This window comes from Ciona robusta, chromosome 2 (assembly GCF_009617815.1).
Source record: "Ciona robusta chromosome 2, ASM961781v2".
In the NCBI taxonomy this organism is placed as follows: domain Eukaryota; kingdom Metazoa; phylum Chordata; class Ascidiacea; order Phlebobranchia; family Cionidae; genus Ciona; species Ciona robusta.
This window is the reverse complement of record NC_143236.1, coordinates 6360461-6465259: the sequence shown is the minus strand read 5'-3', so window position 1 is coordinate 6465259 and position 104799 is coordinate 6360461. Positions and strand designations below refer to the sequence as shown.

General features: G+C 34.2%; 12 protein-coding genes across 22 annotated transcripts; 6 read left to right on the top strand and 6 right to left on the bottom strand.

Moving 5' to 3' along the window:
• The first annotated feature begins 1623 nt into the window (after nucleotides 1–1623).
• Nucleotides 1624–9735, top strand: LOC149740628 (cleavage and polyadenylation specificity factor subunit 3-like). Of its 2 annotated transcripts, none has more exons than XM_089872794.1 (16): nucleotides 1624–1754; nucleotides 2225–2288; nucleotides 2793–2890; nucleotides 3038–3166; nucleotides 3468–3595; nucleotides 3947–4086; nucleotides 4430–4580; nucleotides 4985–5160; nucleotides 5551–5709; nucleotides 6026–6172; nucleotides 6941–7071; nucleotides 7298–7425; nucleotides 7869–8065; nucleotides 8407–8553; nucleotides 8782–8898; nucleotides 9129–9735. In XM_089872794.1, exons 1-16 carry the CDS (start codon nucleotides 1690–1692, stop codon nucleotides 9222–9224), a joined length of 2073 nt encoding a protein of 690 aa, XP_089728920.1. In that variant the 5' UTR covers nucleotides 1624–1689; the 3' UTR covers nucleotides 9225–9735. The 2 variants fall into 2 exon arrangements, with proteins under 2 accessions (XP_089728920.1, XP_089728921.1); XM_089872795.1 differs by having other exon boundaries at nucleotides 1636–1758.
• A 689-nt stretch (nucleotides 9736–10424) lies between these two features.
• LOC149740627 (RNA exonuclease 4-like) lies at nucleotides 10425–12019 on the top strand. Its single transcript, XM_089872809.1, has one exon. It carries the CDS (start codon nucleotides 10850–10852, stop codon nucleotides 11810–11812), a length of 963 nt encoding a protein of 320 aa, XP_089728935.1. The 5' UTR covers nucleotides 10425–10849; the 3' UTR covers nucleotides 11813–12019.
• Nucleotides 12020–12060: 41 nt separating this feature from the next.
• LOC149740626 (chitobiosyldiphosphodolichol beta-mannosyltransferase-like) lies at nucleotides 12061–19844 on the top strand. Its single transcript, XM_089872805.1, has 12 exons — nucleotides 12061–12301; nucleotides 12598–12675; nucleotides 13082–13188; nucleotides 13475–13623; nucleotides 14244–14333; nucleotides 14854–14920; nucleotides 15293–15434; nucleotides 15729–15767; nucleotides 16047–16100; nucleotides 16479–16589; nucleotides 16840–16954; nucleotides 19398–19844. The coding sequence occupies exons 1-12, from the start codon at nucleotides 12061–12063 to the stop codon at nucleotides 19600–19602; spliced, it is 1398 nt and encodes a 465-aa protein (XP_089728931.1). The 3' UTR covers nucleotides 19603–19844.
• Nucleotides 19750–22229, bottom strand: LOC149740625 (WW domain-binding protein 2-like). The gene is made up of 6 exons (XM_089872814.1): nucleotides 22090–22229; nucleotides 21797–21905; nucleotides 21326–21464; nucleotides 21066–21158; nucleotides 20432–20638; nucleotides 19750–20116 (listed from the first exon to the last, which is right to left on the bottom strand). Exons 1-6 carry the CDS (start codon nucleotides 22140–22142, stop codon nucleotides 20013–20015), a joined length of 705 nt encoding a protein of 234 aa, XP_089728940.1. The 5' UTR covers nucleotides 22143–22229; the 3' UTR covers nucleotides 19750–20012.
• On the bottom strand, nucleotides 22180–24169 carry LOC149740624 (CXXC-type zinc finger protein 1-like). Its single transcript, XM_089872797.1, has one exon. It carries the CDS (start codon nucleotides 24052–24054, stop codon nucleotides 22300–22302), a length of 1755 nt encoding a protein of 584 aa, XP_089728923.1. The 5' UTR covers nucleotides 24055–24169; the 3' UTR covers nucleotides 22180–22299.
• Nucleotides 24170–24755: 586 nt separating this feature from the next.
• On the bottom strand, nucleotides 24756–31580 carry LOC149740623 (asparagine synthetase [glutamine-hydrolyzing]-like). Its single transcript, XM_089872801.1, has 12 exons — nucleotides 31340–31580; nucleotides 31073–31141; nucleotides 30620–30703; nucleotides 30363–30516; nucleotides 29493–29684; nucleotides 29027–29128; nucleotides 28536–28663; nucleotides 28190–28316; nucleotides 27397–27538; nucleotides 26910–27060; nucleotides 25887–26042; nucleotides 24756–25349 (listed from the first exon to the last, which is right to left on the bottom strand). The coding sequence occupies exons 1-12, from the start codon at nucleotides 31517–31519 to the stop codon at nucleotides 25140–25142; spliced, it is 1695 nt and encodes a 564-aa protein (XP_089728927.1). The 5' UTR covers nucleotides 31520–31580; the 3' UTR covers nucleotides 24756–25139.
• Nucleotides 31581–33814: 2234 nt separating this feature from the next.
• Nucleotides 33815–37844, bottom strand: LOC149740622 (uncharacterized). Of its 5 annotated transcripts, none has more exons than XM_089872815.1 (3): nucleotides 37698–37844; nucleotides 35659–35845; nucleotides 33815–34672 (listed from the first exon to the last, which is right to left on the bottom strand). In XM_089872815.1, exons 2-3 carry the CDS (start codon nucleotides 35824–35826, stop codon nucleotides 34178–34180), a joined length of 663 nt encoding a protein of 220 aa, XP_089728941.1. In that variant the 5' UTR covers nucleotides 35827–35845; nucleotides 37698–37844; the 3' UTR covers nucleotides 33815–34177. The 5 variants fall into 5 exon arrangements, with proteins under 5 accessions (XP_089728941.1, XP_089728944.1, XP_089728942.1 ...); XM_089872818.1 differs by lacking the exon at nucleotides 37698–37844 and adding an exon at nucleotides 37027–37250; XM_089872816.1 differs by lacking the exon at nucleotides 37698–37844 and adding an exon at nucleotides 36908–37027.
• A 615-nt stretch (nucleotides 37845–38459) lies between these two features.
• LOC149740621 (serine/threonine-protein kinase Nek10-like) lies at nucleotides 38460–54947 on the top strand. Of its 2 annotated transcripts, XM_089872792.1 has the most exons (26): nucleotides 38461–38899; nucleotides 39155–39189; nucleotides 39658–39783; nucleotides 40178–40371; nucleotides 41184–41331; nucleotides 42356–42497; nucleotides 42975–43147; nucleotides 43391–43508; nucleotides 43864–43991; nucleotides 44302–44419; nucleotides 45008–45085; nucleotides 45921–46049; nucleotides 46417–46600; nucleotides 46813–46937; nucleotides 47380–47482; nucleotides 47843–47974; nucleotides 48267–48414; nucleotides 48625–48835; nucleotides 49174–49300; nucleotides 49683–49757; nucleotides 50128–50247; nucleotides 50473–50544; nucleotides 50888–51006; nucleotides 51473–51583; nucleotides 51879–52055; nucleotides 52958–54947. In XM_089872792.1, the coding sequence occupies exons 1-26, from the start codon at nucleotides 38822–38824 to the stop codon at nucleotides 53039–53041; spliced, it is 3255 nt and encodes a 1084-aa protein (XP_089728918.1). In that variant the 5' UTR covers nucleotides 38461–38821; the 3' UTR covers nucleotides 53042–54947. The 2 variants fall into 2 exon arrangements, with proteins under 2 accessions (XP_089728919.1, XP_089728918.1); XM_089872793.1 differs by lacking the exon at nucleotides 47843–47974 and having other exon boundaries at nucleotides 38460–38899.
• LOC149740620 (very long chain fatty acid elongase 4-like) lies at nucleotides 53975–57407 on the bottom strand. Its single transcript, XM_089872812.1, has 6 exons — nucleotides 57238–57407; nucleotides 56791–56978; nucleotides 56241–56321; nucleotides 55630–55801; nucleotides 54808–54935; nucleotides 53975–54462 (listed from the first exon to the last, which is right to left on the bottom strand). The coding sequence occupies exons 1-6, from the start codon at nucleotides 57293–57295 to the stop codon at nucleotides 54292–54294; spliced, it is 798 nt and encodes a 265-aa protein (XP_089728938.1). The 5' UTR covers nucleotides 57296–57407; the 3' UTR covers nucleotides 53975–54291.
• Nucleotides 57408–61041: 3634 nt separating this feature from the next.
• On the top strand, nucleotides 61042–67629 carry LOC149740619 (putative aminopeptidase PLBD2). 2 transcript variants are annotated; one of them, XM_089872799.1, is made up of 13 exons: nucleotides 61042–61280; nucleotides 62112–62239; nucleotides 62649–62776; nucleotides 63147–63244; nucleotides 63720–63769; nucleotides 64304–64480; nucleotides 64612–64703; nucleotides 64857–65020; nucleotides 65283–65381; nucleotides 65801–65872; nucleotides 66197–66346; nucleotides 66597–66779; nucleotides 67341–67629. In XM_089872799.1, the coding sequence occupies exons 1-13, from the start codon at nucleotides 61078–61080 to the stop codon at nucleotides 67534–67536; spliced, it is 1740 nt and encodes a 579-aa protein (XP_089728925.1). In that variant the 5' UTR covers nucleotides 61042–61077; the 3' UTR covers nucleotides 67537–67629. The 2 variants fall into 2 exon arrangements, with proteins under 2 accessions (XP_089728925.1, XP_089728926.1); XM_089872800.1 differs by lacking the exon at nucleotides 61042–61280 and adding an exon at nucleotides 61744–61948.
• On the bottom strand, nucleotides 67531–70799 carry LOC149740618 (transmembrane protein 45B-like). The gene is given in 8 exon segments (XM_089872810.1): nucleotides 67531–68047; nucleotides 68050–68096; nucleotides 68458–68597; nucleotides 68797–68928; nucleotides 69090–69196; nucleotides 69359–69529; nucleotides 69927–70027; nucleotides 70612–70799. Coding segments are annotated over 8 exon segments (876 nt in total). The 5' UTR covers nucleotides 70704–70799; the 3' UTR covers nucleotides 67531–67961.
• A 143-nt stretch (nucleotides 70800–70942) lies between these two features.
• LOC149740617 (regulating synaptic membrane exocytosis protein 2-like) lies at nucleotides 70943–95298 on the top strand. Of its 4 annotated transcripts, none has more exons than XM_089872789.1 (31): nucleotides 70943–73010; nucleotides 73556–73658; nucleotides 74226–74342; nucleotides 74429–74443; nucleotides 77701–77824; nucleotides 78306–78476; nucleotides 78637–78705; nucleotides 79014–79149; nucleotides 79539–80296; nucleotides 80686–80742; nucleotides 81268–81410; nucleotides 81750–81868; nucleotides 82297–82439; nucleotides 82927–83034; nucleotides 84366–84646; nucleotides 85279–85398; nucleotides 85529–85723; nucleotides 86409–86582; nucleotides 88199–88322; nucleotides 88597–88775; nucleotides 89530–89708; nucleotides 90018–90295; nucleotides 91281–91423; nucleotides 91751–91917; nucleotides 92135–92225; nucleotides 92612–92759; nucleotides 92943–93069; nucleotides 93460–93559; nucleotides 93721–93811; nucleotides 94260–94399; nucleotides 94722–95298. In XM_089872789.1, exons 1-31 carry the CDS (start codon nucleotides 72901–72903, stop codon nucleotides 94932–94934), a joined length of 4923 nt encoding a protein of 1640 aa, XP_089728915.1. In that variant the 5' UTR covers nucleotides 70943–72900; the 3' UTR covers nucleotides 94935–95298. The 4 variants fall into 4 exon arrangements, with proteins under 4 accessions (XP_089728915.1, XP_089728914.1, XP_089728917.1 ...); XM_089872788.1 differs by having other exon boundaries at nucleotides 78306–78491; XM_089872791.1 differs by lacking the exon at nucleotides 84366–84646 and adding an exon at nucleotides 83637–83686 and having other exon boundaries at nucleotides 78306–78491.
• Nucleotides 95299–104799: the final 9501 nt, after the last annotated feature.

Genomic DNA, 104799 nt, shown 5'->3' with positions numbered 1-104799 from the left:
CTTTCGTCACGTGCCGCGGTAGTGCATTTTTATATTGCTTTTAAAACTAAAACAGGGTAAGAAACTGAGAATGTGTGTTTAAATTAAATTATGAATGACTTCAAGCAAATTTTGTTCATTTAAAAAGATAGGATAGTACAAGTTTTGAATGTAACTTACTTTATCTTCGCGTGGCCGGAAAACGACAGTCGTTATCACACGGGTTTAACACCTCGTGCCAGCTTACGAGTTATCATGTATGTTACTTTGTAGGTGATTTTTTTGGATTTTTTCATTTTTTTATGTATGGCTGATAATTTAGACAACCCATTAGTGACCACTGGGTTGGAGCAATTGCCGTTAAGTGTCTTGCCCAAGGACACATTAATCTGCTTTTTTTTAACAAACGCATGGCGTTTAACACATGTGACCCCATATTATTGGTGAAATTTTTACCAATAAAGTAAAAAGTCACAAAAATCTCGCGAGCATCGTCTTTGTAAAGTTTGTTTTGAAACTTGCCAACAATATAGGAATATTAAAGTCAGGCACCAAAACAATCTGCCAATCAAACAACTATCCCAAGAAAGTCAAAATGTAATAAGGGGCATTTAGAGAAATACGGCTTCAAAGTGCTGTCTATTGAAATCACTTTTTACAGAATATTTCAATTTGATCTGAAAAAAAAACATTTTTGCATGAAATGGCAAAATGCAGGCCACAGATTCGGCTCTACCGAATATTAATACGTTCATTTATGCACGTGTACGAAGAAGCTCTAATTGTGTATATCTATGCTTTATACAAGTTTCTTGTTTCACGTCCTTCAGCAGGACATGCCATAAGCCTAAAATTTTAGGCCAGAGTTGGTTAATTCTTTATTCCCAAATCTTTTTGGTAGACGCATGGCCTACTAAAGATATCTTTTGTAGGCCATGGTAGACGGTTGTCATTGAAACAAGTTGATTTGGGGACATTTTAGTTGCCTTGTTTATATGTGGTAACTTGAAAGCGGGCACGTGGTGTTTGAAACAACTAAAACATCATGTTAAAACGATTGTCGATTCCCATTCCTACCACACGAGAACAAGATAGCTCTAATGAGTGAGCATATAATAAAGTAATCAGCATAATTTAAATTAGCATAATATATTCGCCAACAAGGCAATTTTCAGTCGCCATTTGCGTTCGTGTAGCAGTAGGTAGAATGCTTGTATACATTACAGGTTTTTATATGACTACGTCTGTGTAGAATGAAATGTTTGGCTATAGTTGTGGATGATAAAATGCATTTTAAATATATGATCTTTATGGTTCTATCACTTGACCGAAAATTAGAAAAACATGCAGAATGTTTTGTTGCAGTGGCGCGTGTTTAAATGTTATGGCGGTATTGTTTATGGTAATGTACCGTGTCTCACTCGATGCGGAGTGCGTCTGCATTATGCAGTACAAATAAATAGCGAGATTATGGACCCCGGGATTATATATTCAGTTCAGATACAAACGCATGCACTAAAAGCACTGATATTGTAACCACTTATAACTCCGCGATATATCCTTGCCCAAGTTTGACGGTTTCACACACATTAAGATATCAATATTTCTCACATATATTGACACGAAATCTTACAAATCCAACTTCATTTTCGTAAAAAATTTTCAGATATAGTTTATAGTACAACTGTAATTTGAACAATTTGTAATAAAATGGCGGAGTTCGAGGTTGAGGAAACCCCCCATAATGACAGTGAACTTCTAAAGATCACCCCTCTGTAAGTAGGTGTTATGCTACATTTGTATGTTCTCAGTATAACTACCATTATTGCATCAATTAGACATTTAAACATCTTGCCCAATGGTTTTTACTGTTTGAGAAATCTGACAATATTTACACCACAGTCAACAACCTTTATGTTTATGGGTTAACCTGTTCCTATTATAATTAAAAAACAAACATTTAAACTGCGGTGGAAGTGTTGTATATTTCAACAATATATAAGAATAAATGAACATGTATACCATACTTTCAACGTATTTAAAACTGCAATATCCCTTGGATCTGCTTCTTGTTTGTTAAGACATCTTACAGCAGCGCAGGCCGATTTAAGTTTAGCAGGCGGGTTTAGGTTGGGCAGGCTAATTTAGGTTTAAAACTGGGGTGCTAAAACAGGATTGCTCCCCTGCACAAAAGTTGGGGTAACATTATATTTTACCAACCCTAATGATACGCCTATGTTAACAGCGGAGCCGGACAGGAAGTGGGCAGGTCATGTCATCTTTTGGAGTTTAAAGAAAAGAAAATAATGGTTCGTCTTTAAAGATCTTTCTATGTACATTTTAACTTGTGGGTCGGTATACTACATTTGAATGCAGGTTTCAATATACTGCAATATTTTGGGTTCTTCCTAAATTGGCATTCTGTTCAATGTGTATAAAATCAAAGTGTTTACTGCACAGTGCACAGCGTAGGAGTTTAACTTAGCCTATTCCTATAGGGAAGGCACAGATAGCCTATTCCCATAAACAACTATTAAGTTGTAGTGTTTGCTAGTGTGCAGAAAACCCTAAGGTGGGCATGTGTACCGTGCCACCCAAGGTTTGGCTATACTGCATAGTCCACACTGTGATACATAGAAAGTCAAAATTCCTATGACGTTTTAGTTTGGCTGTCTAAACCAGCAGCATTGTCAATGTGTATTGTAGTCTTTGAACTTTTGATATTGAGATATTACCAATGTACTTGCACACTGTACATACCAATATAATATACAGGCTAAATATCAACTAAATAACACTATTTTGATTTACAGTTAGATTGTGGCATCCATCCCGGTATCAGTGGGTTAGCAGGCCTTCCATACATTGATTTCACGGAACCTGAAAAGATTGATTTACTGCTTGTAACACAGTAAGTGAAAAAATCAAGCTAATCCTGCATTAAAGTAATTTCCCAAACATTTACATCTGTAATAACATGTAAGCGTGCTTTGCCATGTGAAGATAAAAGAAACCTTCATTTATTCATAACTGTATTTAAAAAAACGTTTTTTTCCAGTTTTCACCTGGATCATGCTGGTGGCCTTCCTTGGTTTTTACAGAAAACAACATTTAAAGGCAGAGTGTTCATGACGCATGCTACTAAAGCTATTTATAGATGGTTACTATCAGATTATATCAAAGTCAGGTGAACAAATATTATGTATGATATTTCTATAAATGTCTAACATAAAGGATGCCACTTAAAGAGATTTATATATTCCATTCTATTTGTTATTATTGTTTTTATTTGCGACTACTGTGTTATAATATTTTAAATGCACTTACCTGGTAAACTCCAGATTAAGCAGCCTCACTTGAATACCTGAGATTAAGAGGCTAGGGATCAACACTGAATGAGATCAGACACATGCCAAAAAAATATTAATATTAAAACTAATAGTGGTATTAATTGTTTTGGATATTTTTTGAATTTTTTATTCCCACAGCAATATTTCAACCGAGGATCAATTATACACCGAGGCAGATCTTGAAGACTCCATGGCTAGGATTGAAACAATAAACTTCCATGAAGAGAAGATGGTAGGGGGGATTAAGTTCTGGTGTTATCATGCAGGTAAGATCTTAAATTTATATTACATTGTGTGGGAAATCTAATTGTGTTTTTGTATTAGAATGGTATTAGATTTGCCGCTCAATATAACGTTTGACCAAGACACTTATCGGACATTGCTCCAACCAAGTGGTCACTAATAGGTTGTAGTACCCTGGGTGAGGGGAATGGGCAACCAAGGACTAAATTTCAGTTTTTATGGCGTGTCGCACTGTAGGACCTCACCTTCATAACAATATAATGCAACATATAACCAAGGGGAGTGTTTTTTATTAAAATTTAGTACTTTAATCTAAACATAAAAAAAACTCACTCCTTGTTTACAAATTATTTATAATATAACAAATTCTCCAGGTCATGTGCTTGGAGCTGCCATGTTCATGATACAGATAGCAGGTGTTCGTGTTTTATACACCGGAGATTATTCACGAGAGGAAGACCGCCACTTAATGGCAGCAGAGATACCCGCTGTACGACCGGACGTTTTAATTACTGTGAGTTGAATCTAATATATGTTTTGCTGGTTTACCTTTTTTTAAGACAATAAGAGGTTCTAAATAAAAGGCCAGGTAGTGCTGTGCTGTTTTTTGATCGAAATTGAGTGTGCGGTTTTGTAGATGTCATAAATAGGGAGGTGGCATAAATATTTAATAACCGTGGAAATTAAAGGAACTTAATATAAAGTATAGTGTACATCTGTACAAAAATTTTTTGTTTTAAATAATTCCATTAACAAACTGCAGTTCTGTAACAGGAATTTTCAAGTTGTCCAGATTCCTATTTTCAGTGTTCCCTGCATAAAATGTCAGTGTTGCCATTTGAAAACTTTGTCCACAGGAAGCCACATATGGAACACACATTCATGAGCCGAGAGAAGAAAGAGAAGCCAGGTTCACAAACACTGTACAAGATATTGTAAACAGAGGGGGAAGGTGTCTTATACCTGTATTTGCACTGGGAAGGGCACAAGAACTATTATTAATATTAGGTATAAATTGTATACTATCGGTTATGTTGAGGTAAAATGCAATTCGTATTTATATATGTACTAGGGTGGGGAAAGATAGGACACTCTTTTATTTTATTTCTCGTCCCATTTGGTAGTAAACAAAGAAAAAGAAACAAGGAATATAAAACCGTATCCAAATGACTCACATAGACCCTTGTTAGTTGTCATGTATTTCCCCACCCTACTGTATATATAAGTAGTTACTTAGTCTGGTTGTTTGGGCTGTTGCATCAAATCTAGCCTAAATACCTCTGACAAAGACCTCACTAATACAGAATAAAAAAGGACTCAGTCTTCAACCCCAAAATGGCTAAACCTTCACCTGTGTAACAAACCCCACACAAAAACTATCGGAAATCCTTTTCAACTCTTTTAAATTCCAGATGATTACTGGGCAAACCACCCTGAATTACATGACATCCCAATCTACTATGCATCAAGTCTAGCAAAGAAATGCATGGCAGTTTATCAAACTTACTCCAATGCAATGAACCAGAAGATACAAAAACAACTCAATATTTCAAACCCGTTTCAGTTCAAGCACATCTCAAACCTCAAGGTATGGTTGTAGAAAGTTGTTTCAGTTCTTAAGCTGGCACGAGGTGTATGAAACAGAACATCTGTGTGAATTTCAGGCCATGACAAGACAAAGCAAGTTTCTTACATTTCTTTTTTTTTTTATACATTTTTCTGGAAAACAATATTTTACCTAAATACTCAAGTTCATGTATTGATGCAAAACAAATCAATGTTTCATTAAAAAAATATTGCTGCCAAGTATAATATAAATCTAAAACTGAAGTTCCTGGAAATCCTCCATTTAATTTACATTATTTTTTTTCCTTTGTTGAGGTCATTGTCAAGAGTAGTTTTGGGGTCAAACCTCAATTACACCCAGGTGTATCTTTGAATTTGTTCAACAAATAATATTATGCTGTATAATTCCCAGGGTATGGAACATTTTGATGATGTTGGTCCATCTGTTGTGATGGCATCACCGGGCATGATGCAAAGTGGTTTATCACGGGAGTTGTTTGAAAGTTGGTGCAATGATAGAAGGAATGGAGTTATAGTGGCTGGTTACTGTGTGGAGGGGACACTAGCCAAGGTTTAACAAAAACATTTTTTTTCTTCTTATAGAAACTTAGTGTAAGTGTCTAGGCATAGGCATAATGTTATAAGCCTACCTGTCTAGTGTGCCATGTTTCCCCAATATTTGTGACACTATATATTTTGCATCTTAGTTTAAAGCATAAATTGTGTTTACAAACAAGCAGAGCCAAAATATTCTGCATATGTCAGAACATCCCATTTATTAACATAATGTCCCCTTCTTTGACGATTTAACTGTATTTTAACAATTAAATCCGAAATTGTGCCCATAGTTCTGAAAAATGTTTTGAAAATTCTTTTTTTTTTTCCAGCATATCCTCAGTGAACCAGAGGAGGTTGTTTCAATGTCAGGACAGAAGATTCCACTCAAGTTGTCGGTGGATTATATTTCATTCTCTGCTCACGCTGATTATAAACAATGCTCTGAGTTTGTCCGTGCTATGAAACCTCCTCACGTGGTTAGTATTGTGATTTTTTTAAATTTGGTACAACTATGCAAGGGAAATTGGTAAAATGTGTATGAAAATTTTGAAAAATATGTATGCAAAGTTTGGTCAAACCTGGTACTACTAAACTATCTAAACCTTCGTTGATGTCATGCCCTTTAGCCCTTATCCACTTCAGGAGTTTTTACAAAAACTCACTGTCTCCTTTTTGCTAAAATCTTGCAAGCAAAGCTAAATCTGCCCCGGTACTCTTACTTTAGAAACCTGTAATCATATTCTACCCTTATCCAATATTGTTGGGGAGTTTTACCAAAACTTCTTCACTTCTTGCCAATGATAGTGCGGCGCCGTGACATAGTGGTTAGCGCGCCTGCCTGTAACCCATAGGTAATGGGTTCAAGGCTCGACGCTGCTACCATTGTGGGCGTATGTGTCCTTGGGCAAGACACTTAACGACAATTGCTCCAACCCAGTGGGTTGTCCAAATTATCAGCCATACTTAAAAAAAAAGAAAAAATGCTCAAAAAAATAATTACCCACAAAGTAACATACATGGTAACTCGTAAGCACGAGGTGTTAAACCCGTGTGATAACGACTGTTGTTTTCCGGCCATGCGAGGATAAAGTAAGTTACATTCATTCATTCATTCATTCATAGTGCTATATTAACCTCATAGGAGCTGGTTATGCCACTGGGGCAGTTTTAACAGCGTCTTTGGCCAAAATTATTGCTATATCTAAGGCTGGCTAAGGATAGCTTAACAGCTTTTAAATACCCAGGTATTAGTCCATGGTGAAGCAAACGAGATGAACCGTTTAAAACTTGCACTGAATCGTGAATATGAAGACGACCCTGAACCGATTCAAATCCACAACCCCAAGAACACAGAATCTGTGCAGCTTTATTTCAAGTAAGTGAAAAATTATGTTTTATTTTTAAATAATCTTAATTTTTTTTCTTTCTCTAACAATTTTTTTTTTCTTGGTTCGCGATAACTAATTTACTTTCAGTATATCTTGGTATTTTTCTTTTTTTGGTTAGTTTTTTTTATTTTTGTATCGCGGACAACTGGAACAACCCATTAGGCATTTGATATAATCTAATGTAACACTTGTGTAACATGGGTGAATCCCCAGAGGCGAGAAGATGGCGAAAGTAATGGGGGAGTTGGCAACCACTAAACCAAAACATGGAGACAAATTATCAGGGATTTTAGTGAAAAGGAATTTCAATTATCACATTTTGGCACCAAGTGACTTATCAGGTGAATTGGTATTTATTACAAAAATATATTTTTTTGGTTATTTGCTATTTGATCTCAAGTACATCTCAGTCAGACTTAACCCACAGCGGATATGTGCTTGTTTCGTAACTGAAGGATACCAAGCCCCAGGCTTAATAATAATAGCCAATGGGCAAGAAATTTACAAAGCAGATTCAGTAGTCAAAATAGGTAATAGACCAACTCTGGTCTAAATCACAGGTCTCATAGCCTGCCACGCTGTAAGACCTTGCCTACATAGTTTCGAACAATTTAAGACAGTTTTATCTCCTAGTTCAATAACCCTGGCCTAGGGTCCGACCTCCAATTCACCTATTTTTCCACCCATTTTTTTTCCACACATTCTTAACCCATATATTCAGCTACTCTTACTACCCGGCATAATAAAAGAAGATTATTTACATTCTTAACTCCTTGTTTTCCAGCTCATACCAACCTAACTATGTCCACGCTCACTCAACGGCAATCTGTAACTTTCACTGCCTCCTTATCCCTACTTAAATATTACCTACACCAACTGTCAGATGATGTTGTTGTACTACCCTTGTCTAATGGTAGGGAGGGATTGAGGGTGTTTGGAGCGGTCACGGTTGTAAAGGAACAAAATATGCTTCTGTTAGAGGTAAATGTTGCCTGCGCAATAAATGAATGAATCTAACCTGTGTGTAACTCACGTGTTCTGTCTCATACACCTCACAAGCAATAAAATGTGGGGAAGGTCATTGTCAGGGGCCTGGGATTTATGCTACATTTGGCCTTCTGTTTCATACACCTTGTGCCAGCTTAGGAATTACCATGCATGTAACTTTTTTTGGTAATTGTTTTTTTATATTGTGTGACTGGCAATTTAGACAACCCATTAATGACCATCACATATATGTATTTGTATGTTTATACATAATGTTTCAATCAGCTTATGCTCTTGAAAAAAGAATCATTTGGTAAATATGTTGTTTAACACAGTGGACAGCCAACCCAGTAAACGACATGTATGCTGATTCTGTGCTTGCTATCGTGTTACGAGTTGATACTGACCCACAAGCAAGGAAGATACCGGTACAAAGGATTGCTAAACCTGATCTAAATAGAGAATTTAGGGAGAGGTTGGAGGTAAGAATGGAGTGTAGTCTTTTTTTTGATCATTTTATAGCTCATATTTCAGCAAAGCTACTATTCTATTGTGAATATTTCTAGATTCGAAGTTAGGTATGTGTCCTGTAATGTGCATCGTTAGTCTTGTCTCTTTTTTAAATTTTTTTATAATCTTCGCTACCGTACTGAAAAAGTCGAATAAAAGTTTTTTTTAAATTTTTTTATTCAAACTTATTCATCCACCAGGTGATGCTGGAGGGCATGTTTGGGGAGGAATCTTTTAAAGATCCGACATCCAGTGGTCCGGATCAAATAAATCTTGAGGTTGATGGGTTTGAGATTCATATTAATACCAAAACAAGGGTAAGAGATGTCATTTTCTCTCTTTTTAAAAGTTTTGTTTGTTTGCTTCTCCTGAACAGTAAGTGGTGTGCAATAGTTCAATTTTTGGTTTATTTTATTGTTACTGTTGTTTTATGTTTTTTTGTATTGTTTGTGTGTTAAAACGCGGAATGCTCACTTTCAAGTTACATCTATTACTATTATGGTGCGGAATTTTATATTTAACAGCATATTGTACTTTCTCATTTCAGGTTGTGACATGCGCTGGTGATGAAAACGTTGCTGAAATGTTAGAAGAATCAATAAGACGACTTTACACAACAATAATGCCAGTGGAAACAGTCTAGCATTGAATTATTCCTTTAACTGGTCTTCATTACATTGAGCGGCATCAAAGGCAATGCAGCCAATTGCGATTTTGTGGCGACAGTTTCTTTGTGAACACAGTGAGGACATAAAGTGTTTAACTGTCGTTACATATAGGTGCAAAAGTGGACCAAAAACGAAATTAACATTTTATATTAATTTCGCATTCTTGGAACGTGCAAACTACTTCTGTGCTTTGATCTCCACTCCTTTTTCTAACAATGAATCATTTTTCATTTGTTCCACAATTTTAATGTTTTGTTGTATGTGTTGTTAATTGGCTACAACACATGCTCCACCAATTCACTGCGCAAAGTAGAAACTGCTAAGTTTACTTGGTTTAATTTATTAGTTTATTTGCAAGAAAGTAGAAAAGATAATCCTTGCATTGTTACACCAAAACAACCGATTACGCTAACTTATGGATAATGTGGTACTGATTAAGCCTCCTTCAATGAAGATCAATATTGAAGGTGATGTTGTTGCTGCTAGTAGATGTTGTATATTGACTTTGGAGTTTGCGTGGTCTTAGACTGAACGCCTACACGCTCTTCGAACTCTGACTGCTCCATCAAATGACATATTGTGGTCCCTGTAACTTTCATTGTCACCACTAACGACTTTAACTCGCAAGTCGATAATAACTCACAATCCAGCCAGAAAACAAACTCTCAATATTGATGGCAGTGAAAAGTCCTTACCAAAAATGTATCATATATACTATAGAGGTTTCAGGGGCAGCTCTGGTTTGAACTACTTGAACTATCGTTTATACAGCGGGTTAGATATGACGTAGGCATAAGAAAAGGTTCCATATTCGTTTCAGCATAGTAGAGTACTATGGTTTCAGCGTAACAACCGATTTCGGTTTGTGACGTCGTTAAGTGACGGGCCACTATGACCTACTAAGAGATTCCGCACGCGACATTTTCAGCAAAAACACAAGCTTACAGTGATAGAAGCGTCTAATTCATTCAGTATTCTTTGTCTGCCGTGTACAAGGTTGTGATGGATAGTTCAAAGTAGAGTGGTAAAAGTAGAAATAAGGGGACGGTAACCCAAAAGAAGTGACTAAGTGCATGTCATGTTGTAGCGTAGTTGGTATGTTCAAATTGAAAAATTAAGTACCGCAAGATGACAGTAGAGTACCTCAGCCTTTTGCGTTTGTTATTGTTGCCACGTGGTATAGTGCAGTCGGTGCATTTTATGTGCATGAGAGCATGAGAGGAAAAGTTTATACATATATACTTTGGTTACAGATGCAAAGAATGGCTTAGAACTTAGATGGTTACGTGTTTTCTTTTGGGTTGCCCTTTTTTATGTGTCTTAATGTCTCAAATTTAAACGGGATTGCAAGTTTAGCACCCCTTGTTCTTATTGTAAATAGTTTGTGAGAGTTACCTTTATTAAACCGTATTCTTTAATACAAGCCAGAGTATATATATATAAATGTAATTTACATAAAACCAAGACATAAACTTAATAAATGTTTTCTGTGAGTTTTGGTTAAAGTTGTAAACTTCTCACTTCTTAAATCTTTTTTGTTGTTTTATAACTCCAGATTTATAAGCTAACCTGTATTGTGCTGTCATTTTCTACAGGAAAAATGGTACGTTCGAAAAAACGAAAAATAAGTGATCCAGATAAGAATGTGAATTTGAATAAAGTGAAGATACCAAAATGTTCTGCAAACTGGAAAGTTCTTCAAAGTCAAATTGAAGAGAAAAAAGTGAAAGAGGCTGCGGAAAAAGAAGAAAAAATAAAGAAAAGAAAAATAGACAATGTTTCCTCCGAAAAGCAGTTTAAAAGAAAAGATAATAAACTAAAACCATCTCGTAATATAAACAATAATTCAAATGGAATTATTAAAAAAAAGAAAACAATTTCCGAAGATATTTGGTTTGATGGCGTGGACGCAAGTGAAATAATGGACTTAGAAAATGGGGAGGATGTAAAAGTAACTGGAAGTGCTGCCAACTCTACTGTTCAGAATAAATTGGTGAAAAAAGATGGATATTCAGGGATTACTAGGATAGTTGCGATGGATTGTGAGATGGTAGGGGTGGGAGATGATGGAAGGGATTCTGTTCTTGCCCGTGTTTCGCTCGTTAACCAATTCGGGAAATGTATTTATGATAAACACGTGAAAGCCCGGGAAGACGTTACCGATTATCGAACTTTTGTCAGTGGAATTAGACCCGCTGATCTTGAAAATGCTGAAGATTTTGAAGTTGTTCAGAAAGAAGTTGCGGAGATAATTAAAGGGAGAATTCTAGTCGGGCATGCTCTTTGGAACGATTTTCAAGTCCTCTTTTTAAATCATCCAAAAAAATGCATCAGAGACACTGCAAAGTATAAACCATTCCGTAACCTCACTGCTGGCCGCTCACCAGGTTTAAGAATCCTTTGCAAGAAGATACTTGGTGTTGATGTACAGAAGGGTGAACACAGTTCAGTACAAGACGCACAAGCAGCCATGAGATTATACACAATGCATAAAAAACATTGGGAAGCTCAAGCGTATGTTAAGTTAAATAAAAAAGTTAAAAAGAAACAACCAAACAACTAATGACTGTGTGTCATCCAAATTTTATGCGTTTTTTAATTGTTGAAAATCAGTGATGAAGACTGAATTAAACGACTGAATTAATATGTTGATACGAATAATAAGTTTTTCTTTTCTAAATTTTGTCCAATTTTACATTAATAATTCGTGTCTTAATCTCGCTGTGTAACATTTTTGAAAAAAATTTCTACCAGCCGTTAAATGAAATGATTTTGACGCATGTGTTAAAACTTTTCTATTTCTAGATTTAAATGGCAGACTCATTAATTAGAATTATAAACCTTTGGATTTTATTTCCCATTGGTTTGTTCTTTCGCCTTATCCTGGTGTTTTCTGTTCTACTTATTATAAGAAGACTTTATGTTTATGGAAAAAAACGTTCAAAGGTTGCTGTCGTTGTTCTCGGAGATGTTGGCAGAAGTCCGAGGATGTCTTACCACTCGGTGTCCCTAGCAAGTCACGGATTTGACGTTACCTTAGTTGGATATGCAGGTCAGTTTTCTGTTTTAATTTTAAAATCGTTTAATCCACTTAACTATTCGGGTTAAGTAATGCAAAATTAAATCCTGAAACAAGGTATTCAAAAAAATTGCCTTATGTTCCCTTATATTAGAAACTCTGTGTTAAATTTGGTTTTGTTTGATAAAGTAATAAAATTTTCCATTCTATTTATTAAAATAGTTTTTAGCAAATTTAATTTTAGTCCGTCAGAACCTGGGTACTGTAATACTAATAAGATAAGTGACTATGTATGATCTTTAAACATATTCCATAATTTAATGTTTCAGGATCCGTCCCCCACCCTTTAGTCTTAGAGTCAAAGAAGATTCGTCTTCAGTTTGTAAAAGAAGCTCACGTAACAAGGGGTATGATAAATATATCCATAAAAAATTTACTGCTTGTAGTCTTTTTTTACCCACTCACTACCATCTTATCTCTGTGGCAATTTGATAGCAAGCACACCAAGCCACTGAGTAATTTACGTTTTTTATTTCACATTATGGGGCAATTCACCTGTTTTGTGTTGTAGCTACAGCACTAGTTACTCAGGTTATAGCTTTTTTTGTGATGTATTACCGTAGTGTTGTACTAGATATCCATTGTTTCAATTTCTTCAACCTAAGAATAGGGTTAATTTAGGTTATTACAATATTTTAATTTAAAACTTTATGTTTGTGGGCTGAACACGCCCAAACCAAAAGCCAAATAATTTTTCATTTTTAAAAGATTGAAACATTCTCGTATTTTCTAACCCTGCTCTGTTTTGTTTAGGTATACCCAGGATATTTGCCTATTTTTACAAAGTGATTACACAAAGTGTTTATCTATTATGGACGATGATGGTACAAGTTAATGCTACTGAATATATCTTAGTTCAGGTAAGATTTGGTGAAGAAACTATTTTGTATAAAGTGTCGCTTAGGTTAGAACTCAAAATATATACATCATGTGTGTCTGGTTTATAAGAAGACACCTTGTTATAACCCTACAGTGAGCATGAGGTGTATGAATGGAACACACCAATGCTTGTCTGGTGTGTGAGAAGACACCCATGTTTTATTTAAATGTATTCATGACCTAAAACTCCTATAGTTGTCATACTTTTCTTTACTCTACAAATCACACATAACTACTACATATAACACAACTTACCTATTATTACAGAACCCCCCATGTATACCGAGCTTAGCCATCTGCTGCTTCTTATCAGTTTGTAATGGAAGCAAACTTATAATAGATTGGCATAATTATGGATATTCTATACTTGCACTATCGCTTGGGGAAAATCACCTAATGGTGAAGGTTGCAAAATGGTAAGTTACAACTTGTGTAAATTCAGAACGAACAAGGTATATACTAAAAATTAGAAAATAGAAAACATGTTCTGTTTTAGACACACAAATATAAAAAAACTTGTGGTGGCAAGACAGGTTCCTATAATTATATGCACATCATTAAATAGTAACATCATTTACAACTAAAAACTGTAATAAATTTCTGCAAATCTGACCCTGATCTGCTCATGCAGTTGGTAGATTCTTATGTGTAAAGAAATACAGTAAAGATCTGGAGCTAGGAATACGTAACATACAAAAATCAAGTTCTCTAAGTATTTGATTTTCGTCTGTTACGTTTTTGAAGCACTAGATCCTTACAGCCAAAAAAGTTAGAATTGTTTCAAAAAATATATATAGATATAACTATAACTGTCTCCTCTCAATTTATAAAGTTTGGCGCTGATGAAAACTACAACTATATATAGCTAAAAATGTAACTTACTTTATCCTCGCGTGGCCGGAAAACGACAGTTGTTATCACACGGGTTTACCACCTTGTCCCAGCTTAGAGCTTACAAGTTACCTTGTATGTTACTTTGTGGGTAATAAATTGTTTTTTTAGCTAATCTAATGTCAGCTATTATTTTATAATACAGGTATGAAGAAATATTTGGTCAGTTGTCGTCAGGAAACTTATGTGTGACGAAAGCTATGCAAGAACATCTGTTTAACAAATGGAACATTAGGTATGTCTGTATACTACATATATTACTATTAGTCCCACTGAAGGGTGGTGGAAGACGGGACACCTTTATCACATAATATCAAAAAATCCTGATTATGTTTTAAACACTTATTAATGGTCTATTGGAGTCGAAGGATATGGTTTTATAATTCTTAAACTGTTCTTTGTTTACTACCAAATAGAATGAGAAAATGAAATAAAGAAATGTCCCCTCTCTTTCCACCCTACTATATTATTGTTGTTACATGGTTATTAATTTAGGAGGTTTTGTAGGCCATGGGTACAAATGCTTTTTGTTAAGCAAGGGTTTAATTGTCTTATTCTGCAGCTACATTTAACCTTATATTTAAATTTTTACCAAATTAATAGTAAATATATATATAATAGTAATTTAATGTGACATTATATTAATGATATGTTGACTCTCTTTTCAAGCCATTCAACTTTTTAGTAATTATGATTCATTTTTTTAAATGCATATAAAATACCATTGATATATATTATAAGATATCTATGATCAGTGCAGATGTCATGCATGACAGAGCAGCTTCAATTTTTCGGAAACTTGACAATGAAGAACGACACAAAGTAAGATTTCAACAGGATAATCAAATGTATATTTGTGGTTTTAGTTTTTGAGCTCAAATATTTAAAATTAAAACATTTCTGTTAGGTTTTGGCTGTTATGTTTTTTTGTTTTGAAACTAACCAGCAAATTCGTCTTAATTTTTTTGTATGTATGCGTATGTTTGACAGTTTACACAAACAATAGTGTACATTGGGTTGGAGCAATTGCTGTTTGGTGTCTTGCCCAGCGGCGAGCCTTGAACCCATAACCCCAGAAGGCAGGCTTGCTAACCAACTTTGGTACGTTGCCAGTCTAGAAATCTAAATACACATTGTACCCTACTTCCATTTATAAAAATAACATTCAATTTATAGATTTAATTTTTTTTCTAGTTGTTTCTCCGACTTGGGGAAGATTATCCTGAGTTTGCTGCCCCAGGAAAAGGGGAATCCCGGTTCACCCATATGGGTGAATTAGGGGTGAGCATGAAAAGCGACCGACCATCTATTCTAATTAGCAGCACAAGTTGGACAGGTAGCTGATAAAAACTTTGGTAATATCATGTTTTATACCTTATAGGGCAATAAGGAGTAATATTTTTGATAAATCGGGCTTTAATTTCCATTAAAAACTATAAAATAATTTGAAAAATAAAAAATGCGAACTTAATTTATAAATTTCCTTTTCAAAATTTTGGTAAAAGGTCATCCCAGGTGACCATATACAGTTTTTGTGAAGTGGTACATTGGTACTAACTACCAGTATTACAAACCAATTATAAAACGTTTTATATCTCTCTTGTCTTAACATTGGTTTTATTTCTTACAGAGGACGAAGATTTCTCAGTTTTGTTGGAAGCTTTGCAATGTAAGTATTTATTCTCTTACTTCTGCCCAGGCATGATGTAAAATCTTTTATTGGCTCATCTGGTGGGAAAAAAGAAGTCCATTTCCGATGTTTCACTCCTCATCCGGCAAGACTTTTTTTCATACCAAATGAGCCGTTTAATTTAAGCCTATTTATAAAAATTAATTTTTCAATAATTTATTGTTACAAAAAAAGCATACTGAATAAATAAATATATCTGTATGTATATACCTGTATTCAATCAATAAATTATTGTTATGATGTTTTATATTTCACCAGATTATGAGGAAAACACTTCACTCGATTTACCAAACATTTTATGTGTAATAACTGGTGGGTGAAACTTTAATATTTTGTATTTTGTTGACACTTGTTCTGTATGGGTCCTACGGTGAAGGAGGGTACCTGGGATTTAAGTCAGTTGTCCAATCTAATTTTGAAGAATAGTTGTATAACATTAACAACATATAATTAAATACAGGATATTTTGCATAGGGTGGGGGAAGATCATACACTTTTTTATTTCATTTTCTCGTCCCATTTAGAAGTAAACAAAGAACATTCAAACAATGTTAAAACCATATCCACGCGACTCCTATAGACCAAAATTAATTGTTTAGAACATGATCGGGATATTTAGATATTATGTGCTAAAGGTGCCCTGTCTCGCCCCACAGTACTATATGATCAATCTTATTTATTATACAACAGGTAAAGGGCCACAGAAATCATATTATCAGAAACAAATTGCTGCGAAGAATTGGAAACGTGTTGAAATCATCACACCCTGGCTAGAAGCATCTGATTATCCGAAATTACTCGGTAAATACAAGTTTTTTTCTATCGTGGGTGAGGTTCTGCACGGGGACATGCCTGGGACCAGAGTTTTTTTATTCGTTAAAACATAGGTGTTCTGTTTTAAACACCTCGTGCCACTCACAAGTTTTAACTTTGTGGGTGTTTTTTTTCTGTATGGCTGACAATTTAGACAACCTATTAGTGGCCACCTCATAATTTACCACATAATGTCTGTTACTTTCATTGATTTAAATTTGGTTCATGTCCTTGGCAGGTTCAGCAGATCTTGGTGTAAGTCTCCACACATCATCCAGTGGGTTAGATCTTCCCATGAAGGTAGTTGATATGTTTGGTTCATCGCTACCTGTTGCTGCTATCAACTTTAACTGGTGGGTTCACAAATTTGTGGGTGATTGTTTTTTTCTGTATCGCTGACAACCTAAACATCCCATTAGTGATTGTTTTGTGTCTTACCCAAAGCCCACAACTGTAGCTGTATCGAGCCATTAACCTTTTGATCACATTTGAGTCCCACTTATTATTAACATTAAGTTCACAAATGAAGGAATAGATCCTAAGGTTACTTGCCTACTTTTCATTCACCACCACCATGTTTTAGGGATGTGCTGAAGTTGAAAAAGCTCGGGTTCGCCGAGCGCCGAGCTTCAACGAAAAGCTCGGCACGAGCCCGAGCACCTATGACGTCATCAAGGAGAAAGGCGTACGAGAATGCGTTCCTATTCAGCCGAAAAGCGCCGCTAATCAAAATAATACAGAACACGTGGTTTGCGGTTAAAGACGCGTCTCGCTTTTCATAATTCCTACTGTTGCAAAATGTAAAATTCTTACAAAAAGTATTTAATTAAAAAAATATTTATAACTGTTACAGCCAGTGGCGCAACTAGCAAGTTTCTACGCATGTTCATCTTGGATAATGTAACGATTATTTACGTCAGAATAAACCTTTACGATCGTTACATCACAAACGAGATTGTTGAAAACAATCGTGTTTTATTCGCTTCCATACGATCTGTAGTTTGTGTATAATTTTTGTTTTTGATGATTAGTTTAATGCAGGTAAATCGCGATTATGTGAATTTTAATTGGTGCAAATATAAAAGCGAAGAGCGACGCTATCAGTAAATTAGAACCAACGCAATAATATGATATTACAAAGTATCGTCCCGGTCGAGCTTGGACAGAAGCCAAAAAACATCGTTTGATGGCGCCGCACGAGAACCAGAGTTTCATTACGTCATTTTTCACGAGAATAAATTCACAACGATTGCTTCGTTTGTTACGTGTGGAATGTATGCTACCGCATGCGTCTTCCTTTATTTCATACGCCGGCGCAGAGTGTAAAAATGTGACGCTGATACACGATGTTTTGATCTCGTGGTTGGTTGGGCTGCCAACTTGGGCAGTGGGCACATTCCTCCCGATTGTTATATTATAAAACGTCATAATTAATAGTTACGTTGCGAAGGAATGTTATATTGAATGCAACGCGTGTGTGTGCGTCTTAGCACTTTCTGGCTGCGTACGTGTCTGCGGTAAAGGTGGCTTAGGGGTTGCAAAACCCTGTGGTTGCAAAACCGTGGTTGCAGCAATTTATATTATTTCATTATAAAAAAGTTTTAAGAGTTTTTGGCTTTTTATTTAAAATGTGATACGAAAACATTGGGCGCTCGTGTAATTCGACACCGGCTGTAACTCGATACCACAGAAATAAAAAATAATAGAACGCGCCTCTCCAATGTCGGTAAAGGAGAGAGGTGATACACTCTCTCTCTTTCGCGGGTCGTTCCCGTTTACTATTGTAGCCAATGGAATCGATGGTGTTTTATGTAGTTTTTATTCGTTTTTTGATTTAATTAAAAGTTATAAGGTAAAACAACTATTTTCTAGTTTATATATATTTCTAATAAACCGTTTGTTTAAAGTTTTTAATTAAAATTATTAAATAATTAAATTTTCCAAACGAGTGGTAAACTGTAAGCGTTAACCTACCAAATAACTATACTGCCTAATAAACTTGAGTAGTTGATGTAGTTTTTGAAATAAACAGCTAAAACCTCTTAAAACTACTATGCGCCTATCTTTTACAATGGAGACCAAGCGAAATGGGGACGGAGTTGGCGGTCACGTGAATAAAAAAAAAAGAATACATCACGATTTTGGCCAGTTGCGCGTTCTACTCTTTTTTATTTCTGTGCTCGATACCGGCAAGTTGCTGACGTTGCGATTCGTTACTTGCGAGAGAGCAAATTCACAACGAACGAAAAACAATTAAAGAGAAAGCTACGCTGACTAGTCTCTTTATCTTTTAGTAGCTTCACTTTTTTCATTTTTAATATTTTTCGCTCTCGCGTGCAACATTATAGCATCAGGCTCGGCGCTCGGCCCAGTTTTCAACCGAGCGCCGAGCGTCAAAAAAGGAGACGCTCGGGCACGAGCTTTTGAGTTCGGGCTCGGCTCGGCACATCCCTACCATGTTTCAATGCATTCTTTTCTATGTGGGTAAGGTTATACAGCGTGGCACTACATTGGACCTAATATTTAGACCAGAGTTGACCCATTACCAAGACACCTAGGGTGCTACAACCCATTAGTGAATACTGGGTTACAGTTATGCTGTATTGAGCTTTGATTCTGAGATTGTTTGGTATGAGCACTTTAACCTCTGTGACACGCCACTGATACTTTAAATTTAAGTCACTATTTACATTTTACAGCCTTAAACTCCGTATCCTCTGGTTATGATGTCAGCATTCTAACCAGTGTAACCACTGCTGATAACAACTTACCCTTTAACACAAACCTTGCTTACAGTTTATCTGAGCTAGTACAGCATAATGTCAACGGATTCGTTTTCGAAAATTCCACTGAACTCAGCAAGCAGTTGGTGAATGTATTTAGTGACTTCCCTCAAGATAGGACTACCCTCAACAGACTAAGTAAAGAAGTGGAAAAGTTTCGGAATATTACGTGGAATGAAGCTTGGGACAAAAATGTGCTGCCTTTGTTTAAAAGATGATGTTTTTTTTCTGATTTGATACTCAAGTACTGGTTGCTTGAGGTCTCCAGTTACTCGGCATATGATAATAAGGGTAGAAGGCTACATAAATACCCTTACATTAAATGTGATTATGTGAAGCTGTTCTTTGGCTGCTATCTAAATCAATTAAACAACTCCAATACTTTATTATATACAAAAAAACATTGCACTCATAATTCGACAAACTATAAGTTAAAAGAAATAAGAATATTTACATTGAATTACGAATATTTACATTGAATTACAACAATTGTCTTTATTTTAAAAAAGAAATTTATATATAATAGTTACTTAGTTCTACACACATAGAACCACAATGCAATAAACAGTACCTTAAATAATAATTAACACAGCCCTATAATGTACATATGTTGTATCCCGAAAACAGTTTACTGATCTTTCTTCATAGCTTCATCATATTTAGGAGGGGCTTGTTGTTGTTCAGTATATTGTGGTGGCAAAGTGCTTTGCTGGGCTTCCATCGCTTTTGCTTCTGCATTCGAATTATATAGTTTAGGTTACTGTATTAAAATATACTTTTAATCCATGTGTAAACAGAAAAAGAAGCGATATAAATTGAGATTTGTCTACCTACCACCAATTAAAACCGTTTTTTTAAAAGTCTTCCAAAATGCTGGTATGTTATTATTGTGGTCTGCAGGTCAACTAGCATAGCTTTTTAAAAAATAAAACAAGCAAAGTAATAAATATAATTTTGTTCTTACAATCATAACTACAATCAAGCAAAAACGGTGTTCGTTAAAAAAATTAAAGTTCAAAAAAAATTTTTAATTTATTCTTTACTTACGTTGGGATGACTGTGGGGGGTAAGGGGCTTGCTGTGGGTAAGGTGGGGGTTGGTAAGCCCCTGCCTGGGGTTGGTACATGGGAGGTGGTGGGGCTGAAGCTTGGGCAGGGAAGGCATAAGCATTGGTTGAACCAGGTACTTGGTAGCCAGGTATTGAGGCAGTGGGGTAAACCATGACTGGAGGTGCTGGGTACATCATTTGTGGGGCTGGTGGAAAATGTTAGTGTAATTTATATTAAACATATATTTGTAGTTGCCGGGCATATTATGTCTGAAAGAGAAAGAAACCTAGCATTTTTATTTGTGATTCTTTAATAACCATCAGTACATAATTTGTTGGGTTGGGGGCATAAAACTGTTAGGATGAGTCATAAGTTATATTACTATTACAGTCCATTGACTCAGTAGTTAGAGACTTACATTATAATAGAGGATAACTGATACTATAACACTTATGGACGTTACTCCAGCCCAGTAGTCACTAATTGGTTGTACTTTGTAGCATCCTTGGTGATATGCTTAATAATTATCCCGAAACGACAGTAACATTAGTATAATTCGTTTTTACACATGCTGAAAGCCTGAAACATTGATCCACCAAGGAATTTATAAAAACTGAATCGGTAAAACTTACGATTGGTAGCTAGTTTCACAAGTTTTTGACCAACTTCAATCGCGCCCCCACTTTTAAATGTCATCTCAAATATTCCAAACCCTTGCCATCCACCTATGTTAAAGAAAGGATTATAAATAAACTTTTGGCAACTGCTTAGACTAGTCACTAGTCTAACAGAGGTTCCTGTCTAAATTATGTTGCGATTTTGGACAGCATTTTTTCTTTTTTTTCGATTTTTTTTTTAATTAATAAGAATAAAGTATTTCCACATATTTTACCATCAGGTTCAGCATTTAGTTTTCCCTGCAAATAATTTGCACCAAACACAGGTTGTTTGATTTCAAAGTCCTTGATGTTCTTAAAGGGCATGCTAAGTTCACGCAACATATCATTGCTCTTGCTGCTCACAAATAACAACTGAAAAATAAAACAGAAATTTGCAAATTATTGAAGGATTCATAAAAATTTTGGATGCTCATTGTTACAACTGTAATAGTCATTTTTTCAGCATTTTTACCAATTTACGCATGTACTTGTAATACCAGATTGTTCAAGCACTTGAATAACTTGATTTGTTTCTTGGCAGTGGAAAATGGAGATGTGATATAAATGAATGATAATTATTAATCTTTGCGCAGTGTGGCAACAGCAGTCATTATAAAACTGGTGTTTTGTTAAATCTTTGTAAAAAATTGACTAAAAAGTGGCCAAACTCTCAATCTAAACCACCAACATAGAACACATCTTACCCTGAAGTTAGTGAGATAAACATGTCCAATCTTCTGTCCCTTTAAATGTTCACATGAATGAGAAAACTTCTTTAACACCATCTCTACGTTCTCATGGTCCATAAGGATCCTGTATGTAATATAACTTTTATTTACAAACAAATACAGTAACAAAGATTAGATTAATTAAAGCAAGAAGAGATTTAGCAGCAGAATATCATTAATTTTAAACAGAATAGGAATAAAAGTGATATTTCTCAAAACACTCTCCTACAGTTAATCTATATAACTCAAGTATTTCTTACAGAACTTACATTTCACCTTGAAAAAGAGCCAGACCAGGTCCCATGTGTTTGTTGAACGACATTTCAATTTATCTTTATATAACTACAGAGTTTTCAGAGCTAAACAATGAAACAAAGTTTTAATTCAAAACATTTCACATACGACTGTTTTACCCGGAAAGTTCGACCTTTTTAATGCAGGTATAAATTGCAACACTGAAAAATGTATGAAAAGTAAGTTTATATCATGAGTCTGTAAGCAGGTTTCTTGGTAACTGTAGGTTTGGTCCTCATATCTAAGCAGTTTGGGTCATGTACCGTTGTTTGATGGAGAAGAAGTGAGACAAGTCCTGCTCTGTTGGACATAGCTGTCTTAATTCTTCTTTCTTCATCAAATATTTCATCAATCTTCAACCATTGCCGTATCCTCTGCAGGTCAACCTCTGCCCTGTACATTGTCTCCCATTTAAAATGACGTGTGCATTTTCGTTTTGCAGCCCGGCAAAAGTGATTTGGTTTTGTGGGCAATTCAGGGCCATAGATATCACACGTCAATGGGCATCCACACACTTCTGTCTCCGGAACCTTTGGCTCTTTCGTGTGCTCAGGACACAGAACTTGTAAACGCTTACAATAAGTTTGTTGTTGTTCGTTGTAAACATCACAAAACAGTCTCTGGGAACCTTCGATTCTCGTTGGGTAAACCGAACCGAATGACATTTGAGATTCAATCTTGATGTAGCACTTGTCCATATGCTTAATAGCATTCCTTATGCTCACAGAATGCCCACACACAACACAGTATATTGACTGATCCATCTCCCCCTCACTTTCATCATCATTATCGAGTTTTTCAACCACAGTCAAACTTCTCCCAGTACTTATAATCGTCTCTAAACGATGAAACTTCTGCTCCAGTGCTTGGAGTTCAGTCCTTGCGTTGATCATTCTCTTCCTGATCCGATCTAACTCTTGCCTCCCGTTATCATTGGCAACTGTGGGAGTTCCGTTCCACTCCTGTATCCTTTGTGGAAGAATTTGTAGCAATCTATTTCGAGCCAACAGTCTCCCACACTCATGGCTGCAATACTTTGATGTTACAAGCGCAGGTTTGGTGCATCTGGGTCCTATACACTGTCGCTTCATGTCGTAATCAAACTCATTCGTTTCATTCGCCGTTGCATACATTGACTGTTGTTTTCTTTTCTCTTTTTTTTCCTTCTTTATTTTCTTTTCGTGCTTTTTTCGATTTTCTTCGAAAGCAAGATCAGCTTGTCTTTTTAAAGATTCTTTAGTTTGTTTCTGCTTAACATTACCACTGAATCTGTCGTCCAAACATCTTCGAAGTCGACACTTCTGTGCTTTGCTTTGAGAACCGTACTTACTCCGATCAAAACAAGTATCACACATCCCACAATCTGCTTTCCTTTGGCAATTTTCACATTTTCCACACCCATTCAAGTTCAGCTTCATATTATCTGCATCAGGGTCTACAGAATAAGGATCAAACTCTTTTTTAAACAAAGTTCGCTCCGGAGACAAATCGGGTTCATCTTCGGAGGAATGGATTTTTATCAAAGGTTGAACTTCATGAACGGAGGTTTTTCGGATTGGAGCTTTAGGAGTCCATGCTTCATCTTTTTCATATTTGCCTCCTTTTTCCTGCAGGTTTGGAGCGGAAAACGACTTTTGAACAGGTGGAATTTGCTTTGATTCTTTCTTTGCTTTCAACTTCTTCTTTTTAATTTTTTCTTTTAGCCGTTTTCTCTCTTTATCTTTCTCTTCTTTCTTTTTAGACTTTCTATATTTAATTTTAAGTAGAGGGTTTTTTCCTTGACAAGTCTTGCAGTAGAAGTACTTTATATAGCGAGCTTCCTTCTCGCTTATTTTAATGCAATCCCCGTGAAACCATTCCTCGCATTCGTCGCACATTATCATGAAACGGTCAATGTCGCTTGACCTGCATATGCAATACTCCGTAGCGTCTTCCTCCATCTTATTCAGATACGCAGACACGTTTAATTAAAAATGTATCAAAATATGAAAACTTCTGAAAAGTTTCTCTAAAAAACAAAGTTAACGCTCGAATAAACATCAAATATCACATGACTTTTCTATAAACAAGAGAGCCAAATATTAAAATAAACACTTTTTTGGGTTCCTGTAACCCGAGCTGTATAGCTTAGCAAACTTTGGTTAAGTCAGTGACTGTAACAGAGATTAATATTAAAAAACATGAAACTAGATATCTTGACGAAATTGTGTCATCGGTGGTTTCGTAGTCGTTGTGGCCGAGTGGTTAAGGCGACATTCTAGAAATCTCTGCCTGCAAGGTTCGAATCCTGTCGGCGATGTTCTGTTTTATTTACTATAAAGTATTTGTATATTAATAAATCGCTTTCTATCCGTTTCGCTTTTAAGCAAAGCGTCTCCCCGCGACATCAATAATCGCTCGAGCAATCAACAAGCTGCGTGCCAAAAAGTGTGCGTTATTGCTTTGAGGCGGTAGTTGGTAACAGCAGCAAAGTTGGTACACAGGTTGCTGTAAAGTTGTAAATAGTAGGCGAACATATTTCAAGGCTTCTGTGAATACGAAAGGTGAGGTGATTAATTCATGTTTTACTTATTATTAAAACTGAGCATCAATATGTATATTAAAGAAAACTTTTGTAATTGCAACAGTAGCATTTGTATATTATGTTTGTATATTTATTATCTTTGGCGAAAATTATTAAACGACAATGTTAGCATAAATTTTTTACTTATTTAAAGTACCTTTCAAATCAAGCTTAAAGCACCAGTTATACCTTTTTATTATATAGTAGGGTGGGGAAAATGGGACACATTTTCGTTGTATTTTTTGGTAGTAAGCAAAGCACATAGAGAATTTATAAAAACCGCATCCTCACGACTCTCATATACCGTTGTAATGTGTTTAAAACACGATCAAGATATTTGGACATTTGCGCTAAAGGTGTCCCGTCTTACCCCACAGAACTATAAAATATAAACAAAGCTATTCTGGAAATGAAAACAAAACATATGTACATCGCACGTTAAAATTGTATATACTCCAATGTTTACGCCTCATCATTTTGATAATGCGTAAGAACTCTAGCGCTTGGATCTACCGCTTCGATCCATTTAGGCAACCATTGGTATGGGATCAGCTTCGACAGTTGTGGGCCGAACTTTGATTCAAAGATTTGTCTATAGTAGAGCGCCTCTTTTGTTTTAGGGGTGTGGAATGGGTGTGTTTCTTTTGCTTTTGCGAGAGCATCGTCACTTACCTAAAGAAGACGTTATTGTAAATTAACCAACTAAAAGCAAAAGAATGTTTTGTTCTACTGTATATTGGTGAGATTCTATACTACAGCGAGGAGAGCCGACGAACCAAATATTCGGCCTAGGTTGGTCCAATACAACAAAACAAACAACTATAATTGTTGCCTCATCGCCCACAAAAATCATACACCGCTCAACATTTAACTTTTTAGGGTTTGCAGGCTTTACTTTTTTCTGGGTTTGCAGGTCATAAGTAGCAGAAATTGCGATATCTCATTAACTCATATTGCCCATATAGGCAGTTACATCGGTTATAGCGGACTAAAACGGACCCACAGCACTCGTTTGTATACAAGGTTGTTATAGTGAATGTGTTGTATACAAGTTGTTCTAGAGTTGGCATCTCACATATTTGTAAGCCAGCACGAGGTGCGGTAGGAAACAGAACCCTCAGTTATAAGGAACTTGCCATGCAACGCGAGCGTAAAAAGGTTACATTAATTCATTTTTTTCTCTAACTCTAAACCAAACATTGACTTTACCCTGCTCTCGATATGTTCTTGTAGAATCTGAAACCAAGATCTTCGCTTTGAGGCAACTCCATCGCTGAATGCTTCCTTGCGTCTCCATAATATTTCAGATGGTATGAGATCCGATTCATCGAACGCGGAACGAAGAAGGAATTTCTCAATGTTTCCCTAAAGGTATGGTTTAATAAAAAAAATGGCTAAAATAAAAACGTATATTTAAAAAAACAAATGACATTTTGCGGATAACTTCTTCTCTTTATATTCGCTGTTTTGATTAGTTCGGTTTTCGTTAATGTATTATAGCGATAAATGATATTTGTGTTAAAACATTATAAAAGAATAAGGTGAACTAGTTTAGTATATCGATAAGAAGCAGCAGGCGCTAATAAATACATAGAAAATAACAATTCCTACTAATGGCATACAAAATAGTTTTATACCGCATTGGGATTTTAAAAAAATGCTTTTTAAAAATTGGACAATCTGTTTTTGTTCGTTTTCAATAGAAGTAATATGCAAATTTTAACTATAATTGTGCAATGTGCAGTTCAAGCTTTTGCGGTTGTAATAAATATGGAGAATTACGATCCAAATAGCAATACTGCGACTGATAGTCAATAAACAGTACATGTGTGAAATGAAACAGGGAAGTTTATCAAAGAATATTATTGGGTTATTTCCGCTCATAAAATAATATTTATAAATCCATAATTCATTGCACCACGAGAATTCATTATAGGTTTCGTTGTGTAACCGGAGATAATAAAAATGATATACCCCCTATAAAATCATCTCCGTTACTTTAAACCTGCTTTACCGTTTGTATTTTAAATGAATTAACTACGCAACTCATGCGACCTGCGAATTAAGCAAGAATTTTTTATTACACTATGGGTATATTTACACAGTGAAAAATTCTAAAGTTCTAAACCGTTTGGTATTTATTATCTAGGTAAAAATAATGTAGGGGGATTTTTAATTTTTAGACATTGGTATAAGTCTTTGTGTTGTACCTATCCGAGGTATATATGTTACCTCACTCGGGGCCCGTTTTTCTGCCGGCAACGATAGATAGTAAGACGTTAGGGCGTGGTCCAAGAATGGTGCTCGAACTTCCAGCCCATGCGCGGCTGTCGAGCGATCGGTACGTAACACATCGAAAAGATAGAGATCAGATAATAGCCGCCTAAGAAAAGAATCATGTTTAAAAATGCGTATTTGAGGCTGTTGTTGTTAATGAATGAATGTAGTTGAATTATCTTTGCGTTTCGGGAATTTCGAAAGTCCTTATAACACCAGTGTTTTGTTTCACGCACCTCGTGCCCGCTTATGAGTGAATGCACGACTGGGTTGGGGAATTTGTCGTTAACTGTGTTGCCAGATGGACCATACACTCTTCGGTAACTATTTTTGCCAATACGTCCACAAGAGTATATAACATTGTCGAGCCTCGTTGTTCGTATTGGAAAATTATAAGCACCACTGTTGCAACTGTTATGCATGTCATCATTACGTCACGCACCTGCTTTCGACGTCCCCTTCTTCTTGGGTTGGTTGTTTATAAAAGTAGATGTAACCTTGAGCGAGCTCGTCAGCGCCCTCTCCCGACATGATTACGATTGTGTCCGTGTTCTGACTGATGTACTTTGATAACAAGTACATTGCTAAAAAAATTGCATCAATTTTTAATCAAAGTTTAATTTTAAATATTATAGAAATTAATGAATCTCTTTCCTTTGTGAACTTATAGTTGCGAATAGAGTCACACTGGCCGCATAACCGACGTACGCAAGCGGCTGATAGGTGTTTGAGAAAATCTGGCCTATATCAAAGGTCCCGACAACGAATCTAACCCATAATAAAGCATCAAATAAAACCGCCTTATTTGCATAATGCCTTATTTGCATAATGGGCCAGACAACTGGGTACACAAAGCAGATCGATTGCCCAAACAAAGAAGGTTTATGGCATTTTTCTATTGTTACGAACATAAGGTAGCACCTCCTACGCGCTGTAAAGTTCTCAAATTTCCTTTATGGTTTAATTATTTTAAAAATAAAACATCTATGCTAGAAAAAATGGATGATGTATTCGTATAAATCTCATGCCCACTGTCGATTATATAGCATGGGTGTCTACCATAGATATCATGTTTATTTCATATATATGTTATATATATGATATATATATGGTCTACCTAAAACCCAAGTACACAAGGTGTGTATTCATACACCTTGTATGCCCCCAATAAAATAAAACAGTTGACGCCCTGCATTACATTTACATTCAAGCGCAACATTCCGTTTTAAACTTACGGATTGAAGCTCTCACGGTCGTGACATCATAACTCTCCAATGCGTATATGGTTTCTTCTATCGCATCTAATCCTTCTTCTGGCGAGAATATCACTTCGTGGTGCTCGCTCTCAATTTGCTCTGCAACCTGCATGTCAAAAGGACACAAATGTTTTTTGGGGGAGTAGAAAAACTTTCATAATTACATTATTGAGTCAATTTTAGTTTTCGTCATTTTTATTTTTATTAGAATCATTACGAAAATCACGTCACAATAATCAGCAATACGTGTAACATTGACGTCGAAGTAGTGTGACGTAATGATTACGTCATTCCAAGCATCTGTGACGTAACGATGACGTCCTACCTTTCTAGCTGCCACGATGTCAGGGCTAGTTTCCATTCCAATTGAAAATGTTTGTATCGGTTGTTTTGATCCATTTTCTCGAAGTTTCTTCGCAGTAATGGCGGCAACCAATGAAGAATCTAATCCTCCTGGTGAAAGATATTGCTGTTGTTTAAATTGTGGTTCAGTGTTATTGGTTGTTTGAATATTAATGTTGTGCACCGGACATGGCACGTTAAGATGTATTTATTCTGAGTCATAACATAGGTGCTGTGTTTATATAACATGGGTGTATTCATGTGCATGGTCATTCTATTCATATTCACCATACACACAGGGTGCATTTATACACATTTTTGTTTGTTAAAATGGAACGGTAAAAGAAAATGAACATGGACCATCTTAGCCCAACCTATTATACGCACGAAGCTTTTGTAGCATCTGAATAAATTAAAAGACTGTTTGTCCAACAATATTGTGTTGCAATATCGTACAAACATAATCATCCTAACCTGATAATAAACTTCCGACCCTTCTGCTGGACATCAACCTTTTTTCCACAGCATTTATCATCAACGTTCGAATGTTCTTCTTTATGACGTCATCACTTTCGCCTGTGACGTAAATGTGCTATTGTTCGTAACAACTGAACGTCTACGTTTTGTCAAACTGTGGCAAAGTGGTTGAACAACTTGCTTCTAGTTTTATGTTTACGACGGGTTCGAAGCTCGATGCTGTTACCGCTGTTACCAATATGAGTGTATGTCGTATGTGTCCATTGACAAGACGCATTTAAATCCCCCTTATGATTAAAAAATCCTTACGAAAAACAATCACCTTCAACGTTACCTATGTGGTAACTCGTAAACAGGCACTCGGCGTATGAAACAGAACACCTGTGTTATAACGACGGTCATTGTCCGCTTCACGGGGATAAAACAAGTTAGATTACAACTGAAGGTCAAAGTTTTGACAAACCTTTCTCTAAAACGACCCCTTGGTACATGAAGTGGCGTGGCAGCTCGGGGAATGAATGAAACATCTTCGGCGTCGCTGGAGCGATCTTCCCGTTCTTTATTACGTCACAAACCATAGAATGGGCCGGGGGAAACACGCGAAGCAGCTTTGTTTTATCCTCGCCGTTTTTCTTCTTGAGTAAGTCATAAAGACCTGTGTGACACAACACGAGGTTAATTGTAAGTAACTAACCTGTGAGTTTTACAGAAAATAATTTTAAGTAAACTAATGCTTATTTTATTTGGCGTGTTAGGGCAATGACAGTCGTTGTAGCACGGGGTGTTTTTTCCATACACCTCGTGTCCGCTTACGAGTTACCACGTATTTAACCTTGCGGATAATTTATAAAATTGATCTGAATAATATGCTCATTACATCGCAACAGTGTGTTATTACGAGGTAATTAATAGCGAATATAATTCTCTGTGACGTTTAATCGGTAGCTCACTATATGGTCGCCCTGTGTAATTACAACGGAACAACGGAGTATTGTTATGAAATATTGAAAAGAGAGATGACTGTAACCGGTGTTTGAGTAAATTTCTTTTTGAAACCGACTTCCCCGTGGTTTGGGTCGTATTTTAACGCACACTTCATTCGAGTTGCATAATTTGTTTTTAACCAATTCTTAACAACTCATTGCGAGTTCACCATATGTTGGGTGTAGCAGCAAAAAAATTTAAACCGTCACTGTTTTCTACACTTTTATACATAGCGTGGTAATAACGACTGTCATTTTGCTGTTAATCCCCTCCTTTCGTTGTTTCAACAATTTGATATTCACCATCGTTTTCAAAGATATAAGTTAAAAAGTATGTTATGTGACGTCACCTTTAGCCTCCGAGCAGACTCCCATCATTCCATTGTTTGTCATGAAATAAAACATCGGCCGAACTCCATATGTATCACGTGACAGTAATAAGGTGTTGTCGCGCGTGTTTACGATGACGTAAGCGAACACGCCATCCAGGTATTTGCTCGTCTCCTGCATAATTACAACTCAAATTATTCGCAATCAAACTTTTATTTAATCTTTAATATTTTATTTTTTATTAATTCACAGTTAATTTTTTTATGACGTCACAAACCTCTGGGCCGAACTTATTGTACAGATGTAATATGACCTCACAGTCAGAGGGTGTCTCGTGGTTAAACCCAAATTCTTCCTTTAACTGTAAAGCAAGCGGCGAGTTACATAAATATTTTATATACAGTACTGTGGGGTAAGATGGGATATTGTTTTATTTACTATTCAAATATCCTGATCATGGTTTAAACAATTATCAACGGTCCATAGTAGTCGTAAGAATACGGTTTTGTAATTCTTTGTTTACTGCCAAATGGGACGAGAAAATAGAATAAAAGGGATTCCCCTCTTCCCCACCCTGGTAATGTAACATGAGTGTCTCCCACACGGATGTGTATACTCAATCATTTTTTCGACATAGGAGTCTGCCACACCGGACATACACAATTAATTCAGTTTGTAACTCTAGCGACCCCACTCTTTAAATCATTACATTTAAAACAAGCTAACAAACCTTCTGACAATTGTAAATCTCTCCGTTGCATATCAAAGTTAAGTGAGGGTACTGGTGTAATCTCATTGGCTGAAACAAACAAACAAACTTTTCTGACGTAATCGTAGCAGGAAAGCAACAGCGAAATATTTTTGTTGCGATTAATTATCACCGGTGACGTCATAAACATTGCGTCATCCGTGTGTAACGTCATGCGGGTGTTGAAGTCATTGTACATAAGTTTTGACGTTGTAGATATTTCGTCATAGGTGGTGACGTCATACATACCTGCATTCCGCCTACGTCACCAACTACTTCCAATCGGTGAAAAGCAAGTTTAGCGCTTCGAAGTCCACTCACGTTCTCGAACCGAAAATTATCGGGACCTCTATGTGCGATTGTTTGCGCACAAGTGAACTGTCTGACGTCATTCGCGTCATAACCGAACAGAGCCCAGATTCCGCACATTTTGAAATTTAAAACTTATATTATCTAAAAGTTTAAAACTGTATAGGTTGGGTGTGGTTCCTATTATATAGGTTGGAATAAGATGATGGTTCATGTTTTCATTCTCTTTTATCGTTCCATGTGGCAATATATGACCAGTTAAAACAACTATATTAGAACGATGAGTTAAAACAACTATGGAACGGGGCACTGCCATGATGTAATCACGCATGGAACGCACGAAACTCACGTATGTCTTTTAAAAACACAGGTGTTCTCTGTTATAGTTCTTTAACACTTAGCGCCGCTTGACACACATGAAACGGAAATGTACATTCTTTTTGCCATTTTTTAAAGCAATTTGGTAAACACATGTGTTAAACCATAAGCGTATAACTATTCTTGTTTTATACTTAAACAACTAAATGGCGTGTATTTAGTAAAAATTAACCTCCTTTTCGTTCTTGTATACGAATTAGGCGTTGCGAAAAAAAGGTTGTGTTTTTTTGGTTAACTGTCTCTATTCCTGTTTACAACCGAACGGAACAAAATGAATCATCCTAAATTCGGCCCGGCCTACTTTGTAATTGTTGTTTCTTTTCAGTGCCGCTTGTGACGTCATAAACCGTACCGCTGAATCAGAACTGGTATCGCGTACTTACATCTCGTGTGAAAGCCCCGCCGGTAAACTTTTTCGCATTTTCCTATTCTATTATCTCTGGATTTTTCTACATTGTTTAAAACTGTTAGAGGGTAGAAATGATATAGGTTACATTGTATGCCATATTATATTTCCTCATTGCGATTATTAAAATTAACAACGCTTTTTTAGAGTCGTGAAGATACGGTTACCTAATTTTGTAAATAATATTTGTTTACCACCAATCGGACGATGAAAAGGTATAAAAACATGGTCCATCTTACTCAGTGTTTTATTTACAGTGAACTCTTGCTTTTAACTGTAAATGTCCAAGACTCGCTATACCATTGTACTGTAAACTCGACTGTCTCGTTAAGCTTATAACAAACCGATCGAAGATATGATTTTCTGTACGCTTTCCGGTATTCTGTAAAATACACCCTATATACAAGCGACTTCCATGCTGTCTTGTCTGATATGAAACGAAATAATAACGTAAATGTCCGCCTTGCTCTTACCCGATGATTTATCATTGCGTAAGCCGTTTCCTTTTTTTTTCTTTTTAAAACCTAGTCAAAAGGTTTGGGTATATCGTGATTTTATTTAGCCAGACGTCTATTTAAACTGCGCTCCAGGCGTCGTATATTTTGGTCAAGAGCACACATGCTTATTACTTCCGTTATTTTCAATATAAATCAAAACCCATAGAATTATATCTTTCTCACGGGTATATACTGTACTGTACTTCAGTCTGTCCCATGGTTAACTGTATGTTGTATCGTACTTTGATCAAAGGAACACAGTACAAAAGAACCGTTCGTCTATATGCGGTGACATATATGCTGTTTTGATTTAATAATGTGCCATGACTGTTTCCTGAACCTAAGGCTCTAACAGTTTTACTGCACTGCACTATGTTAAACCTTTGTATTTCTATTCTATATGAAGTCGTATAGCGGGCATGTTCCAAAACCTGGGATTTGGGCCAGATAACGAGTGAGCACATTACTGCAAAATCTATTGTTCTACCACGTTTAACATAACAATTCTTTTTTTGTCTAATTTTTGGGAATTTACCCGTATTTTTTCATTTTGGTGAGACCCTGGGGTTTCGTCAAACGACAACTGTGGCTGTAACGTTATGTCCCATGGTATGCTACGCTGTATAGGTCTTCCCCCACGTATAGAATAAAAATATTTCTCAAAACAACCCCATATATGAACCTGCTGAATGGTCGCTAAGGATTCTGTACAAGCTGAACGGTAATTAATATTTATAGTGGTCGGGGAGAATATGAGACATCTTTACATTCTAATTTCTCGTACCATTTGGTGGTAAACAAAAAATAATAATATTATATTTGGATATTATGAGCTAAGGTTATCTCGTCTTTCCCTACCTTAACTGTATATATATATATGGTCAAAGTTCGACGAAACCGCCTAATGACAAACACATAGTTTCGCGATTATGGTTAAACATATAGTGACGCGATACTGTAGTTAACCGTGCATTCTAATCAATTATGCTATAGGACCGTGCATTCTAATCAATTATGCTATATTATAGTAGTTAACCGTGCATTCTAATCAATTATGCTATAGGAATTGCTTGGAGTTGTTTTGCATGTTCTTAATCAAGGCGTTAGTGTTATAATAACTGTACCTGTGGTCTCTATAGCATGTTTGAGGTAGATTATATTATGCATAATACGCCCCATGAGATAAGCAACAACAGGAATTATAGAGTTAAACATGATACTGGCTAAGAAACAAAAAAATCATTTATTTTAATGAGTAAATGAATTTACCTTATTTACCCTCGCGTGGCTGTTGTTACAACACGAGTGTTCTGTTTCATACACCTTGCGCCCGCTTGCGAGTAATTTTTGTTTTGTTGTAACCTTATGGCTGAGAATTTGGACAACCCATGGCCCCATAATGATCCTAATAACAGTCAGTACATAGATGTACAACCGACAATAAAAAGTGTTACTGGCTATTACGTAAAGTGCTTCTTGTAAACAATCAAGAGTTGCTTAATACACGCGGTCCCTCATGTCTCGTTCTCTTTTATCATGCATGTAACCACATCGAATGGGTGGTTTCCCCATTTCAATACTGCTAAAATCGCACGAAGGTGCAATGATAGTATATTCTTTTCGCTTCGCTCTGTCTTTATGCATCCTAGGGGCTGGATCCAACGGAGTGCTCCACGCTTCTTCACACGATCTGTACTTGAGCACCGTAGGAGCGCGGAACATCATGGTATCGAACGGTATCTCGGTTATTTGGCCAACTTTGTCGTCGACGGGAGCTTCTAGATTCTTAGCCATCTCCTTCGCAACTTTTCGCTGCTTCACCAGGAAGCAAATCACTGAAATAAACGCTGACAGTGCGCCACCCGCCACCAACACCAACCCAGTGTAACTCCATATTTGAAGAATTAGAATAACCAAGCCAGTTATAGCAAACACAATACTTGTAATGAAACTGCATATCGATGGACGGAGGGCTGTTGGGCATAGAGTAACCTGTAGGAATAATTTATCTATTTGTTACTTAGTATGTTTATATCAATGGTTACCCTTAAGATTATTTGCCTTTCAAGACAATATTTTGATTTGCAAATTCGCTCGGTTAAGCTTTAATTTTTTTTATAAAGTTTTAGTAAAAAACACATTTGACAGCAATTCTGTAATGATTTTCTTCTGCTTAAATTCAATAACAAACGTTAAAAAAGTTATAGCACTACTGGTAAAGAGTATTATAAAAATAACTGTAAAACCCAGTTCTTTTTAACAGAAGATATGTGTAATGGTGTATGTCAATTACGATAACTCATATCTGCAGTCAGCATTTAACCCTATATTTCAACTGCCATCGAAATAGCATATAATTCCTTTAAAATTTTACTACATTGGTCTTAACACTTATATACTTGCGTGTCCAATGCACAAAGGAATTGTAATTACTAATGAAAAAGCGAAGCACTATCGAGATTAAAGATAATAATCCATATAGTGTCGCTTATGGATTTATAAGCCCTTGCTTGGCGCCGTCAGGTCTAACATTTTTATACTAATTGCCAAAACATGAAAATTACCAGCAGTGTAATATAGGGGGTGGGGAAGATGGAACAACTTTCCATCCCATTTTCTCATCCCTTTTGGCAGTGAACATTTAAAGAATTTTAAAACGTTACCTCACGACTCTCATGGACCGTTGTTAATTGTTTAACACATAACTATCAGGATGTTTAAATATAATGTGCTAAAAGTTTCCAGTCTTACTCAGTAATGCTATATTGGTAGAGTACCATGATGAAATCGCGTGTTTAGTGTTGCCAATTTTTGTTCCTTTTTTAAACCGAATAATTTTCGTTATCGTGTTTAAAGAAATAAATAAGGTAATGCTTTGTAATAAACACTGGTAGTCCTATGATCAGTAATATATATTAAATACGGACCACACCAAAAAATTTACCATGAATAAATAGAAAACATCCAAACTTGCTTACCATTGAAAAAGACCATGGGTTTAGCTGTTTAGGGGAATCCCCATTTCCAGATTGTCCTCCACGATCGTTAAGCAACGGATGCATTTTTAAACTTCTCGATAAGTCACGGTCATTTCGCCCTCCAGAAGATGACTTATTTCGGTCTGACAGCGCTTTGCTCACAATCATTGCTGATTTAAACTGTTGTCTACGAAAAATGTTTGTTTCGATAAAAAATTACAGTTTTTTTATAAAGACATTCTTATACCCTAAATAGCATCTTTAATATCCTGTGGTACACTCAGTAACTTGTTAGACCCAAATAATAGGTATAGTAGGGTGGGAAAGGACGGGACACCTTTAGGATACGTCGTGAGGATACGGTTTTATAATTCTTTGAATGTTATTTGATTACTACCAAATTGGATAAGAAAATAAAATGAAAAGGTGTCCCATCTTCCCTCACCCTACTATGTAACCTTGATAAAAAGTATCTTTCTTTTTTGTAAGGTTTTATTCCACCTATACCAACTCATATTTATTCTATGACCAAGTATAAACTCACAGCCTGAGCGTAACTCGTAAGAGACATTTCAAACTCACAGCTGTTTTGTTTTCACACTACTTCACTTTACAAGATTACCAACTCAGATTAGCACAACTATTTCTGACACCCAGCTACCAATAGCAAAACCTTTACTTATTTTTTAACGTATCAACTTCAATGCAACCCCAAAGGATCGTTTATTCAATAAAACTAGTTCAGCGCGGCCGCTGTATGTTCGTTTTAAAAACTTCAATTTACAATGAAATGGTTTTCCCTTCATTACCACAATACCCTTGTGCCAAGTCATCCATGGCAAATCCCCTAATTATAGTTCGTGAATAAATGGGGAATCATCCGGCATTAACGGTTGGAGTATTTACATTTCTGCTTCTTATTTCCAGTTCATGGAATACAAATGCTTGAAGACTGTATAGTGTTTTTGTAAGCTAACATTTCCCGTGCAATTTAATACATCATAACTGTACAGCTCAACTCATATACTATTGCACTATAGCCCAAATAAAAACAACAGTAAGGGTAAAAACGGGATTTCTTTTCTTTTTTCTTTTCTCATTTCATTTGGTAATAAACAATAAACATTTTTTTAAAGAAATATTCCACGACTTTCAGAAATATTCCACGACTTTCTTTCGACTGTTTCATAATAGTTTAAAACAGGATCATGATATTTAGATACTATGTGCTAAAGGTGTCCTATCTTACATTCATAGTATAATAAATACGCTTATAAGTTAAACATTCAAGTAAGCTTGCTACTCAAACATGCAATACAAAATAAACTCAAAATATTCGTCTTCATATAGCTGAGTTATAACACGCACCCTTATCTCGGTTGACTTGTTTCAAATTAAAACTCAATCTCTTATTATATATAGGCTATACATAGTAGGGTTGCTATCTTCTTCAGTGTGATCGATCGTTATAGTATATAGTGCCTGTAGATTATGATGTAATAACTTGCACGGTCACGACAATGGCTTATATGGATTATGTAATGTGCGCATGTTACACGAAGCGAGTAATGCAACTGCTATTCTTTAAATGCTAAGAGCGATGTGTTTGTTCGGCAGCCTTTAATCTTTTTATGCTTGCAAAGCAAAAATCCTGGTTTAATGCAAAAACGTTTGATTCATTTTCAAGTTAACCAATATTTTGCGCGTTTTAACAAGTTTCTCAGTAGACTCTGTATACAGGCTACAGTTTTTTTTGTAAAGAGAATCATAAACTTTATCGGGCACGCGGAATGCAAATATAAGGTTTATTTAACTTAAGCATTTAAAGTCACGCGCTTAAAAAATCGACAGCGGGCGTAAAATTATGATTATGCACTGTGTGTCCGATAGGTAAAGACATATATCTATGTCACAGCTCGACAGCGTGAACAAGAAACTTAAATAGCCTGCACTGTGTGTCGTAAAAAAAACACCCATATTACAACTCAACAGTAGAATGAGGCGCACAGAAACAGCATATGTTCATGACACAGCCTTACCTGACATTCCAATCAGTGGGCTTTAATTATATATTGACGTGCCCACTACATAGGGAGAGGCAAAAATATTCTAACACCTTATCATTGTCACTGTATCTCAAGTAATCTCTGGGAATTAATGATGTCATTATATGAACCAATGAAATGATTGTTGATACCTCTGAACACTTCTATTCTGTGCAGACCGATTAGGATGAAATGGCGCGGAAATGCACAACAAGCGAAAGAGTGTTTTACTAATCAAGTTGTCGATGAAAAAAAAATCAATAGAATTATCTTCTGGTTATCGTAACAAAATACGAATATTGAAATGACAGCAAAACTAACACGGTTTTAACCTTTTTAAGCAATCTTTAGAATAGCTGTTTCTAGGAAATATAAAACTTATTAGACTCTTCTGCACATTACCTGGCTCGTTTGAACCGCTTTTTATACAAAGAGTCATTTGTCGTAAAGCTTTCATACATTTACCCTTTCAAGGTCTAAATACATGTCTGAATACTAGTGGAGTCTGTACATATTATATATTTTTTACTTTCTATTACAATCGTACCTTATTTCAGAGTTATATAATAAACACGAGATGAATAAATATACGGTTGTTTTTATCTTATTTAGGTTAATCGAATACTGAACCTCGGGGTGTGAAAAAAACTTACCCGTCACCACGCGGATAACATTTAAAATATAAAATCCGCTTGGTGGTCGGTAAATTATTACCAAGGACGCCGCTGCCCAGCTGTTTGCAAACGTTTTTGTTTTCAGATTACATTTACGAATTTTCAAAACCTTAAAGCTCTTTTAGAACGTTTCTATTTCTCCGCCAGTAATATTTAACATTGTTTAGCTTACACATATGGATAATTTAATCTTTGGTAGCAGTTTTGTGGTGGAATAAAAAATAAAAGGAAATAATTATCAAAATACGATTAAGGTTTTGTTTGTACTAATACCGACCGCGTCTTTTATGCGGTGTGTTTTTACAATTGATCGTTATTTTACGCCAGTTAAACATAAATGTAGTAACATCACAGCCTGGATATATACTTTAAACTTGTTCTTATAGAGAATCTGCATGTATTAAATTTGAAATAAAACAGTCACCTCAAATGTTAAACTAAAACATGACCAACTTTTTAAGTTCAGATGAAGCAATCAACTTGAATGAGATCATCAAATTATTGTCAGAAAAATCTAAACAGGTATGCTGTGGTTTTGGTGGAATAGTTGCCATAAATGAATTTTATAAAAGAATAGAGCTTTTGATAAATCAAAACACGGAACGACCTTTGTGTCAGCTAAATTACACTTTAATGGTAAAAAACTATAACTTGCCATGTAGTAAGATGGTTTTGTGTTTGTGTTTAATTTCATCATATACTCAAGCTTAAAATTAATTTTAAGTTAAATTAAATAACAAATTGAAGTAAAAATGTTAAAATCTGTTTTAAACACAGAACGATCGCATCCAACTTGAAACTCGATGCAAACGGTAAGTTTGTTAACGTATTGTTTCAAAAGTTGCCTAATGTGTATAATGTGTTGTATTGTAATGTTATTACTGGCTAAAACACATTTTATATACATGATATAACCAAATACCACCATTTTCACAGTGCTACTGCAATTTCTTTGTATTTCCAAGCAGAAAGTAGTTTAAATACAGCTATATCTTATAGATAAACTACTATCTTTATTAATTTAAGATGAATATTGACAAATTACCACCAATTAATAAAGACCATGTTCTAGCTAATACCTATATATCTGGTTGTTTTAATTATAAACACTGTAGTTAAATCAATTACATGGTCTTATATTATTTTAGTTCTTGTCAGCCAACTAAAAACACAAATAAAATATTTATATAATTTATGTTCTCAAAACTTATATACATATATAAATAATTTATGGTTAAAAGGCTTATAAAGTTTACATGTAGCTTTGTGTTATGTTACAGATTATGTGAGCTCCTTGAGTGGTTTAGTGAACATTTTAAACATGACCGAAAGTTCAGTCTTCATGCTCATAAAGAATTATTCAAGAAACTATTCTCTGTTATTGTGAAACAAAAAGTCCCTGTTATGTAAGTGGATAACCCTATATTAACTACCTATTTTTTCATTTAATATAAACTGTTTACCAAAAAATGGTCAAGAGTGCGTACTTTTATATTAGTCTCTAAGACAGTTATAATTAGTGGGTTTGAAATTTTTTTTACTGTTGTCTAATTTTGCAACCACGTCTTATTTTTGTGCCTGATGGCCAAAAATGAAACTGCAAATTATACAATAGGTCTAATTACTTTTATTGTTTTACCCAACAGTAATTACTTTATATATATATATATATATATATATATATACATACACATACATATACATATACATGTATATATATATATTTTAACTCTTAAATCCAATTCTTATTGAGTAACACCATATACACCCAAGTAACCATATTTTAATTTTTTCTCCCAGTTCTAGCAATGAAGAAATTAAGCTGAACATAGTAATTTGTCTTCGAATGTTGATGAGAGATCCTTACTTTCAACAAGCTTTTATTAGAAGTGATGGGATCACATATTTTAGTGATATGTTTCATGTGAAAGCAAAGAACTACCTTGTATGTGCAGAGGAAACCTGCGTTGTGGATCTAACTGCTCATCTTGCATGTGAGTGTTTTATTATAAAATATGTATGTTATATTATTTTACCTGTTTTACATGTGTTATTTGGTATTCTGTTTTTTTTTAACATATGTAACATTTTTTAAATGAGTTATTTTTACTATTTTTTTTAAATGATGTTAATTCTGATTACACTCTTCTGGCATTTTATTTTTTGAGAACTGATGCTTTAATTTCCTATTTATTCATGTAATCTCTATCATCGTTACTTTAACCCAAAGCCCCCACATTTATAAAATGGGTTATTACATTGGTATCATGTGTGTAAAGTGCATAAATTAAGTGATGATATGTTGTATGATAGTGCTTGGTTTTATGGTTTATTTGATTTCCATAAAATTTATTTTATGACAAGTCTACAAAAAAGGTCTTACTGTGTTCTTGTATATATTTGTAAAATTAGTGATTTTAAGGAAACCTTAACACAATAGAATAGTTTTATTGGTCCATTAACACACACTTTTTAAAAGTTACATACGTGGTAACTCAAAAGCTGGCAAGAGGTGTATGAAACAGAACACCCGTGTTATAGCGACTGTTGTATCCTAGCCACATGAGGATAAAACAAGTTAAATTTTTTTAATCATCTTACAAAGGATATAAAAAGCCAAGTTTTTAGTTTCCTAGCCATGGTGACTACAGATGGTAGCAAGAATCCAAACTTGACTGTGGTGTAGAGTAGACAGAATACTTTACTATAATCAAGTACCCTTCATCAAGCATGTAAAAACAATGGCTGCCAGACCAAACCAACATTGAAACTATATTGTCTAATTCAAAATATGTTTCCTTTACAGCCATGTTCTACAAATTGTCAAACCACCCAAAGAACCATGATATTTTAATTGATATCTCGATCCATAAAACAATGCTGCATCTTCTTAAAGCTGGAGATGTCTTCATATTACATTGTGCTCTACATACATTAACAGCATTAGCTGAAAAGTAAGTGAACTACTCATTTACGATTTATGTAAATCTTGATTTTGTTTCTGGCTAAACAGCACTATATCAGCTTATGCGAATCTTTGGCTAAGCTATTAAGGGAAGATCTATTACCATTAAAACTGTTGCTCAACTTAAAAAAATGTCTAATATATGAATGATGAGGTCTAGGGAGGGTTTTGTTGCAAATTGACTCTAAGTAATTGTTGGTCTCACAATTTAATGATACTGGTCCAACCAAGCCTATACACAAACCGTATAAACAAGCAAATACTGTTAATTTAGCTTTAATTTAACTTTTGTATTAACTGTATTTAAAAAAACTTACATTAATCTTAATATACTTATTAGTTATTAGTTATTACTAATATATCATTTAAACAAGATTTAATTTTACCAGAAATTTTCAGTTAAAGATTTTTCTCACATTTATGTTTATCCCTAAGATCTCCTGCTGAGGCTAACAATGTAGTTTATGGCTGGTTAAGCACAAGTACCTACTTATTACCCTAAGTCCTTTAACTTTTGCCTCCACTAGGCTTATGTCAGGTCGGATATTGATTTTAGTAAAGTCACTTTATTCGGGTCTTGTATAGAACTAAATGCAGAATGTGATGGTTCTAAAAAATAACAACCAATTATTTATGTACTCTGCTATAACAGAAAATATAGGTTTTGCAAAAATAACAAACACACCAAAAAACAGTGGCCACCATTTAAAGATATTCAAAACCCTTTCTCAATTAATAAAATTTGTTTTAACATGGTAAAAAAAGGATTTAATTATCCCTTTATAGCAATCAGATTGTACTGTAAACCGAAAATTGCAATATAGTTCTGTGGGGTAAAATAGAACATTTTTGCACACAATATTTAAATATCCTGATTGTGTTTTAAACAATTAACAACAGTAGTCTTATTTTTTTTCTTTTCTTTTTTTAAATTTTTTTTAAACCCATTTTTTCTTTTAAAAACAATTCTTATAACACATTAATTTAAAAATATCATTATGATGTCATAACAGACAGACGTTGCGAACCCTGATCGGGGATCTACACTCGGTGGAGCAAGTGATCCAAATAATTCAAGAATTCGACGATTATTCGAAATGTTGCGGCGCTGATTTGTTGAGGACACTTTCTTCTGATGCAGAAATCCAGCAGCAGGTAGTTACTTTTATTTACAATGAGATGAATGTTATTTGACATCCTGTTTACTTGAAGTAACCGTTACTTTATAGTAGTCTAGTCAAAGTGAATTAAATTTTAAAGATTTAAAAACAATTAAGATTTTAAAAAAATTACGTAAATTTATTTTTCATTACCAACTTACTAGTAATTATAAATAACACCCTTGATCCTAGATAACGGGTAACCAGTGGTTGAAAATGGAAATGACCATTACTTTATATCAGTCGTAGTAAGTTTAATTGAAATAACCTTAAAATGTCAAATTTCAGGCAACTTCTAACGGAATTTTATTTTTTAACACCAATTTCTACCACGACCTTTATAAATAGTTTAACATACTGTGTTATTAAATTAGTGAAAAATATAAAAAAAAAACGGAAAGTACAACATTCAAATTTATCAAATAAGTAAAAAGCTAGAAACAACATTAATCGAACTAACATTTTATGTTAGATGATGATATACGATGCCCTTCCCGTTCTTTTAAGCGTTTTAAACGATTGTGAGCAGTGTGACCTCTTGTGGCACGTTGTGTGGATCCTTGTACAGCTCTGTAGCGACGTCGAGTGGGCGAACGAGATACGCTTGTTGGGGGGAGTCCCTGTTTTGCTCAACCTTCTCAACTCGTAAGTTTTAGAAAAGCAAAGTTTTTTTTACTACTTTATATCTTTAGCAAAAAAAATAGTTATGACAAAAGAAAGCAGGACAATTTTTCTCAACTCCCAAGTTTCTTATAAAAAATTTTTAACTTATTATTATTTTCTTCCTTAAAATTTAAACCCACCAAACATTGGGAAGTTATAGTTGTTCATCCAGCATGACCACAGGTGTAAAACATAACCCAAACTATATTTACTCCCATTTACTAGGAATCGAACTTTAAACTGCGGGAGGTTCAAATTATCAAGTGGTTATGTTCGACACACACGAGCTGCTGTGACTCCTCTTACTTCCAATAAAGATGAACTAACCGAGTCCAAAATCAGGGTGAGGAATTTTATCTGCAATGCTGTAATGGTCGCATAGCTATAGCTAGGCTGAATAAAACCTCCACCTCAAACAACAGGTGTAATAACATTACAGGTGCCTGCGGTAACAGACCATATCTGGCCTAAATCCTAGGTCTCTGACAAGGACATCACTAACCAAGAATAGAATGGGTACCTGGGGTTACATGTCACCCTAACTTTTGAGGCATTGGTGATACGATATATTTTAGTACCCCATTATAACCTTAAACAGTTTTACTTAGCTGTTAGGTGTATATATAAATAAGCAGAGTCGAGTATATTAGAATATTCAATGTCTTATTATGTGAGTATTCACCACTTTTTCCATCCAGCTATACTCTGCATGTTGCGCTGCACTAACAGAGTTAGCATTAGATGACAGATGCACACAAACCATCGTACAAAGCAATGGCTTGTACATCATTGCCAAGTTTATCCTGCCCAGGAATCTACCAGAAAAGTAACTAATTTTTCTCTAGTCATCTTTTTATATCAATGTGTTTTGATTAATAAATGCAACTCGTTATTATTTTACTTTATGTTGGGTTTAAATGTTATTTTTAAAATGATTTGTATGTATCTTTTAGTATAAATTTATGAATATATTTTATTTATATTGTTTCCTAATATTATCTTTTTTATTCTGATTTTAAATTTATAAAAAATATTCTTATATATGACTAACATTTCAATAATATTATTCTTCTCTACATACCAACTACACCCTGTAACTTTTTCTTTGAAATAACTAATACATTTTTTCCCAAAAGGAGCAGCAACAGTGGAATTCTTCTGCAACAAAACGCGTTTCGTGCTTTAAGATTTCTATTTTCCATGGAACGAAATCGAAAAATGTTTAAACGACTATTTCCTCCAGACATGTTTCAGGTATAAAATTTTTGCTGTTTAGAAATCACAGTTGCAACCTAAGGCATTCGATGGTCAAATAGATAATATACATATAGTAGGGGGTAAGATGAGACACTTTTAGCAAATAACATCAACATATCTAGATCGTGTTTTAAATATTTAACAACCCAGTGGGACAGGAAAATGAAATAAAAAGTGTCCCATGTTCCCCCACTCTACTATATCCCAGTTTTACATTGGTTATTTAAAGAATGGCAGTTGCAAATCAACTCTGGTGTAAACACTTTACTTAAAAGCTTTTTCTTGAGAGTTTTAGTTAAATTTTTGCTATTATTGTAGGCATGTTATTGCCAACCAATTTAATTTTTTTAGACCAATAAAAAAAGCCAATATACATATCCTAATTATAAAATGGGGGTTGGATAACCAGTTACAAAATAATTACAAAAATAACAAAGAAAAAAAAGAAAAACAGTTAAAAATAAAACTAATACTCTGGCCAATTTTATTTTAACCATTTTGTTAAATATAACTACAAAGATCGTTTTAATCTAGTTTGTTATTTTGGCGCAAAAGTTGTTGTGTTATAACATTTCTATGTTACAGAGTTTTATAGACATTGGTCACTATGTCCGAGAGTCTGAGGAATATAAACCACTGGTTGAGCAACTTAACTCTATGGAGGTGTGTGCTAATAATCACATTTATTACATCATAATGCATTTGTTATTATTCCATTTCATCTAATGACAAAAGCTTTATTCGAATATGCAAAATTTTTGGAAGCAATGTGCTCAAAATTCCATTTATTACATTATTCCTATTCATCTAATGACAATAAATTTTATTCGAATATGGAAAGTGAGTAAGTTTTTGGAAGAAATGTGCTTAGAGTTCCATTTATTTCATCATAATGCTCAGTTTTCCATTTAATGACAATCCAATAACACTGCACAAGACTTTCCAAAGTGTGAAAATAATTGGAAGGCGTTTGCTAATATTGCCCATGATGCATTTATCATGATGTATCTCATGTATGTACAACATTCCAAGAGACTGTTCAAACAATTAATTGTGTACATAAGCCTTCCTAAACTAGAGAAGGGTGTGTAAGATTTGTAATGGAATGTGAGTGATGACAAAGTGTGAGCTACGACTTTGATTTACTGAGATAAACAGTAAATTGCGGTTTTATGTATTGACAAGGGATTGTTTTGGCAAGGACAATAGTTAAAAAGTTCTATTTTAGATTTAATAATATTTCTTAGTTTTAATATTTCTATGTTAAACTTAATAATATTATATTTATTATTATTATTTCTGTGTTGAATTTACTACTGTTTTCTTTTAATAATAATACTTCTATGGTAAATTTTAAAATATTTATTTAATTCATTTTTCTTTGTTTAATTTATTAATATATCTTTTAATAATGATTTTATGTTAAGTTTGGTAGTATATATTTTAGTAATAGTTCTATGTCCCGTTTATTAATATTTCTATGTTTTAATAACCCTAGGAACAAGGACTAGACGATGTGCGCTCAGGCGTGGAGGAACTGAATCAAAACAAAACTCCCAAGCGTAGAATACGAGAATATGATATCTATGATATTCTTGGTTCAGGGGCTTTTGGTTCTGTATACAGAGTACGTAGGGCAATATTTTAAATGAAGTATTTCTGTTTTGTTCCTTATATAAAGATTTTTGTTATATTAACTGTTTGCTGGATGTGTATGAAGTGTTTTTGTATAGAAGGTAGTTAAAGCCTTTAAGTAGAATGGTGTACTAGACCACATTTAGTAAAATGTCTCACAGAATACAATTTATTGGAATGGTTATTAAACAGTGCACCAGGACACAGTCAGTAAAAAACCTTATAGTGTAAAATTTGTTGGATCTTTTTGTTTGTTACAAAGTGCTTGTTCCTCAATGGAAATTAAATTAACATTTCTTTCCAATATTCTGTTACTTCTGCTACCAAACATAATGTAAATAATTGTTATTTCTTACCAGGTTCGCAAAGGGTCCAACCAAACCACTCTCGCTTTGAAAGAAGTTCGAATGGTAACTGGGGGAGGGAAAAAAGGGAAAGAACGGCAAAAGAGAGAAATTGATGAGATTGTTAGGGAGTTAAGTATAATACGGGAACAGCTGCGTCATCCAAATGTTGTTCGATATTATTCAACTTTTCAAGAAAGTAAGTTCGTTTTGGAATGTTTTATTGATTTATTAACGTATAGAGCATGAGGTGTATGTATACACCTTGTGTCTGGTGTATAAGAAGACGAATTTGTTTTATCTTGACAATATGCATGATGTGTATGAATACACCATTTGTGCCTGGTGTGTAAGAAGACATCCATGTTATAACTGGACACAGTCGCACAACACCCTGTTTATTGTTTACAGATGACAAACTGTACATTGAGATGGAATTAATAGAAGGAGCTTCACTACAAGATTATTTTAATTCATTGAAGGAAAAGAAAGAACCAGGAATGGGAGAAATTAGGTTGTGGAGAGTCTTTATTCAGGTTTGTTTAATACATGATATTTTAACAATAATTATTTTGCATTTACTGTTTTAATAAGATCAAGAACTTTAAACCTGGTTAAATTGGTGTATATATATATATCCTAATATATGTTAATACTGAATCAATTGATAAAGAGCAGTCAATATAATGTCTATGGTGGACACTAATAGGTTGTCCAGATTGTCGGCAAAACAGTAAAGAGCAAAGATAAACAATGACCTTTCAATGGCTCATCTGGTATGAAAAATGAGGTATTTTTGACGTTTTATCTGTCATTTGGAAAGAAAATACACTGCGTTTTTTTAGCAGATGATCCATTAAAAGATTACCTACACTATGCCTGGTAGCAGAAGTAACAAAATAAAAAGTGTGTCTATTAAACTTGGTAAGACAAATAAAGTAACAGAATATAAAATGACGTTCACCTTATTATCCACAGATGTGTCTTGCCTTGCGTTATCTTCACTGTGACAAGCGTATTGTGCATAGAGACCTCAGCCCTAACAACGTGATGTTGGGTGAAAATGATAAAGTTACTATAAGTAAGTTGTTATTTATATTTGTAGAAACTTTATATATAATATATCCTCAATTTATGTATATCAGAATGACTGTTGTTTTGCAGAATATTTTATATTTTAATGTTTTATTTCCTTTCTTGTCCTTGTTATACATGTTATATTTTTTGTTATATATTTTTGCTTTTGTTACACACCAAGAAAATCATTTGTGTTGTTTCATGCCATCTAATGAAACTGCATACATACAGTAAGCCTTGTTAGAATAAAGCAAGTTCCATTCATTCACACATCCATAGAGTGTTTTATTGCTTGTCAGTATTCTGCCTAATATGTTCTTTCATGCCATTTATGCGCTCTTGAAAACTTATATTTTAATTTTAGCTGATTTTGGACTCGCCAAGCAAAAACCAGATTCATCAAAAATGATGTCAGTTGTTGGAACTATTCTTTATTCTTGTCCAGAAATTATTAAAAATGAACCTTATAATGAAAAGGCAGATATATGGGCATTGGGTGGGTGGAAATATTAATTTGTAGGAATAGATAGCAATTATTATGGGTGTAGTATAGCAGGTTAAATGCATTGAAATGCTTTTAACTTGTATGAAGCCCCCATGCATGGTGTAAAACATGAAATCTATGTTTTATCATGCTTTGAAAGAGTACATAGGTGATGATGCTATTTTTATAAAGTGTGTAAGATTGGGAAACATTGCAGTCTTTTTTATAATTGGTCAACACTGCAGTATTTTTCAATAATTGGTCAACACTGCAGTATTTTTTTAACAATTGGTCAAAATTCCAGGTTGTATTTTATACCAAATGGCAACCCTTGACCCACCTTTCCTCACAAGTAACATGTTGTCACTTGCCAAGAATATATGCGATGGTGAATTTCCTCCAATACCTGATGATGGAACATACACAAAGCTTGTCAATAAAACTGTTTCATGGTGAGTACTTACTCTATATTTTTTCTATATTCTATGTGGGTGAGGTCCAGCAGCATGGCCTGCCATGGGTCCTAGGATTTAGGCCACAATGGACCCATTACCCCCAAATTTTCTCTATATACATTTCTCTACACATTTTTTCTCTATAGTTTTCTGTTTTTTTTTTCTATATATTTTTTCTTTGTAAACTAAGACTCTGTATATTTTCAGCTGTTTAACAGTCGAACCGAGTGAGCGCCCAGATATCATTGGTGTTTGTGGCGTAATATCCGGGCCACTCATGCGTTACACGGACCATATCACTCATCTCCACATGGTGGCAGAAAAAAGGGTGGAAAAGGAGCGAAGACGAACGCAGCGACATTTCTATGAAGCTCGTCGTAACAGACAAGATTATCAGACATTGTTTCAAGCTTCGCAGGTTTTTGCAGCATAATGTATAATAAAGACCAGTGCCTCTTAATCTTGTTGCGACATAAATACTAAAATAAAGTAAGAATGGAGCTGCGGCAACTAAAGTACATCTTCATGTTTCCTACAATCAAAATGATTCAACTTTTAATAACAACTGGTTAAAAAGGTTTCTAAACTACTACCTGGTAACCCAACCTATTTGAACCGGACTAACTTGCCTCTAAATCCCAGGTCCCATTGTGTGCCTTAACTTAAGAAGTAACAGATATTTAGCTTGTATTGTGACATCATAGTATAACTATAAAGCCTATGACATCGATGATAAATTTATTTTTTTTTAACAAGGGATCTTATGAAAGAGCGAGTCGTAATTTTGATGGCTCGAATGGTAGTGTGACATCACAATCATCAGATATTCCGACCACGATGCGGTCAAATTCTGATGAAACAGAGGTTTTCGATGCCGACAATGGTATTATGACATCATAATTGTAGAATTTTGAATCAAAATGGAATGTAGATATTTAAGGATTTTTAAGATAAGATTTCAAGATTTTTAATGATTTCTTCAACATAATTTTTATATTTAAAGATAAAATGAATCTGGTAACTTAAAAATTAAACACCAGATTTGCATGTTATTTATAAACTTGCTTGTTTACAAATATGATAAAACTCTTCTAGCATTTTATTCTCTTAAACTAACATTTTGTAAATAAACAAAAAATCTTACAAAAACAGGTTTGTATGTGACAACACTAACTTATACTAAGCTGTTAATTTGACATTCTTACTGTATAAATTCGAATACAAAAACATGTTAGCAAAATAAAAATTTCCAATTAAAATCCCAGCAACTGAAGACAAAGGAATTGAAATAAAAGTTGATTCTTCCATGGCAAGAAACTTTGTCAACGGCCATGATAAAGGTAACAAGTCAAATGATTTGTTTTCATTACTTAATAATGTGGTTGTCCTTCACCATGGCTTAGTGTTTGATTGCTTGCATTGTTAACAAAGGATACTAAGTTTGATGCTTGATACTGATAGTATGAGGCATATGTGCCTTTGGGCAAGACATTTATTGGACATTTCTTTAACCCAGTGGTCAACAAATAGGTTATAACAGTCCGGGTAAACTCAGTGCTTAACAAATAGATTATAACAATCTGAGTAATGGGCCTACCCTGGCCCAAACCTAAGGTCCCATGATGTGCAATGACACTAGGCATATATTTAATTTATTTATGTTAAAAACAATGTATATTATAAAGTAACCAACTTATATTTACCCCGCAGTCGAGACCCCCCTCCGCAAACCCACCCGCCCCGTTTCAGCAGGAACGAAACAACCCCACCCACCAAGCCCCGATTTAAGAGGGGAAGTACCTCGTCGAGCGCTAAGCTTCGATTTATCAGGTTATTGTGATGTTATAATGTATTTTTATAATGCAAATATACCCTACATCACGAAAGGTCAATATACCAATGTCATAAAGGGTCATAATGTTTTTTATGATGTAAAACTTATTATAAGAATGTAAGTATAGTTATGGAACAAAGGGAAGTGTATATTCAATCCTTATGCCCATTGTTATAAAACAATGCACTGCATTGTTATGTAACAATCAACTTTACCTACAGCTCGGAGCAATTCTAACGAACTGAGAGCTCCACCAAGTGGTAGAAGCTTGATGAATTCTAGAGGTAGACCAGGTAAGACAAACGGGCCGATAATGTTTATTATGATGTCAAATAAATTTTCCATTTAAAGGTCGTAGGATTTAAATCAGGTTTGCCCATTATCACATCCCAGACTACTCATATTGTTATATGTATATAGACAAACCATTAGTGACCGCTGAGTTGGAGCAATGTTCGGAAACTTATTAACCCATCAGTATCTTTAACATTGGGAACAGAATAAATGCTATAAAAGTTTTATCATATGTGTAAACAGCCAAGTTTATAAATAACATGTAGATCTCGTAACATTTATTTCATTTAATTAATAAATTTCAATTTTAATTTTATTCACTGATTATTTATTGCCCCATAGCATCCTCGTGTGGCGGTACATCACGTATGTTGAGTATTTCTCCGAGCAAGTTACGACAAATCAACGATCCAGTTCAACAGACGTTGATCCAACTTCATAAAATTATTTATATTGACCAGGTAAGTGTTATGGTTATCTAATGAAGTATTCCGCAAATAAAAATATTACTTTAGTGACTCATCTGGTATAAAAAAACAAATTTCTTGTCGAATGGCAGACGAAATGTCGGAATACACTATGTTTTTTTATACCAGATAAGCCATTAAAAAATTATTTAAATCATGTCTGCTAACAGAAGTAACAGGAATTATTAATGTTGCCTCTTTACCCGTAGGTATGAGCCGTTTTTATAAACCACCAGTCATGGCACCTTGTACCTTTTAACTGTAACATTAAATTAAAATTGTTTTTTTAGTTTGCTCAGAAAAACATGTTAGCCTATGAAACAGTTTGTCTTTTGAATTTGTCCCTCACATGAAGACCTCAGTTGAACCCATAATTTGTACGAATATGGTAGTTGTAGTGATACGTGTGTGTAGTTTTACTGTAAAATTTAAATCAAACTCAATACTCAAAATATTTTAGCTTCCACCCACAAGTGAAGTTAATTTTCGAAGACGGATAATTTCTCGTTACAAAAGATCATTGTTCTCACCCAACAGTCCTTCTGCCGGCTTGAAAAATGAACTAAAGAAGGTTTTTATGTGTTTTGTTTGTTTTAATGATTCTATTCTATGTGGGTGAGGTTCTAAGAAATCACGCCGTACAGCCAAGTAGGTTTTTGATATATCTTGATATATTTCTCCAACTATGGAAAAATATACAAGCTAGTTTCTAGTTATTTACACTAAGCCTGGACATGAAATGGTAAAAAGGGAACTAAGAAAACAAAATTAAAATAATTAAAAAAACAACTCAAAAACGAAAATAAATAAAGGCTAGCCTCAGTGCCTAAAACATCTAACTGTGATTTCTAAACCTTAATCCCCAGTTATTATGCGGCTCACATGAAACAATTGACGTTGGGTTCCTTGAAGCGACGTCATTGGCTCAACGTGCAACCGCTGAAGCGGAAACTCGTGAGTTGCTAGGCGACCAATCAACCACGACGGTGACGGCGGAACCTTCCAGTTTGTATGAGGGTGGGATAACTTACGGACAAATGCAGGTAACATAGATATCTTGTAAAATATAACTGCTAGTGTGTACGTTAGTGCAACATAGATATCTTGTACATTATAAACTTCCTACTACTATGTATCTTAGTGTAATATAGATATCCTATGTGAATATAAACATCCATTTATGCAGTGTATGTAAGTCAGCATTACATAGATATCTTGTAAAATATAAATTCTTAGTGTGTATGTAATTTAGTGTGAGATAAAATTAAAAATTTTTAAATATCATATTATAATATACAGTTAGTTAGCGTAACATAGATATCTTGTAAAATATAAACAAATCATATTATACAGTATTTTAGTAAGTGTAATATAGAAAAAAACATAGTAAAACAAATGGATATTACATAAATTGGACTTGGTTATTTTATACCATGTCTATTTTTATTATACAATGTTTGATGTACAAATTAACGCTATGTATTGTTGCATTGTAAGTTTTGTTGGGAAAGAAATTACTGAGTTACTGGAACTGTTTTTTTTATTCAAACTAAATCGCTGATATTATTTATAACTGCACATGCGGCATAAAACACTTAAAGTGATCAAGCTTTATACAGTTCGTTCATTCGTGATGTTTATAGATTAATTAAGAGAGGAAGGACAGTTTAATACGGGTATACTCAACTCGGTTAAAATATTTTTTTCAAAAAGACTTTAGTATTATTCAGTTATTTATAGTACAGAGCAAGAGAGTCTATAGCTAAGTCACACTGTTTGCATGAACGATGTACATCGGCGGCTTGAATGTTGGGATAATGGGCAAAATTTAGCCTAAATCCCAGGTTCTCGACAAGAACCTCACCCATATAGAGTAAAATCTAACATAATATGTATTCCATACACCAATGATCCCTGTGTATTACTCGAATCATATTCCTTGCAGGGTATTATTGAACGTGTGCTTAAAGAAAGTGGTTATTATGACATCACAAACAGAGACAATAGATTGCTTTGTAAAAATATTTAAAATCAACTTTGATCTGGACTTTGATCAAACTGGTGAGATCTTTTGGAGTTTGTGTGACCTTTTTTTAATCAATAATCAATATTTGCTTGCTGGCCGCTATGTTTTTCTATTTGCACTCATTGTGCTGTAACAATCAGCTTTGTTCCATCAGTATTGCTTGCTGCTTTTAAACCAAACAATGACGTTAATTCCACCATAATTTATTTCAAGTTTCACTGTGTTTTATTTTATTTCTCGATTTAAATTTCTATTGAAAAGTTTTTGTTTGTGAAGTTTTACTTTTACTATATGTTGCAATCAAAATAAAACTTGTAAAAAAAATGTTATATTATATTTTATATTTACAGTTACAATACTGCAGTAATAGGCTAAATTGTACCTACATCCAATGTATAATGGCAATAAGACCTCACTAATAGAAATTGGAATGGACATTCTATTATATAAGGGGTGAGGTGCTACAGCATGTCACTTGGGGATAAGGTCTATTACACTTAATTTAAATTGACAACAGTACAACAAGTACACAATGTAGAATAAATTAATATTGGGTGCAATGCTTTAATTATGACTATTTCCCCCTTACTAACTATTATGGTGGAACTTTTAGGTAAGATTTTTAAGTCTTTACATTGGTTGTTTTAGGTCTACAAAAATTTAGAAAACAATTTACACAAGAATGTTAAATACGTATGATATGGTTGCTACATAGTACGTATACATCAAACCAAACAGTTGAGGTGTTATACTTGGTTTTAAGGATAGCTTTTGAAACTTTATTGAAAAAACAGAGAAAGATCTTAAAAGTTTTTTAACAGGTTTTTGAAAATAAATTGAGGTTATAATGAATTTTTTTGTGGATTATGTTTATCATTACTTCTGGGATATAGGTATTAAATTGAAGTAACTATAATGTTAATCAGTATTTTTATAAAACATGCATAACGTCTAAACAAAAAATCAAAATTTTGAAGTAAATAAATAAACTGGTGGCTCGTTTAAGTATAAAATTGCCTAGGGTAATATATATACAAGTTTATTAAACAGTTAAGAAACTTTGTAATAGCAGAGAATAAAGTAACATGCGGTGTATAACATTCATTCGCAGGCAGCTAAAGAGTGGACATTCAATAAATATTATAACTTAACTACCTAAATATCTTTTTGAAATGTTGTTTTATTTTTATATTTTGAAACATATCCACAGTTTAATCTATTAGGATCAATCAGTTTAACAGATCTTGAATGTTTTAACTTTGCTTGAGTTGTTTCTTTTTTAAATACGATTGAATGTAGAAGTTAAGGAACAGCATTATCAGTGAAATCATGTAGAACATAACAAGTAGATTCAACCAATCGGGGAAATCACAATCTGCCCATAAGTTGTAGGAACAGTGAACAAAAATTGCCACAAATTGGGTCTGAAATAAATATACGTTATATGTGTTATTGGAGCGTAATTTAAACAAATGGTTAAAACCTTTTTAAATTGCGTAGTGGGGCAATGGTAGTCTCTCGTTAAAATGGGTGTCCTGTTTCATAAACCCCATGCCCGCTTACGAGTTACCACATGTGAAACCCCATGGTTTTTGCAAAATGTAAAGTCAATAATAATATCTCATAACCATTTGTTGGCTTTGATTGTTGCAGAAAACTTTGGTTTACATATATATATATATATATTTCTCTTTGCTTTGTGCAACTGACTACTAAAAATAGACAACTGCACTCTGCATACCTAATATAAATATTTTTGTTTTACTCACCAGTTGAAACATTGTCAAATATTTTTTCCACCATAAATATTTCTGCACCTGTGGTCCAAAGCATGTAAGACCATAATAAGTATACATGATAACGTGCACAAAGGAGTTTAACATTCCTACAAAGAAACCTGTGACAAAAATATCAATTAATATACATTGTTTGCAATCATAATATAAGTTTAAATAACTCTTCAATCATAATAACATAGATCTGTGCTCTTCAACCGGTGTGAACAGTGCACCCCAGGGTACCCCAAAATGGGGTACACCAGTGCAAAAGGGTGTACAGGGTGCATCACAAACTTCCAAAATTTCAGTAATATTGTTTAATTTTGAACATTTTTAACAAATTTAGCCACTTTCCTACAGTTTTTTTTATATGAATCTATATCTTGCATCACTGAGAATTGCAAAACGTCATTAGTTGTATGTGAAAGCAATCAGGGGTGCATGAGTTCGGCGCAACAACTTTAGGGGTTCACCAACTCAAAAAAGTTTGAAGAGCACTGACATAGAATATTTTAATTAAAAAAAGAGGCAAGAATTAAAAAGTCATAAACAAGCACTAGATGGGATAAGACACCCATGTTTAGAGAACTGTCAATGCCCTGCCACAAGCGTTTAAATACATGACATTTATTTTTCACGCACTTGACATAATATAATTTTTGTTTATCTCTTCGAAAAAACGATATCAAAGATTATGGTATTTAGAGAACGAAGAGAAGCAAAACAACAGTTGTTAAAACACCTAAGAATAAAAAGTGTGGAAATGGGTATCAATTAAACCACCAAATCACTGAATGAATACTCTAAACTTACTTTGTCCGCCTGCCACATACTTAACCCCCAGCCACCAATTAACGAGCATTGTACTGTGGTGGTACACATGAAGAAACGACACTTGGTTGAATTTCTTCCTTAAAATAAAGAATACAGTGTCCAGTATTTCGATGTACTTAGAAATGAAGTACCACCATGACACTCGCGCTATCTGAGGGAAATATAGAAAAGGAATTCAAAAGATTGTTAAAGGATAAACTTTAAAAGGTAAATTTAAACATAGATATGCTTTTTAGATGCACAAAACTTTTGGTCAGTTTTGTTACAAACATTACAGCGCATTTGTATAATATATTTGCCCTACATTACTGAATATAGTCAGTAATCCTACACTAAATATAGTTTTTAACTGAAACATTTGAAATGACAAACGTTTACATTTAAGATAACCTAATAGCTAGTATTCATATTATACATTAAAAGTTTAAATTAATGCTTTGTTTCAACCAATTTTGACTTTTAGGTTCATGGCTTCAATATTTGCTAAAAATATTCTTTGGCACTTTTTGCTGTAAGACCCCTACATATAAAATAAGTTACACTGAATATAAAAAAAATCAAATAAAACCATAAGTTTATTCTTAACTTACTCTCATAGGAAGTTCATCATATGAATAATCAACAGGTTGACAAAATAAACTGTATCCGGATAAATAACTCGACATGAAAAACTGAAACGAATCAAAGTAGGTAAATATATTTATGAATGGTTGAAAATTTAGTAGGTAAGTAGTAGTAGGTAAATATATTTATGAATGATTAAAAAATTTAGTAGGTAAGTAGTAGTAGGTAAATATGTTTATAAACAATGGAAGCATTTAACAACATTAAATTAAAGTACATTGTACAAATTTTGTTGAGGTAATTTTTCAAAATAACATATTTTTTAATGTACAACATATGAACAGCAGTTTATTTTAGGTGACATAAGTTTTTAAGTCTGTAACTTTATGCGAGTGTATTAATCATGTGTCAGGCTACTGTGTTAAAGGAAGTGCTTTATACTTTAAAATAGGCTATACACATACTGAATCACATACAACTGTACAACTGTATTTATTATATAGCATTTTGATATGTAAAATACAAGTAGTAATCATTTAATAGTTTATTTTGCATTAAATAAGCAAAACAATCCACCTCATATGACATATATGCTGAGAGAATAACAAGTGCGAAGTTATAGATGATCAAAACTCCTTTAAGTTGAAAAGGAGGTCTATCCTTCATCATTGATCTCCCATTGATGGAAAATATGATGTACCAAACTAGTATTGCTAGTGGAGGCCATGGACTGTGAACAAGGAACCAATCTTTTGTACGAACATCTGAAAATTAAGAGATGATTTTGATTGGTGATAAATTTATAGGTGAGTGGGATTGACTTGATATTTTATAGTTCTAAATAGGTTTTGAGATGTCAATTTTACGTTTTTTGAATTGTTACTGTTATGACATAGTTTAGTTAGCTGAATTTAATCTGCAATTTAAACTTGGAAGTTTAAATTTTGTGCAAAAGTATCTAAAATGTCTTGTTCAAAGACTGTCAAAAGATAGCGTTCTACAAGACTAATTCTATACCCTTACCCGCTCGTTCTTCGATACTCCAGTTGTAGAATCTTTTCACATCTTGCAAGTCAAACATTTTCTAACTTTTCCTACAAACTAAAAGCAGAAAACAATTTTCACTCGTTTTATAAATCGCACACAAACTGGTGATTTCCCTGTGTTGAAAGACGTTGTAGACCAAACTGGAAATCGCTAGGTGAGCAGCCCTATAAAAAAGTTAATTCGCCAGCTATTTCGCTGCTTCTTTCGCCTTTTTACCGCGTCAAAAGATTTTTCCTATTCCAATTTAGTCGCCCTGACGAAATATATCGATTAGAAGAAATTGCTTAATCGAAAAGTGGAGCTATCTTTTTATATAAATAGGCTACATAGACCAACACTAACTGTACAACTATATCGCTTTGTGTACGTTCAATTTAATAACAATTATTTATTTGTCAGAACACGGCGTCTCACATGGCGTTTTCTCTAAAAGAAAAGAAAACACAATTAATTACGCCACAGCTAACTGATATGCTTAGGTAATTAAAACACGTATCAGCCTGTTTTATAAACACATCAAATTACAATAATTTGTCATTTACTAAATTAAAAAGCCGTTTATGCTTATGCTTTTTATTTTCCTATGATTGCACTTGCATATTTGTCGTCTGTTTCCAGCTATAGTAGTGTGGGGAAGATGAGACACCTTTTCATTCTATTTTTTGTCCCATTTCGTAATAAACAAAGAAAATGCAAAGAAGTATAACACCGTATCCTCACAGCTCCCACAGACCTTCGTTAGTTGTTTAAAACATGATCAAGATATTTGGATATTATTAGCTTAAGGTGCCTCACCTTTCCCCACCCTTCTATTCACATTAAAAACCACATATAATACTTTGAACCAAAGGCATGAGCCGTAATTTGTTAAAATTGATGATGTAAGCCGAATGCTGTTCGTTTGCGGTTTAGAATGACTTCTTACACAACATTATTGGGATATTGTCAACTCTCGTGCGTGCCCGCAATTAAGTCAACATAGTCGAACTGTTTTAAAAAAAGATTGTACGGTATGGCTATTGAACCCAGATTAAAGTTTAATAGTGTGGCAGCATTGTGAGTATAAAACTTCGCTTATCATAGAGACATGACAACGATCGTGTATATACGTGACCATTTAAAACAGCGTTCATGGCTTTATGCTGCCTCTAGTCTATTGTGATCTAGTGTTTCCTTCCTTTTACATTTAACGTAAATTATTCTAGTATATATATTTCAGTTAATGAATTTATTAATGAATTACTTAATGAATTACCTTTCTCTTACGACTGTCGTTGCATGTCGCTCAGGGATATAAATAAAGACATCCATTCAAGTAATGCCTGCATCTCAAGATCTAATTACAAAATAAATTTCCCTTTACTCTTGTATACTTTATACGTTCTGAATAGGAGCAGTTACCAAACGACCTATGGCGGAAATCCTAAATGATTCTTCCCAGTGTTTAAACCAATGCAGCCATTATTTAGAGTGGACAGCTGTCATAGTATAAGGTTATAGAAACTATGCTTAATGCTATTCAATAAAGCGATATAGGTACTTTACGTTTATGCTCGTGCTTTTCTGTATAAAGATAAGGTGCTGTAACAATCGTACCAGAATACTTCTTGAGTTTTCGACTAACGTTTTAGTTGTAGGCTACGTCTATATAATATATCGCATATGCGATTCCAACAGCGTAAGGAAAGTTTGTCTGGCTATAACTCGTATACGGTAACCGAGTCTAGGAATGGTTATACTATGTACGCGCAACATGTTAAGTGTGTAGGCCTGCTGTGGTTCTTCTATACATGAGCGTAGTTTCCTTTTCCAGAATGAATGAACAAAGTTACATATATATGGGCTGGCAACTCGCAAGCGGGCACGAGGTGCATGAAACAGAACACCTGTGTTAAAACGACGTTGCCCCGCTATGCGAGGATTAAACGTTGCATCTATACACTCATTTATTTATTTAAATTTATTCAAAAAGTCTTTCTATAACTTCATTGTAGGCTGAAAAGCTGGATTAATAGCATGACAGTTTCTAATACCGCCCTTTATACCAATACACTGTATAAATACTCCTTCCTTAACAATACATACATAAGACCACAATAATGCTTAACACTGTATACATAAACCATTACTAACAATAAGATCGAGAGGATGTGCTCATATTATTTCTCATGCAGTAGTGTGGGGCAAGATGGGACAACTTTAGCACATATAATAACCAATCCTGATCGTGTTTTAAATAAATAGTAACACTCCACGGGAGTTGTAGGGATGCCGTTTTATTATTCTTTAAATATTCTTTGTTTACTACAAAATGGGACAAGAAAATAGAATGAAAAGGTGGCCCATTCTCCTCCACTCTGGTACATTTAATTCCAAGCGTGTGTTTTAGCTACTATGGTTGAGCTACGCTCTTCTGTTCGCTTAACGAAATAGTTTTCTTATGTTTTGGACCAAACATTAACTTTCAACGTGTGTTGTTTCGTGATAAATGCAGAATCTAATGCATATAAGTGTATGTTGTCAATATGATCGATATATATATTTCACACGGCGAATTTTCATTCGAACCACAGCGGTTTCCTAAGTTGGTCTAAAGTATTTTAATTGCTTCCGTGCGGTCGTATGCTTCTGGCGCATGCACACATTCTTTAAGTATATTCAGCTGAAATCCGTCTCGCGTTCTCAATCTAATATACTTTTTAAGGTTTATTAAGAAATTAATTGTTTTGATGTTTCTGATACTTAGAAAATTTACGGAAGCGCCAGATAAACCGAAAGACAGCTTGTCTTATACATTGCAAGGCACTAATGCAACTGACAGCACCTATAGCTTACGAACAGGTATCCATCTACTGTGGGCCTATAGTACGATACAGTGAGGCATAGAGTACGTTGTTCTAGGTATTTTTAGCCGTACAATTAATTAACATTACTAATTGTATGCCTGGTAAAATACAGCTGCCAATATATCAACTTTGATCTTGGAAAATGCGCCTAACATTTTCCTCTGGAAATAAGGAAACTGCTCAGTATATATTATATAAGTTTGTTATACGCCCTATGTCTGCATTTATAAACTACTGATTTCTGTCGTGTTTTATACATGCAGAATATTTTGTTGTTGTTAATTAGTTTTAAGCGTTAAAGTGCCTCGTGTAATATGATCTGTCGCGTAGGCCCAACATCCTGTACTTCGGTGCGCGCCTGTCTTAAAGCTTTTACTTTGTCTTTTAAGCCAATAGTTTTATTCCATATATATATATGTTGTCAGTAAAGCAATACTCTTTACTAGAATAATTATCTCTATACGATATGGGCTGTATTATCTTGCGGTCTATTTAGTCTTGTTTAAAATTTTCTCCTTATTCTGCACTGGCGTAATTTGGTGTATAGTGTTAAAATGGTCCATATTTTCATTCTCATTTATCGATGAAATTATATTACCATATCTTAACGACTCAAGAAGAGCGTTGTTATAGGTCACGAGTTGTATACATGACAGAACACTCATGCGCTAGAACGAATGTCGTTGCCCTGCTAGCAAAGATAAATCAGTTATAACTATTCATTGTTATTTAAAGTTATAGTAGAGTGGGGGAAGATGGGACACTTTTAACACATAATAAACAAATAGCCTGATCGTATTTTAAACAATTAACAACGGTCTGTGGAAGTCGTGAAGATACGGTTTTATAATTCATTGAATGTTCGTTGTTTACTATACCAAATGAAAAGAGAAAACTAAACGAAAAGGTGTCCCATCTTCCCCCACCCTACTATATGTACTTCTTTTGTTGATAGGCACATAGAGGCAAAATGTTAAAGTTTGTATTTCTACTTCTGTTCCTCGCATGTCAAAGTCGATCAGGAGTGTCTAGCGATCTCCCGTGGGAGCGATGGGTCCTCTTGAAAAGTGAAGGGAACAGGATTACAATGCACCGGGGATTACCATCATCCAGGAGCAGTGGGAATAATATGTTGGCTTGGACGAGTTATAAAAACACATTGATGAAAAATGGGTAGGACGCTATATATAGTAGAGTGGGGGAAGATGGGACACCTTTAGCACATAATATCCTATAAATATTCTTATCGTGTTTTAAACAATTAACAACGTTCTTTCGGAGTCATGAGCATACGGTTTAATAATTCTTTAAATGTTCTTCGTTTACTACCAAATGTGACGAGAAAATAGAATGAAAAGGTGTCCCATCTTCCCCCACCCTACTATATTTGTATGAAATGTAAAAGTGTGAAAAACTTTCGATACAATTAAAAAAACACCGTTTACAAGACCTACCCCTGTAAGTAGTGTGAAAATTTGTGTTTTGGGCCACCGTATAATTACCGGTCCTGTACTGTGCTGCCAATGCGCAATATTAGTGCGCACGGATTGCTGTAGCAAACGGACAAAATAATATATAGCCATTCAACTTTTATTCGGCATCGGTGGCGGCAGCTTTAAATACAATGCAGTGAGCTTATTATTATTATCATGTTTTAGAAGTAACGTAAATTTTTTGTTTTGCCTTTTCCGTTACTGTATAATTAATACGGAGTAAGTGAAAGGTAAACTGAAAGGTTCCGATGTGACCCGTAATTTTATTCGTAATTTGGTTACGCCAGAACACTAAACGCCATAATGGGAAAAACCTTTTTGGGAAAATCCCTTAGTAGGCTATCGCAGGTAAAAGCTTTGGCATAGTTCTGCGTTACTACGGTTTTTGCATTTACAAAACATAAAAAACAACAGTTCTTAGAACACAATTAAATAAAAAGTAATGGATGTCAGTTACAATGCGTGTCTGCGTTGCATCTAAGCTTTTAATTTAAATCGTTCAATTTTACAGCTGGATTCAAATCGAAGTAACTACGAATGAAAATGCAGACAACAAGTTACAAGCTTACGCTGCGGGGTATATGGAAGGTTACTTAACTAAGCAACACATTGCAGATAGATGGACGAATTATTATAAACGTAAGAAGAACTTTTAACCTATTTGTTATAATGACTGTCTTTTGACTTTAGTTTTAAACTGTCTGTCTATATTGAGTTAATTAGTTCATGTTATTGTATAACCTATATAAAGCTTTTGTGTATGAGAAAAGCTCTGTTTCAACTAAAATATAAACATTTGGATTAATGTAACTTGTTTATCCTCACATGGTGGGGAATTAGTATAACAGGGGTGCTCTGTTTCATACACCTCAAGCCTATTTCTGGCAAGTTACTAGGATATAAGTTTTTAACTCTTTAAATGTTTAGCACAATTTATATGTAGTGAAAAACAGAAAAAAATATGTAAAAATACCAAGTGTTAGAAACACAGTTTCAATAAAGTGTTTCAACATAGTTACAATAAAGTGTTTTCTTTTACATTTTTTAGCTGGTCACTTCTGCAGTCCATCATCAAGTACCTTGTATTGTAACAATCTTCGATATTATCTTACAAGGAACACTCAACATATGTTAAAGAAAATAAAAAGGAATCCAAACTCTGCATACTGGAATCAGGTTTATTGTGATGTCATAATTCAATAATTTGGTGGCACAAAAGTTATAGGCGTAATAACTCATCAATGGGCACGAGGTGTATGAAACAAAACTCCTGTGTTAAAATGACCGTCCTTGCACCACCACAGGAAGATAAATAAGTTACATTTCTATTGGTTTGACAGTGAGCATAAGGTGTATAAATACACCATGTGTGTCTGGTGTATAGGAAGACATCCATGTTATAACTCTACATTGAGCATTATGTGTAGAAATACACCATGTGTGTTTGGTGTATAAGAAGACATCCAAGTTCTAACTCGACAGTGAGCATACTACACCATGCTCTATATAAAATGACCTTTATTAATATAGTATTAACATATTTCAGATACACCTGCTGTTGGTTCAAGCACAAGGGTTAATTGATGGATATTATAAACGAACTCACATCAATGCTAACATCAGATTCAAACCATTTGGATTATAGTAAGTAAAATATTAGTATTTCCACTATAGGTAAATCAGTAAACTTGAATGGTAACAGCACATGTAGTCTGTTTAGGTTATTTTAATTAGTGAAAGTTTCATAGCTCACATGGGACCTTGTTACAACACACCAGTGTGATATGGCACAAAGCAAGACAACCTGCTGTAAATAATCCTAATTCTTTTATGATATTATATTATTTAATGTTTCAATATTTTGCTTGACTGTGTCAGCCAGATACATAAATCTTGGTTCTAGTTAAGTATAAATGGCTTGTTGTCTGGCTGATAAATGTAGCAACTACTCAACCTTAAACAAGTTTTAATATCTTTCATTTTATTGCTATATCACGTCTTTCAGTTTTTTTCTATTGTTTATTCTTTGCTACAGTAATCAAAGAGACAAATAAAAGTGATTATTATAAAAAGGGAAAAATATAAACATATGTAATTTTTTAATTTAATTTTTTTCCAGTTATTTGAATTTACTTGGTGACATGGAAACTCTGCAGCCAATTATGAAGGGTGGGTAAATTTTTAAAACTGATCAACATAACTAAATTTTAGTTGATCAAAATAATTGGCACGTTGTAGGCCAATGGTGAAAGTTTTCATATTTCATATGTAATGATTTTTTTAGACTTTAAATTGAGGGATAATAAGACAAATGCAATACTGGCAAAAAAAAACAAATTGTAAACTGTTTTTTTTTGTGTTAAAAGTACCTTGCAATTCACTACATGTTGGGTTCAACAGCCGTGGTTTTAAATTAACATTCTTTACCATATTTCTTACCATGGCTTGTTTTATTGTTTCGCTGCTGATTCCCTTCTATTTAGTGTTTTAATAATATGATCTTGGGTATTATTTTTAAGAAGATAAATTAACAAGGATGTTGTATTAAATTGTGTGATCTGAATTTCAAAAGCTTATCACATGAAAACCCTATTTTATTTTATATGGGTGAGGTCCTTGTAAAGGACCTGGGATATAAGCAAAATTTGAATATGATTATCCCATATGACTAGCATGTAACTGAAGTTTTCATATACTTTCCAGGAACCCCCATTAAAGTTGTAACTTCACCTGATGATGTCAAGCCTGGATCTTGCTCAGCTTTAGTGAAGTTGTTGCCCAACAACACAGATGTTTTCATGGGGCATGCCACATGGACAAATTATCGCTCAATGTTACGAATGATGAAACGTTACAACTTGAACTTCAAAGACAAATCAGGTGTGGAACTGTTTAAAGTTTATGTTTTGCATTACTATTATATTGTTTTTTTTTTTAAAGTATTTAGCAAACACGGCAAAATCATCTTGTCCACCAAATAATTAGCACATTTAACATATATACAAACACAGGTAACAAGATTCCAGGTCACACGATGGCTTTCCCCTCCCAACCTGGCCAACTTTATTCTAAGAATGATTTTTATACTTTGTCCTCAGGATTGGTAAGTTACGGTTCGTGCTAACACTATGACACTTTACAATAGCTGGGATAAACCAATGAGAAATTCATTAAACCTGTATGTACGAGAGAAAACGCAATTTACAACCATTCATTCAACTACTACAGTTTAAAATCACTACATACCCTTGCATAGGTAACCATGGAAACCAGCATGTCGAATTTCAATAAAAAACTATGGACCATTGTCCGCGAACAATACTGGAATGTTCTGGAATGGATTCGAAATGTTGTAGCCAATAGAATGGCTGGTGATGGTGAAGAATGGTGTGAAGTGTTCTCTCGCCATAACAGCGGAACGTGAGTGTTAATCAAATGTACTGGGCCATTTTTTTTTGGCACTACACTTAACTAATATCTCCCACATACTTCACTAATAATTTATCCAATCTGTCGTACAATAAATCCATCACACCAAAGCTCTATACTTGAAGCCATCACATATAAATGGTGTACGAAGCCACCACATATAATGCACCATAAAACTTAGGTTTTCCTTCCATGAGGGAATAAATTTTGTTGCGGTTTTAATAAATTTCAATAATTAGTTGAAAATATAAAGGTACAACAACCAGTGGATGATAATGGATTACAACAAATTCGAACCTGGTGTGCAGCCAACCAAAGACAGTGGTTTGCTTTATTTGTTGGAACAAATGCCGTGAGTATATTATGATGCCTATAGCTAGTTTCTTTTATTTTAGAGGAAAAAACAGTAGCCTACACTTGTATAATAATAGGTTAATTTGTTTTTTTCTGATTTCTGTACAAATATTGAAAAAAAATTTAATGAAAAGACAGCATAAGTACATGCAAACATGAAGTCTGTATGTTTTTTGATGTGTAATTATACCGACACATGTAAAGTGTAGAGTATATAAAAATATGCTCGTTGATTTAAGTCGAAAAAGATACATGATTGTTTGTAATAGCTTTTCTTTATCTTTTTTCTTTATTTTCTGCCATGATGTTAAACATTAAAAATAAAAGACAAAGTTTTTTTTTTCTGAAAGAAAACAGAACTTTTTTTTTCTGTTCGTAACTCTTATATTGATAATTTTAAAGAATTGGTTTTTTCAGCACACTGGTTACATACAGAGACATCACAGAACATTTAGTGAATCAAACATATTGGCCAAGTTATAACTTGCCGTGAGTTGGTATTTCATTATTCTTTTTTTTTACTATTTTAGTGTTTTTATTGGGCCATTTTGTTTTAAAAATTAATTTTTATTAGCATTCTGCTGTTGAGGCATAACATAATATGTAAGTGAATGGTGCTTTAATCTGTTGCAAGTCATTTCAATATTTTTTAATAATCCAAGTTACTATGTTTTACATGTAAACGATAGGACATTTACATGTGGATATGTTGTTAGATAAAAAATCTCTGGGGGTAATGCTTGTTTTTTTATTAAACTTAGAAAGGTAAACCAGTAAAATTTTAGAATCTGTAATTACTTTTTTGTGTTACAGATATTTTAAAGAGACCAATAAGCTAAGTCAACTATACAGAATTAGCAACATATATAAATCATTCTCTTACCATGGAGCCACACGGGCAAAAATATTTGCACGAAACCAAACTCGTGTGAAAGACATTAAAACAATGTTTAAATTAATGAGGTAACGAAATAAATATAACTATGTTTATTTAACATGTAGAACTAAGTGTACACAGTAAGGGCTGCCTATTTACCAACAGATGTTAATCAATAAAACACACTTAAAATTAAACTAACCAGGATATGTATGTTAACAAAAACTTACATTGAGTTAAAATTTATTAAAACAAGTTACTATGTAACTAGAAAAAAGCTGTGCGCTAAAGATTAAAAATTACTTGAGAATAAGCATCTAATACATTTGTTCACAGATACAACAACTACAAGCATGATCCACTATCTGCATGTAATTGCGACCCACCATACACTGCTGCAAAGGCAATAGCTGCAAGAGGGGACCTTAACCCAGCGAATGGAACGTATTCTTTGAAGTCTTATGGGTTGGCTGACTATGTTGCTACAGATGCAAAGGTTGTTGGATACTCAATGATGAAGTAAGGAATGTTCTTGTGGGTTTATGGCTCGTCGCTGCTACCATTGTGGGTGTATGTGTCTTTGGGCAAGACACTTAACTGTAATTGCTTCAACGCAGTTGTCACTAATGGGCTGTTTTATTGAATTGTCAGCCATACAGAAAAATAACCATTGACAAAGTTAGAATGTGGTAACTTGTAAGCAAGCATCGGGTGTGTGTAACAGAATACCCTTGTAATAACAACTGTCGTTTTTCCGTGCATGCGAGATAAATTAAGTTACATATTTCAGTCTAGTTTGGTTTTTTAATATTTAAAAGCATGTAACCTGGGTATGGTAATGTAGCTTATATATTAATCATCAAAATTTATGTGATTAATGGCTGCATCTACGACACGCTGACCTCTCCTTTTGTTAACTCCTAGTTAGCCACTGCCTGATCTCATTGTGTAACCTCAATCTTACCCCCACCTAACTTTTACCTACTCTGTTTCCATACCTAATATATTTTAAGGTTCAAGTCTATGGTGCCAGACACAAGGTGTTCATATGATTTTTATAACTTATTACTTCTTTAATAGAAACTTTGAGATTCTGGCAGAGTGTGGACCTACTCATGATCAGCAACCACCCTTTGTTTGGAGCAAATCTCCATTTTCTCACGTCTCTCACAAAGGAATGCCAGATAAATATGATTTTAAACCAACCCTTATTATATGGGACAAATTTTCCCCGTTAAAAATGTTGGATAAAATTCATAAATCTTTAAACTTGTAGATTGTCTTCAATTTTTATTTAATTTAGACAATTACCTGTGCTGTTTGATGCCAAAGAGAGTGTTGCCTAACTAATAAAGGAATTTTAACAGAACTTATGTTTTTTTATCCATGGGTATAAATTTAAATGCTTTAAATTTAAACTTTAGAATAAACATTTCTTAACCCTAGTAAAATAAAAATAATAATTAGGATTTCTATGACACAACCAGAAAAAAAGTTGTAGCAAGTTTTAATTTTTTTACAACTAGGATTACAGTCCTCTCAAGTTTTATCTATTCTAACTTGTAAAAAAAGGTAAACATTAAAAAGTGGTACAAAATCTTACTGTAGACACATATGGCATGAATATTCGGATAGGAACTGAAGTAAAAATGTATGTTTATAGATTCTTTAAAACAGTTCGACAAACTTGGCACAGAAATGTTATAATTCATCTTCGGAACATTCGGATAGTAGGGCTCCGTTAAGTGGAGTTGATGAACCAAGTGAAGTTCCAATGTTCATGTTTTGTAACTTTGCATAAACTGTGGATCAAGTAGGCCTCTACTTTTCAACAACCTTTGAATAGAAATTTGTTAGCTTACTTATCTAAACTGTGTTCATTCAGGTTTTAGGATTGTAAACAATTTTACGTCGGCCCAAATTTCAAGCTATTAACGGTAATTCAGTTTAATTATAGCAAAAATTTAGCAAATGCCTTGCATTGATGTTTTTGGTATATACAAGTTATTTAGTATTTGACCAACAAATTTGTTGTATCCTTTGTAGTTTATACTGGGCTGGTCTTGTTTGTATGCTGAAATCTCGAACCCAATTCTCTAGTATTATTACATTTAATGCTGCAATAACCTTGTTTAGGGAAAATGTTACAGCTATTGAGAAAGTTTAGGAAGTAAAAAAACCTAAAACATTATCTTACTTGTAAATAAGGAAGTATACAAGACTGACAAATCCAAACACAGCAGCAATATGCCATGACCAGAAGAGAGTGATAAACATGAGGTTTACTTGTGTGTCTTCAAATGAATTTCCATTAGGTGGGAACAGAATATAGGCTGCCTGTGGGATTTTATAAAGTAAAGGCAGAAGAAAGATTGAAATGGAAAGATTTTTTCAGCAGTGTATTTAGGGTAAGAAGGCAATAAGAGACCCATAAAAAAGCAAGGGTTTTGAGTGTTACAATTTCTGTCACTATAATCTTCAAAACAGTACTGTATACTTTTGTGTAATGATAAAATAGATGGCATAAAAAACTTACCTGCAAGAACCACGTTCCTTGAGCGATAAGCAACACAGCGTGCAGCATTTCAAATATATGAAGTAATTTACGTTTGTTCATTACGAGGCACTCAATAAATGCAAACAGCGCTGATGGCCAGACTGTTAACACCTGTTAAATAATGTTGCCAGGATGTCACATACATATGGTAATGTTTACCACTATTTTTACATCCATTGGTTACTGCCAGTGGTTAGCAAACTTTAAAATATTTTAGTAGCGTTGTCTTACTAATAAAATTTATAAATTATTTCTGATAAAACACAAATTACCAGCAAAATATGAACTCTTTTGTCAATATGTGATCGACCGTGTAGATGAAAAAAGAATAAATAACCTTCAATGAACAAAGCCAATCCACCAAATAAACGATCCAATCCTGGTAATTACAATTCTATGTAAATATATTTATTGGTGCATTTAGACAGATTCAGATAGATTCATGTCTACTGTTAATGCAGAAGATTGTTTATTTAAACTTATTCAAGTGCAAGAGGTCAATGCAAAGTCATAGAAGTAGAACAACCAATTCCATAATAACCTGCTGGTACTACATGTCGTGCAGTATGTGATACAATATCAGCCACTCCTGAAATCCCAAAGAAGAAATACATGGTTGCGTGTTGCCAGTTATTTGCATGAGTGAATCCACCATTGTGTTCATACAGACTTCCACGCGGAGGCCCAGTAAAAAACAATTCCAGTATAATGCCTGTGTGAAATAGCTACTAGAAAAATCTCAAGAAAAGTCTACATTCATAAATGTAAGCACTAGGTGCAATAGCAAATCTGTTTTTATTACAAAGTGATTAAGTGCTGGTATTCTGCAATGAAGAAGAACTTTGACTGTTCTTGTGAAATTGGAATCATGCATTGTGAAATTAATTCATAGCAACTTGGTTACCAATGATTTGCAATTTATTTATGCTTATTGTTTTGTCTTCAGCATCAGCAATTAAGAAGAGCTTCCACCATTCTTGTGAAAGTAGAATCATGTTGTGAGAAATTAATTTATAGCAACTTGGTTACCAATGATTTGCAATTTATTTATGCTTATTGTTTGGGTTGAACATGCTGAGAATCAATGTCTCCAGCGTCAGAACATTTACCCAAAGTTGTAAAAATTATCTTTATAATTCCCTCCACCACTATAACATGACATTGTATTCCACAACAGCCACAAAACGGGGCTGTTCTGTTGGTTTTCTTTCTATCAAATAAGATACAATGTTTGTGTTTCTTAGACCAAGGATATTAAAGTTTAATTTGTTTTTGATTGGTTTATAAGGTTGTGTCTGTTTTAATTTTTTTTACTTAGACTATAATAAATATATACAGTATTTTTCTTTTTTTTTACAGCCTGATTTTACTTTAAAAACTCAATGTTAAGGCTTTGTATTGATTTTCTATACGTTTATTACAACCATTTAAAGTTTTTGCAACTTTATCATTACCATTGTCCGGCGCCGTGGTGTAGTGGTTAGCGCGCCTACCTGTAACCATTAGGTAATGGGTTCAAGGCTCGTCGCTGCTACCATTGTGGGCGTATGTGTCCTTGGGCAAGACACTTAACGACAACTGCTCCAACCCAGTGGTCACTAATGGGTTGTCCAAATTATCAGCCATACATAAAAAAATCTAAAAAAAATATTCACCCACAAAGTAACATACATGGTAACTCGTGAGCTGGCACGAGGTGTTAAACCCGTGTGATAACGACTGTCGTTTTCCGGTCACGCGAGGATAAAGTAAGTTACATTCATTCATTCATTAACGTATGTATATACATCGTACCTGAGAAAGTTCCAGATATATTTTAAAGTGTACCAGAAACCAAAGCAAAGAAAGAAAGAGCCGGGAAGGACATGGCCTCCGAAAGTTCCCATTTAATTATGTTGCGGTAATTCGATACTACACATTCATCCATTAGAACGAAATCGTATGAGTTATATATACGATATCCATGATTATAGTATTCATCAATGCTACCACTTTCGGAGGTAGAGGTGTAAACAAAACAAAATGAATGGAGTAGTAATTCTAATTACCGGGCTTGTTTTTTTGGGGAATATTATTGAATGAAGGTTTTTGACCTCAGGGTTTAGGCTTGCTAAACTTAAACTAGATTTAAACAGATGTGTCAGGATTTATGAAAGAGTGCCGCTGTTTTGAGCGTGTAAAGGTCAAAGTTGTACGGTACCAACAGAATCTGGTACGGGAAACAGGACTGAGGACTTGTTACAGCAAAGTTAAAGATTTAATTTTGGCCTCATATACTTTAATTTCATTTGTTTAACTACTTAAACAGTTTAGTTAGGTCACGGAGTGTATTTATTTGTATATATTTCACAATGGAAATGGGATGTCTGTCCTTATTTTAGTAATAGGATATTTTATAAAGGATATTTGGTCTTTGGCGTTACTTGTGCTTTTGCTGTTGATCTATTAGTTGTTTTTAATTAATGTGATCTTTTAATAGGCTAGGCTATCATGTTAATTTTGTGAAATAAATTTTTATTTTCAAGTTTTTTTGGTTTTGCAAGTACAAGTACTCTTATTATTAGTTGATAGTATAGCAGCTGTGTAAGCAGAGTTGTTCAATTGATTGATAGCTCATTAATTGCTTTGTAAAACAAAATTTTGCTGGTATAGCTGACATAAAATATTTATCATATTATGTATAATTATATAACCTATATATATTATATTTATTATTTATTACATTTTCTGTTAAATCTGAAATCAGTATTCGTTTTTCAGTAATTTGTATTTAAATCTAATTTGTTTTGTTTTTATATAAAGCCTTAAAGTGATTTAGGTTTCTTTCTTTCCCACCTACTGCTATAGCATTGCAAAATCAATATGTCTGGTTCCATTTACTATAGATACTAAAGTCAAACTAGTGCATGCTAAATAATTCATGTCTCCTACAGTATAAATAATTGCATAAATGTATATCACTAGCATTGAAGACATGTCTTTTTGTGGAAAATATTAGATTTTCTTCCTTTTTTATTAATTTCGGTTGTACTCATTTTCCACCTGCTGAATAATTAATCTTAGTATTGGAATTGCATTTGTTAAACTTTTGCGTTGCCTTTTCCAAGTCCTATTACGTTTGGAACGTTTTCCGTAGTCGTTTGCATTTCTATCCTACCTGCTATTTATTCACGCCATTATAATATCACCACTGCTGCGTCTGCTTATAGCATGAAATGCAAGTCTTTTCTAAAACACTGTTGTAATATCCTTACCATAATAAAGCTGTCACTATAAAAAATATAATATCAATAATGTAAATTAGAAGGTGTTGGTATGAGAGATGTAGGCCTACACATTGTAGAAATTGCACATTTTTGTTATGATGCTCGGATCAAAAAGATTTTACCAAAATGTTCAAAATTTAATTACCATATTCAAACTACAATATTTGGTGTGGGAAGCCCACCCCTTTTCTTGCATAATCGGAGACTTTTCTCTTCTTCTTTCTCTTTTATTTGTTTGCACATCCATTATTAATGTGTTTCCTCAATTTTCTCTTAAAATCTTTGCCTGGTCCGCCCTGGCAGTACAGGTAGTATTTAAAGTTTTCAATACTTGAATAGGTGTTGGAATATTACTGTGCTGTGTGAAGAAGCACTTTACATTTTTGTTTGCTGTATGTATGTTGTGTTGTATGTAAGAACTGCAAGCACTATTATGTTGTATTAGTTATCTGACTATAATCTGCTGGTATGTTATATGCTTGTTGTTTATAATAACTAAATCTCACTGCTTTCTTTGGCTGTATTTTATAAAAAGAACTGTAAAAGATTAAAAGTTTGGTGTGTAGTACTAATTTAAAGTAGGCTTATTGTATTTATACCCAAAATGGGCAGTAAGTGTTTTGAACTATTATTAGATTCTTTTGAATAAGGTGCAAAGGAATACCTATATGTTTTGTCTCTTGATCAATTAGCAACATATGTGAAACTAATTTAGCTCTAATTGTGTTTTGTTCATTAATTAACCACCAGAAGTTAGAAGTGTGAGGGGTGTAATGTAGCTGTGTTGAACACAATGTGGGTTTAAAATAACTGGCAAATGATGGAGTTACCCGATCTTAGTCACCTAACAGAAGAGGAACAGAAACAAATTCTTTCTGTTATTAAGAGGCAACAAGATGAAGAAAAGAAAGAAAAAGCGATGATTAAGTAAGAATTTCACTTTATTTTTATTGAACTTTTAAAAGAGTAGATTACATTTAAATATATACTGTATGTTCAATATGTTGCAAAGACTTTTGTTAAGATGATACAACTATATTAACTTGCAATAAATAAATATTTTACAAACAGTGCAGCAACAATCATTTTATTTTTGTCTGTAAAAAATAACAAGTCTTAGCATTGAACCTCCCAATGACAGTAGTTTGCCTATACATTGTTTCAAACTGTGTAGAAGTGCATGTATTGTTTCCTAGCAATATTTTCCTTAATTAGTTGAAACAAGCATGCCAACAAAGTCATGTTGGGTTAGGTTTTATTAAAAATTGTTCAATTCGCCAGAGCACCAGTGCTTAAAATAAGCAAGTGGTCTGCATTCATTTAATAATCAATAACCTATTCAATAATGAAGATTAAATGCTTATTAATGGAAATGCATTGGCCATGGCTTTTGATCGAAAGGATTAAGTTATAATAAATCACAAGTATGTCCACTATGATAATTTTATATAATATTTTTTCCATATTCAAAGAAATCTGCACCAGCAGTTTGAGACGTACAAGGAACAGGTTAAGAAAGCTTCGGAAACTTACGAATCAAAGAATACTCCAGGCACCAATGTGGACATAGGAGAGGTGCTTGTTTTATTAACTTTTATTTGTGTATAAAATCAGTGTAAAATATTTTTATCTTGTTTTTGTAATATGATGATAACTTTATTAAGTTTCACATATTTTGTATATACCAGAAGAGCAGTTTTAGATAATCTACTTACATAATATCTTTAAAAATGTATTTGTTTTCACATTGTAAAGGAGACCTAACATTAATTTTATTGCTGTTGCTCTCTATTTTTAAGAGTTTTTTTGTTTTTAATTTGGTTTAAAAAAAATGTATAGCCTTCTTTCAGTATAGACTTGTTTCTTTCAGTTGCAAATGGGTAAAGCACCTAAGTGGGTAAATGTTGATGTAGTAGGGTGGGGGAGATGGGACACCTTTAGCACATTATATCCAAACATCCTGATCGCGATTTAAACAATTAACAACAGTCCATGGGAGTTATGAGGATACAGTTTTATATTTCTTTAAATTTTCTCTGTTCACTACCAAATGGGACAAGAAAATGAAATAAAAATGTGTCCCATCTTTCCCCACCCTACTATATTACTAACTTAGTTGTTATAATTCTATAAATCTTACAGACATGTTCCTTGTGCCACAAAACCAAGATGGCTGAAGGCAGTGGTCATAGTTGCTCCTACTGTTCGAGAAAATTCTGTTCCAGATGTGGGGGAAGGGTTCCTGTGAAGTCAAGCAAGGTATACTGATTATGGTAGTGGTAGCATGTGTATGATGTAGTCATTTACACCTCTTTTCTTTTCTTCATGTACCTTCACGAATGCAGAAGACTGAACGAATGGTAAGCACTGTTTGCATTCACTTCATCACTAACTGTGTGAATATTTAAACTTGCAACTTACGAACTAGAATCTATTGGAAAAAACTAGATCCCATGTGTTGTATTTAAACGTTATACTAAACAGTTAACTAAATTATAACTGCACCACTTTTAGTACTTTGTTCCTTTACTTTCTTATTTTAGTCATGCTACCTACCCATTTTTTTATTTACTGAGTTATATATAGTACTATGGGGTAAGATGGGACACCTTTAGTGCACAATATTCAACTATCTTAATCATGTTTTAAACAATTAACAACAGTCTATGGAAGTCGTAATGATACCGTTTTACAATTATTTGAATTTTCTTTGTTTACTACCAAATGGAACAAGAAAATAAAAGGAAGGGTGTCCCACCTTTCCCCACCCACTATATCTTTTCTTTGCCATGCTCTAAAACTTAGTAACAATAAACAGATCGCTGTTTATTTTTTTTCATTCCCTTTTTATTTTGTTTCAAAAAAGGTAAGGTAGTTTACTACACCATTTTGGTCCATTAATAGTAACCTTTTGTTTTAAACGTTTTTAACCTTAAAGAAATTAGCTGAATGTCTAATTCCAATTCAGGTGTAATAAGCTCATGTATTTCAGCCAATATGTCATATATAGCTATTTTAAGAATGGTATAGGGGAGATAAAAAACTTGCGGTAAAATTCTTTTCTTTTTATAGCTTTCCAGATTAATTAAGTCTTTTGCGTCACATAATTGCGTCAGTTGTCTTGGCAACCTAGAGGGTAAAGACGTCATTGAATAGGGAATTTGACGTTAATTTTAGCTACGGAAGACTCTTCTCCTTCTCTTTTTAACGGTCAATGTTAGCACAGTATTACTGCTCGTGTGTTGGCTTTTAATCGGTAAAATATTGATATACCTTATTCCGGCTTAAATAGAATTGTCTATATCGTTTCGATGGTCAACGCACCGCGCTATAGCAATGAAAATGCGGTATTTTCTTTTCGTGAGTCAAGATTTTAAAGGCATGTGGTAGACTAGCTACGAATCCCGGCACCGCGCACCCATGTAGGAAACCCTTGAGTCGTAATTGTGTGGCTATGTTTTTAACCCAGTTTTGTAAGAGTTTCTATTGGCCAATGTTAAGTACGTATGTTTTGAATTTTATCATCGAAGTGCCTCTACATACTACTAAAAACACACGACCAATAACGCCAGGTGTTGTAGCGCCGGTTGCTTTTGCTTCTCGTCCAATTGTTGCGTTGGCCTCTCATGCTGTCTGTCGGCCGCGCGGCAATTTCGTCCACAGGATATTCCCGAGATAAAAGCTATTGATTTTTTACTCGAGCAGCTACGTGACGGGGCCTCAGCGAAATGATTTTCCATTTTATATCAGAACGTCAGCTGTGGCAAAATTTACAAACTTTTGAACTCGATTTGCCTTTTACCATCGATCATACCTGCTTTTAAGTCCACGTTTTTTTCAGAGCTTCTATAAATAGAAGTCGCCATATATATTTCACTTTGAACATATATACCTTTGTTTTATTTTCTTTACGTCACGGTTGGGCACCCATGGATTAATTGCTGGCAGTCGTAAGACGCTTTGTTCAAAGCTCGCGTATAATATCGACCCAGCATCAGTTGTAATATAAGGGCATGAGAGTAATAGACACCAGATTGATCTGTGTTCCAATCCGTTGGCCTCTGTTCAAGCGCAGATTCAAAACATGATAGCCATAACCCCGCGCACTGCAGGTCACCACAGCGGGCAGTACACGGACTCATGCCATTAAGGTCCAGCTTGCGGACACTCGTTACCAAGACCGCCCGTAATGTAATAGCTATATACACAGACTAAAACAATATCTACGTTCGCCGGCGAAACTTATGAAATAATCTCGCCTTTTCTCGTGGTTTTACCCGTAGCGTGTTTGTAAGGTAGTTTTACAGTTATTACATTATTATAAGTAGTTTTATTCTCAGTGGGTTTTAACACGTTTTGCTATACCCGATCACTTCGCGCTAATTTGATCTTCGCTATTGTATTTAAAGAGAAAAGTAATTTCTAGTTAATTGATGTAGTTTACATCGTGGGTTACGCGTTTAACTAATGTTCAAATATTTTAATTATAATTTTAATTGTAATCAACAATTCAACAATTCAAGTTCAACACCAAATCGTAGATTGGTTTTGTTTAGATTTGCGTCACACTTCTACTTCCCGTATCCAACAAAAGTCTTAATTATGAAAGGCTGTTTTCTTTTGTTTGACGTTCCATAAGAAGTAGCGCTAAACCAACTTCGCGACAGTAGCCTTTGCGTATATATTTTTCACACAATGACGAAAAATTAATTCAGTTGGAATTATTATTTCCTATCGTATTGTGACTAAGTGGTTAGGTACGTCACAATTGCGGGTTTTACGCACGTAAGCGCTTTGAACCAGGCTCAAGATGACCTTAATTCGTGTCCAGAACACGCTAAGAAAAAGTTACGTCTCTAAAAAACTGTAACGGCGTCTGAATTATTAATAAGTAGCGTCCAAGAAGGCATTGTAACTCGCATTGTGGGGACGATTAAAACGCTTTAAACTACATGTTTGTACGACCCTACATAACATATTGGTCATCTAATGGCCATTTACCAATACTTAAAAAATGTTTGTAATTGAACCATGCATTGATACATATATTAATATTAACCTGGTCGAATTCCTAACTTTCCAAAAAACGTTTCTCTTTAGTTGGTGAATGCCTTTAAACCCTTTGATCACTATGTAGTATATAATCTAGTTTTAACCTAGTTTACATTCCTTACAGATGTTATGATGTATATAAAGTATGTTATTAGTCATTGCAGTAGCATTACATTTTTATGCTTGTTTACTTTAGTAATAACAACAGTTGCATTAACTGTCTATTAAACTTAAAGGGTCTAAAACACAAGCAACATTGTACTTTTATCACTGTTTACATTAGATTTATTTACCAGCCACACTAATAAAACCGATATCAAACACATTTTTTACTTAACTTCCTATAAATTAAAACCTACATAATATACCAAAAACACTGGCATGCTTTGTCACAGGACACCCAGCATAAAGGTTATTTTTCTATTTTTCTTTATTTTTTATTTGTACTTTTACTTATATCCAATTCCTATTCCTATTTACTTTTTCATTTTGCATGTCAGTGATATCCAAACAGTGACATGACAGAAGGCAAGTAACCTTCATTTAATGTTGATGTATTGATTAGCTGATGTGGGTTTGCAATCTATGTCGGAAGCAGCAGGAAATGCTGACCAAATCTGGTGCGTGGTGCAATGCAAATGGAAGCAAGTCAACCCTGACTCTGAACCTGGAACCCATCCCAGCGAATGGTATAGTATAAGTGTTAAAGGGGATCTTCTGTTGTTTGCTTATGTGACTTTAACGGCAAACTCTGTTAATTTTCGTATGACAGAAAAAAACACAGTTACAAAAACAATTGCCCTAAGATCTCTTTCACACTTATAATACATAAAGCTTGTGGCAACAACATATACTTAGTTACAGCAGTGGTAAACTATCTGTCTGTTTTAATCTGTACACTATGGCTTAAACATCACTATAAAAAACAAAAATGAAACATATATGCTGCTGTTGGCTATAACAAAACCTTTTAGAATCACTTAATTAAACAAGCAGGTAACATCAGATTAAACAATCTCAGTTCTTACCTTTAAATCGGGTCGTTTCTTGATCAAATTTTTTTCTGTGTCAGATGCCAATAACGAAATTAAATGTGTCTCGGTAATAAAATTAGGCACCATTCCTTAAATAATTAATAAATTGAGCTCTCCCTGACCAATGCTCTCACAGACCTAACAGCTAAGTACGGGAAGATGTCAGGATCTATGAGTCTTGCTCAACTGGAAGGAAGAGCAAGAAGAAGCCCAAGGAACAGCATCGGAGGACAAAGATCAAGAGGATCTGTTTTAAAGAAAGGGAACAGTGAACCTCAGTTGACAAATTGCGAGAAAATGTCAAAAAGTGAGGATGAAAACGGTAACACACTAGTTATAACCAGTTTTATTGTATTTTAATAGTTTTTATATAGTTTTTTGATTGTTATAGTTTTTTTGTTGTTAAAGAGTTTTTTTTGGTTGTTAAAATATTTTTTAACATTTTCACAATGGTTCATGTATTACAGGTAATATTGAGAGCTTTGGTTTACCAGATAGGTGTGAGAATATTGCTTCACACAATACTTCAACTGATGGTAAGAATTTAAGTGTATTTAATCTTATCTTAGATACTTCTCTCTATATATATATTGTGTAGTAATAATGTTATACAGGGATTTCGTATAAAAGTTTGTGACAATGTATATTTCAATCAATAAATGCTTTATTTTTAATTTACTTTTTAAGCTGTTCCACGAAAAAAAAACTCATTTTCATTGAACACAAAGGTTATAGAGCATAGATAAGCTTTTAATAATGAAAGCAAATGTTCAAATATGAAGAACCCTTAGAAGGTTTATTACATGGGCGTTCACAAGCTTTTAATGGGATGTGGTCATAACAGGTGCGCAGGACCAAATTGGACGTACTACTAATGGTGTGAGGCGCTCAAGCACCAATTCCGACCGAGTTTTGCACAGACAAGTGCCCATATTGCATTCATCGTCTGTTGAAAATGAAGGCAGTGCTCAAGTTACGAGGTAAGAACATGGTTTATCAGAAGTTGGCATTTTTGTTAGCTGTTTATGGAAAAGTTAAACAATTATATAAATGTAATAATTAGTCGGTTACTATTAAGTGAATGTTTGATTTGAATAGCAATTTTAACACACACACAGCTTAGATACTTGTATGCTGTAGTAGTAGAACTTTATTTAAAGAAAATGTTAAGAAAAATTAGGAGATACGGAATATGGTGTGGAAAGTTTATTTCTGGTTATAGTAAGCAAACCTTTTGTTTTATTACCAGATTACAGTTTCGCTTTATATGGGTGAGGTCCATGTTAAGGATATTGGGTTTAGGTTATTGGCTTATTACCCCATTACTGCTTCTTATGTGCACAGTTTAATTCTTATATGTTTTTATTAGTTCCAGCAACACCACTGTGACAAAGCAACCAGCAGAGAATAAATCAGTGAACAAACCTCATCGTACTAATGATATTATGACAAACAGTGAGAAAGATATCGTGAAACCAAAAGCTAAACCGAGGGTGGTGTCTTCCTCCACCTCCTCCCATCTTGACACACAACCTCCACGATCCTCCGGGAGCACTCCTAACATGAGTGGTGGGAAGTCCTCCGAAACCATCCGGAGCCAAGTGGGATCAGATCACCGTAAAGAGCACGATGATCGGATGAGGACTAGCTCTTCCTCACCGAGGATGGGGAATGATGCAAGGGTACATCACTCTTCCCGGGATGTTAAACATAGAGAGATAATCAATCACAACATTCGAGATGAAATTCATGGAAAACGACAAACTGAACCTACCCATAAACCAGGGGAAATCCCCTCACAGGCCCACTCTGCGTCAGAATCACCACGATCAACCCACAGAGCAGCAACCCATCATGGCTCACCCAATTTACCATTGAAGAAAAATGAAGACCCCACTCTTTTACCCAGTGACCCCCGATCACACAGTAAACCCCATGAAGCGTCACCGAAACGTGTAAGATCCATTTCTGTAAGTCAAAGCAGTCACTTCAGCGGGAGTCCGCACTCATCACCACAAATCAAACGCAGCGATCGTTCTGTTGGTAACTTCACATCACACAGTCCTGAATCACATGGAACACAAAGAAGAAATCATAGAATGAATAAAGACAGACAATCATACTTAGGTGAGTCCATGATTGTTGTTTTGTAACCATCTATATATCGCTAAAGGTATTGGTTTTATACACCTTAGCCTGCCATGTGTTTGTGAGTTTGTTTTCACCGTGGCTTGCCAACATAGGTGCTGGACATGGGTACTAGGGTAAAGGGTGGACATGCCTAGTATCCTGGAATTTTCTGCGTATTATTCAGTAAACATTAGATTACAACCAATAAGTTTAATTTGTGGCATAAGGATGTCTGTCTAATTATCTCTGCTTATCTGGAACAAAAAAAGATTGGCAATAGTGCTCACTCATGCTATATATTTTTGCCATTTAGCTGTGTAATGTTTGTATTTCTACTGAATGGTACTCATGTTTCATTGTTATTATATTTTTACCACTATTGATAGATTCTATGACCTTGGACAACAGAGGAAACCGAAGATATGTTAAACAGGGATGTAAATGTAAGCAAGGTTCTAATTTTATGGTTCAATATCGGTACTTATCTTGGTGGTGTATTTTGTGGTATTTACCATGTTTCCTATGTAAGTCGTTTGCATTAGAGTTGAATGCTCTGCTGTAACTTGTAGTAATCCATTAGCCTAGTCTTAAAACATATAATATTATTTAAAGCCTCATGTTATAGTTGTCTCTACACATAATAAAAGTGATTAGATTTTGTGAATTTTTACCCATATTAAAATTTCTGATGAGGTAATGGGTTCAAAGCTTGTCGCTGCTATCATTGTGGGCGTATGTGTCTTTGAGCAAGACACTTAACAGCAATTGCTCCAACCCAGTGGTCACTAATGGGTTTTATAAATTGTAAGCCATACATAAAAAACAATCACACACAGTGAGATTTGTGTTAACTCGTAAACGAGGTGCACGAAAGAAAACACCCGTGTTATAATAACTGTTATTTTAACTATTTAAGGATAAAGCATGTTATGTTAAATCAATCATCCAAATCTTCTGCATCTTCCCAGCATCACTAAGTGACACAGAGAGCTCGCATCAGCTCCACCAAACTTACCTGGGAACCTCCAGGAGGAGAGTGGAAGCGGGAGGAAGCAGAAGAAGAATCGAGTCGAGGCAGGATTCGGTCGATAGTGTTGATTCTGACCCAATGGTAAGAAATATGGGTTTGGTTTGATTATTGTTTTAATGTATTGCTGTTGCTACCAAAAATAATATACCTTATATGGGATGATTTTCTTAAATGATTAAATAACAAAAAAATTATAAAAAAATCAATGTTTTGTGTTCATCAGGGTTTGACTTATTTTAATAAATTTATTTATTTTAAATATATATAAATATACAGTTTTTAAAATTGATTTGCTATAAACTGCCCCAAAAGCAATTTAAACTGGTACGTTAAACAAGACCACGATTAAAATCCTGCCTCTTAAAAGGAAAATACAATTATTCTTATCCCAACTAGTTCATCGTTATATTATTTCTTTAGACTGCATATCGTTCCTTACCCCGGTTTGACGACGTCACCCAACACTTTCACTGTCACAACCCCCACCGTGACCCCTATTATGGGGGTTCCCCTATCAACCAAAGCCACGAACAAAATAGGTAAGATGTGGCTTGTATGTTTGTGCCGAGCTCATACGTAAATAATCTTTTAACGGCTTATCTGGTATGAAATACCATAAGGTATTTATATGTCTTCCGTATAGAGGGCAAATCATTGGAAATATACTACGTTTTTATCATACCAGATAAGCCGTTGAAATAAGATTTACATTATGCCTGGTAGCAGAAGTAACAGAATATCAGAAGTTTGTCTGTTGATTTTTTTTACTGCTTTTTGTTTTATAATTGGTTGAGAAAGTCAAATTGAACAAAATATCTATTTTTCTTATTGTATATTTTCTCCGATTTCTCTCATTTTTTTGCTGGTTCAATCACAGCTCACTAAATATTCACCAACCATTCACAACAAAGACACCCTTGATGCATGCAAACCATTTTCTAAACATTGTCTTTCCAATGCTTTCCAGACTCAGCTACAGTGATGTGAATTTGTATGACAACCACATAGAATGTAGAAATCACCATAGAAAGCGAATGAACAGACAAGATTACCTGGATTCAAATGCCATGACAATAAGAAGACCCCATCACCATAAAGTTAAGAGACCAGGTGTGCATAGACATTTTTGACATTTTTATAAAAATCTGAAGTAAAATTGTTAATTTTTTTTACAAAATCTGAGTTAACATTGTTAAGTTGCCGTTATACTTATGGTGGTGGTCAAACATAGGGAACCTAATTGATTAGTGTGGCGAATGCAATATACTTTGGTCCTGTTTGTTTATGTATAGACAGCTATAACAGCCGTGTAAAAGGATGATATATGAGTTTATTGTTTCTAGATTTTTTTTGAAATGCAAGATACTTTGTTTTTGTTTAATTTTTTCAATAAGAGACTGACGATGTCATTTAGGCCAAATATATATATATTTTATTGTAAAATGGGTTAGACTTGATTTTTTACACTTTCGTAGCAAGTTCTTATTGTATTTATTTACACAAGAATCTTTTAATACTATAAGCACCAAATCAGAGGTCAGATTTGCAGAATTTCTACAGTTATTTTTACAACATTTAGTGTTTATTTTTTCCACAGACAAATACAAAAGAAGAAACCCATCGTTGAGTAGTACGGACGAAGAACGGGAAGATTTCCAAACAACTCCTGATTATTCCAGTTGTGAAGATGAGCACCAAAGACATGGTTCGTTGAAACTTGTTTACGACTATTTATTAAAACATAAGCCATGTTTTGTGAGCGAAATACCAAGCGTAAATTAAAAGCAAAGCTTTGGTTACATTAATATTAAAAAAAAAAAAATTTTAATATAAAATAAAATTATTAAAATAATAAACTAAAAAAATAAAAATAAAATACTGGAATATCAACACTGGCTTAAAGATAATAAAATAAAGTCTACCCGCTGTTATGACTATGACTATGTAACCTTATTTTGTAAAATAGGGTTGTCTATGCTTCATAAGTCCACCATTACCTTTTGCACAAAACTGTTTTATTGGGAAGTTTTTCGATGTCTATATACTATCATTATATTAACATATTTATGTTCATTAAGTATAAATTTATTTTCTTAATTTTAGAATACCGTTTGAAAACATTGTGTATAGCTTCTTTTATAATATACTTTATTTTTGGCTTTTGGATTTAAAATATCATATCCTTCGCAACATAATCAATAAGTTCTCATTTTACTTTACCTTTTAGTTTTTACTTTGTTAAATTTTTATTTTTTTGTTAAAACTTTTGTTAAAAAAAATGTAAAATGGGATATTTATGATATATAGCAAGCTTTCCCCGCTCTGAAATGTCCAGGATAGCTTACCACCACGGCAAGGTATTAAACAAATGCAATATTGGGTTACGTGCAATGTGTGGCTGCTATGCACGAATTTTTCAACACAATATAAAAACGCTTATGTGATAAAAAATACAATTCAGAAAGTCAGTTGACAAAACGTAACAGACAAAAATCAAGTCCCACCAATTGTTTAATAAGATATATATTTCGTTTAAATGGCATCGTCAGTTTTTTATTCAGAAAATTAGTTAGAAAAATGTATGTATATTAGTTTCCTAGGAGACTGTTAATCTACTATATATATATGGGTCATACAGTTCAAAAAGCAAGAGTATATGAAATGAAGGTCAGAGTTAGGCCATTACATCACCACATAGTAATTAAAACCTTAATTATGCCCAAAACATTGCAATATACATAATTATTGACATAAATGACAGCTTTTAACTTTGAAGTATAAATACAACTGCCCATCCACATAAGCCTTTTTTTACTTGTCACAAGTTCCGATTTTTATGTGTTGAAAATTTCTTGCATAGTTTACCCAACGCAGCGCACCCAACCCTTTGCATGCATGTTGATGTTAAGTATGATGTCACAATTCAAGCGATGTCACAAATGCCACTACGACTCGATAATAATCCATTGCACGACAGCGCATGACTTTTTCCGGTTCCTTTTGTTGTGTCATAGTAAGGCATGCATCTCGTAACAGGGCACGCGTGGGCCGAGTCGGCCAACCGCGACGACAATCTTCTCTTCTTCTCGTCGCCGTGGCGAGGTGACCTTAACCTGACCTCTCGAAACGAGCACTTTGACGGGAGAAATCGGAAAAAAGTTCATTTTACTGAATCGGTCGACAAGAAATATCTCCAGAAATATCCAGGGAGTTTATCTGACCACTCGATGTCAGTATCCGCAGAAAACCTCTCAAGCGGAACCCGTGATTCGGGGATAGACACGAGTTCCACCAACACGCATAGCGATGAAAAAGAGGTTGGAATTGTAGTGCCCGAAAACTAAAAAAGTTTAATCTCCTTAAAAGGATTTTTTTGGCCTCACAAAAAATACCTTCCCCCCCTCAAGAATGCAGAACACCTTCCTCCCAAAAAATTGTGTGTTTTCCCTCATATAAAAGAATTTTATATACCTTAAGTTAAAAAAAAATATAACATTTTCCCCTCTTCCAAACAAGCAAAAAAACACCTTTTTACAAACTTTTTGTTTGCCTTCATTTAAACTTCATTTCATCTCAGACTTCTGTTTGCTTGCTGCTCCAATATGTTTGCATGTCACGCAATATGCATGGATTTAAATTGTTTGTAAAGATTGAGAATGATGGTTAAGTTGCTTTTTGTAAATTATGGTTAAAATTGTAAGAAAGAGAATTTTTTGGCTTAAAAATGCAGTTTACAGAATTTGATTTAATTTTTTAGTATTATAACAGTCCTAAAAAGGTAAAAAATAATTGTTTTTTCCTTTTTCACTGCAATTTTTATCAATTTTTTCTAGTTTTTTTTAACAATTTCCCATTTGAGGAAAACTTGAATTTTCTGTAAAACTTTTTTGTATGTTTTCTTCTAAAAGTATAAAAGGAACAAATCTTTCAAATTTAAGTTTTTTCACAGCAACCAGTGTCATGGCAACCGTCGCCAGATGGAAGGTTTCTGATTGGTCGAATGATTTTGAACAAAGGGTTAGCAACCGGGGATTCCCAGAATCAAGAGGGGGCCATACTTGGCTTGAAGGTTGGAGTTTGTCTTTTCTATAGTAGAAAGGGGAGAATGGGAACTTTTTATTGGTGTCCCATCCTACCCCACAGTACTATATCCTATTAGTTTTTTTAAATTTTACAATTTTGTTAAAAAAAAATTTCAGGTGGTTGGAGGAAAAATGACAGAGTCAGGACGACTCGGGGCTTTTATTACGAAAGTAAAACACGGTAGTTTAGCTGACGTGGTGGGCCATCTTCAACCTGGTGATGAGGTTGTTATGTGGAACGACAATTGTCTTCAAAACGCTTCGTTTGATGAAGTTTACGAAGCCGTGCTTGCTTCCAAGAAATCTAAACTGGTAAGATGATATTTTATTTAGCGTGTATTGTTAAAATGGTTTGTTTTCATGGAGACATTGGATTTAAGCTAAATTTGAATATTCTTGCTTGAAAATTTAACTTTCTGTTAATAAACTGGTATGCTGATGTGTTTTGTTTAATGTCTATTATTAATATAAAATAAATTTGTTTTTATTTCTTCTCTTATGTATAAGGAGTTCCTTGCTGAGGACATGGAATTTATGCTAGATTTGGAGTTTTTGCTTGAATATTAAAACCATAATTTCTGTTAATAAACTGTACGTTGATGTGTTTCATTTAACATGTATTGTCATTATGTTGAGCTTGTTATTTTTTTGCTGGAAATTAAAATTATAAGATTTGTTTCAAGATCTACGTATAACGTTAAATAATATTATGTTAATTGTGATTTCTTACTTTATTACCAACATTGGTTGTTTTTACTGTGTAAAATATACATGCTCTGTATTTACTTTATTGAATGGTATTTCTGAAACTTCTTTTCATATCTAAACTGCATCTGTTGTATATGTTATCTGCCAATTACTTAACAGGGAAAATTCCCCCTTGTTAGTGGTTGTAAACACTTGAATATTCAGTAGCAACATGACAACGTAGGGATTAAAAACTCTCTGAGTCAGCTTGGAATTACCAGAGTTTAAAATCTTTGACCTTTGTCTCAAGGTCGAGCTGACGGTTTCTCGTCAAATTAAAGAAGTTCCGAGAATTCCTGACTCTCTACATCGCCACCCAGTGACGGAATCGAGTAGTAGCTCGTTTGAGTCTCAGAAGAGAGAGGAGGGGATGAATGGGAGAAATGGCCAACGGAGGACAAGGGTGACTCCCTCTAAGATACAAGTACGTATTTTAATGTATCTTGTATGTGTTCTGTTTTTACAACTTGAATAAAGCTTCCTGGGTGTTGGAGTAATGGGCCAATTCTGGCTTAAACCCAAGCTCTTCGGCAAGGTCCTCACCCATATAGAATAGAACAGAATAAATATATTATATTGTAAATTTGGTTGAGATTCTATATTAGTGAAGTATTTTTATATGAACTAGTATTTAAGGCAGTAGAATTATGTACACTTACACTGTGCAAGAATTGTACAGTGTCATACGGCATGTCTGGTAACTGACCACTCGATGTCAGTATCCGCAGTATTTCTCTTAAGCGGAACCTGTGATTTGGGAAATGATACGAGATCTGCTAACACGCATAGTGACTAAAAAGTGGTTGGAACTTTTGGTGCCCAAAAACGAATAATTATGGGATAGATAAGAGTCTCACATCACACACAGTACATGTGTATTAAAATGTTAAAGTTCCTGCTTTAGATACTAAGGTAAAAAGATCACTAGATATGACTTGCTGTGTGTTTAAAAGCAGCATCATTCATCAAATGCTTACCAGTTTCTATAATAAATATATAGATTGTATTTGTCGCTCTAAGAAGGGAAATTTTGTTTACCAGTTTTAATAAAAACCTAAAATTTTTGAACTTTGTTTTCTCTTCAGTTTAAGTCACGAGAGAATAATTGATTGCGTAATAGAATTGATTAATTAAAGTAACTTGTTCTTTTTTCAATTCTCAAACTAGATGTCCAATTGGATTAATTTTGAGTTCAATCAATTAGCGTCGCATTTCAGTTCAACATGTTTTAAATTTTAACAGATTTCCAGAAAGAAAAAGTAAATTTTTTGGTCCTTTACCAGAAAAAGTTGATTTCCATTGCTTTCACTTCATGTAATTTGAATTTTAAGCAAAAATACTTTTCCAATTGTGGCCATTTAAATGTGGACGACTTATTCCTTCACAAATTATTTATTTCCACCATTGTGTGCTTAAATATTTAATGAATCTTCGGTTTGAGAAGCAACGTAATGAGCATTATGTCATCCACTATGCCCCGCAGTGCAATAAATTCAAGGTTTTAAATGTTTATTTTAACCTGTAATGTTACAAGAAAATATTCAAATAAAAGTGACGATTGGAACATCATATAACTTAAGCAATATAGGGAAAATAAAAAACTGTCTGATTTTTTGCTGAACTAAAATGATCTCTTTAATTCAATTTGTAACCGTTTGCCTAATGCAACATATTTTCATAAAATTAAATGGTATTTAAAAAAGTCCCAACGTATATATGCTAAGGTACTTTTCTGTCTTTCTATTTACTAAAGATAAACAAAACCTATAACATAAAATTTTTAACATAGCAAGCTTACACCTTACCTTTTGCTTAGATAAACACATTGTGGGAGTTTTATTTGTTTTCAGCTACACTTAGTTTTAATAATCCTTGGTTAATTTCAATTTTCTTAGTAATTTTTTTTTTTTTTTTTTTTTTTTTTTTATAATTGTAGCACCCTGGGTGTTTTGTGTGATGGACCAACTGTGGTCCAAATCTCAGTTCACATTGTATAACCTCATCCCCATACAATAAAATGGAATCATTATATTTTCTTAGGTACGTCTCTGGTTTGATAATTCAACCCAACAACTTTATGTGACTGTGTTGCAAGCAATTGACCTTTCACCCAGGGAAGGAGGAATGTTGAGAAACCCATACATTAAGATGTATCTGTTACCAGGTGGGATGTCTGTAGAAATTGTGTCGTAATCAATGAAAAAATGGTCAAAGAAATGTAAAGAGACTTTGAAAGAGACAGCCTAGATTTTTTGTGGAAGAATTGTGACAAATAAAATCTTTATTTAGTAATGATGTATTACAAAAATAATTATGAACAAGTGTAAAAAATGTAATATTTAAAAAAAATAGTAACAAAGTTAAAAAAATAGTAAAACAAATTAATATTAATTTGAAAATTCATGTTTCCAATATCGTTAATTATTTTCTGAAAACAGATCGTAGCGAGGCATCCAAAAGACGAAGTAAAACAGCGAAAAAGACGCTCAACCCGTCGTGGCATCAATCCTTTGTGTACGGACCTATACATAGGCAAGACCTTGGCTCGATGGCGCTAGAGGTCTCGCTGTGGGACCTGGATCGTTCCGTTGAATCTAATAATCATTTTTTGGGAGAGGTTGGTGTAATCCATGCGATTCTATTCTATTTTGTACTGGTGACGTGACTGACGTACTTAAGGACCCAGGATTTAGGCCAGATTCAGCTCATTACCCCAACACCCTTCCACGTCTGAAAGTGACATGCTTGTGATGGTGATGTCATTTAATTATGTTCTGACTCAATCATATAAGTATACTGTGTGGTTAAACCAAGTTTCGCTTCTGTCCCGATTCTTGACCTGCAGGACTCTTTTTTTAATCACACAACAATTAAACATAAGAAAACTTTATGTAAGTTGTTATAAATTAGAATCAGGTGTATGCGAATGTTTATGTGATACTTCTAATGGGCTTAGTCATGACTTTTGTGGGGGTCGGGTAACGATCCAAACCTTGCTTAAATCCGACAAAGACCTCATCTATATACATTAGGATTATATTTCCTCACTACTGTATGATACATTGACACATGAAACATAACTGCATGTCTTAGCGAAGATATGAATTTTTTATTGCACAGTAAAGAAAACATAGGTTACTTGCGGTCTTTACGCCATAGAAATCACCATGGTTGGATGCAATTCTGCATTATTTATTTCTAATTATTAATTAATTTGATTGAAATCGCATAAAAAAACTCAAGTAACCTATGTTTAATTGCGCTGTGATTAAAATTCATATGAAAACAAAATTATATTAGAAACAAAATTAAATCCAAAACAACATTTGAGAATATAAAAAAATATTTTTTAAATAAAACCGATTTTTTAGATTTTTATCGACCTCGGAATGACGCGACTCGATGACACCACCCAGTGGTTTAATCTTGTGATGGAGGAAGACACGGTGAACCACTCCGTTTCCCACTCAATCTCTCACTATGATTACGTTCCAGAACCCCACCAAGTGGTGAAAGGGCGCCGTCGAGTGGCGAGTGAAGCAGATTTCGGGTTCGTTTTTATTAAAAAACAGTTTTTGGTAATTTATTTTTAGATAAATTTTAAATTTCAGGTTTAAAAGTTTTTGCTTTTTATATTTGAGTGAATGGTATATTGGGTTAAATCTAATTTATTCTATAAGGGCTGTAACTATACCAGTATATCATCATTTGCAACAAACAGAATTTGAATAAGAGACTGACACTATACAATTGGTTGGACTTATTTTCTGTCCGTTAACGTTTTCATCGCAGCAAATCCAACATTTAAATCAACAATTCAACATTAAGATAAGCAACATTTAATTCAACTTACCCACAGACACTACCACGAATCCGACCCCCACCTTACCCACCACAACTCCCCCGCTCTCGCCCGACATCGTGTGGACCCCTCGTTGACCCACAGGGTCGGGAATTCCCCTTCACCCCGCCGACATTCACCCAGAAGGAGAGGGAATTCCCCGTCTCGTCGTCTCGGGACTTCCCCATCTTCGTCGGTATCTTCCATAAACCACATGGGAAGAACCCACAAGGATTACCCAGGGGGAAGAAGGGTATTACCCTCAGCCCCCCAAAATATGAGGACGTCCAAGACAGGTAAACTGTGGACTCATTGTTCTCTTCACTTGAAACTTAACTAATTTTCTGTTTGATCCTATATAAGTGTGCCTATATACCAAACACCACACGGTGTCTTTATACGCCTCATGCTTTTGTCCAGTTAGATCATTTGTGACTTCTTATAACTCAGTTCTGTGTGAATTCTGACTTAAAAGTCCTTCAACAGACTATCGTACTTAGACCAACAAGCAACAATATTTATTACTTTAACACTTTCGGCGCCGCACTAATTTGAACAATCGGACACTGGGTGCCGCACGAATTTTGGATTTTATTAAATTTTAAATAAGCCATGAATTACAATTGAAAGTTGCAAATTATACAACAGTAAGCAACAGGAATCCAAGAAACAGTGACATATCCATGTTTTTCCGTTTGTGTGGACGTATAACATCACTACCAATGTATCCATAACTTGACTTTTCTTCAGAGCCGTAACAATAAGAATTGGACAAAACAAAACTTCACAACATCATAATTGTAATGATCAGACACTAAATCATTGAAGTTTGAACCATTATCCGTAATTATTCCAGCAGTGAAAACATTGTAAACTAGTAATATTGCGTAAAATATACTTGAAATCGTCAGAAACAGCTGATCGCAGGATCACAAGCTAATTGGTCAAAAATAACGTAATCTCAAAGCAAACGTTCGCATTTAGTCTCAATGCAGCCTATATCGACCGTACGTATATATACGTGGTTTACTATTAGTTTAAATGCAACGCGGCACTCGTAACAATGAAAAAATGGTAAAACGTATATATACGTGTGATGGCACCGCGAACCATTGTTACTTAAACGTATATATACGTAGATTGGCGCCGAAAGTGTTAAAAGACCCAACCATATTCAAATAAAATAAACCAAAAAAAATCTATGATACTTCTAAGTTAAACGTACTATGTTAAAAACGCACTTATGCTAAACCTTATATATACTTATGCTAAACCTTACAGAGCAATATCTTGGTGATGTTCGTACACCTCAACACCACACAACAACAACACCACGATCACACCATCATTACCAACCTACAACTTCTTATTCTAAAGAATCATTTCATGGCCACGAGGAAAATTCAATGCATCATAACTTCAAGGTGAACAGTTAATGTTAAATACCGCTGCTAATATGTCACACGCATACTTGGGAGTAAAGTCTTGAAAAAAGTTCACTATGTTTAACAACTTTTAGAGTAACTGTGTTTTCACAATGACACCCCGTTTTTGCAAAACAAAAAACTAGAGAAGCCTGTGCAAGAATTGTATATAACTTTTAAGCAACTATTCTTGTGAGGCATTTGTCTCCGAAAAATTAGGCATAAAAGATCAAGGGATTTTGTTTATTTGTTCAAATTCAAATAAATCAAAAAAACTGTAATTTACTTGATTTTTTTGTTAAAATCCTAATAAACAAATTCTTACAGTACGTTGGTTCTTCCCCTCGTACTCGCCGTTCAAGTTCCGGGGCTCAGTCAACCGTATCGATCGATTCGTCACACTTGGATGAGCAGCTAAGCGCTGAAGCGAATCCACCACCTCGTACCGAGGAAGTCGATAGTCCTACTGTGATGTCACAATCACAGAGAATAAGGTGGTTATGATGTCATAATGTTGTATCACTCTAAAACAGTCGTTGCATAAACAACATACATAAGCTGTCTGGGTGTTGTGGTAATAAGCCAAAGTTGGTCTAAAATAAAATTGGTCTAAATTATAGGTCCTCTTATAGAAAGTTAAAGAATAAGATTACCAACCTTTTTTTAAAGAACTTCTTTGTAAAAAAGTAATATTTCAATTTTTGACTTCAGCGCAAACCAACAAAACAACCAAACTCCTCAAGTAGCAGAAAAATTATCGAAAAGTGTCAGCCTTGGTGCAAATCTGCATGAACGAAATAAGGTAATATTAATAAATTTGGTTACCTGGATTAGATTTTGGAACAGAAATAAAACAGGCATACTCTGTTCTAAATATTGAATTTATCTGGGTGTTTGGGTAATGGGCCAAATCTGTATCATAAGTTTTATAACAAGAACATCTACAAATAGAATAGAACAACAAACTTTATAAACTTGAATAAATAAATGAAATTTATTTCGTCTCTTCGGTCACAATATTAAGGAACAAGCGAGTTGACAAAAGCAAAAAGACGATAGTAATTGTAAAACAATAGTTGTTAAAACACACTTATGGATAAATCGGAAAATAATCATGCTTTGGATAAAAGGTGTGACTGTTACTTGTATCATGATTATGTTAAAACAATGATCATTATTTTTCCACAGTCACCAAACACACCACGTAAGACCACACCCACGCCACGCCCATCCTCGCGCACCAGGGCACAATCAACAGAGAAACCGGACAAGAAAAAAGGAAAGTTGAGCAACTTGGTTGGTATAAGGAGTAGAAGCCAAAGCAGTACGCAAATAAGTAAGTATGTGGATTGTATGACAGTGTTTATTTTCATTGTTCAAGGACATTCAACATTCGTTGCATTGTTTTATAGTTGTGTTTTTATTAACTTGTTTGCAACAATCAGCCTTCAAAAGAAGCGCATACCTAAATAAATATTTTACAAAAAAATATTAAGATATTAAAATAATTTTTTCTCAGAGAGCGACCAAAAGTTGAGTAATTCTACTCGGAGCTCAGAGTTTGGTGTCCAACCTGAGTTGAGTAGAGAAGGAAGCAGAGGATCTGCATCCGGATCGCTTCCAAGTCTCGTCTCTGAAGGATCATCGTAAGTTTGCTACGATTTTACAGTTTTTGTTGTTTTTTTGACAAAATGTAATTTATTTTTATTATTATGGTAAGTATTTTCTGGATTATTGTTGGATAGGTTTTCTTTTTTTTTTTTGCCGAAAACAATTTTATTATTATTGGTTTTTAGGTGTTAAATAGGTATTACTGTTATGCCTGTTTTTAAATTCATTCAAACTGATTTTTTCAGGGATTTTTTTTTCATTTATTTAATACTTTGCTTCCATGATATTTTTAATACAAAAGAAACATATTTTAAACGTTTTATTTTTGTCCTAAAATATTGGAAGGTATTTTTTGATATTCATAATAGACAGAGATAGGAAATATGCATTAGTTTAAAGCAATTTGATTTCATTCTTTACTATAGAACTGTGGGAAAAACTCTGCAAGATTTTGTTGGTGGCCTCGGACCTGGTCAGGTGGTTGGACGACAAACACTCGCTGCAAGCTCATTGGGCGATCTTGAGGTGAATGTGAATGTAACTTATTTACCCTAATAATAGTCGGCAACGCCAGTCGTTATAACATGGGTGTTCTGTTTTATACACCTTATGCCCGCTTACAAATTACCGTGTATATAACTTTGTGGGCGATTATTATGATTTTTTATTGAAAATATTTTTTCCAGTTGAGTTTTTATGAAACACGAGGTCAACTGGAAGTCCAAGTTATAAGAGCGAGGAATCTTGTTCCAAAAGCAAACACTAAAGTGCTTCCAGGTATTTGTTGGTTTATTTCTATCTTATGCATTGTAAGCATAGGTGCCAAACTTTTTGAAATGCAGAGGAGGCAGGGATAGTTAGACATGCATTTCTACGAAACAAATCTAACGAATTGGTTCTACTGTTCACTGATTAATGCAGTGCAGAAATTTCTAGGCTAGGACTGCACGTCCCTGTCATCCAGGTTTGGCATATAAGACTATTGCTATAAATATGGCTTATTTATAAAAATAGGGGGGGGGGGGGTGTGTTCTTGGGGAAAACACAAGTCTTTCTATTACAAAGTGGTCAGGGGTTGTTTAAATTGTCAGCCACACAAAAAAGAAACCACACAAAAAAAACAAAAATCCTCTTAAAGTTACATACTTGTTAGTAGGCATGTTGATTTTGTTCATCTCTTAATAGTTTGTTTGGAATTCACTTTATTTATTTTTTATTTTTTCAGCTCCTTATGTGAAAGTGTACCTCATGTTTGGTATGCAGTGCATTTCAAAGAAGAAAACTAAAATAGCTCGCAGAACACTCGATCCAGTGTTTCACCAAACTATGAATTTTGATCCAACTCAATACGGTCACACTGTCCAAGTAAGTTGTCTGGCAACCCTGAAAATGTAACAGGCAACACAGTTTACACAATTTTCATCCTAAGAAGTTATAACACAGGTTATATTTCATGCAACAGAAGTTTTACATGTAACTTTGTGACTACTGGGTTAAAGAAATTAACACCAAGTGTCTTGCATGCCTACAATGGTTACAAGTTTCATTTCATTTGCTCAACTACGAAGTTACAAACGTGGTAACTCATAAGCGGGCATAGGATGTATGAAGCAACACCCAAGTTGTAAAACCACTGTCGTTGCATCACGCGAGGATAGAAAAGTTAAATTTATTCATTCTTTCTTAGGTGATTGTTTGGGGTGATTATGGTCGCATGGATCACAAGGCATTCATGGGTGTTGTACAAGTTAGGTTAGAAAACCTTGACCTTAGTCAGAACACCATTGGTTGGTATCGTCTCTTCCCAACCACATCACTAATTGATGCAGCTTCATTGGGAAGCACACGCCCAGGATCAATGACATCATTAGACAGTGATGCCACAACTTTTAGAAATTAACGGTCAACACTAAAAATTTGTAGTTTTTTTGCCCTTTTTTACTTTGATTACATAATGTACCAGGACACAACCAACACAGCAGTTATCTGCCTGTCTTCCTTTGGATGACAAACACCATAAACACTCAGCTTCTTTTACTTGCCTAGCTCACAACAATACAAGAGATTCCATTTTTGCTTCATTCCGAATACTTTACGCTTGTACTGCTAATTTTTGTGCAATACTATTGTCTTGTATGGCTCAATAACAACACATGGTTCAAACGTCCTGCTGTTGAACGTTTAGCGGTAACTGTGCAATATGTCTTTTTCTTTGCACGGCGCTATGTGTGCTTTTATTGAATTAAATCTATTACTCGTGGAAATGTTATGTTAATATTCATTTATATTATTTATGGATTTTTTAAGGGTGAACTAAAGTGAGTAGGATCACAGTAAACACATGTTATATGTATGTAAACATGTTATAGGCATAATAGGTAGGATTCTGCACATTGTTCTGTTGTAAATCCCCAAACTTGTGTTCTGTCAAGTAATAAGTGAGTGGTAACAGTATTGGAGATTTACTTTGAATTGTGTCATAAAAGTTTCCTTTCCGATTGATATAAATGTGAGATTGGACCCCAACGTATGATACAGGTATCATGTGTTTATACCAAAACTCAAAAAAATCATTTTTTTGCTAAAGTTGAAAATGTGAGATTGGACCCCAATGCATGATACCGGTATCATGTGTTTATACCAAAACTCAAAAAAATCAATTATACCAAAACTCAAAAAAATCAATTTTTTTGCTAAAGTTGAGAATGTGAGATTGGACCCCAACGCATGATACCGGTATGATTTGTTTATACCAAAACTCAAAAAAAAAATTTTTTTTGCTAAAGTTGAAAATGTGAGATTGGACCCAAAAGCATGATACCGGTATCATGTGTTTATACCAAAACTCAAAAAAAAAAAATTTTTTTGCTAAAGTGGAAAATGTAATCAATTTTTTTTGCTAAAGTTGAAAATGTGGGATTGGACCCAAACGCATGATACTGGTATCATGTGTTTATACCAAAACTCAAAAAAATCAATTATACCAAAACTCAAAAAAATCATTTTTTTTGCTAAAGTTGAAAATGTGGGATTGGACCCAAACGCATGATACTGGTATCATGTGTTTATACCAAAACTCAAAAAAATCAATTATACCAAAACTCAAAAAAATCATTTTTTTTGCTAAAGTTGTAAATGTGAGATTGGACCCCAACGCATGATACCGGTATCATGTGTTTATACCGAAACTCGAAAAAAAATTTTTTTTTGTTATAGTTGAAAATGTGAGATTGAACCCCAACGCATGATACCGGTATCATGTGTTTATACCAAAACTAAAAAAAAATCATTTTTTTGCTAAAGTTGAGAAAGTGAGATTGGACCCAAACGCATGATACAGGTATCATGTGTTTATACCAAAACTCAAAAAAAAATTTTTTTTTGCTAAAGTTGAAAATGTGAGATTGGACCCAAAAGCATGATACCGGTATCATGTGTTTATACCAAAACTCAAAAAAAAAAATTTTTTTGCTAAAGTGGAAAATGTAATCAATTGTTTTTGCTAAAGTTGAAAATGTGGGATTGGACCCAAACGCATGATACAGGTATCATGTGTTTATACCAAAACTCAAAAAAAAATTTTTTTTTGCCAAAGTTGAAAATGTGAGATTGGACCCAAACGCATGATACCGGTATCATGTGTTTATACCAAAATTAAAAAAAAAAAAAAATTTTTTTGCCAAAGTGGAAAATGTGAGATTGGACCCCAACGCATGATATCATGTCATGTGTTTATACCAAAACTCAAAAAAATCATTTTTTTTGCTAAAGTTGAAAATGTGAGATTGGACCCAAACGCATGATACCGGTATCATGTGTTTATACCAAAACTCAAAAAAATCATTTTTTTTGCTAAAGTTGAAAATGTGAGATTGGACCCCAACGCATGATACCGGTATCATGTGTTTATACCAAAACTCAAAAAATTCAATTTTTTTGCTAAAGTTGAGAATGTGAGATTGGACCCAAACGCATGATACCGGTATCATGTGTTTATACCAAAACTCAAAAAAAAAAAAATTTTTCTCTAAAGTGGAAAATGTAAGATTGGACCCCAACGCAATATACCGGTATCATGTGTTTATACCAAAACTCAAAATAATCATTTTTTTTGCTAAAGTTGAAAATGTGAGATTGGACCCCAACGCATGATACCGGTATCATGTGTTTATACCAAAACTCAAAAAAATCAATTTTTTTGCTTAAGTTGAAAATGTGAGATTGGACCCCAACGCATGATACCGGTATCATGTGTTTATTCCAAAACTCAAAAAAAATCATTTTTTTTGCTAAAGTTGAAAATGTGAGATTGGACCCCAACGCATGATACCGGTATCATGTGTTTATACCAAAACTCAAAAAAATCATTTTTTTTGCTAAAGTTGAAAATGTGAGATTGGACCCCAATGCATGATACCGGTATCATGTGTTTATACCAAAACTCAAAAAAATCATTTTTTTTGCTAAAGTTGAAAATGTGAGATTGGACCCCAACGCATGATACCGGTATCATGTGTTTATAACAAAACTCAAAAAATTCAATTTTTTTGCTAAAGTTGAGAATGTGAGATTGGACCCAAACGCATGATACCGGTATCATGTGTTTATACCAAAACTCAAAAAAATCATTTTTTTTGCTAAAGTTGAAAATGTGAGATTGGACCCCAATGCATGATACCGGTATCATGTGTTTATACCAAAACTCAAAAAAATCAATTTTTTTGCTAAAGTTGAGAATGTGAGATTGGACCCAAACGCATGATACCGGTATCATGTGTTTATACCAAAACTCAAAAAAATCAATTTTTTTGCTAAAGTTGAGAATGTGAGATTGGACCCCAACGCATGATACCGGTATCATGTGTTTATACCAAAACTCAAAAAAATCAATTTTTTTGCTAAAGTTGAGAAAGTTAGATTGGACCCAAACGCATGATACCGGTATCATGTGTTTATACCAAAACTCAAAAAAAAATTTTTTGTTGCTAAAGTTGAAAATGTGAGATTGGACCCAAACGCATGATACCGGTATCATGTGTTTATACCAAAACTCAAAAAAAAAAAAATTTTTTTGCCAAAGTTGAAAATGTGAGATTGGACCCCAACGCATGATACTGGTATCATGTGTTTATACCAAAACTCAAAAAAATCATTTTTTTTGCTAAAGTTGAAAATGTGAGATTGGACCCCAACGCATGATACCGGTATCATGTCTTTATACCAAAACTCAAAAAAATCATTTTTTTTGCTAAAGTTGAAAATGTGAGATTGGACCCCAACGCATGATACCGGTATCATGTGTTTATACCAAAACTCAAAAAATTCAATTTTTTTGCTAAAGTTGAGAATGTGAGATTGGACCCAAACGCATGATACCCCGGTATCATGTGTTTATACCAAAACTCAAAAAAAAATTTTTTTTTGCTAAAGTTGAAAATGTGAGAATGGACCCAAACGCATGATACCGGTATCATGTGTTTATACCAAAACTCAAAAAAAAAAAAATTTTTGCCCAAGTGGAAAATGTGAGATTGGACCCCAACGCATGATACCGGTATCATGTGTTTATACCAAAACTCAAAAAAATCATTTTTTTTGCTAAAGTTGAAAATGTGAGATTGGACCCCAACGCATGATACTGGTATCATGTGTTTATACCAAAACTCAAAAAAATCATTTTTTTTGCTAAAGTTGAAAATGTGAGATTGGACCCCAACGCATGATACCGGTATCATGTGTTTATACCAAAACTCAAAAAAATCATTTTTTTGCTAAAGTTGAAAATGTGAGATTGGACCCCAACGCATGATACCGGTATCATGTGTTTATACCAAAACTCAAAAAATTCAATTTTTTTGCTAAAGTTGAGAATGTGAGATTGGACCCAAACGCATGATACCGGTATCATGTGTTTATACCAAAACTCAAAAAAAAATTTTTTTTTGCTAAAGTTGAAAATGTGAGAATGGACCCAAACGCATGATACCGGTATCATGTGTTTATACCAAAACTCAAAAAAAAAAAAATTTTTGCCCAAGTGGAAAATGTGAGATTGGACCCCAACGCATGATACCGGTATCATGTGTTTATACCAAAACTCAAAAAAATCATTTTTTTTGCTAAAGTTGAAAATGTGAGATTGGACCCCAACCAAAACTCAAAATACCAAAACTCAAAAAAAAAACTCAAAAAAAAAATTTTTTTTGCTAAAGTTGAAAATGTGAGATTGGACCCAAACGCATGATACCGGTATCATGTGTTTATACCAAAACTCGAAAAAAAAAAATTTTTGCCAAAGTGGAAAATGTGAGATTGGACCCCAACGCATGATACCGGTATCATGTGTTTATACCAAAACTCAAAAAAAAATTTTTTTTTGCTAAAGTTGAAAATGTGAGATTGGACCCCAACGCATGATACCGGTATCATGTGTTTATACCAAAACTCAAAAAAATCATTTTTTTTGCTAAAGTTGAAAATGTGAGATTGGACCCCAACGCATGATACCGGTATCATGTGTTTATACCAAAACTCAAAAAAATCATTTTTTTTGCTTAAGTTGAAAATGTGAGATTGGACCCCAACGCATGATGCCGGTATCATGTGTTTATACCGAAACTCAAAAAAATCAATTTTTTTGCTAAAGTTGAAAATGTGAGATTGGACCCCAATGCATGATACCGGTATCATGTGTTTATACCAAAACTCAAAAAAATCATTTTTTTTGCTAAAGTTGAAAATGTGAGATTGGACCCCAACGCATGATACCGGTATCATGTGTTTATACCAAAACTCAAAAAAATCAATTTTTTTGCTAAAGTTGAGAATGTGAGATTGGACCCAAACGCATGATACCGGTATCATGTGTTTATACCAAAACTCAAAAAAAAAAAAATTTTTTTGCCAAAGTGGAAAATGTGAGATTGGACCCCAACGCATGATACCGGTATCATGTGTTTATACCAAAACTCAAAAAAATCAATTTTTTTTTTTTTTGAGAAATGTGAGATTGGACCCCAACGCATGATACCGGTATCATGTGTTTATACCAAAACTCAAAAAAATCATTTTTTTTGCTAAAGTTGAGAAAGTTAGATTGGACCCAAACGCATGATACCGGTATCATGTGTTTATACCAAAACTCAAAAAAAAATTTTTTGTTGCTAAAGTTGAAAATGTGAGATTGGACCCAAACGCATGATACCGGTAACATGTGTTTATACCAAAACTCAAAAAAAAAAAATTTTTTTGCCAAAGTTGAAAATGTGAGATTGGACCCCAACGCATGATACCGGTATCATGTGTTTATACCAAAACTCAAAAAAATTATTTTTTTTGCTAAAGTTGAAAATGTGAGATTGGACCCCAACGCATGATACCGGTATCATGTGTTTATACCAAAACTCAAAAAATTCAATTTTTTTGCTAAAGTTGAGAATGTGAGATTGGACCCAAACGCATGATACCGGTATCATGTGTTTATACCAAAACTCAAAAAAAAAAAAAAATTTTTTCTAAAGTGGAAAATGTAAGATTGGACCCCAACGCATGATACCGGTATCATGTGTTTATACCAAAACTCAAAATAATCATTTTTTTTGCTAAAGTTGAAAATGTGAGATTGGACCCCAACGCATGATACCGGTATCATGTGTTTATACCAAAACTCAAAAAAATCATTTTTTTTGCTAAAGTTGAAAATGTGAGATTGGACCCCAATGCATGATACCGGTATCATGTGTTTATACCAAAACTCAAAAAAATCATTTTTTTTGCTAAAGTTGAAAATGTGAGATTGGACCCCAACGCATGATACCGGTATCATGTGTTTATACCAAAACTCAAAAAAAAAAAAATTTTTTTGCCAAAGTTGAAAATGTGAGATTGGACCCCAACGCATGATACCGGTATCATGTGTTTATACCAAAACTCAAAAAAATCATTTTTTTTGCTAAAGTTGAAAATGTGAGATTGGACCCCAACGCATGATACCGGTATCATGTGTTTATACCAAAACTCAAAAAAAAAATTTTTTTTGCTAAAGTTGAAAATGTGAGATTGGATCCCAACGCATGATACCGGTATCATGTGTTTATACCAAAACTCAAAAAAAAAATTTTTTTTGCTAAAGTTGAAAATGTGAGATTGGACCCAAACGCATGATACCGGTATCATGTGTTTATACCAAAACTCAAAAAAAAAAAATTTTTGCCAAAGTGGAAAATGTGAGATTGGACCCCAACGCATGATACCGGTATCATGTGTTTATACCAAAACTCAAAAAAATCATTTTTTTTGCTAAAGTTGAAAATGTGAGATTGGACCCCAGCGCATGATACCGGTATCATGTGTTTATACCAAAACTCAAAAAAAAAAAAAATTTTTGCCAAAGTGGAAAATGTGAGATTGGACCCCAACGCATGATACCGGTATCATGTGTTTATTCCAAAACTCAAAAAAATCATTTTTTTGGCTAAAGTTGAAAATGTGAGATTGGACCCCAACGCATGATACCGGTATCATGTGTTTATACCAAAACTCAAAAAAATCATTTTTTTTGCTAAAGTTGAAAATGTGAGATTGGACCCCAACGCATGATACCGGTATCATGTGTTTATACCAAAACTCAAAAAAAAAAAATTTTTTTGCCAAAGTGGAAAATGTGAGATTGGACCCCAACGCATGATACCGGTATCATGTGTTTATACCAAAACATGTGTTTATACCAAAACTCAAAAAAATCAATTTTTTTGCTTAAGTTGAAAATGTGAGATTGGACCCCAACGCATGATACCGGTATCATGTGTTTATACCAAAACTCAAAAAAAAAAAAATTTTTTTGCCAAAGTGAAAAATGTGAGATTGGACCCCAAAATTGATACCAAAACTCAAAAAAATCAATTTTTTTGCTAAAGTTGAGAATGTGAGATTGGACCCCAACGCATGATACCGGTATCATGTGTTTATACCAAAACTCAAAAAAATCAATTTTTTTGCTAAAGTTGAGAAAGTTAGATTGGACCCAAACGCATGATACCGGGTATCATGTGTTTATACCAAAACTCAAAAAAAAAAAAAATTTTTTGCCAAAGTTGAAAATGTGAGATTGGACCCCAACGCATGATACCGGTATCATGTGTTTATACCAAAACTCAAAAAAAAAAAAAAATTTTGCCAAAGTGGAAAATGTGAGATTGGACCCCAACGCATGATACCGGTATCATGTGTTTATTCCAAAACTCAAAAAAATCATTTTTTTGGCTAAAGTTGAAAATGTGAGATTGGACCCCAACGCATGATACCGGTATCATGTGTTTATACCAAAACTCAAAAAAATCATTTTTTTTGCTAAAGTTGAAAATGTGAGATTGGACCCCAACGCATGATACCGGTATCATGTGTTTATACCAAAACTCAAAAAAATCAATTTTTTTGCTAAAGTTGAGAATGTGAGATTGGACCCCAACGCATGATACCGGTATCATGTGTTTATACCAAAACTCAAAAAAATCAATTTTTTTGCTAAAGTGGAAAATGTGAGATTGGACCCCAACGCATGATACCGGTATCATGTGTTTATACCAAAACTCAAAAAAATCAATTTTTTTGCTAAAGTTGAGAATGTGAGATTGGACCCCAACGCATGATACCGGTATCATGTGTTTATACCAAAACTCAAAAAAATCATTTTTTTTGCTAAAGTTGAAAATGTGAGATTGGACCCCAATGCATGATACCGGTATCATGTGTTTATACCAAAACTCAAAAAAATCAATTTTTTTGCTAAAGTTGAGAATGTGAGATTGGACCCAAACGCATGATACCGGTATCATGTGTTTATACCAAAACTCAAAAAAATCAATTTTTTTGCTAAAGTTGAGAATGTGAGATTGGACCCCAACGCATGATACCGGTATCATGTGTTTATACCAAAACTCAAAAAAATCAATTTTTTTGCTAAAGTTGAGAAAGTTAGATTGGACCCAAACGCATGATACCGGTATCATGTGTTTATACCAAAACTCAAAAAAAAATTTTTTGTTGCTAAAGTTGAAAATGTGAGATTGGACCCAAACGCATGATACCGGTATCATGTGTTTATACCAAAACTCAAAAAAAAAAAAATTTTTTTGCCAAAGTTGAAAATGTGAGATTGGACCCCAACGCATGATACTGGTATCATGTGTTTATACCAAAACTCAAAAAAATCATTTTTTTTGCTAAAGTTGAAAATGTGAGATTGGACCCCAACGCATGATACCGGTATCATGTCTTTATACCAAAACTCAAAAAAATCACTTTTTTTGCTGAAGTTGAAAATGTGAGATTGGACCCCAACGCATGATACCGGTATCATGTGTTTATACCAAAACTCAAAAAATTCAATTTTTTTGCTAAAGTTGAGAATGTGAGATTGGACCCAAACGCATGATACCCCGGTATCATGTGTTTATACCAAAACTCAAAAAAAAATTTTTTTTTGCTAAAGTTGAAAATGTGAGAATGGACCCAAACGCATGATACCGGTATCATGTGTTTATACCAAAACTCAAAAAAAAAAAAATTTTTGCCCAAGTGGAAAATGTGAGATTGGACCCCAACGCATGATACCGGTATCATGTGTTTATACCAAAACTCAAAAAAAAATTTTTTTTTGCTAAAGTTGAAAATGTGAGATTGGACCCCAACGCATGATACCGGTATCATGTGTTTATACCAAAACTCAAAAAAATCATTTTTTTTGCTAAAGTTGAAAATGTGAGATTGGACCCCAACGCATGATACCGGTATCATGTGTTTATACCAAAACTCAAAAAAATCATTTTTTTTGCTTAAGTTGAAAATGTGAGATTGGACCCCAACGCATGATGCCGGTATCATGTGTTTATACCGAAACTCAAAAAAATCAATTTTTTTGCTAAAGTTGAAAATGTGAGATTGGACCCCAATGCATGATACCGGTATCATGTGTTTATACCAAAACTCAAAAAAATCATTTTTTTTGCTAAAGTTGAAAATGTGAGATTGGACCCCAACGCATGATACCGGTATCATGTGTTTATACCAAAACTCAAAAAAATCAATTTTTTTGCTAAAGTTGAGAATGTGAGATTGGACCCAAACGCATGATACCGGTATCATGTGTTTATACCAAAACTCAAAAAAAAAAAAATTTTTGCCCAAGTGGAAAATGTGAGATTGGACCCCAACGCATGATACCGGTATCATGTGTTTATACCAAAACTCAAAAAAAAATTTTTTTTTGCTAAAGTTGAAAATGTGAGATTGGACCCCAACGCATGATACCGGTATCATGTGTTTATACCAAAACTCAAAAAAATCATTTTTTTTGCTAAAGTTGAAAATGTGAGATTGGACCCCAACGCATGATACCGGTATCATGTGTTTATACCAAAACTCAAAAAAATCATTTTTTTTGCTTAAGTTGAAAATGTGAGATTGGACCCCAACGCATGATGCCGGTATCATGTGTTTATACCGAAACTCAAAAAAATCAATTTTTTTGCCAAAGTGGAAAATGTGAGATTGGACCCCAACGCATGATACCGGTATCATGTGTTTATACCAAAACTCAAAAAAATAAATTTTTTTTTTTTTTGAGAAATGTGAGATTGGACCCCAACGCATGATACCGGTATCATGTGTTTATACCAAAACTCAAAAAAATCATTTTTTTTGCTAAAGTTGAGAAAGTTAGATTGGACCCAAACGCATGATACCGGTATCATGTGTTTATACCAAAA

What these genes read in the sequence shown, in the direction of transcription:
- LOC149740628 (XM_089872794.1), top strand. Translation starts at nt 1,690, where the DNA reads ATGGCGGAGTTCGAGGTTGAGGAAACCCCCCATAATGACAGTGAACTT. An exon ending in AAAATATGCTTCTGTTAGAG is followed by an intron (nt 8,066 to 8,406) that starts GTAAATGTTGCC and finishes TGTTTAACACAG; the next exon opens with TGGACAGCCAACCCAGTAAA. An exon ending in AATTTAGGGAGAGGTTGGAG is followed by an intron (nt 8,554 to 8,781) that starts GTAAGAATGGAG and finishes TTCATCCACCAG; the next exon opens with GTGATGCTGGAGGGCATGTT.
- LOC149740627 (XM_089872809.1), top strand. Translation starts at nt 10,850, where the DNA reads ATGGTACGTTCGAAAAAACGAAAAATAAGTGATCCAGATAAGAATGTG.
- LOC149740626 (XM_089872805.1), top strand. Translation starts at nt 12,061, where the DNA reads ATGGCAGACTCATTAATTAGAATTATAAACCTTTGGATTTTATTTCCC. An exon ending in TACCTTAGTTGGATATGCAG is followed by an intron (nt 12,302 to 12,597) that starts GTCAGTTTTCTG and finishes TTAATGTTTCAG; the next exon opens with GATCCGTCCCCCACCCTTTA. An exon ending in CATTTTATGTGTAATAACTG is followed by an intron (nt 16,101 to 16,478) that starts GTGGGTGAAACT and finishes ATTATACAACAG; the next exon opens with GTAAAGGGCCACAGAAATCA.
- LOC149740625 (XM_089872814.1), bottom strand. Translation starts at nt 22,142, where the DNA reads ATGTCGTTCAACAAACACATGGGACCTGGTCTGGCTCTTTTTCAAGGT. An exon ending in TTTATCTCACTAACTTCAGG is followed by an intron (nt 21,465 to 21,796) that starts GTAAGATGTGTT and finishes TTTATTTTTCAG; the next exon opens with TTGTTATTTGTGAGCAGCAA. An exon ending in ACTAAATGCTGAACCTGATG is followed by an intron (nt 21,159 to 21,325) that starts GTAAAATATGTG and finishes TCTTTAACATAG; the next exon opens with GTGGATGGCAAGGGTTTGGA.
- LOC149740624 (XM_089872797.1), bottom strand. Translation starts at nt 24,054, where the DNA reads ATGGAGGAAGACGCTACGGAGTATTGCATATGCAGGTCAAGCGACATT.
- LOC149740623 (XM_089872801.1), bottom strand. Translation starts at nt 31,519, where the DNA reads ATGTGCGGAATCTGGGCTCTGTTCGGTTATGACGCGAATGACGTCAGA. An exon ending in ACAATAAGTTCGGCCCAGAG is followed by an intron (nt 30,517 to 30,619) that starts GTTTGTGACGTC and finishes GTAATTATGCAG; the next exon opens with GAGACGAGCAAATACCTGGA. An exon ending in AGGGGTCGTTTTAGAGAAAG is followed by an intron (nt 29,129 to 29,492) that starts GTTTGTCAAAAC and finishes TTTACGTCACAG; the next exon opens with GCGAAAGTGATGACGTCATA.
- LOC149740622 (XM_089872815.1), bottom strand. Translation starts at nt 35,826, where the DNA reads ATGATTGTGAGCAAAGCGCTGTCAGACCGAAATAAGTCATCTTCTGGA. An exon ending in ACCCATGGTCTTTTTCAATG is followed by an intron (nt 34,673 to 35,658) that starts GTAAGCAAGTTT and finishes TTATTCCTACAG; the next exon opens with GTTACTCTATGCCCAACAGC.
- LOC149740621 (XM_089872792.1), top strand. Translation starts at nt 38,822, where the DNA reads ATGACCAACTTTTTAAGTTCAGATGAAGCAATCAACTTGAATGAGATC. An exon ending in TTATTCAACTTTTCAAGAAA is followed by an intron (nt 46,601 to 46,812) that starts GTAAGTTCGTTT and finishes TATTGTTTACAG; the next exon opens with ATGACAAACTGTACATTGAG. An exon ending in AAATGATAAAGTTACTATAA is followed by an intron (nt 47,483 to 47,842) that starts GTAAGTTGTTAT and finishes TTTTAATTTTAG; the next exon opens with CTGATTTTGGACTCGCCAAG.
- LOC149740620 (XM_089872812.1), bottom strand. Translation starts at nt 57,295, where the DNA reads ATGTTTGACTTGCAAGATGTGAAAAGATTCTACAACTGGAGTATCGAA. An exon ending in ATGATGAACTTCCTATGAGA is followed by an intron (nt 55,802 to 56,240) that starts GTAAGTTAAGAA and finishes TATTTCCCTCAG; the next exon opens with ATAGCGCGAGTGTCATGGTG. An exon ending in GTATGTGGCAGGCGGACAAA is followed by an intron (nt 54,936 to 55,629) that starts GTAAGTTTAGAG and finishes TTTTTGTCACAG; the next exon opens with GTTTCTTTGTAGGAATGTTA.
- LOC149740619 (XM_089872799.1), top strand. Translation starts at nt 61,078, where the DNA reads ATGTTAAAGTTTGTATTTCTACTTCTGTTCCTCGCATGTCAAAGTCGA. An exon ending in GAACTTCAAAGACAAATCAG is followed by an intron (nt 64,481 to 64,611) that starts GTGTGGAACTGT and finishes ATACAAACACAG; the next exon opens with GTAACAAGATTCCAGGTCAC. An exon ending in TGGCCAAGTTATAACTTGCC is followed by an intron (nt 65,873 to 66,196) that starts GTGAGTTGGTAT and finishes TTTGTGTTACAG; the next exon opens with ATATTTTAAAGAGACCAATA.
- LOC149740617 (XM_089872788.1), top strand. Translation starts at nt 72,901, where the DNA reads ATGATGGAGTTACCCGATCTTAGTCACCTAACAGAAGAGGAACAGAAA. An exon ending in TATGAGGACGTCCAAGACAG is followed by an intron (nt 90,296 to 91,280) that starts GTAAACTGTGGA and finishes TAAACCTTACAG; the next exon opens with AGCAATATCTTGGTGATGTT. An exon ending in GCTCATTGGGCGATCTTGAG is followed by an intron (nt 93,560 to 93,720) that starts GTGAATGTGAAT and finishes TATTTTTTCCAG; the next exon opens with TTGAGTTTTTATGAAACACG.